At 40.4% G+C, this 144,179-nt stretch overlaps 1 protein-coding gene across 1 annotated transcript; it reads left to right on the forward strand.

The window, feature by feature from the left end:
• Positions 1-11,226: 11,226 nt before the first annotated feature.
• On the forward strand, positions 11,227-112,616 carry arid3c (AT rich interactive domain 3C (BRIGHT-like)). The gene is made up of 7 exons (XM_073467173.1): positions 11,227-11,763; positions 47,735-47,807; positions 66,196-66,379; positions 73,337-73,581; positions 109,283-109,573; positions 111,331-111,420; positions 112,444-112,616. The coding sequence occupies exons 1-7, from the start codon at positions 11,227-11,229 to the stop codon at positions 112,614-112,616; spliced, it is 1,593 nt and encodes a 530-aa protein (XP_073323274.1).
• The last annotated feature ends 31,563 nt before the right edge of the window (positions 112,617-144,179 follow it).

Consider the following 144,179-nt stretch of genomic DNA (forward strand, 5'->3'; position numbering starts at 1 on the left):
TGGTTGAACCTGCTACTACTCTCATTTTAATAAACAAACAGCAGTGCACTGATATTTAACAAAAGATCAAGTGTAACCAACTACTCTTCAATGACTCTACAGATTTGTTTTCAAAAATATCAACTGATCCACATGATCTGGCCGCAGAACACTTCTCTGTGCGTTCACTATATCGCCAATAGTACTAAAATCTCGCTCTGTTGGCACACTGGTGCCTGGGATACAGAGGTACCGTTTAGCAAGGGTTGAAGGTAGTGGTAGCTCTTTCTCCTGTGATCTCCACCACTTCATGGCATTTTCAGTCAAAGGCAACGCGTCTTTTGCTCGGTACCTTATCACCTCAGCTCTGGCTGTCTCACTTGTGGATTTTCTTTCTCTTTGGGTGAAGGAATCGCCAAACAGTGCATCTAAGGCTTTCTTCTTACAAGGAGGCGACTCATTTGAAGCTGCAGTATGATAAGAAATGTATTTCAAAATATAGTCATGTTTTTTCATTTCTCATTAATACAAAACAACAACAATCTTTTGTTGGTATTACATGGAACACACCTGTGGTCTCTTCCTGGGATCCTGACAGCTTTGTGCTTGAGCCTCCCTCATCTTCCTCCTGATTTCCTATTGCTGGTATCTATGGAAATAAGAATGTGTGAACTGTTAAAATTGAGGTGAGGAGAGAAGAGGTGCCTGTTGTGCTACCTTGCGCTGCTGCTGCAGCGGTAATGCTGCAAGAGGTGCCTGGACGGTTGGCGATGTGTGAAATCCCATGGCGCCTCAATAGGTGGTTGGAGAGATTAGTCGTGTTGCCGTGGTTTTTTACTTGGCTTTTACATATTCTACAAACAGCGAGCGACTTATTTAGAACATCTCCGTCTTTGCAAAAGCCAAAGTGTTTCCACACACTGGACCGAAATGGTGGCTTGAAAATTTCTTGCTCGCCGTCTCCTCTGCCATCCGCCATGCTGCATTTTGTTGTCGTTCTGAGATTCGCGCTGCTGCCGGCACGTGCCGATGACGTCAGAGACAGGCAGACTGAATCGAGTAACGTTTAATGCGTCTTTATCGTTAAAAGTGCTAAACAAACACACATCCATAAAGTTTGCAGTACTTAAATCCAATGTGCAATTTCCTAGTATCGATACAATCGCTTCTTTACCATTTCAAACGATGTTTAATAGATATATGTCACCCGGAAGGCCAACTTGCCGAGCACAGATCGATGTAGTTGGATTGTAGGAATATAAATCGATTCATCGATGTAGTAGATGAATCGTTACACCCCTACTTATTACTGTACAAACAAAAAAAAAAGATAAGACAGAATAGGACGAACAACTGTTGCAGCTTGCAGCAGTTATTTGCATAAGTGGTTTGTGGTCTACTATTTCACAATAAACAACACAGAGTACAACCTGCACTGGTGGTGCATCTGGACGGGTTGGCCTCTACTTTGAGTCATGATTCATTTATCCTTCTTAGTAGCTATCGGTGTCATTGTATAGCGTACTAAGCCAGCGTTGCTTTATTTCAACCTAGCTAGCAAGCTAATACAAATGAAACGTCTTCACACAAAACGGCATTTAAAAAAAGATGACATAATGTTACCTTTATATTGGGACTTCTTCTTCTCCTCTTTTCTTGTCTTTCGGTATTGCGCACCCGAGGGCTTTGACGGCTGTTTCATCTCGCAAAATAAAAAAAACATAACCTGTCTGTCACTTGATGTGACACCTATCTAACCTTCTGAGGTGCGCAGCCAATGACTACACATCACGTGACTCAGCACCACAAGTGAGAAACATGTAATTGTTTATCTGTTTCTTTATTTTGTTAATATTTATTATTTTCAAGACAGAACACGAAGGGAGGGCGCCAATGGGCATCGAAAATTATTATTGTTTTTTTTTTCTCCCTCGAGGGTGACTGGTGGCGCCCCTCCAGCAGATGGCGCTCTAGGCGACCGCCTATATCGCCTATGCCTAGAGCCGGCCTTGGCCCTAGGCGAGCTTTACTGATAGCGCCCCATCCCCACGAGAAAAGACCTCATGTCCAAAGAATTGCACATTTATTTACAATGATAATCCAATATAACAATATGTGCAAATAAATAACCTGTTCAATAATAAATACACAAAAAATAAACTTTTAAACATATTTTTAACAGTAGTGCAACATCTGAGAACAAAAAGTGCACACTAAAGAATCAAAACAAAAAAATAAACTAACAATACCGACCGACTGCGCATCAGTGTGCGTGCTAGCATGTTGTGACTGTGACTTGTAACAGCTCAAGGGGCTATACGTCAGAATTGTCATTTCTTTTACTTAAGTTAATTTATTTTTATGTCAAAGTATTGTTGTAGATAGAGGGATGGCAAAAACTGTTGAAAAATAAATAGACATTATAATTTTAATTATGATTTTTTTTCACCGCATATTTGGCGCCCCTCACTAGGTGGCGCCCTAGGCAAGCGCCTATGTCGCCTGTAGGAAGGGCCGCCACTGCCCCCCACTGACCAGATAGTCAAAACTCCAGCTCAAATGCTTTCTCTATGAGGCTGCCTGCCCCTAAGTTCTCACACATTGCACAGCAAGATCAGCACTCCTGCTTGGCTCATCCGCCAAGGAACCACCAGCCAGTGTTGCCAACTTAGCGACTTTGTCGCTATATTTAGCGAGTTTTCAGACCCCTTTAGCGACTCTTTTTCAAAAAAGTGACTAGTGACAAATCTAGTGACTTTTTCTGGTGTATTTGGAGACTTGTGGAGACTGATGTGAAAGCACATATCGTTCAACGAGCCTGTCAAGCCTGTCCCAAAGCACTCACAGGCGGCCCAGTCCTCGCGCAACAGTCCCTCCCAGCTGCAGTCAGAGCAGGAGAAGTTCACCCCTCGCGTCCAGATTGCGAGTTGCACATGCGCGAAGCCGCCACTGGCTAATCCCACCCTGGGTTACAGTCAGGGCTGGATGTAAATGTAAAATTTTCTTTGTCCAAAATAAACCACTGCACTAAAATAAGTTCATTTGTAGTTCTATATTAAGGGTGTTTTTTTTTATCTCTCCCACGACGTTATTCCTCTCTCCTACAGCGTCCATTACAATTAAATGCAAATTGAAAGTTATGCAAATTAGGTGATGACATCATTTAGCAACTTCTAGCGACTTTTAGGACAGCCAATAGCGACTTTACTTACTGAGGAGTTGGCAATAGTGCCACCAGCACCGTTTCTTCAAACACTGAAGACAGTGAACTGGGACTAGATAGCACACAGCCATGTTGTAGTCTCCCTTTGATCAGGCATTTTGTTTGCAGTCTGCCTTTGTCCATGCCATGCAGTGTGGCACTTTGAACCCTAGCCACCATTTTGCATTTTGCAGACACACACACACACACACACACACACACACCTGTATATAGTACATGTTAGGTAGATTGTGTGTTTTCATTTTGAGTTATATTAAAGACTTTTGAACCTACATGCTGTCTATTTCATATTGTGCAAGGTGAATGAATGCCAACTTCTACTGTGTCAAGTACTCCAAAATCTTTCACCCTTACAGCTTGTAGCGCCAGTTGAAGTTAATGAAGCTTTTACTGGTGGTGGTCTGAAGTATTTTATTCCTTTCAGCAATTCTTTATGACCAACAACAACAACGTAAGAGCTAAAATAAAAACAAATAAAAAGCCATTAGTCCATACATCTATAATTAGCTTGTGGCATTTAGCTTTACTTTACATAAAATTAACTTAAATTTCAACACAAACATAAATGTACCATAAGCCTTTACCTTGTTGCCACTTTCAACCGGGCTAATAAATCACTCTTGTAGTTTAGTTTAACACCGTAGTTATTTTCCTTTATCCGTGAATTTCCTTTTATCCATGTCATACTTGTTTACCTTTCTCTATAAATTACCGTCAATTAGCTCATTTTCCGTTTACCAAACCCTTTCAAAATAAAATACATCCGTTTAACAGGAAATGTCAAAATAAAATATCAAAAATAATACATGGTAAATAAAAACCAACATGCACCATGTTGATGTCCTTTACACAGCTGTTATGGTAATTTTGGTTGTACTTATTAAGTTAATTATTAGTCAGAGTTACGAACTGACAGTTTAGTACCTTTTTATGAGGCTGATTTGGTGAATTGGCTCACTTTAACTTTTAATAATATTTCCCGATAATCATTAATTATTATTGATAGCCAAATTTGACCCAAAACTCCCTATTAATGATGCATGAAGCACTACAGTTTAATTTGTAATGTGGTGTAAAAACAGATATTATATTATATTATATCTCATATTTCACAGAGAACAGTCCAAAATGGACATTACTAATTTAACAAAATATGAAGTGGAACTAAATTGAAACCATGTTAGCCATCATTTTTATCTTACTTTACATGTTTCTAGGCAGGAAGTTTGTTTGAATAAGCTTCTTTCAATTAAATAAAGCTTGATATAACGTGAAGTGTAATAATTATGATGCCTAACATGTTTTGAGTTCAGTAAGGGGGCCACTGCTGTACCTCCTGAACCACAGCCATCGCTGACTTGACTTTTGACTTTTTGACCTTTCATTGTTCAAGCCTGCCTAGGTATTGACAGAGGCTCCCAAACCATGTCTTCTGAACCATGTGACAAAGTCAGGACATTTCTTAAAATAAAAAATGGTTAGATAAATGATTGAAAGAAAAAAAGAGTTGATGCTCTTGTAATGAGTAGCATCATTAGTAGATTAGTAGTTTGTAAGAGCTGTGAAGCAATTGACTGCACCTGGCAATTTTCGTCAACAATCCCTGGAGGTTAGTCATTGACAGGATGGAGGGGTCATCTCCTCCATGGCTCAATAACCTTTCATCTGAGTCTCACTAAGAGTATGTCTCAAGAGCTGTCTCGCCTCAAATCATCGATAGTTACCAACCTTTTGAAGAGACTAGAGACATGGATGGTCTTAGTGGATGAGGATGAAATGGGTTCAGATGAGCAACAAGCTGTTTAAAACAATGATTGAGATAATAAGGGCAATAGAATACACAACACCACATAGACTATATGACATTGTTTCATATGTTATCAATGCTGAAAAAAGACAAATTAACAATTTTCAATATGTATCCCCCAGATAAATAAAACATACATACATAGACATTTCAATGAAGCTATGTTAGGTTGCATCGTAAAGCTTCAAATGGTAACTTCACTAGTTTTACACACTAAAATGTGTTTACATGTCTTGGGGAGTATGACTGCTTTTGTGAAAAAATATTGCATTAAGCCTGTTGTAGCTCCAGAGGTTGCTGCATGTAATCTGATAAATTTCCTTCCAGTGATGTCACTCAGTGGCTAAATTGCATTGTAGACAATGCAGGCACCAGGTTTTGAAAAGCATTCCACCAGTCTAACATTGCACTCTTATAACACTGTTTGACTCATTATGTACAGTTTAAAAACGAATGATCAAAATTGATACAGAGATATTACCTTTTTTTTCTCAGCGCATTTTTCTACCTTTTCATAATATGGTGCCTACATTATCCACAATGCCACTTAGCCCCCAAATCTTACTCAGCACCCACAAATACAAAGATTTCCTGTTTAAATCAGCCTCTTGGGTAACAACAACAACACACAGAGCTGTTCCAGAGAGTTATTCTGATCAGCCACTAGATAGCATTGTTCTACAACACACTGTGTCAGCCCTCTAAATGGTATACCTATTTATACTCCAGGGCTGCTCGAAATTTGGTTACATTCCTGCTTTAAACTAGCTATGGACCGTTTATGTAGAGGAATACATTGGCTTATTCTTTTAGAAAGTAAAATAATTATTTATTATCATTTTAAAATGGGATTTTTCAGCAGTTATTAGGCATGCCATGAAATATGTTATATTTTTGACAGTAAGTTTATGCAGTAATTGATTGTCAAAACAACACATTTCTTCTTCATCAGCTGCGTACATACAGTCTTATAAGTAGACTTTGCTTATGCTAAAACTTACAACACACCTGTATAGGGACTTGCATATGCCTATAGCAAATTGATGACATGAATAGTTAATTCTATAATTAACTAGGAAACTGGACAGTGTAATGCTGGACTGACAACCTATGACCATCTCTGATGTCCCAGTGGCAGGATTAGTGACTTTTTTTTTTTAGAGATTATTTATTAGAGACTTTTTGTAACCTCTAGAATCTGACTCCCCACCAGCGCAAAACCACTCTCTGGTGTCCCAGCAGAGATGGGGACTCGACTTGGACTTGAGCTGCACTTAAATCGCCACACACAACAACACCATGGTGGGCAGACCAGCAGCTGCTGTGCTATTCACATACACATATCATATTTGGCTATAAAGACTTCACATAAGGCCCAAACAAAAGATTTGCCAAATACAACTTCTGTGGAATCATAATAAAGTACACTGGATTGACCACGTCAAACTTTAACAGGCACTTGAGGACACACCATGATGGGTCAGTTAGTCAGCTGTGAAAGTTGAAGTTAGCACCCATGGACGATTACTTGTTGCACTAAGGAAAATATCATATGCAATACTTATTTTGGATAAATAGTGAAAAGCCTACCCACCTATGGTCTCGGCCTAACTTGACGAATTCAGGTATCATAAAAAAATCAATCATTTAGGTAATTTATTAAAAATGAAAGCACACACACACACACACACACACACACACACACAAACAAGAACAGAAACAAAAATCAACAATCATTAGCAAACTACCACTTCTACCCATCCCTCCCAACCCCACCCCCGTCACCCAGGAATCCTATAACCAATACAAACCAAAAGCAATCAAATACAAAGGAAATATATATATATATATATATATATATATGTGAAATGACCAAAGAGTGTACATATAATAATAGTTGTCCAAATCTAGTCCCCTCTAATTTCCTACCCCAAAATGATATGATTTTGCAATGAGAAGAGGAAGACTACAACATTTTTCTGAGACTAAAAGACAACTGAAACTGAAATGAAAGACAAATATTTGGTAATGTGTACTTGAAGAAGAGAGAGGTATTGTCACTAAAAGCATAGATGACAAATCTGTACAAATATATGTACAATTATTAGTAGTATTCATACATTTGTAGTAGTTACTCACAAAGTGGCTGAAATGGGTCTTTTGCAAGTCACTAAAAAATATACAAAGCATACATTTTAACCAGCAAGATACACTGAACAAAAATATAAACGCAACACTTTTGTTTTATGCTCCCATTTTTCATGAGCTGAACTCAAAGATCTAAATCATTTTCTATATACACAGAAGACCATTTCTCTCAAATATTGTTCACAAATCTGTCTAAATCTGTGTTAGTGAGCACTTCTCCTTTGCCGAGATAATCCATCCCACCTCACAGGTGTGGCATATCAAGATGCTGATTAGACAGCATGAATATTGCACAGGTGTGCCTTAGGCTGGCCACAATAAAAGGCCACTCTGAAATGTGCAGTTTTGCTTTATTGGGGGGGGGTCAGAAAACCAGTCAGTATCTGGTGTGACCACCATTTGCCCACCAGAGCTGTTGCCCGTGAATTGAATGTTCATTTCTTTACCATAAGCCGTCTCCAAAGGCGTTTCAGACAATTTGGCAGTGCATCCAACCGGCCTCACAACCGCAGACCACGTGTAACCACACCAGCCCAGGACCTCCACATCCAGCATGTCAGGGAAGCTCATCTGCATGCTCGTCGTCCTCATCGGGATCTCGACCTGACTGCAGTTCGTCATCGTAACCGACTTGAGTGGGCAAATGCTCACATTCGATGGCATCTGGCACGTTGGAGAGGTGTTCTCTTCATGGATGAATCCCGGTTTTCACTGTTCAGGGCAGATGGCAGACAGCGTGTGTGGCGTCGTGTGGGTGAGCGGTTTGCTGATGTCAACGTTGTGGATGGAGTGGCCCATGGTGGCGGTGGGGTTATGGTATGGGCAGGCGTATGTTATGGACAGGTGCATTTTATTGATGGCATTGTGAATGCACAGAGATACAGTGACGAGATCCTGAGGCCCATTGTTGTGCCATTCATCCACGACCATCACCTCATGTTGCAGCATGATAATGCACGGCCCCATGTTGCAAGGATCTGTACACAATTCCTGGAAGCTGAAAACATCCCAGTTCTTGCATGGCCAGCATACTCACCGGACATGTCACCCATTGAGCATGTTTGGGATGCTCTGGATCGGCGTATACGACAGCGTGTTCCAGTTCCTGCCAATATCCAGCAACTTCGCACAGCCATTGAAGAGGAGTGGACCAACATTCCACAGGCCACAATCAACAACCTGATCAAATCTATGCGGCAAATGGTGGTCACACCAGATACTGACTGGTTTTCTGAACCCCTCAGACCCCCCCAATAAAGCAAAACTGCACATTTCAGAGTGGCCTTTTATTGTGGCCAGCCTAAGGCACACCTGTGCAATATTCATGCTGTCTAATCAGCATCTTGATATGCCACACCTGTGAGGTGGGATGGATTGTCTCGGCAAAGGAGAAGTGCTCACTAACACAGATTTAGACAGATTTGTGAACAATATTTGAGAGAAATGGTCTTCTGTGTATATAGAAAATGTTTTAGATCTTTGAGTTCAGCTCATGAAAAATGGGAGCAAAAACAAAAATGTTGCGTTTATATTTTTGTTCAGTGTATCTTGCTGGTTAAAATGTATGCTTTGTATATTGGATATTTCTTTATATATTGGATAGCAAGGGCAAACATGCCTGGATACAAATTTCACACCTGAAGTTATTAAATAATAATAACAACAACAACAACAACAACAATAATAATAATAATTATTATTATTATTATAATAAAATGAATCTCACACAGGTTCCTCAATCTGGGGTGAATCCGTGAGTAACCAACTATTCTGTGAGAGGGTTTTTCTTGTTGTATTTTGAGCATAGATTGTCAAACAAGTGCTGACCCTGCTGATGTTAATTGATTTGCTTCAGCCAAATGATATATCCTTCATCACAGTAAGCCTTAATTGTAGGGTCCCTGTGGTAAATGGCAGCCAATTGCAGGGTTGACAGAAATTATGTTTACACTCTGGTACAGACATATGGTGTAATAGTTCTTCACTTAAAACAGCATTTTATGAAGTGTACATATGATTTAGCAACTGCTTTGCTTTTGATACCATCATGGTCAAAATATACAAAAATACAAAAAATGCAATTTTTTTCCCCTAGTTTTGCTTTTAGAATGGTATTCCTGGCTTTAATTTTACAGAGCTGTAAAGGTGGAGCCTATATGTTTTAAGGATGGACCTTGCAGCAGTAAACTTGGCCGTAGTAGGCTAATTCTCTGGCTGTGTGACTATCAATAAAGGACAGGTATAATTTTTCGCTCCATTTGTAAGTGGTAATGAAATGTACCATGATGGGTTGCGCTTCTGTGCCCTTCGAGGTCAAGATTGTGTTAGTGAAAATACAGGTGAAAGTTAAGTTATAAAACAAGGTCATAAACTGAGCATAATTGTGGATCTGAGCCATTGTGAAACAGATTTGAGAAAATGGAGGTTGTGGACAAGTTGAGCCAAAGGCTCATCACACACACACACACACACGCACACACACACACACACACACACACACACACACACACACACACACACACACACACACACACACACACTCACACACACTTTTCAGTCTATGTTGATGTAATAAACACCTACCTGTTGACTGATGTTAAGTTTAAGCCACACACAAATATGCTATACATAAATGCACATTCAGACATACATTCTGTCTGTAATTAACACACAAAGATTACAGTTTAAAGAGCACGTTTTACAAGCGCACACAAACATATGGTTTTACTTAAACCTATGAGTCTTTGCCTTAGTTAAATTGATGCCATTAATAAAGTTTTAAAAATATATCAGAATTGTTTGATTTTTTGTTATTTATATTTCAGTATTTAACGGTGGCTGTTTACCCCTAGAGGGCTCAATTTACCTGGACCCGGCCCATGCTCATCTTACCCCCACCTCGGGCCGAGTTGTGCCATACAGTAGGACTACTTTCTTTTTGATTGGTCGTTGTTCTGAAATCATCATAATTAGATAACTCATTTTAATTTCCATGTGTACACAACAACCTGAGGTATAACTATAATTTGAAACAAATTTGGAGTAAAATTGTCACATGTGAAAAGTGGCTAATCTTACCCCTTTTTCCCCTATATATTTAGATGGTATTAGAATATAAAATGACATGTACCAAGATAACTTTATCAATATTCCTGCCATATTATCATGTAATAATGATGTAGCTTTACAGAAATTAGAAATCCTTTAAAAAAACAGGTTTCCATGGTTCATGGCAGTTGCATTCAAACAACACTGAGAAAATAATGATGCAATCATTCAATTCAACTTTGAATTGCTTAATAATCAAATTAGTGAAGTCGCATCAACTTCATTACAGCCTATGAGCAGACAGTCATATCTACCATATCTCAGTGTTCAGTCGATGCTGCCCTGTAGCCTATTTCTCAGTATTGACGTATTGTTTGCAGATGGAACAGGAGGGCTGATCGCTGCCTCCCGGGGTCATTTTCACTACAGTTGCCACCATTCACCGTGAACACAAGTAGGCTTCAAGTATTGAGCCAACTATCAAGACCTGCATGTCTGGATGTTGAATGCGGAGCGTTGCCAGGAAAAGAACATTCTGTAATCCCGTATTTCGTCGCAGCCCACGGAGAGAAGCATGGTTGATAACACAAGTATTGCACCTAAATCTTTGGTAAGCATTCAGACCTTACTTCAGTTGGATTATTAGGGAATTCTACAGTTTATGTTGACTTAATTTTTTTTTTTTTTTAGTAGCCTGGTTGGATAGTTTAACAGTGTTTTAATGTAAATGGTAATGAGAAATATTTAACAAGTTGTCTTCTTTATATTCACTTAAAAATCCAAAGTGTGTGTGTGTGTGTGTGTGTGTGTGTGTGTGTGTGTGTGTGTGTGTGTGTGTGTGTGTGTGTGATGAAGCTAATGATCGATGTGTTTTATTTTTGGTAAAGTTCCGGTGCTAATCATAAAACGGCCATCTCTTGTTCCCTCGCAGCAAGGCTCATCCACCAGGAGCCTTCCGCTCCAAGCCTCCTCCCATAACGCGTTCACCAGCGCACAGTCCCACCAGCCCGGCAGCGGCGGCATGAAGCTAGAGGTGGTCATGGAGAACCTGCAACGGCAGCAGGCAGCGCGTCTGGCTCTGGAGGAGAAAGTTAGGCAGGCGGAGACACAGAAAGACCTCCGCTCCATGGTGGAGTCCCATATACACCAACAAGCTCTGGCTTTTCGCCACTACCAGGCGGCGATGCGAGGTGCCCTGAACGCCGAAGTTGCCAACTTGTCCGCCGGAGTGACGCTCCCACACATGGAGGCACTTAGAGCCGACGATGACGGAGACTCCCGACCGGACAGCGACGGTAAGGAGCGGGATGAGGAGGAAGATGGCATAGATGAACATGAGATCATTAATGAACAAGAGAAGGGCGAAGTCGGGTCGATCCACAACCAGCAGCGGCAGTCATCGCTCCAGGAAGCCTGCCTGCCTCCACACAGCGCCCCGATGCAGCTCATGGCCAGAGTACCGGAGGCCTTCGGACCGGCCCGCCGCGCAGAGTCTCCGTCGGCGCATCACCAGTCCCACCAGCACCACGAGTGGACCTACGAGGAGCAGTTCAGACAGGTAACCCTGACCTACTTCACACTTCCCCTTTAGTAAAAGTTCTCAGTCAAGGGTTTCTCGTTCATAGGTCCATCCCGCCGAACGGTGCCATTTGTTCAAAATTAAACTTAATTTTTAATCTTTTTTCAACACTGTATCTAATAACTAACTTAAGTATTCAAAACAGGATTGGTCAATATCATGCAACACTATTTCATTTTTTACAAGTTTTCTAAATCGAAGATGGTGGCATTTTTCTCAGTCCTGTTACACATGTGTTAAAGACCATGTTTAAAAACTGATTCTTTTTCCTTCCCCTCAATAATTCTTTACTTTAAAGAAATAGTTGGTTACATGTTCAAATAATTGATGTATGATATCTGGGACTAAAAATCAATTTGTAAACATGCAAGTTGTAGGCTATTATTATTATTATTTAAGGCAAAACCACTTTTTTGAACCCTAAGTTTATCAATATTTTTAGCAAACCTTTTATTAAACGATTATATAAATGATGAACTAAACATTCCTGAAAGAAATGTCATTAATCCTTGTGCTTTTTTAGAAAATAAAAAACCCAATTTAGTAGGCTAACAGTACTGCACACTGGGTGACACGAATAAACACTGGGTAACAGGAATGAACTTGAGCTACAACAATTAGTTAATAAAGCTATTAGCTAATTGTACAAATATTTATTGATACTATTTTGATAATTTCATTTAATTTTTACGTCTTCTTTTCTTTTCATTTTTCAAGCAAAAATGTCATTTGCTGGTTCCAGCTTCTACAATGTAAGGATCTGCTGCTTTTCCTTGTCATTCAATAGCATAGATTTGTTCCCTGTCTAGTTGCCTATCTTTGCAACATTAAACATCACAAGGTTCACAATATTAACATACTTGATATTGCTGTATTGCATATTGTGAAGGAAAGAAAATAAGGTTCTTCTTATGTCTTTTAGGTCAATGAGCACACAACAAATATAGCCTACTTTCAGAAGTGTAGCCGAAAGCTTTACCTAAGTTTATCTAATAAAGTTGCTGTGTGAAAAGTTTAAAGTTTGTCAGCCTGTCAGTTTCTGTTGAACTGAGATTATAATAAGTTAAAATGAGTGAAACGTCAATTTATAATATTGTAACTAATAGTTAAATTATTGGATAATTATTTAATTTACCAATGCTTTATAGATCTGTTGATTATTAAAGAACAACTCTGGAGTTGCCAGATGGTGAAAGACCCCTTTGACAACCAATTACCTTCTGAAAAAGACACCAGAACAAATGTTTGCATTTTATTCTGGCGATTGGGCTGGTAAACTAGTATTATTATTATTATTATTATTATTATTATTATTATTATTATTATTATCATTATTATTATTATTATCATTATTATTATTATTGTTATCATCATCATCATTGGTAGGTTACAAACATTTAATTACGGCATTGTTATCAGCTCGTGTATTTACTCAGTTATAAACCATTGATGAGAACACATTTTGTCAGGCTATTCAAAAGGGTTTGATGTGTGTCTGTCCTTGCTATTTTGTAATAATATGGTTTCAGAAGTGAGTAATCTATAAATAAATGTTTAATTAGATCATGATAAATGGATTTTGGATCAAACACTTTCAAATTAACCAATACCAAAGTAACCCTTTATAAAGGGTTCCTCATTTAAAATTTCTTTAGTGTGTATATGTTTTATTGCACTGAACATTTGCTAAAGACATTTCTTCTAAACAGCACCTCTGTTTTGTTGGCAGCTAGTTAATGGCAGTAAGTTACTTGATTGATACAGATGTCTTTATATTTCCAGCCTGCAACAGGCAGATCTATACTCTCTGAGCGATTGTGGATGCACTATGTCATCTTTTATTTATGATGAATCATTTACAGATTTTCCTAAATGTGATGTGTACATTAGTGACTGCATTAGCGCTGCACATTCAAGTGCTTTAATGCATGGGAATGCATTTTAAATAGGGGCTGAAACCAATTGCCTCAATATAGAGACAGTTAACGTGTGGAGGATGGTGAGACCAGCCAGCCAGAGAATGCTCGCATCCAATTTGTCGTTTTCTCTACACATCTATAAATTATTAACTGCATTTTTAGAATATTTTTGTCATGGTTATATGAATAATGTTCATAGTCATTTAAGTGGATAGCTTTCTTGACATTTACCATCACAGGATATGACGGAAATGTCCTTGCTGAAGTCATTAGATCTTATGAACAACGGAAAAGATTCAGCAGTTGGATTAAAAATCTATACACCTATAACTGTCATCACAAAGTATTTAATTTTTTGTTATTTTTCATCAAGAAAAGTTTCATGTGGCCATGTAAAATCAGGCTATACACTTACACTTACATATATCTATATTTATCTATATCTATATATATATATATGTATATATATATATATATATATATATATATATATATATATATATATATATATATATATATATACATGTACATATATATATTTATACCTAAACCTAACCACAAGGGGGAGAACGGATTTCCATACTACTCCATACATAACAGTTTCATACGCTTTAAGAATAGTGTGATGTTCTAGATACTAGTGCAGCGACTGATTGTGTCTTATCTTTTTTTTTAAAATACCCAGTTTCAATTTCAATCAATTTCAGCTTCAGTTTAACTTTAATTCAGACAGTTAGGTCCATATCAGTATAAAAAGATTTAGATTTGCATTTTCCATTTAAATCAGTTCAAATCTTTCAAGACTGGTGTGTGCAGGTAAAAAGAATACAGAGATGCAGGCAGGGGTCAAAACCAGAAGACAGCCGTCCAACACTGGCAAATTAATCCTAAAAGGAGCAAGGAAGAATCAAGTGTCTAAAAAACTAGTAAAAGGTCAAACAGGCATGACAGGCAGGCAAAACAGGTTCTGTAGTACAGGTATAAATAGGATAAACAGAAAAAGAAGAAGACTGGTATAAATGGTGTGGCTGATGAGGGAAAGTCCTTTCCTAACCACTTTTCTTTGATGTCACAAGGTCAAGGACAGATGTGACGAAGAATTAATTTAATAACAACACTACTGTGCTAAGAGAATCCAACTGACTTACTCAAGGCTATGTAATTATGCCATGGCGGATGTTATTGACACATTCTTACCATTTATTCATGCATGCTATGTAAACATGACAACCAGATTAAAAATACTATTTGATTAAGACTGCTCAGGGGGCTTATCACCCCCTACAACAAGGCATTAGAACAGATAAAAAAGTGATACTTCATCATAAAGCCTAATGTTACTCTACAATGTGGTTTATCAGTGAAGTGTATGAATATGCTGCAGACTGGAATCATTGTTAACAGTGACAGACAAACAAACAGATCTGGTTCATATGCTTGTCTCCTCTTTGAAACACCTGTATCCTCACTGTACTGCATTAAACTATGATGAACTGGTTGTGGGTCACATTGTTAGCACACATCCTGGCACTGTCTCTCCCACTTCATCTTCCTGCATTTTTCATGCATTAGTTCTGGCGTTGTTGACTGTCGTATAGAGTTTTGCTATTTTACAGCATGTCTACTGTTGTGTAAAACATTCTCAACCTAGAATTGTATGATCGATGAAAATAGTTTTTGAATGTACAGAGCTAGGTAGACAAATGTATTTCACAGGAATCTGCCTACTGTACATATCATTCTTAAGTTTCAACCATGTTGAATTAGATGTTGACTTGATTTTGCTTTTAGGTTGTTAGGGCTGATACAGTGTGAATGTCTAAAGTGACAAGTTGATGTTTTTTTGTGAATGGCTGAATGGTGTACTGATTTTTTGCTACCGCAGGGATTTGGAGCACAGCTATAGGATTTTGCAAGAGCCCATGTATTAATAGAAGTTTTTACATGATATTTTTCTTCTAATCTATAACAAACAAATAGCCTTTGCCCTCATAGTGAAATACATAAGTTCCCATCTATTCCCATGGCTGGGAACTCTGTTGTGATGTGGGGTTCCTTTGTTTCATGGGATGACATATTTTTGTTGCTAACCCGGAAGTTAGCATTGCCCTGGTTGCCATGTCAAAAAGCCAAGGTAAATTTTTTCACCACGGGCCTGCGCTATATGGCTAAAAATCAAAATAGTCATTCATCGGCCGATATTGATAATTCTTAATTTCAATGAATCTTTTATCATTTATAAAGACCAGGCAAAAAACACACAAATAATATCACACAAATAAATAAAAATACTGTCATACTGGCAAGTTGACCTGCTCTATTTAATTAAAAATTTCGTCTCCGCCAGCACTCATTCTCACTCTGGTTTTAATGGGTTGTGCGTGTGTTTGTCTCATAATTGGTTTGTTAAACACTTGGCCAGCTGCGGAGGCTGGAGCAGCAGATTGTGAGTCATAGTTGCCCTGGTGGTAACGTCGACCAGTTTGACTGTTGCAGATGTAGTGTCTCTTGGCTCGTAGGTAGAGCAGAGAGGCCGGGTGGTGGGGCAGTGGCAGGCAGAGTTGACCTGTCCACTCTACCTAACGGGTTTGGACACACTTCTACAGCGAAGAGTGGCTCCGAAAGATGGGTGACACAGAGAGGAGCAGGAGAAGAACCGTGACAGATGCTGTAGGGGTCGGTGTGTTTGTCGGCACAGCTGCGGCTTGTAGGCCTGTGTGAGTTAATTGCTTTACAGGGGGTGGATGGCTGGTCTTGTGAGAACTGCGGGCCATAGTAATGCCTCTGACATGAGTTTAGGACATCCCATAGTCTGAAGAAAGACATTGCTTTGTATTCTGGTGGTATAGCAGCCGATACTTCTGTATCTTTAGCTAGACGGTAGCAGGTTGAACAGACTGTGGCTGGCGTGGATGTTGTCTTTGAGTATCCTTTGGGCACTGTGCAGACACCTCACTTAACCGATATCGCTGATACTCGGTAGATGGGTACTGGTGATATTCTGTGTGTTTTAATCACCCGCTGCCGAGCCTTCCTGTCCTGGGAAGTGCACAAATCATGCCACTTTGTGATGTTTCCAGTGGAAATGCTTTCTATTGCTTCTCTTTAAAAATTGACAAGAACTTGGCAAGGGAATTTAGCGCCCTTTAGTTTCCTTAAGAAGCAAAGCCTTTTCTGTGTTTTTTTTTTTGAGCAGGGTGACAATGTGTGGACCATGATAGATTCTCTGTGATGTAGATTCCCAGACCTAAAACACCTCAGCTCCACTGATGTCCCCCCCACCCCCTTTTTTTTCTCCTAAGATCAATAATCAGCTCTTTGGTTTTGTTGACACTGAGCAGTCAATTGTTCACTGTGCATCACTCTGTAATGGTAAATGGACTTGCATTTCTATAGAGCTTTTCAAGTCTACTGACTGCTTTACCACACTTGTCACATTTACACACACATTCATACACTGATGCAAGAGGCTGCCATGCAAGGTGCCGTCTGCTCATCAGGAGCAATTTGGGGTTCAGTATTTTGCTCAAGGATACCTCGACATGCAGCCAGGGGAGCCAGGGATTCAAACCAGTGACCTTCCGATTACTGGACGACCCAGTCTACCTCCTGAGCTACAGTTGTTATGTGATGAATCAGCTTTATTGGTTAGCTTTTAAGTGTGTATAAACAAATTTGTCTCCAGTTAAATTTGCTCTCAATGTACAGAGAGTAGTTTTCAAACATTAAATCTAAAAAAAGAAAATAAATCATTGAAAAATAAGACTGATATGTACAAGAAAAAAAATAGTGCAATTGTAAGGAGTGCAGAATCTTCAGCAGTATTTACATTAAAACAGTATTAATATTAAAAACAGTGGCAGAATTTATTACAGTGTTTCTTTTCTGACACTAACTGACTGTTAAGTGTTCATCAGAGTGACAGCCTGGGGGGAGAAACTGTCTCTGTGTCTTGTCGTTTTGGCGTACAGTGCTCTATATCACCTTTCAGAGGGGAGGAGCTTGAACAGTTTGTGTCCGGGGTGTGAGGAATCTGCAGAAATGTTACCTGCCCATTTCCTGACCCTGGACGGGTCCCGTAATGGTCCCGTATGGAAGGCAGGTTGGCTCCAATTATCTTTCCTGCAGACCTGATTGTCCGTTGCAGTCTGTTCCTTCCTGTTTGGTTGCAGGTCCGAATCAGACAGTGATGGAAGTGCAGAGAACAGACTGTATGATCCCGATGTAGAAGTGGATCAGGTGCTCCTGAGGGAAGTTGAACTTCTTGAGCTGTCGTGGGAAGTGCAACCTCTGCTGGGCCTTTTTTCCAGACAGTGTCTGTGGGAGGACCAGTTCAGGTCCTGGAAGATCATGGTTCCCAGAAACCTGAAGCTGTCCACAGTAGACACCTTGGTGATGATGGTGGTGTCATCACAATAGAGTTGAATCCGTGGCTGGTGAGGGTCCAGACTGGCTGGAATGTTGCTTTTAATGTTTTAGAACCAGTTTCTCAAGGCACCTGATTAAGATTGTGATAAGTGCCACGGGGCGGTAGTCATTAAAATTAGACAGTCTGCTTTGTGAGTGATATGCTCAAAATGTCAGTAATAAAGTCAGCTAGCTTCACACCCAAAAGCCAAACCAAGGGACTCCTTTTTTATTGTGCGTACCTGCACTCTGTAGCCGTCCTGGAGAGTGACACATACACATTCACATCCGGAGCCAGATTCTGGTCAACTTTTGCAGAGGAGCAATAGAAAGCATCCTGACTTGAAACATCACAAACTGGCATGGTTCTTGCACAGCCTAGGACAGGACAGCTCTACAGCGGAAGATTAAAACCGCCCAGAACATCACTGGTACCCATCTATAGAGCATCAGAGACATCGGTGAAGTGAGATGTCTGCACAGAGCCCAAATGATACTAAAAGACAACACTCACCCTAGCCACAGTCTGTTCACCCTGCTGCCATCTGGCAAAAGATACAGAAGTGTCCGCTGCCATGCCACCTTTCTTTCCCTCTTGTATCCCACTCCCCCACTTTCTGTTGTTCAGTGAGAGAATTGAGCTCTAGCTTGTCCTGCCAGGATTTTAAATCTGGGCTAGAATGGTGTTAGGGCCATTCTCGTACACATGTGCAGGTGCTCATTGGTGAGCCTGGAACAATATTTAGTTTTAATTGTGTTCATTGTGGAGAAAGCTGCCTTGCAGCTATATGTGGAGCCAAACATAGTCAATATGTACAGGGTTACTTTCCTCAGACCTGGGAAAGCTGTCTCAGAGACCATTTGGAGCCAGAAAGGGTCAGTTCTTCCAAACTGCTCTTTCAGGGCCACATCTGCTTGGAGATCAAACAGTTGCATCTGGAGAGGCCCAGCATTTGCCCACTTGAAGTGCTGTGTGACTTCCTTTGAGAACCCACTGACATCTGTGATGAGAAATGGGTTCTGAATGAACATGGTAAGCTGCTGTCCGAAGCTGAAGCTGTCAAAACGTTTCCCTGAACCTGTTCCTGCACTTCTGGGAAGTGTGTACAGTCTCCCTGCAGGTCTTCCTTGAACACTTCAAGTTTCCTCTGAAAGGAGCGGACAGCTGTCATCAGTTCACAAATTGAATTGTCCTTGGTGTGAAGTGATATCAACCAAAAAGGCCACATTATCCATCTTTTTCTCATCTTCATAGAAAACTCTGTTGCCTTCTGACTTCTCAGCTCTGCCAAGAAAGCTGCTACTTCCCTTCTGATGGATCAAAAGCGCTCCAACACCCTGCCTTCACTGAGCCATTTCACATTGTTGTGCAGCAAAAGATCATCAGCGTTTGCATCAACTTCTCTGAGGAATTCCCTGAGCATGCGTTGCTGATAGGAAGAGGATGCCCTGAGAAAATTGATCATTTTCATCATTGTCAGCATGCTCATCTGACAGGGTGGATCACAGGACAGATTGATGAATTATACAGTGCGAGATGAGCTCAGGATTGTCCGCTTTCATTCTTGCTACAGCTCCTTTCTCTCTCCCTATCATGGCAGGAGCTCCATCTGTGGTTATTGAAACCACTTTTTTTGACTCTATTCCTCGCTTTGTTAACATCTCCTTAATGGCCAGGTAGATGTCCTCTCCCCTTGTACTGGTCTGAAGGGGAGTTACACCTAACAGGTCTTCACAGAACTCTTTCTTGTCTAAAATGTTGAAGAACCTTACATAAATTAACAGCTGAGCATTATCAGAGGGGGAAGGGAATCAAGGCTGCGAAAGTCACCTTTGCAAAGAAAATCCAGGGACAGCTCTGCGACACAGGAAACACCAGGCAGATGTGGCAGGGAGTCCAGGATTACAAGTCCAGGCAGGGGGTCAACGACGATGATGCTTCTCTTCCAGACAGGCTCAACAACTTCTTTGCACGCTTCGAAGCACCAAACCCGACAACCAGAGGGTGGGCTGGTCCTTCTCTACCATCTATTGGGCCAGCCCTGACCATCAACGCAGCAGACACACGCAGGGCCCTAACCAGGGTCAACCCACAGAAAGCGGGAGGCCTGGATAACATCCCAGGACGTGTGCTCAGAACCTGCGCTAGTGAGCTAGCAGATGTCCTGACTGACATCTTCAACATCTCCCTCAGTCAGGCCATCGTCCCCAGATGCTTCAAAACATCCACTATAATACCAGTAGCAAAGAAATCAGTTGTATCCTGTCTGAACGACTACGCCCCGTCGCACTGACTCAAATTGTAATGAAGTGTTTTGAGCGGCTTGTCAAACCACACATGACAGCCAGCCTCCCTGCATCACATGACCCACACCAGTTTGCTTATAGTCCCAACCGCTCCACAGAGGATGCAATATCCACCACTTTGCACTCAGTCATCACCCATCTGGACCAGAAAGACACCTATGCCAGAATCCTGTACATTGATTTCAGCTCAGCATTTAATACCATTATCCCCCAGAGACTAATGGAGAAACTCCTCCTACTCGGCCTGAACACACACGCAGAACATGCGCTGTGCGTAGGGCCCCACGATCCATGGGGGCCCCCATTTTGCGCAAGGGGATGCATTCTCTGCAAATGCGCAAAGGATGCGCATCGCTGCTGTGAGGCGCACATAGAGCACCAAGTCAGCCTGAGGCAGGAGAGAAAAAAAAAAGAGTAATCTGACACCGCACGCGTTGCCGCAATGATTGACAGCATGCAGCATCTGACCAATCAGCGATCAGATGCGCCGACAGGCAGTTGGATGCAGGTGGAGAAATGGCCTACAAACGGCAATATGAATTGGGAGCAAGCAAAAGAAAGAAAAAGTCAAAACTAGAGGAGGCTCGTGCTTCACTTGAAGGTGGGTATGTTGGTGAAATAAAAAAGAAAAACTTTGTGGCATAAACACCCCAGCTGCTAGCCTGCTAATCATGAGACAGAAGAGAGGATAATTCTGTCTAGATGTGGACTGGAGATTAAATTTTCCAGCGGCCCTGATTATCATTTATTGAATGTCTTGTTAACTACATATACATTCACCTCTGTTGAAAAAGGAGTGGTTAATTGACTAGTTGGTGGTCGTATGTTGGCTCAGGTTTATAGCCTATCAATCTATGCTATCAATAGAAGTTTGGGGCTATTTTTATGGAGGTAAAATGACACGGAGCCAGCGCCCAGTACGTCACAAGGGCCATCAAGCACCATGTCTACTGAAGCAGCCTGCATCTGTAAAAGGCTTGTTCCATTGTTGAAAGAGGCTGTTTAAGCTGAAACACACCTCTCTCCCCATCAGCATCCTCAGGACCTTCTATAGTGGTGTGGTGGAGAGCGTTCTGACATATTGTATCTCGACACGGTACTCCAGCTGCAGTATGTCAGACAAAAAAGCCCTGCAGAGAGTAGTTAGAGGAGCTGAGAGCGTCATCGGAGTTTCCCTCCCCTCTGTCCAAGAACTTTTCCTAAGCCGCTGCAGGAGCAGGGCACTGAACATCGTCAGGGACCCCTTCCACCCTCTCCACACATTCTTTGAACTGCTCCCATCAGGAAAACGGTCCTGGAGTCTAAAAGGTCGAACAAACAGACTAATCAACAGCTTCCTTCCACAAGCTGGTAGATTGTTGAACTGCTGATCTGGAGCATGCGCACTACTGCACTTCATGAGCCTTAGTCATAGTTTTAGTTTTAAATTATTATAGTAATATATTGTGTGTATTTATTGTGTTCGTGTTATGGGATCCCGGAGAAACGCAATCTCATTTTTGCTGCACTACTTTTGTAGGTACAGCTAAATGACAATAAAGCTTTGATTGATTGATTGATTGATAATTATCGATGTTTCACTCACCACTTGTTATCCCTGTTGTAGTTTAGTTTAGTCCTTTAATGGAATCCACTGCCCCCCAGGCTAGTAGTGCTAGCAGTAGTGACTTGAGATCGATTAACTATCATTGTTGTTGATTGATAAAAAATAATAATCACAATTGCTATATTAAGTTCCAAAATGCAAATATTACTATATGTTTTTGTTTTTGTAACACCTGTGTCAGAACTTGGTGGTTCATATTAGTTACTTTCTTTTTTTTGTTGGTTAGTGGTAACCATGAGTGAAATAGGTGGTACATTACTTGAGTCCAACTGTTTTTCTCCTCAACTCTTACTGGGGTAGGTGATACCACAAAATTTAGTTTTGATCCAATACCAAGTAATTCAAGGCCAATATCGCAGATACTTTTTATAATGAAAACACAGGACAGTTTTTGAAGGCAAATAATGTTTGTTAATGTAATGTGAAAATGCATACATACAAAAAAGGTTATTATATATAATAACTGTAATTATAATTATGATATAATATAATTTTCTATTCAAAAGGTCCTATTTGTAAGAAAAGCTAATTTTTGAGTCTCATTCCAAACTCGTCAAATAATGACGCTCTGGGTTTCCCAACTCGTCAAAAACGCTTTGGGATGGCGGAAATGGAGAAATCAACTTTTCTTATAAAAAGCACCTTCAAAAAGGTTACTATATTCAGCCATTTTCATATTTCAGGTTTGACATATTGTAGAAGTTGTGGAAAACAGGAGGCGAACAACTGCTCTCTTTGACTGTGCTTCTCAGCCGTTTATTAACAAACAAGAACTTAAACATCGGGAAACTGCAAACACACATAGCCCTTCCCAACCCTGCGTTGTCATGGTTACACACTGACACTTACTAGGGGGCCGTGCCCAACAGTCAATTGTCAGTGAAACTACCCAGATTATGGTGAATTATGTCTGTCCAGTCCGCTACATACGTCCCCCCAGAATTCACCCTAACAGAAATAAAATGACAACATCAATGTGTTGGAGGGCGGATGCCCGACTGTAACGGCTCCGCAGAACAGGAGCAGAGGCTGGGGTTCCCGCCGGGGAAACCGTTGGAGTCTTGCAGCTTTGTGGGGTGTGCGGGTGGGCGCCCCCTCTGTGGGGGCTGAGCCAGCCCCACAGGTCGGTCTAAGTCCAGGTGAGCTGGTCTGAGTCTATTGAAACGTACTCCAGCAAAGTGTTTGTCCCCAGTCCCTAGTACACGTAACGGTCCATCGTAGGGAGGTTGCAGGGGTCCACGGTGGGCATTGTGGCGGATGAAAACATACTCAGCTGCCTGCAGGCTTATGGGGACATGAGACTGAGGGAGACCGTGTTGTGAAGTGGGGATGGGTGTGAAGGCTTTGGCATTGTCCAGGAGCGAGGTCCGTTGATGCATTGCCGACCAAGGACCCGCCTAGGCTGTCCATAGAACAGTTCAGCAGATGAGGACTGAAGGTCCTCTTTAGGTGCGGTTTGTAGGCCTAACATGACCCACGGGAGCCTGTTGACCCAGCTGCTGTCTGTGAGGCTGGCCTGCAAAGCGGCCTTCATGGGTCTACGCAGGAGTCAGCCCAGGCCCTGACGTCCTTCTTGAGACTGTGCTATGCAAAATTAGCCGCCACCAGTATTTGAGAAGGTTTCCTGCCTGGGTGAGAGAAGCCATCGTACATCCTCGAAAGCTTGCCGTTTCCACCCGGCAGGGATGATGGGCCGTGGCTGACCTGTGGAAACCGTGGACCAGTCCACGGCATGCTTCAGGGCTTTGCTTTTCAGAGCTTCATAAAGGGGCTGCATGAGTTGGGCAGCCTTGGGGATGAAGCGGTGGTAAAAGTACACCATGCCAAGGGGCTCCTGCATTGACTGTGACCGGGCGTGGAAAGTTCATGATGGCGTCCGCCTTCAACGGGAGGGGGACGGCCCTGTCTTTGGTGACGCGGTGTCCGAGGTAGTCGATGATGGACAGCCCAAACTGGCACTTGGCCGGGTTGAAAGAGTCTGGAGACGTGTTCTGCTCTGGATGTACTGGCAATAGGCCTGTCACGATAACAAATTTTGCTGGACGATAAATTGTCCTAGAAATTATTGCGATAAACGATAATATTGTCGCTTTGAGACCATTATTCAACTAATATAATGATAATGGCAAAATAATGCAAGTACACCCTTTCAAAGATCAATAAACCTTTATTTCTAAAGAATATTTAACATTGGAATGTGAAGAAGACATTTTAAATATCCAAAATAAATAAAGATGGAGGCTGTGGCCAAAGCAATTGAGCCATGGCCAGCCACGGTTCCTTACTGCAGCAACAATGTTAGCACCATTGTCTGTAGTGATGCGGAGGCGTGACGGTACACGTCATGATGATGACGTATGTGTTTTTTTTCAAGGTGTTTCCCCGGTGTCCTCCTGTTAATCTAAACATGTACCAGCTGTCTGTTTATAATCATATGGATGCTGTTATAATGTGTTGTAATTGAGATCCTGACACACCAAACATCCTGGAAAGTGACAAAGTTACGTTTTTCTATCATTTACATAATTACATAATCGCCATCAGTAAACTGGACGCTGTCTGACTCTGTCACTCTCGGGGTTCACTAAGTTCACTGAGTCTTGTCGGGAGGGCTGACCGTCACCATGACAACAGTAACTGACCGTCGCGCGACAAACACTTGGTGAGTTAAAGTTTTTTGCCGGGGACAGACGCTGTTTTTCGGGCAGAAATGTGACGAAGAGTCAGTCAGACCGACAGGCTGACAAACACTTGGTGAGTTAAAGTTTTTTGCCGGGGACAGACGCTGTTTTTCGGGCAGAAATGTGACGAAGAGTCGGTCAGACCGACAGGCTGACAGACACTTCTCCACGAATAACTGCGGTATTTTGTTCCTCACATAAGTTGCCAAAGACACAACCAGTTACTACGTTCCTGTTGTTTGGTCCTGTAACGTTGCTTTGTGGGACATTTATTTTTATTTTGTTGAGTGAAGGATCTGTAGAGTTATCAGACACCAATACCATCAGATCAACACGCCCTCGCTCCGTGCCGCCGGCTCGGTTCGCCTCTGGTACTACCTCCGGAGGCGCAGCGAAATTTCACCCCTCACCGCATTTGAAACGTTCACACAAAGGCGGATGCGGAGAATTGGCGCAGTATCCCCGCATGCAAACGGCTGCGTGAATGGGGCTAGTGACTGACACGAGGAAAACAAACAAGCATGCAAATGTAAATTATCGAGGCCGGCAAAATTATCAAGCTCATTTTAATTTATCGTACGATTAATTGATTTATTGATTATCGTGACAGGCCTAACTGGCAATGAGGAAATTGTTCAGGTAGACGAAGATGAAGAGCAGGTCCTGCAACACCGAGTCCATGAGGCGCTGGAAGGTTTGCACTGCGTTCTTAAGGCCGAATGGCATGGCAACAGTTCAATATATTATTTTTTCAGTTTCATTAAAACAATTCATTTAGATAATAATTTCCAATGGGCTCAGTGTGGGGAAAGTTGCACTTATTTATTCACAATTTACATCCTTTTAGACCCAAAGTTGTGAGGTTGGCCATACTTTAAGAAAAATATTGTTTCTGTTGGTGCAAGAAGGATTATAGCAACTGAAAGACAATCAACAATATAAACCAGAGATCATGGTTACCAACCTTTGAAACACTATTAAGTTTGGAACAAATGTCTTATTCCACATATACTGCCTCTCATGAAATTTGGAATCAGGTTAATGTGTGATATTATTTGCCCTGATTAAACAAACACAAGCACCAATACTGATCGGCATATTTTATCCTGATATAAGTCTTGAATGCTGGTTAATTTAAATCTAAATAATATAAGTATTGACTGACATTTTAACAATGCAATCTTCAATACAATAGGTACATAATATATGTACTAGACTTGAATGAATGTATACAGTATATATTAATATACTTGCCCATGTAGTGTATGTTTTTATAAATGTATGTGTATATATATATATATATATATATATATATATATATATATACACACACACACACACACATACATTAAGGGCATTTAGCAGAGTAACTTACAGTAATTCATACATACATACATACACTGATGGCGGTGGCTACCAGCACATCAGGAGCAGTTTGGGCTTCAGTATCTTGCCCAAAGACACCTAAGGATACACATGCAGACCAGGGGAATCGAACCAGCAACCTTCCGATAACAAGACACTGGCTCTACCCCTGAGTCACAGCCGCCCCTTAACAGTTTAGATGGCCAGGAATCAAAGCTTTGTCAAATGCTTGGAAGACCGTTGGGCTTTCCACTACAGTAGTAAAGACTGCAGATAAAGAACTGTGATAACACTTTCACACCACAACACAAATACTGTCAAATGGACGAAAGGCTCTGCGATGGCTGGGAATCTAACACAGGTCAACTGCTTGAAGGCAGCTATGCTCACCACTATACCACCATCGCTGTTATATACATATATATATAATGTATATACATATATATATAGCATTGTTGTATAGCTTTGTCCCAATTCTGAACCATTATTTCAACAAATTTAACACCAATCAGAAATGCTTTTATTCTTGCTTGTCAAGACATGTCATCTTTAATAATATTTCACTATTAACATTTAGCATTAACGAGTAAGATAAGCTCATTGTCACGGTGTCTAAAAGATGGTGACCTTGTTTATTTACTTTCCAGCATTGCCTCTCACAAATTAGTTAACCAATGTAGCGTGAAATTAACACTCAACGGACTCAAAACACCACAGCACTGTCTTCTGCTGAGCTGCAAAAAGATGCTCTGATGCTTATAGCTGACCTTTTAATCTGCTTTATTATCTACTGTACCATTACTGACCTTGCTAACATTAACAAGCATATGTCATATAAGCATGAGTGACATGGCAGGTGTCAGGGTCAGGGTTAATGTTTTATTGAAAGTGAAAATAATATGATCAATGTTTATAAACTTCAGTTGCGGTTCCTCATATGGGCATTATGGGCAGCCGCCCAGGGCGCAGAAAAAAAAAAGCGAGCGGACAGTCGCCCACGGTAACCGGCTCTGTAGCAGCCGCTCTGGGCTTATCTCATCTCGGCAGATCGCCCCTCCAGTGCCAACTCACCCTACTGGTGAGGGGGAGCGGTGAAGCAGGGGATTCAGAATCAGAATCAGAATTTCTTTATTAGTCCTGCAAACGGGGAAATTTGTGCGTCACAGCAGCCAAAGGACTGTTCAATATAACAATAAACAATAATAATAGTACAAAATAAACAATATAATAAAAAGGTAAGAAATAGAATCGTATATACATAATATGTAGAACTATAACAGTGTAATTATAAACAGTGTGGGCAGTGTACTGTTATTAATAAATAATTAATATGAGTATGAAAATTGCCCAGTTAATGCAAACCCAGGGAGTGCTGCTGAAGGTGAGGTTCGCCCAGGGCGTCATGCAAGCTAGGACCGCCACTGATAAACTTTGTAGTATATGTTTCACTCACAAACCAGTTAGCAACTTACCATGAAGACATCACTTGACTTTGCTCCATTTTCACTGTTTTCTGCATTGTATAGTCTGTAAAATAAAATTCTCATATCAGTGCATATTGGAAAACATATACGTCATTATCAATATGTCTGTAATAGGCCCATTTAAGGACCATAAAATCTGGCCTTAAAACTGGCTGAACCAATGAATCGGCTGGACACTAGTTTTCGCCGCAGCATAGCCTCAACTCACATTATCTAGGGGTCTCCGTCCCTTGTCAAATGCATGGAGTGGACTCCATCTGTCTTCGACACACTGCCCAGTACATACATTTTCTCTGGTGCAAAAATCTAGGATACAGGCCAGTACATCCCTGCAATTATTGAACTCCACCCATTTGCTCACTCAGTCTTTGTCTATGTGGGAACGAACGATATAAACAGTCCTTCAAACTCCAACATGATATGGAACTTATTGCTGTAACTATTGACTACTATTGCTGCCAAACAATGTGTAATATTAGGATGGTTATTCTCAAGTAACCTACTTGCAATTTTCTGTCTTTGTCTTAAATTTTACTCACTATTCCAAATTATTTTACTACATTTGCATCTAATCTCTTCAAAAAACTCACTAGTTTTCATGATATTTTTACTTGCTTTTCTTCAATTTTATATGATAACTATTTAAAGTGACTATGAGGAACTTGAAAATGTTGAAATGTTTATGAAACAGTCTTGTGATTCCTCTGATGATTATAAATGACCTGTAACAGCAAAGGAGACCGTCAGCGAAAAGACTGCTATTTTTCTATAGTTATTTTAATGCCTGTGCTCAAGTCCAATCACATATATCACATATGCAATCACATATAAATACATGACCTCATCACGAACTAAGCAGCTGCTTTTTACATATTAAATAAATTAAACAAGTGACATAAATGAATGAATGAATGAATAATTCAAGACAAGATGATTCTGATTTCATGATCAATATACCTGTCTACAACTGCTGTGTCTGCCAGCATTTGAGTCATGCGCATTAACTAGACACCTCGCGTGCATAGACAATTCGTGCGCATAGACACTGCATCAAGTTCAATCGTCTTATTTGAGTCAGTTGGAAGAGATGGTAATGTTAAGCCAATGTCAATGTTAATGTTAAGCCAAGTCAAACAAGTCATTAAACTGATTTACTTGTTTACAACAAATGCAATCTCTGCTGTTGTATTTTGTTATTTTTCAATTCAAGTTCAGTAAACCACACTTAGTGCTTCACTTTGAATATGAAAGTTTAAAATAAATTTGTGATTTTAGTACCCTCTAAGGTTAAAAGGTGACTGGTTTAGTGTAAATAACAACTATATTAATACAGGGGTCTACCAAGCCCAGGGGGCCAGAGGTCTAGAGGGGCCAGGAGCCCCAAAACATTTGTGGCATGTGAGCAAAGATGGATTACTGAATGAGCCTACCGGACCCAAGAGGTCAAGGGGCCCTAAAGCCCAAGTCGTTGCGTGAAGTCACTACTTCAATAAGTCAAAAAGCAAAAGGCTATGAACCTGAAAGAATTTAGGCATTGCCCTTCTCCAGCTGGCCATCCCAAAAATGCACCAGAATACAGGAAATCACATCTACCAAATTCAGAATTTTCTGGGGGAGGACCCCCAGACCCCCCTTCCCCCATTTGTATTAATAAATACACAATTTATTAAGAGGCTTAGTCTCAGTAGAGGAAAAAAGATTTTCAAAATAACAAACCCCCTCTGCCTTTTCACTAAATGTGTTTTCTGACATTGCAGGCTGTTGAGCTCACAGTGGAACTGTACATTTATTTTGTTATCATTACCTAATCTGCAATGCTTCCACACCCCAAGTTTATGAACCATTATCATATAATTACACAATCTGCAGATGTACAATGGTCGTAGAAAAGTGTTTGAAACAGTACACTTAGTGTATTCATGTGCTGTTGGAAAAATTAATTCCCAACTGGCAAAGTTCCCATGAACACCGCCTTGAGTCGCCATCATTTTGGTACATGTGATTTATATCTATATAGTATAATATATATATTATATATTATACTATATAGATATAAATCTCCTTATTTCAAAAACAATTCACTATTGTACATACTTTTTCTGAAATTAGGCCCCATGGTGATCCACCCGAAAGGGTAGTACTTCATATATAATGTCAAAGTTGGAAAATGTGTACCAAAATTATGGCTTTATTCACGTATTGCATGCATATAGTTATTGCTCACATGCAATTTGTAATATGGTATTAAGTTGTTTTAGTTGTTGTGTAGAAAGAGTGACCTAGTTAGAAAAGTTATTTATTAGCATTAACCCGACAACTGCTTTACCTGACAACAAGTCAGCAATATTTTATTGGTTTTAGGGAATGTACTGGAGGCAGAAGGCAAGCCTTTGTCACATCTACAATCATCAAGAACCTCAGTTCCCTCGATGATGATAGACACGTTGGCAGGGGTTGGGCCTTGTGTGCTGCACTTCCACAAGGAAACAGATCTTTAGGACATACTCAGCATAGTCCTCTTTGACGGTTTCTTTGTAGACATCCTGTCAACACATGAATCAGTGCTCAGCTTCAATGTACTGTACATGTTTCTTTAAGGTTCCTGAATACGCAAGAGGTTATTCACTTGGTTCAGAAGGCCATTTAAATCAGTCTACACATACAATAATCCAACAGAAATAAGGTGCTCAGAACAGGACAATGGTTAAATATTGGCTAAAAAACAAAAAAAAAATACCAATTGACTTTCCTGACTGTTTCCCTTTATGCAGATAAGGAGACATTATTACATGGGGAATTTGTATTCAAATGTTTTTTGTCCACCTATGACTGAAGGCAGCTATAAAAACTTGTAAAAGATCTGCTTTGTTCCAAGACGGAAGTAAAAACAGACAAGTATACTTAATTCAGTGTATCAGAAATTAGGTGCCTTTAAGCATTACAGGCACACATCTTTCCACTGAAAAACAAGTTCTGAATTAGAATTTTTAAAAATTAAATAGAGAAATGAATGAATAAATACAATACAATAACATGTTTGCTTTTATCATTTCAGGGATATTGAATGTCAATTTAATTAACCTAAAGCTCCAACATTTGTTAAACTCAAAGGACTTTTTTTCACAAGTTACTCACCTGTGGAAATATTTGTCTATTTAAGTTTAGATTATTAAATGAAAGAATAGACATGTTTAACATGGACAAATCATTGGAAAATGTAAAAATACATGGTAGTCTTTGATTAGTATCTCTGCAGGCTCTCCAAGGAACTCCATCAAGCAGCAGATGAATTTTCTTGGAGGAGGACTCCCAACCTTCCCACCACATGCATGCATCTAAGTCTTCCACACCTAGGGAAAACAGTTATATTTAACAAGATCAGCTGTATCATAAGTACCTATAATTTGAACACAAACAAGGTCAATAAAAAAACAGCAGTAAACTATGAACATTAGCCTACATTAGCAGGGAATTGGCATTAATAGCCAATGACGTCACAGCCAAAAACAAAGTTCCCATTTGCACTGGTTCACCACAGACACCTGGAAGACAGATCTCATCCCATCATCTGGGAGAGGACACATAATATACAGTACCACATTATCATTTAAGTCACTGTGTGTTAGTATATAAAAAATAGTCAAAAAGGATAAATATATTAATTACAAATATTGTAATATTTATATAATATATGTATATTGTAGTACTGTAGAAGTATTTCAATACATTATCCAGATAAACAAATACATAAAAATGACATAAAATAATGTACAGTAAGTTAAACTTGGTATAAAAGGCACTAATCCAAGTCACAGTCTATTGAAATGGATATTTCAAGACAGAGTGGTTGACATGTTTGTTTCCCAAGTGTTTTTTTTTTCCTGGTGCTGATACTGCAGTCTCTTGCAGTTTACACAGGAACAAACGAGCACGACAATTTTGATGCGCATTACACACACTGTTGTGTCAATTAATTGAGAGGCAGTGTTTCCCTGAATAGAAAAGAACTTTGCCTTTAGCCCACCACAAGATAATGGTATGGAGACACTGTGGGACACACTTAGTGCCCCCCTAGTGTTCAAATTATGAACAAAATACAATAAACAAAATAACAAATGTTAATAATAATCAAAGAGTGTAATGGCTTCTACTCTCCGCCCCCTAATTGTGTAAAATAGACACAATTACAAAATATATCTCCAAAGAAAACATTAACAAAATAATACATATTCTTAATCATATGCATATATGCTTCTTTGAACAGTCCCTTTGTTTGTTTTGGGTTTTTTTTTTAATCTTCTCTGTTGCCTCCAGTAGCAAACAGACATTGGTGACAGGCCTTTTCCAGCATACTGTCCTTTGTTTGAAGGCATACAGTGCACATTTGGCCTTTGTCATCGCGTCTAGCCTCCAAAACTTTGCTCATCATCCAGGAGCTTCCTTGGAGCTGTAGCATCTGCAATGATGACAATGTCTCCAGGAGTGAGGTTTCTTCTGGCTCTGGACCATTTTTGTCTCTCCTGCATCACAATTTAGTATTCAGATATCCAACGCTGCCAAAAGAGGTCAGCAATATACTGCACTTGCCTCCATCTCCTCTTGACGTGTAGATCTCTTTGCTCAAAGAGTCCTGGTGGCAAAACTGGTTTTCCTTTTAAAGCTATAGTTGGTAATGTTGGAAAGCTAGCAAGATTTGAAAGTGGCACCTCCTCTAAGCACCACCCCCTCCTCCCCCTCCCATCAGTCCTCCTTCAAAAGCCATGCCCCCACAAACTTGAACGCGCATCTGACAGTAGGAGTCAGCAGAGGAGAGCCGAGTATTTCAGCACATTTTGGACATCAACCAAACTACTTCATGTACCACCAGATGCGTCGAGTACAAACGCTCAATGCTCCGTGCAGGAAACACAGATCCTATAAGTTAGATAAGCAGTATGTACCGACGACCTGTAACGTTACTGGCTTACACCGACAGAGAAGCTAATGTTAGCATTGGGCTAATACGAGCTACAAAAGTAGCTAAGTTGGCTAACGTTACATATTTCATGAAAATAACAAATCCCCCCGAAGCAAAACAAATAATTACCTGTCCAACAGAAAGACAGCAACCTCTGCATCACTTCTTAGGCCCTTCAGCCTCCTCAGTTGTCTCCACTGTTCAAAAGCTGAACCGATATTGACTCTGGCTTTCACTCTGGCTTTATCCAAAGCCTTTTTCGTTGCAGCCTTTTCTGCCTCCGGCTTTCTTTTCGTAGCCCATTTAGTGGGGCGAGCCGTTACAAGTAACTACTTCTAGATACTTCTAGTAACTACTGGAAGTGCTACTTCTGGCTGCATTTTCTCTGCATTGTTCTCTCCTGCTAACTCGGTATTGAGTGTGCTGAATATTTCCGGAAACGGTGACACGTGATGAGTGCACGCAGGGAGGAGGGAGGGACAGAGGGGGGCGTGGGCAGGACGAGACATGAGGCATATGATTGGTTCTTTCCACTCGGACCGAGAGGCAGGGATTGGTCAGAGTTTTTACAGGCCTACAGCTGCCACAGAGGTCTGATTTTTTTTGTTCCTTTTTCTGAACACATTATGTATTGACTACTCTTAGGATGGAAGGACCATTTCGCCCAGTATAACAGAAAGTGTTTCTGAACAGGATTACCAACTATAGCTTTAAGAGAAGAATGTGAGTAGGCATTAGAACCTCAAAGTAATTTGCCTCATCAGAAAGTTTAGTGATAGGTCTGCTGTTCAGAATAGCTTCTAACTCACAGAAGATGGTTTGCAGACCTTCATCGTCAAGTGATTGTTGGCAGAGAACAGAGTTTAGAACTTTTCTCATTGGGTGTATCAAACGCTCCCACATGGGATGCTGCTGGAGGATTCAAGTTCCAGGTTACTCCATCTTGTACTAGGGCTCCTTGGATCTTGCTGTGGTTCAAGGCAGCCAGAGCTTCCCTCATTTCTCCGTTTGCTCCAACACAATTTGTACCACTGTCAGATCTTATGCTGGATATCTGTCCTCTTCTACAGATGAATCTCCATATAGCATTTATACAGGAATCTGTATCTAGCATGGACACTACTTCCAGATGCACTGCCCTACTGGTCAAGCAGGTGAAGATGATTCCGTAGCTTTTGAGCATGCTTTTTTCTCTTTTGACATTGATGAGACCAAAATAATCCACCACATTGGTGAATGGTGCTTCATCAGGTAAGGTACATTTGCCATCTTTTGTTCAGACACATTTGGATATGACTTTCCTTGCAGCTGAGTTGGCATTCGTTATCCAGTATTTTTTCCTGAGATGGCACAGCATGTGATTTCTTCTTCCATGCCCAAGCTGTTGATGGTTTTGGTGCAGAATAAGTGTGGAAACATGTAGATGTTGCAACAGTCTCAGAAACCAAGCCACGGCGGTTTTCAGTTTCATCCAAGTTGAGATTTAGTTTATCAGCTAATCGGTGTGATTTTCTGCATCTTTAGTAAAGAATTTGACTGCCAGGTCTCTCTTGACCTCTGGGTCATTAGAGGAAATCACATTGAGATCCATGTCAGATTGAGGCCATTCCTCCTCTGGCCTAGAGAGAAACTCTGGTCCATGAATCCACCTTTCGTCTGTGAGGAAGTCATCCACTTTCATTCCTCTGGACGCTTCATCCACTGGATTCTCCTTAGATCCAATTTATCTCCATTGTTCGACATCAGTTGCTTCTCTTATGACAGCTGTTCTGTTTCGCAACAAATGTGTGAAAACGCTTGGTCTCATTGCTGATATATTTTAAGACTGTTGTACCGTCTCTCCAAAAGGTTGATTTTGCAGCTGAAATTACAACTCTTTCTGGAGCATTCTATCAATCCGGACAGCGAGGACAGCAGCCATAAGTTCCATCTGGGGAATGGTGGTTCACTTTAATGGTGCAACTCTGGCTTTTCCAATTAGGAATACAACATGCAGCATTTTGTTATCGTTCTCCAGCCTCAGAAAAAACACAGTACCACTTCCCTCTTGGTTGGCATCAGAGAAGTGGTGCAGCTGTGCACCGATGGTTTTCCAAAATCTTTGGGTCTGAAGCAGCAATCCGCTTTTAACTCTCCTATCTTTCCAAGACCCTGTAGCCATTCAAACCACTATTTCGCAAAAGAGTTGTGGAATTTTTTCATCCCATCCATAACTTCCTATGCACAACTCCTGTTACATTAGCTAGACTGTCAAAGTGAAAGGACCAAGGAATCCCAGAGGATCATACAAAGAACTGACAACTGACAGGATCCCTCTTCTTGTCTTTGGTCATTCTTGCACTGTGGTTCTGAACTTGAATTTTTCTGTATCCACACACCACTGGAGTCCAAGTGCTCTCTCCATGGGAAGGCAGTCTTTATTCAGATCAAGCTCCTTAATTTCCTTTTTTCTGATTTCCTCAGGAATTGATGCCAGAACTGTGCAGCTGTTATTTATCCACTTCGAGAGGATAAACCCCCCTTTATTAGATATCAGTCAGGTCTTTCACCATTTGTACTGCTTTCTCCTCTGAAGACAAAGACTTTAAGCAGTTATCCACATAAAAGTTGCAGCTGATGGTACTGATCACTTTGGTAGAGAACTGAGACTGGTTGTCATCTGCTGTCTTTCTTAGAGCATAGTTTGCACAACTCAGTGACGACACTGTTCCAAACATCTGAACAGTCATACGATATTCCACCGGAGCTTGCTTGCTATCACCCTGAGGCCACCACAGAAAGCAGAGAAAGTGAATGTCCTTTTTTGAGACCTTGACCTAATGAAACATCGCCTGGATATCAGCCATCACAGCAACTGACATCTGTTTGAATCTGATAAGGATGGCGATGAGTGAGTTTGTAAGATTGGGTTACAGTCAGCAATTTAGTGACGTTCCCTTGTACACTGCTCCACAGTCAAAGACCACTTTCAACTTTCCTTTCCTGGGGTGATATACCCCATGGTGCAGAATAAACCAGACTTTCCCATCACTCTGATTTAGTTCATCTAGTGGAACAATCTCAGCGTAGCCTTGATCGATTACATCACTGAGACAAGATGTATATACTCCTCTTGATACCTTTGATTATTCCAAAACTTCCTCTTCAAGCTTATCAGGCGCTGTGCTGTGATGCAGCGGTTGTTTAGTAAGATGGGGTTTTCAGATTTGAAATTGAAGTCAAGGACCACAAGCCCCAGCGTGAGCACTTCGCTCTACTACATCAGCTGGCCGGCTGGTACCGCCATCGCTAAGAGCAAACAAAGGCCGCCCAGCGAAGTCCTGACTCTTCTCTGTTCTGGCGCCTCAATGGTGGAACGAACTCCTGACTAATGTCAGGACAGCAGAATCACTCACCATCTTCTGCAAAAGACTCAAGACTCACTTGTTCAGACTTCACCTTGACCCCGCATAGCATGACTCCCCCCCCCCAAAAAAAAAAAAATCATATGCACTTGTATGTTCTTACCCTTAGCACTTACATCATAGCACTTATGTACTTAAGGTATCCTTGATAAATAGCAGCTACTTTGCTCAGATGAGAGCTTGAACATTGTTTCTATCTTTTCTTTTCTACTTTATCAATGGTGATATGTTGTGGTTTCTTTCTTGTGACAAATGTACTTATTGTAAGTCGCTTTGGACAAAAGCGTCTGCTAAATGCCCTAAATGTAAATGTAAATGTAAGGAAGTAATGGCCATCTTTCAGCACTGTTGAGCTGTCGGCAATATTTATATATGAATGATGTCGTCTCTTGACATTTCAGCCTTTTCCTCTGATGACCTCTCACTGAAATCGTGGTTGCATTGATTAACCAGATATTCCTCAATGTTGGTGAAATACGGTTGGTAGTAACAGCAGAGCAGCCAGTGTGTTTGCTGCTGTCATTTCCACCTTGAAGTGGACCATTAAGAACCCACCCCACTCTGGTTCTTACTGCATAGGGTCCATCGCCCTGGCCATTAATGTAGTATGTATGGCTATTGATCAACATCCTTTGGGAATATTCAGCTTGATTACAGGGATGCACTTTTGGGTGAAAGTCTCAGGCAACTCAATGAAGTCATCCCTTTCCAATCCAGACACTTCCAAAGCTTTTATCACATGGCTGTCCACAGTTTTTTCCTGACCCATTGTATGTAACAGAATGTAGGTTCTTTGTCTACACACATTCAACTGTTGCACCAGACTATTTGTGCAGAACGCACCAGAACTACCAGGGTCCAAGAAGGCGTAGTTTTGCAGTACCTTGTCACCCTTTTCACTCTTCACTTGGACTGGGACAATAGAGAAGACACAGTCGTCCTCACAACCGGTGAGGCCACATATCTGGGGTACAGTTGCAGTACTCACCATTGTTTTAGCTGGCTTCTCTGGTTGCTTTGTGGATATTCCTCTATCCTGATGCTCAGTATGGAGAATTCCTTGGTTCTTTTGGCCACACACGTTACACTCTACTCAACTCATACAGCCTCTGCTAATGTGGCCCCCTTGCAGACAGCCAAAACAGATTCCTTTCTCCTTGATGAAGTGGATTTTGTCACAGTGCACTTTCCTCTTAAACTGTGAGCACTTGTCCAATGAGTGACCAACCCTTTGGCAAAACAAACAACCATTGTAATTAGAGGGGGAGGAAGAGGTTTCCTATTTTCCTGTCCATTCTGATTTGGCCTTTCCCTCTAATGCTGTGTGCCTTGGGAGTAAACCTCGGCTTGAAGTTACAAATTGTGTATGATGAATGTTGCCAAACAAGGGATCTGATGCACTCCTGACCTGTTTTTCAATAAATCCGACGAGACCTTGAAGCATAGCCCTTTGCCCTCGCCGCTCTTGTAGGTCACGTGCAGTGCTTCTCCATTTTTCTCAAAGTTTATAGGGTAACTTCAGCACAATATTCCTCATGTTGGATGGCATGTCCAATTCTCTTGTGTACATAATTTGTTCTGTTGCATTACAGCATCCACGGAGAAAGACAGCAAAAGCCTGTAATGCTTGAATATCCTCACCTTTAATAGGTGTCCAACTGTAAACATTATCCATGTAAGCAGAAGATTTTTTTTGTTTATTTCCAAAATGTTCTTGGAGAAGAATTTTTGCTCTCTAGTAACCTTGAACTGGAGGAAGATGTTGGGAGCTGCGCACTATGTCTTGTGTGGCTTCCCCCTGGTGCAAGAAAATGCAGGCAATTGCCATAGTTGTTTGTCTTTCCTCTACTCCATTTTCAAAAGCTCTGATAAAACCTTGGTACTGAAGAGGATCTCCATTGAATAGTGGGATGTCTCTTGGAGGGAGAGAAGTTGAGAGATTTTGTTGAACCAATAGAGTCGTAATCTCATTTCATCTTTGCATGATGCTGATGATATCCCTTAACTGTTGACTGTCACCAAAGTAACAGCAAAAAGACAGCAAACTGTCAGGAAACTGTGAGCAAGTATTAATGCTGGACCTTGTTGAGTTTGATTTGCCGTTAAGAGTCAGAGGACTATCTTACATGCACAGTGCAGCGCAAGTGTCATTGCTAGTTTGTGCCCACCTGTGCGCCACTGGGCGTGTTGGTCTTAAAATGAGGTGTGGTGAGGCGCACTGATGGTGGATAGCTATCTCGAAGCAGCGGAAAGTGACTGCACCATAGACCAACAAAAAGCTGGTCTAAAGTCAGAAGTGCAGTCTGTTTCCTGCTATTTAAAAGGGCATTAGATGCACCTACACAAGCGGATTCACACTGTTCATACACTCAGGCTGCTTTATTTTTTTTTTATTTTAAACATTTCCGTGCACGGTCATGTCATTGTAACAAATATCATGGCACATTTAATCAACAAAACTAAAAGCTGTAGTTAAAACTCTCCAAATGAAATGAGTCAGAAGTTTTAAATAATCAATGAAGTTTATTAGCTGTTTCTCGTGCGCAAATGAGCATTTTAATGTAGACGTACACATATTGTTTCTGCTGCTAGAGGATCGCTGCAGGTAACGTCATTAATATTTTCCTCTTTAAAGGAATAGTTCACTCTAGAACAAAATTCAGTTATTATCGACTCACCCTCATGCTGATGAGAAATCCGGTGTAGTTTCTCATTCCTCAAAGTGCAGCTGGAGACCCGCAGGGGTACCCTCCTGAACTATTCCTTTAAGGACTTATTTCTCCCCTTTAATCCCACCCGTTATTGATCAGGGTGATATATGATAAGACCCGTACGGGTTGATCCACGGACTGAGAACCGCACACAAACAGAGGGATGCACAGCAGCGCACCTCCTCCTCCTCCTCAGTTAAATATCAATTTATTCTTTTATATGCAGCCAAACAGAGTTGTTTATGGGACAGATGATTGTGAAACGGCAGGGCAGAGGGTCCAGCAGCCGAGGATCACATCCCTTTTCTTCAGTGAAGACGAGTGCTACTGTTTAATATGTGCCAGGCCCTGGTGCACCTGGCTCTTAAAGTAAATGGGAGATGACACTTGGATGGGTTTGATTTATGTTCCTCCCAAAACACACCCATGACTAATTCAGCATCTAAACCTCTTCGCGCCATGTGCCACCCTTTGCGCCCAGATTATCCGCCGTTTAACTAGCAAAATGACTTGGACACGCAATAAAATGCCATGTGCTATAGACCGTCTAAATAGGGCCCAGAGTATTGGTTTTGACTGATATTTTAGGAATTTGTTCCTGTGTCCTTTCCTGTGGACAAACAACCATTGGTGGAGGTAGGTTGCTAGTTAGCTTTTCTATAGGAATGTAGGCAGCTGTTGTGGGATTGAGATTACTGGAAGTTTGAGGAGTAGCCTGTTCAAAATAAGAGTGCATTCCATCAGACACTCTAGAGCCATTCCTTGATGCACTGGCCTCCAAAACTTGTATTTTAGCATCAGCAGCAGCCATCTCTGTTTCCAATGCAAGTATTTTCTTTTCCTTTCTCAATTGTTCCATTTTTGCTTCTATTAAATGTCTTTTCTTAATTGCTGCAGCATGTTCCATTAGAGCTGCCTTTTCAGCTTCAGCTTTAATGCGGCAGAGGATGTAGTAGAAACACGAGATAATTGAGATTGAGCTTTCACATGGCTTGCTAACCTATGGTTGCTACCCGTCAATACAAAACCAGAGATGAGCCAATCAAACATGCATAGTGCAAAATTAGGTGTTAGGTTTGAATGGGGAGTTTTTGGAAGGGATAAAACAGCATTCATATGTACAGTCTCCACTTTCACCAGAATGGATAGGGGTCGTGTGTACCAATGTGTGTATCAATGTTGTGAAACACAGATTTTTGATGTGAAACTGTTAAATTCAATCTATATCTATATCTAAGCCTAGATATCTAGTCATCGATTTAGTTATGTCATCTTGCAGTAATTCATAGTTGCGACAAAGAACTGCAAAGAAGCAAATAAACATACAAAATGTTAGGAAATAAATTGACTTATTTTTTTCCAAAGATAAAACCAGTGTAAAGTGTTAAAGTGGGGGGTTCTCCCCTAGAATTTCTGTGTATTTGTATAAATTATACTTGTCATATCATTCATTCTGGTGCATTTAAACAGTCGATTTGATATCAGAAGGCCTAGATTTTATAATCTAATCCAGAGGAAATGCCCAAGATAACATATTTGAATATATTAAAAAGCTAAAAGTATGGGGAGCCCATTAGCTCAGTTGGTAGAGCGGGCGTCCCATGTGCAGAGGCTTTGTCCCACCTGCAGCAGCCTGGGGCTTGAGTCCGGCCTTGGCCCTTTGCTGCATGTCATCCCCCCACTCTCTCACCCTGTTTCCTGTCATCTCTCTGAAGCTGTCCTATCAATAAAGCCATAAAAGGCCAAAAATAAATAAATAAAAGAATTAAAAAAGTATGTAAATTGATTAAATGACTAAGTTATAATAACTTAAATAGCTTCTAAAATAAAAGTGGAGAATTGCAAGGTAATAAAATAAAGCTCTTCTCCACTTGAAATGTCAACAGAATTAAGTTATGATTGCAATATATCAACTGGAATGATGCAATGATACTTTACGTTAAAATGAAAAACATTTAATTAATGAGTAATAGTTTTATATTAAATGTTACATTGCATTTAATTCCCATGCACTGAAACTTTATTTTAAAATAAATATATTTAATGGATGAGTAACGATTTTCTATCAAGTTTTTTTCACTTACCATGACCTGGATGAGAACATTCATCAACATTTCATATCAAAAGTTAAATTGTATTTAATTCCCATCAAATTACATTCTAATTAAAAATTAAATGTAGACGTTTTCAATATTTTTTTATGACATCCAACCCTCATAAAACACAACCCATAGCCACAGAACATACAGTTAGGAAATAGCACTTTAGATAACTAATTCTTGTCTCTTTTGTAGTCTGATTAAACAGTAAATTCACTGTGGCCCACTGAGCTCCCTTCCACTCTCTGGTTGTATATTGGGACTAGCAGGTCACCCAGGGCAGTGTGGACACAGGAGGACAGCCAAGACCAGGCACTCGGCTGTGGGTCCCACTGATCTTCCTCCCTCTTGTCCAGTGGACGTCAGCAAACTGACAGAACAGAACAGAACTGACATGTTATTTCCTAACTGTATGTTCAGTGGCTGTCTGGTGTCAATATGCTGTGCTTGTGTTTTCCTCGCGGCTGTTTAAAACAAACAGCCAGCAGTGGAGCTGATGCAGTGGACTGTGAGCTGTAATTGCCATGGCAAACACACGCCCACAACTGGCTGTCAAAGCTGCAGCGTCTCTGAGCTTGTTTGGTAGAGCGTACAGACCAGGTGGTGCAGCAGCAGCAGGGCAGCCCAATGGCAGCCCACCTGTCTGCTCTACAGAGACACTCAGTTAAGAGCAGCTCTGGAGGATGAGTGACCGGAGAGGAGCAGCAGAAGACTGGAAGAGAAGCCAAAGATGACAATGTGTTTACCCACAAAACCACAGTTATAAGACAGACATCAATGTTATTCACGTCACCTGTCAGTGGTTTTAATGTTGTGGCTTATCGGTGTATGTCTCCTGCAGTTGAAAAGACACGCTGACTTGGAAGGGAGGTAGCAGGGACGGAAAGGTATGCTATCTTTGTAGAGGTTCATGACCACTGTGCGAGTAAAATGCACGTGTGATGGGATGGTGTACTTCGGTTACAATGTGTGGAGAAGCCACTGATTTTCCACCACGGAAAATGGCCCTTATATCAGCTGCAATGAAAACGCTGATGTCTTTCATTATTGCCGTGGCTCTAGCACTTGACTGTGGAAGTTGAGATACTGTTATTTGTAAGCGTTGTCTGGCCTTTCAGTGTTTTCTTCAAGGGTGCAGTTGATTTTAGTAGAGAGCTGTGGTGGTTCTGTAGGTGTTTTTGCATAGTGCTCATAAAATATAGTGTATGGCACTATTTTCTTTCAGTGCTTACATATTGATTGTGTCTTTTTTGTCACCCTGTTGCCGTTTATTGTTTTCACCTATATATCGCGAGACAGCTTTTCACCTCGATTTGAAATATCGTCACGTTTTAATATTGCGAGATCTTGTGGTGTCCAATGAGAGCTCAGAATCTTTGAGTTGGATTTGGTCAACTTGCTAGCAAGGGTACTAAGAAGTATAAAAACGTGTCATGTCCTGTTGCCACTATGGGGTGCAGTGACTGTAACAGAATATTGGCATGGTAATGTTTTCAGGTTGGGACTGTTATCAAACATGTGACATTTAGGGCAGATTAGACCATGTACAGTGGAGTTACACGACATATGAAATACGATATATTAACCTGCCGTACACAGCCATGGCCATGTCGTTCCATGAAAACTCACAATCTTCACAATGCAGCATCATCAAGGTCTTAATTGTTGGTGTGGTCATCTGGCTCGGAGCTATATCTCATAGTTTAAAACATGTCATTTCCTGCTGCCACTAGGGGACGCTATGACAGTAAGTGAATATTGGCATGTAAATTGTCTTGAGTTGAACTGCACCTCGGCTGGAGAGTGGAAGAGAGCAGGTAGCAGCAGCTGGCAGAGCCAAAAAGCTGCAATCAAGTCGGACAGTTTTCCAGCAGGAGTACAGTTAGATCGATTCCCATTCATTAAAATGTCATCAGACCCATATATCAGTTTGCATGCAGTTTTCAATGTTGTTAATTGTGACAGGGCAGCCTCCTTGTATAAATTTGCATGTAAATCAGCTTCACATCAGTTTGCTGCTGTTTATTAATCATCTGAGCAGACCTCTCCCTCTCAAACCACATAAATAAATGATCCCAAATGAGCCAATGTGTTCAGGCCGGGACTCTTGCCAAATGTGTGACGTTTGCTGAAGATTCAACCAAGTTCAGCCAAGTTACAGCAACTTCCTGTTTTATGGCAAATCAGTGACCTTCACTTCGTCGCAACAGTTCAACAAAACTCTGGCTTTTCATAACTTCTCATCAGAAAAGTTTGTTAAAATATAATGCATGTAAATCGACATAAATGAGCACTAAATTAAACATGGCCAACTTCCTGTTGGGTTTAGGTCATGGTGCCAATAGGCTTTTTTTATATATATAGATGTAGGTGTGATACACGTGTACTTAATTTCATATGTCTAGGTTAAACTACCCTCAGGGGCAGTACCTTTAGCCCCTGAAAAATATTTCAAGAGGGTCCTCACACATTTCAGCGTTCGGGCCCTAAATATCTCAGCAGGGTATTTCCTTGTGTCTGCAATCTGTGTATTTTAGTAGTAGTAGTTTCATTATTGGCATATCCATTACGCTTCTCATCCTGCCGTATTCACTGGGGCAACGATCAAATCTAATCGGCTTATAAATGTGCCACTCCAGCCTGATACAGCTGATGGAAATGTTCACTCTCAGTGACACCTAGAGTCACATTAACAGGCCCACTTAATCAATACTGGAAGACAGAGGGATGACCTTTGGAATCAGTGGGGCCCTCTGGACAAGGCCCCAGAGATAATAACTGGTCATTTAGAAGTGTATTAGCTTTCACCTTTATTAAAGGATCAATGGAGGTCAGCACTCAGGAGAAAATCATAGGGGGTAGGGTGGTGGGATTGTAAAGGGGAGGGTACCGGAGGTAGGTGATGGTGTGTATGTCTGTGTTTGTGCTTTGTGTTGGGTGGGTAGTGAATGCATTCTGAGTGCTGAACTGCAGGTGGTCCATGGTGCTGGGAACATTGAAAGGTAAAGGAACAGCAAGCAATTTCAAAAATGTTAACCGCACAAATGTAAAACTGATGATAATGCCACAGGATCAATTATGAGGCCCCAATGGAGTGCATGTACATAGAAACAATGATGAGCATGTGCTTTTGGAGGCAATAATACAAATGCTAGCATACACTTAAACACACATCAACTTGCAAAAAAAAATTACAATCAGTGAAATTAATCTATAATTTTATTTTTTATAACTTTAAAACTTTAATTCTTCATTGATGTTGGCAGCTGGCGTCATGTAACAGTCTAAAATTTTTATTTTTATCATTTATACATGTAGTGTATAAGATGACATTTAAAATGTCAAATATCACTACTTTTCTTCTAAATGAAATGCTGACATTAGATAATGCATGGTTTTATACTGTAATGGCAGTGAGATTAAAAAATGTGGTTTGAATGGCAGTCAATGAGGCATTTTTGGCCAAGAAGGTGTCCAGAGGGAGTATCTGTCACTACATAAAAAATACTAATGCAATCAAATCAATTTTGCTGCTAATCTTTGACACATCAAAGCCTCTAATCACCACCAGAGCCCCATCTCCCTACTATTTATAAAAATAAGTGATTTATGAAAAAAAAAGTAGAAAAAAATATTGATGTATTACGATTTTATAGCAGTTTTTCTGTGCATGTACATTTTTGCCACAAAGGTGTCCAGAGGGTGCAAAATGCATAAATAGAGTATAAAAGACATGTGAGAGTAAAAGACATTGGATTTCAAAAATTTTACTAAAAAGAAAAGTTCTTGCAAAAATTCATGCCATAAGCTGTAACACAGCCAAAATGATCACCAAATTAAAAAAAAAAAAATGAGAAAAATGTACAAAAATGCCCAAGGAGGGCACAAGGGTTAACTTCTCTTAAGACAGTAAGACTTACTGCTAAATTATTAAGTTGCATGCAATAATGCTCCAAGACAACAGGATTATTAACCACTAAATCGAAATAAAACCAAAAATGAAGGCAGTACTACATGCTAGAGCCCATTACAAGGTCTATTAGCTTTAGCTTGAGTTTGTAACCATGCTGACTTAATTATTCTGAGTCATATATGAACATGAGTCAATATAAACATCATACACATACAGTCTGACAATACTTAGATTCATACAGATGCACAAAAGTCTTCACAAAAAGGAAAGAGAAACTTAAGCTGTTTGAGTAGCAGACATGTTGTTCTATGCTTCGGAGGTAGTAATAGACGGATGCTTCTGCACTTGGCATAGCGTAACATGATAAAGCTAGGCATGTTGGGAAATGTAGTTCTTAAAGGAGAACAGGGAGTTTGCTACACATAGAGATCTACTGCCGAAGTCAGCCAAATTACTGTAGAGACACCTAGACTTGACATGACATCACCTTTCAAAGCAGTTTTGGCAATAGGTGTCTGATGGCGCCACCGGAATTTGGTGCTTACTGAATCATGCATTCATTTTTTTGGCAGAGGTTTGGCAACATTTTTTACTGGCCACAAGATGAAGCTGTAAGTTTTGCACTTTAATTTGGTACGCAGATGCTCATAGATAACTTGTGTACCAAATTTTATCTTCTTAAAGGCAACAGAATTGCAGGGATATATGTTATGTTGTTACTGTAGCATCCCCTGTGGCAAGAATTGACACCACATTTAACAGCAGAGCTGGTGGTTGATGTCTGATGGTACCACCCAGAATTTGTGCTAAGACATACAGCGGCATTTTATTAATTGCCACAAGGTGGCACTGTTGGTTCCACACTGAAGTATGTCACACACATACTCATGGTGAACTTGTGAACCAAGTTTCATCTCCTGACAGACAACAGATTTGCAGAACTACCATTTGTCATATATCTGTTATATTGTTTCTGTAGCGTACCCTGGGGTAGAATTGTTACAGACTAATGCATTGTGCCTCTGTGTACAACATTCCCAGATTTCATCCTAATTAGATTAGGCACTAAAGAGTTAGGGCCTGTCAATTGCATCAGGCCACACCCTCAAACATTTGATAACAAAAAACAGGTGAAATATGTGAGAATAGAGGCAAAAACATCAACAAAAAATCGAAAATTGCCGAAGACTTGTTCTTGGTCCAAACAGGTTTGGCTTATTTCAATCAACTTATTTCATCAAGCCCCATTCAGGGAATTCACTGTATAATGACTTATTAGCCAAAACATGAAATGCTAAATGCAAAGGGTACCTATTTGCCAAGTTTGATGATTTAATGAGATATTTATGATTTTATGTGACTCATTTAGACATTAATTCAAAAAACATTACAGTAAAAAATCCATATCTAAGTTACTGGAACAGAGATTGGCAAGAAAAATAATAGACGCTATGGGACAAATTATGGCATATAAAAAGTGGAATTATGTGTTTATATGCAAAACTGTAGGAGAGGAATCAATACAATAAAGGTACAGAAGAAGAAAAAGAACAAAGTTGCCCACTCCCAACGATGGATGAGCTTAACAACTCAAGCTGATTTATAATAAGAGGCCTGTTGACATTATCTGGGACCAAAAGGATGATTGACTCCTCCACAGGATGGAGATGGGGTCTGTTCTACAGTTGAATGAATCAGACCTCATCTTGAATTGGTATTGACTGTATGTTTAATGGCTATAAACAGTAACATCATACATATTGTAAGTAACGCTTAAGCTTGAATCTCTGTCTGCAACAGCCCTGACACAGGGACTTTGTTCTGTGCGCAAGTTTCAGTTTTTAATTTGACTGCCACATTTCAATGCCAACTGAATCTATTATAACTTTGCCACCAGTTTTATATAACCTTGTGGTTTTTCCTGAAGACTTTGTGTTGTTTGGCCAGTGCCAAATCTTTTTAAGTTATTCAGTCAAGCCACCAACACTGGATAAATATTTTTTCATCAACCAGCTGACAGAGAGATCCGGACAGACAGCCAATCTTATGCCTACAATCACTGAGCTGCTTCTTCCATCGCCAAACCAGAAGAGAATGGTTGGACCTGTCTTGCTGGTACCTAGACTTCGTCTCCGGGACAACGCCACCAAGAGCCGCTGTGAAGAAGTTCCGTCCATTGCATTCTGTTACCTTGGGTCCAAACCGGGTTGATGTCAAAATAATATTTTTAATAATAACTAGAAAAATTGCATTTCCTGTGAAAATACAGTGTGAATGCTGTAACCAAGTCAGCCTGAAGATATGTTTCACTTTTTTATTATGATGTAATCACTTTTTATTTATTCAGTGACAGGCCATGCCTGCAGTCCAGCAATCAATATGGTATCTCAATTTATTCTAAGACCCTCCTTTTGTGAAGATATATTGACTGACAGCTGCCATATTTTTCAACTAACCATGCTCAATTGTAATCGAATTGTGTATCTCTGTCCCACAATGCTGTTCCCCAAACGTGGTGTTTTGAAAAAGTAGATGTCACTTTAGGGTTTTTGTACAATAAACTGATAAACCAGCACAAACTAGCTTCTAGTCCTTCGGGCTGGAACCCTAATAATAAACTGTCACAAAACCAATAGGGTTCTTGCCCTTCGGGCTTTTATCCTAATAAACCGCCACAAACTAGTTTCTAGTCTTTTGGGCTAGAACCCTATTAGTAAACCAGCACAAACTCAGCAAGCCTAAGCAAAAACAATAGGGTTCTGCACTTCGGGCTTAAAACCTATTGATAAACCAGCACAAACTTGTGGTTCTAGCCCTTTGGGCTTGAACCCTAATAAACCCTTCAGTCTTGAACCCTAACAAACCAGCACAAACTCAAGAGGTTTCTAGCCCTTTGGGCTTGAACCCTAATAAACTGGCACAAAAACAATAGGGTTCTTGCCTTTCGGGCTTCAGTGCTCAAGGTTACATAGAGATTGTTTAATTGTCCTCGTCTGTGTTAGCCACAGTTCTTAACCTCGTTGTCAGGGGACCTAGCTATCACTGATCAAACATGTTCTTGTTCTATTAATTGATTTTTTCTTTTTTTCATTTTCAGTTGTATGAATTGGATGGTGATGAAAAGCGCAAACAGTTTCTTGATGACCTCTTCAGTTTCATGCAGAAACGGGGTAAGTGAATTCTTAGTATAAGAATACACTTCTTGCCTTGCATAACCTTTCAGTATCCTACCTTGTTTTTTTTTCACCCAGTATCCCTTATGTATCTATCAATCATGAAGGTGAATGCAGATGCATTTATACTCTAGTTATTCAAATCTTTACTGGTTGTGAATGCTGGAAAACGAAATTCTTTGCTGACACAGCAGTCACACTATTGTTCTTCTGGTCTTTAATTGCTGTGGTCTTTATTATTTTGAATGCTCATTCAGAATTCATACTTTTGTTCTTCTGAAATTTAACTTACTATTATTGGTTGTAGTGTAAATGCTGAAAGCATTCACAATATATGTTCTTCTACAAAAGAATTTCTGTAAAACATTGTGATGGCAATTTGTCTTTTGTTTGTTCTCATCAGGAGTTGATCTGAGCTTCTCCACTTTGTGGAGCAAGTTTTAGCTTTGCTGCTATGTGAGCACAAAATAAGCCATATTTCTATCAAAGTACAATGACCAGTGGAAGGTGATCGAACCCGAGTTCATTCACCAGCCGCTGAGTGATAAAAAGGCAAGTATTGTGTCTCTCCACGGTCATTTCCTCCTCCTGCTGCACTCCCACATTAGCTCTTTTTTCCTTCTATTTTCTCCTCTATACTAACCCACATGTGCACACCTATGCACATCCATGCATGCCTCTGGCGAACAGATCGCTTGCAAGCTATTGCTAACACAGACATGAGTGTCGCGGTTGCGTGTACACCTAATTTGGAACCTCAGACTTCAGCACTGTCCAAAACCACACCATGATTAAAGGCACGAGTTAGGTCGGCAGGCGCCTTATTTGAAACTTGAAGTACTGCAATGGTATGAAAATTCCATGCTGCATTAAATTGCACAAAACGGTGCTCCTGTCAGTTCTCTCTGGGCGTTTTTTGAAGCCCCACTTCAGTGTGTTTGGTACTTTTTTTTATCTTTCCTGACAATGTTTAAGAATTTTTTACAAATAACTTGATTTTGTGCTTGAACTTAAAACAAATTAAACTGTCCCTGTGTCCGCAGGGAGGACCGCGTCTCCCAGCACAGTCTCACTTGTGGCTCGTCAAACAGTGGCCCCTTGGTCAGGGCCTTTGGTGTCAGTTTTTGACGCACAAGGTCCCTCTTAATGTCTGTTTCAGACGCAGCGGGATTTCAACTGACTCCAATGTAAACCGTTCCATGGTAGTATTAGATGCTCAGAGCTACTGCTCCAGTATCATCAGGCAATCACTGTGCCTGTGCAAACACCAGTAAAGGCATTTAATGTAAATCTAGGTGTTTAGAAATTACAGCCTGCAGTCACCTGTTTTGTTTACTCGATTAAATACACGTTATCAGTAATTATCAGCCACATAGATATCGGTAAGAAGGGGCCTACTACACGAAGTAGTAGGTTCAGAGGCCATCATTGTTTATTTATATGGATACAAATAACGGAGGACTCCAGACGACTCCAGTCCATGGGCTCACTGCTAAACCTGAAGCCAGGTGGATCCACGTTCTTTGCAGGTAAGATGATTTAAAATGAGAGCATTTAAAGTGTAGTTTACAGTCCAAAACAATACAGAAAATAGTTCTAAGGTGACGTGACATTAAATTAAAGTTCTGAACAAAGCTTCGCTGCATTTGATCCCATATAAGGGTAAAAGTTTAATCTGGCTGCTCCTCTTCTTAGCACACCTGTCACCTGTGAGTATAAGGTAGATGCTTACAGTGACATTAACATTAATGTAAAAGATGAACATTGCTAACTTATTCTAAGTATGTCAGCTTGTTTACTTATGTGGTGGTATCAGAGCTGTGGTGGTTCTGTTTTATTTTTGTAAGTGAGCAATCACGAGTGCTAACCTTAACACATATTACTGTCCTCAACATAGAATATGTATAATATCTTCTTTAACTGACTTTTTTGTCTCCCTTTACAGCTCAAGTTCTCAGCTGTCCTTGGGCATTTCACGATATTGGTGGTATGTTGTTTTTATCACTTACCATGTGCCATGTCTATGTGGAACAATACAAAATTGGACAAAGTTGCATCAAGCAAGTAGATCTTTATCAAGTATGGCTTGCAAGTTTCTCTCTGTTTTTGTTTCACGTTTAATATTGCTTGGAAAGGCGACCTTACAGTTGCCAATCTAGAAGCCTATTTAAGAAAGATGGTATGGTCGGTGCTTGAAGTAGGCCGGTACTCACAGGTACACAATACTGGTACTTTTATCTTTACTATATGGTATACAGTGACTTTTTCGAGTGCACCGACACTTCTCTGAAGCTGTGATTACACTAATCCTCCCTAAGTAAACTGCATCACCAGGTGATGCTCACCTGTTCCAGTCATCATCTGCCTGTTTTTCTCTGTAGGTGCTTGAGGTACGTTGCTTGTGTGACACACTGAGCTAATTCACAAAGTATGGATTGTGGCCAGTGATAGCAGCATGAATTGCACATCATTTTAACAGCTAACTGCCTCACTAATGAGGTTTGAATGAAAAAAAAAAAAATGTGGCAAAGTATAACACACACACACTGAAGTGACAGCTGACAGAAAGAGAACTGCAAAGATAAGGTTAGCTGATAGAGATCATTGCAAAAGAAGGAATGCCCCTAATCAGCTGATACGAGGAAGCGGGAAAGGAAGCGGAAAGCGTGAGAGAGAGAGGAATGAAAAAAACCTGTGTCACAGAAGTAAAGTTCATCCTAGCGCTGCCCTAACAATCAACATGTCAGGACTGTTGTCACAGAGCAAAGTTCAGGGTTCAAAACCCACCGGAGGTCCTTCTGTGTGGAGTTTGCATGTTCTCTGTGGTCTGCGTTGATTTCTGCTGCATGCTTCAGCATCCTCCCAAAGTCCAAAGACATGCAGGTTAATTGGTGACTCTCATTTCCCATAAGTGAGAATGTGTGTGTGAATGTTTTTCTCTGTGTCTGCCCTGTGACAAATGGCTGACCTGTCCATGTGTCAAGAGTTTACCAACTTCTCACCAAATGCTAACTGGAATAGACTCTAGCCTCCCACAACTCTGCAAAGGATGAAATGATAAAAACATCATTATAAATACATAATTCTACTGCACTGCTGGGACAACTTACAAAATTGAACGATAACTTTTGTTAAAAATTTAGTTTAACTTTTAATAATTTCATTATTTTATTTCTCTCAGAACAGGATTGGAAACTGCAGAATGTGATAAAACGTGTGAGCCCTGGCAATCTTTTTTGTGGGGACATTTTCAAAGGTGAAACAAAGGTGTGAAATAACATTAAATTAATGCTTTGAAATATTATACTAAACGGTTTGTTGTTATTTTATACAGTTACCCTGTGTACATTAAGGGTCTGCAAGGGTCATGAAACTGATTTTCAGGATAGTATTTGGCAAGTACTTCACACACTGAGGTTGCATTTGTCAATATAAGACTGCTGTGTCTGCTGAAAAGAAAGCAGGTAGTTTATTTAACTAGTTGTTACAGAGAAATTGGTTTTACAACCAGAGTGTGAACCAGTGTTTTTTTTTTTTTAAAAAAAAGAGAAGACTGACTGTAAAGTTTATGTTTTTTTACTCAGGCACTGAACAATATTAAGGGCATTAGGGAATGATAAAAATAGAAATTCTTTCAAATGGCAGCAGCCCTGAGGACACAAGGGCCAGCAGAGGACCTTAGCCCTGAGATGAAGGAGCTCAAAATTAAAAAGTATCTGAAGCAGCTTAAGTTAGATGTTTGCAAAGAAGCTTAATTCGCTAGGCGTTAGTAATGTCATCATAGTATTGGATATAAGGAGGATTGACAGTGATCGTGATGTAAGCAGAACATTGTGACAGACAATTGAAGTGTATTTAGATTCTTGTGTCATTTCAAATTATTTCATCCCTAATAAATATTCCATCAATTTTTTTATTTATTTTTTTGGCACAGAGAGTATACTCAATAAAGTCATCTATTATATATACACACACACACACACACACACACACACACACACACACACACACACTGGTGTGTCTTGTTTTTGGTTATATGAAAACCCACACAAATGGAATTGTGTGGGTTCCAAAGGTCAAGCTGATGTACTGATTAAAAGAGTGCAGAATCTTTTCAACCAAAAATAAAGGAATCATATTTTGTAACACAAAATTACATGCCTGAACACTGGTTATCAACAGGAGGGGAAGTCAGAATTATTAAACTGTGCATTAAAGTGTGCATTCATGTGTGTGCCCATGTCTTTCAGATGGGGGTGGAGGTACTGGAAGGCTCCCCAGTAAATAAGTAAGTGATATTAACATTTCTAAGTGCTGTATCGTAGGCACCTAGACTTGTTCAATTCTGTCCTTAGAACTGAAGAAGCCTCTTAAAATATTTAATATTACGCTTCAACCTCATAACACGGCACATTGGACCACAGTATATATTATTGTGTAAATAAGGCAGATAATATAAGCAAAACTTCAACTTAATGTCATCAAATCAACATTTTGAATGCCAGTTTGAAGTTTGCGAATTATATAAAGGTGACATCAAACAGCTTTTATAAGCTTTGTATTTTGATCATGTTACGCTTTGAACTGACCATTGAGATTTCGATACCAATAATGCTTCTGGGTCTATTTCTAAGCAGTCATTTACTATAACCGTGGACAATACAAAGGCTAACAAATATTATCACAGTAGTTATTGTGTTTGATGTTCTTTAGGTGTACAGCAGATGGAAGAATAGTCCTAAGAAACAGCCTCTAATGTAGCCATCCTGATGACTGCAGACTTGTGGTATTCCACATCAAATTACAGAGGCCGTGGCACCCACTGTATCAGATCCTGCTGACACTGTATCAGAGGGTAGCAATTAATAATATTTCTTTAACCTTTATTTAACAAGGGAGTCACGCTGAGGTTAACAACCTCTTTTCCAAGGAAGCCATTGTCAAGGTTGGCATCAACTGGATGAAAACAAGTAGTTTCAGACAGATTACAATACTACAATAAGAACAGATGCAGGAACAGAAGTATAGACTATCAAACCTTTTAAAAGGAAAAATATCCACTAGAGAGTTTTGAAAGTTGTCAATCAAAAACAGTGACATTCCAACAAATCAGCCTCAAATTCTTTTATTTTGGATTTGAAAGTATTGAGCAAGAGCAAGAGTAACTTCAGTAGCAGAATCCAAGTATAAAAACACCTTGAGAGGCTTGAGCAGGTTAACCTACCTGACTGCATAACTCAGTGGTGAGTTAATGCTTTACAATTAGTAATAAATAACAAACTTGCATAAATTTGAGAAACTCAGCTCTATACATGTTGGCAGATAGTGAATTTACATTTGCTACTATCCTGTGAAATACTTAAACTGCAGTGCCGACAAGCTTACTGTGGGGTGTAGTCTGAAAGCACAGTCTGAAAAGTATTTAAAGTTAAATGAATATTAGAAATCAAAATGGCTAACCGTAATCCAGATGAATTCAATAATATATATACATGTTATATTTAGAATAAGACTTAATAATAATGTGTATGAAACTATGCTTTATGAGGCTTGTGTGTCTTATTTAATTGTTTTACATGTATTCACTATTATATATATATTACATATATATATATATATACATACACACATATACACACACACACACATATGTGTGTGCAGCGCCCTGACCAACTCACTCACACAGAAACTGCATGTATGTATTCAATATTTTTAAAAGTGCATCTGAAGAGAGAAGAGAAGTATATGTGACCACTGGATGTACCATTTAATTAAAAATGAAATGAAAATACGATGAGATTCATTCAACTTTATCATCATTGCAATGCAATTCAGTCTAACCAGAGTGCAAAAAGCAGTAAAGTGCAGTGAAATTTATATATCTATATATATATCTATATATATAGATATAGATATACATATATATATATAGCCTATGAATGATATGGGAAAGCTAAGGTATGGAGTATGGAGTATTAACAGTAATACACTTTAACTGCACTTTAACACTGATGTAAACTTTAACAAACATAAACTGTGACACAATAAACCAAAGGCTTACAACTACCCTATTACTTATAAAGGGGATGGAAAACTAATAGCATTTTAACTGACATACAAGAAGGGAAAACACAGCCAACAGGTTAAAATAACACCTGAACAGGCCTAACATTAACTTTCTAAATGTTCCTGATGAATTTAAGGTGGGAGAAACATTAACTTACGCCGACTCTAGATATTTACTGATTATTAAACAATGCTACTATCATCCGAAGTAAGCTAGCAAATTAACACTCTGCTCCAACAACGATAACTACGATGCATTAAACTATTAATTTCATTCACTTCATCACACTGACGTTACTGTACCTCTATCTTTTTCACGTTTTTCTTCCTCTTCTTTTCTTCTTTTCCTTCCCTGGACATTGTGATTCCGCTACAGTATCAATAAATCTCTCTCTTGGTCTTGGGGTCACGGTCCGGTCAGATTCAGGCAACGAGCCTGCCAGGAACCCAGAAAAAAGGCCTCTCCATCATTTAGTAGACTTTGCTATGAAGTTATGTTGCTGTGGGCTTACATAATATTTCGGAATAATAGTAGTAATAGCACTGGTAAAGAAATAGAAATTTATTTACTCATTTTTTCTCCCCCCGTTTGTGGCGCCCCCCGTGGATGACGGTGCCCTTAGCATTCGCCTATACGGCCTACATATACTGTATATATATATATATATATATATATAGATAGATAGATAGATAGATAGATAGATAGATAGATATGCATAAGGCATATGACATTATAAAAAATACACCCAATATTACATGTACATACAAAATGTTTTGACCAAAAACACGCCAGGAACCATTCCTTGACCTGCTTGGAGCTTATGACAAAGTGTCAGTGAGATCTGAGATGGTGAGTGTCAGTTCTGGAGAATGGATGTGCGATACCACTATTTTCTTTTGGCAACAGTTGAAACAGAATAAAATGTTGAGAATAGAATGTTGTTTTGCATAAATTGATTATGTTACCTGACTTGTGTTAACTCCAAATTTTGGTTTTCCTTTGGTAGGTCAAGAATATATGTGCCATGTTTGCCGCAGTCATGACCACACACTGTACCTGGATTTAAAATCAGCATGTGCTTTCACTGCCAGTGTTAGAAAACCAACAAACACCCTGAAACATGTATCAATGTTAGAACACATGTAACATTTAATGCATCCCAGGGTTTATCTTTTGACTTGTTCTTACTGTGTGACACCCTCCGCCCCATGCACATACATACATACCCTAACCATTTAAAGCCTTTAAAGAATGTATTATGTATGTATACATATTTATTATTATTATTTTATTAAAAGGAGCTTTATATTAATCTTGCCATCACTTTCTTTTGTGATATTACAATGAACGGTAAGAAGAAGACTGAAATTTCAGTTCACCCTAACTGTTTGATTTCTCATGAGACAATGCTTTATTGTAAACAACTATGTGGTTCACACAGTCCTGCTGTTAAGATTATTAGAATGAAGAAGAAAGAATTTCCATGTTTGGTTATAACTGGTAGGTATCTGGCAAAATAGGTATTGAAAAGATTTTTTTTTTTTTTTTCAGATCAAACTTTTTTGTTGACGTTTCCTGTATTTGAACAACCATTACAGATATAAAACCAATGTTCAGATTGGGAAAAAACAAAACAACTACCATCATAAAAAAAAAAAAACGAAAAATAAATAAATAAAGAAAAATAAAATTCCTAAAGAGGGAGTGCATTATCAGATGTCATGATGATCATTTCTCTATCATTTCCAATGGGAGGGGGATATTGTAAATGAAATTAAATGAGCTGCATCTGCATGTCTCAGGCTATGGTATACCAGGATTATACCGTTTCCTTCGTCAAGTCTTTTTTCCAATGTTTTCTAAACATGTGGTAAAACCTGGATGTCTCTTTTCTAAGCTTCCTGCTCGATCACCATACCTCCTAAATGCAAGAGACAGGCACAAAATCTTTTTTTCTATCTGCTGTTGTAATACAGTTCCTTATTTGAAGAAACTTCCAAAAATCTTTCTGTGGTATATTGTATTTAGACACCTGTTAGACAACTGTTCAAAGGAGAATACGTATTTCCCATCGAACACATCTTCTGTTAGTATTACCCCTGCTCTCAACCAATTTTCCCACATGATAGATTTTTTTGTACATTTTCTATGAATTGATGATCCCTTGTGTGATAGTGGTTCACATCACACGTCTGGTGGGCCCTTCTTTAACTGTTTCTAGAAAATGCCAGCACAGGGTTCCTGTAGGGTATATCACCTCCTGTCTGAGAAAGACAAGCTAGTATTGAGAAGGGCTCCACTAGCTCTCTAGCCAGGTCTCTGACATATTTGATTTTGATAGCTGAGAGTTAAGGCATGATGGTAACTGTCCATTCTTCTAGACCAGAAGACCACCTCCTAGACCACCCTCCTTCACTGATGCATATAGTTTATTTTTATTGAAAGAAGACTTTTTTCCTGCACATAAAAACCTATTTATATTTCTGTTAAATCTGGCAAGAAGACGATGTCCAAAATCCAGTGGCAGCATGTATGTTATATAATTAACCTGTGGTATCACTATCATCTAACTGAATTTATCTTTCCAATTAATTATAGACCCAATTTTGATCAGTTTTGTAGATTACTTTCAATTTTACCCTGGATAACCCCGGATACAGTGCAGTAAATTCAAATTACACCAATTTATCTTGTATCCTGATATACGAGAATCATAATTGTAATCATAATATGTGTATGTACATATATATATATATATGTATATATATATACATATATATATATATATATATATATATATATATATATATATATATATATATATATATATATATATATATATATGTATATATATATATACATAGATAGATAGATAGATAGATAGATAGATAGATAGATAGATAGATACATATTATGCCATCAGGCTGCTCATTGAGGGCCAGCCTGACCTTCGGACATCCAGCCTGTCTGTTTTCTTGGACCCAGAGACTTCTTGGACAAGCATATTCCATGAAGAGCAGCAGCCGATGAGTGTAGTGTGTTTACTGGGGAAACTACAGGTCTCAATCCCCAATATTAGCACCACTGCTAAGCACCAGGGGTGAAGCCGAAAAATGCAATGCTTCCAAGCGAACCAATCACGTTCCTTGCAGTCCATGTCGCTGTGACGAACTGTTACATTTCTGGGGAGGTGCACGTCAGGCTACGTTGTAGGGCAAGTACCTAGGCAGAGACTATGCTCAGCACCGTTAGACATCTGCCTCCATCATGTTTACAAAGCTGCTGGTCAAGAGGTGTCATAGAGCACGATTAATCTGCGTTATTTTTTCTATAATTAATTAACACAAATTAATGTATTATATTGACAGTTCTCTGCATAATAGATATTTATTAATGTGAATTATTATTGACTTTTGATCAATTTTGCAAATGATAATTATATTATATTGTACAGAGCAGTTGTCTGTGATTATTTGTGCACGTGTTGTGTGATAACAGCTGGTTGTGATGGTCAGTGCATCCTTCTTTGAGACCGTTTTCCTGTTTGGTAATTGGTCCCTGATTGCAGGCTGGTGCCCCCTGATTATTAATTTATATTAATAATTTTATTATTTTTTTAATAATTATTATTAATTATGAATTGCTAGAAACCAAACCTGCCCTACTAGTGTACTCAACAAAAAAAAGGTAACTTGATTACTTTCTGTTACTTTTGGATTACCTCAATACTAAACATTTGCAAGTAAAGACTAGAGAAAATAAATATCTATATTTCTATATATGTATATTTTATCCTAATACCAAGTGTGTATTCTGTGAGAATAAACTCTTGTGTATTCAGTTTCACTCAAGATCAGAGTTGTGTAAGACTCATGAAGTGTTGTCACGTAAGCCCATGTGCTGGGTAAGAGTCTAGTACATCGTTGGTAATCCTCTTTATTACTGAATGTACAGTTGCAATCGGAACTATTATTAATGATTCAATAAGATCATTGCATAATTTGTTTTTTTTTATACATTGCCTTTTTTAAATACATAGGCTTACAGACTCTAAAGGACATAGCATAGCCCACTAGCTTCAGCACCATAGTAATTGCTGGTTGCTAGTCTTATAATGACAGGTGATTCTGAACATCAAGTCAGGGTTTTGGAATGGAAAGTTTGGAAAGTCTACCTGTATTCCAGGACACATTTTATTAGGCACTGAAGAGGAAACTTGTGAAACGCATCAATATGCATTAAATAGTAGACTAATACCTACTTGTCTGTCAGTGGGGTTGTTCTGTAAGCTCAAGCTAATTTTACCAAACACATAACCGCCATAACCTATAATAAACGTCACTCTTACCGTTCCGTGTGCTCCTCCAAATCAACACTGCTTGCCCCTTTAGGATCATGATGGCCAAACAGTTGGCAGATTTATTTGTATTTGGAAACCTGAGCCTCTAATGCCTGCTTCCTTTTCTCTCTAAGCTTTTCAGCTTCTCCTTTACTTTTGACATTTTCATCTGATCTTGCTGTTGTTAATGCACATCTCTCGACTGTTAGAGGGGGCTAGATTGAGACGGGGGCAAGCAAGGCCATTGGTCGAACAAATTTCCCAGCATGCCTTCCTTCCAAACTTTTGGGAATAGCCTAAGCCCAGCGCCGCCCCTCCCTACACGCAGAACACGCGCTGTGCGTAGGGCCCCACGATCCATGGGGGGCCCCATTTTGCGCAAGGGGACGCATTCTCTGCAAATGCACAAAGGATGTGCATCGCTGCCAAGAGGCGCGCGTAGAGCACCAAGTCAGCCCGAGGCAGGAGAGAAAAAAAAGAGACGAGTAATCTGACACCGCACGAGTTGCCGCAATGATTGACAGCACGCAGCATCTGACCAATCAGCGGTCAGATGCGCCGACAGGTAGTTGGATGCAGGTGGAGAGATGGCCTCCAAATGGCAGTATGAATCGGGAGCAAGCAAAAGAAAGAAAAAGTCAAAACAAGAGGAGGCTTGTGCTTCACTTGAAGGTGGGTATGTTGGTGAAATAAAAAAGAAAAACTTTGTGGCATAAACACCCCAGCTGCTAGCCTGCTAATCATGAGACAGAAGAGAGGATAATTCTGTCTAGATGTGGACTGGAGATTAAATTTTCCAGCGGCCCTGATTATCATTTATTGAATGTCTTGTTAACTGCATATACAGTACATTCACCTCTGTTGAAAAAGGAGTGGTTAATTGACCAGTTGGTGGTCGTATGTTGGCTCAGGTTTATAGCCTATCAATCTATGCTATCAATAGAAGTTTGGGGCTATTTTTATGGAGGTAAAATGTCACCATCTCTTGGTGAATTTAATTCATAACAGTCATATAAGATTAGATAAAATAAGATAAATTAAGATAATCCTTTATTTGACCCACAATGGAGATATTTAAAGCGTTGCAGCAGCAAACAGCAGTGTAGGAATATAGAACCTAAGTACAAAATGTAAAAATAAGTATATAAAAATATTTAAATATCAAATCAAATCATAATGAATATTATTATTAGTTGTAGTCGTATTTGCATCAATTGCATTTTAATTTTGTAAGGCTAGTATTTACATCAATTTCATTGTGTAATTTACCATTAAGACCAAAACAAATCTTAATAATCTGCTTGTATGATGGATTTCTTGTCATAACAGGGTCTATGCTGAAGTTTGTTACCAAGGGTGACACGGAGCAGGCGCCCAGTACGTCACAAGGGCCATCAAGCACCATGTCTACTGAAGCAGCCTGCATCTGTAAAAGGCTTGTTCCATTGTTGAAAGAGGCTGTTCATTTGATTTGTTCCTACTAATAAAGGTTGTACACCTAAATAGCATTTCGCAATACAGTCATTTTGTAATGGGGGGGGCTCAAAATAAAATTCCGCTTAGGGCCCCAATTTGGCCAGTTCGGCCCAATTCGGCCATACATTGTTTTTTAATTTGTAATAAAGTTTTTGGACATTCCCATAGCCAAAGGCAAAATATAAATAGATAAAAAACAGGTTGTAAGTCAAAACCAATGGTAATAGTGATGCACAACCAGGGAAAGTGGTATATATGGCTGCTAGCTTGATTCTATCCCTAAAGGTTGATACATGTAGAAATTTTAACCCAGTTGACTGATGATAATAGTCAGTAGAGGGATGGGCCGGTGTAGAGGAAAGCCAGACCTTAACAACTTGAATCACGCAGTAGCTAGTAAGAAGACCTTTGTGTTGGGTTTTCAGTCATGGTGACAGAGACAATCCTTTTGAGAGATCCCATCAAAAGTAGAGCAGACAATCTTTGTGATGGGTTCCTTTGTGTGTTGATAAAACCTGGTGTGATTTACTGTTGGTTATTAGTTGATTATTATCTCTTAGGACTACCATCAGCACTTTCTCTCAAATAAGCTTTTGACTAAGACTTCTGTCCTTCAAGTAACTGCTTCAGAATACTATGTGGCAGAAGAAAAGGCTATTTGATCGTGTAACACTAAATATTCCTCTTTACTTTGCTACGGCATCCTTCTTTCACCTTTCAGTTTACTTCTCTTATTTAGTCTTTACACAGATAGCACTTTTTTTGTGTAGGTTCTGCATCCGCCGATGTCTGTGTTAATTTTCATAGTTTCATAATTACGATTTTTTATTATTTTAGTTTTTGGTAAACTATTTTGTGTTTTTATGTTCATGTTTCTGAATGTATTGATATCTTGTGTTTTTGACTGTATTTTTATCAAAACCAAATGTTATTGTTCAAGTGGGTTAGCGTCTAAGATTTTAACCTTTGAGGGCTTAAAGGGCTTTGAAAAAATATGTTTATATTTTCAAAGTAAAACACCATAAAAAGTATTGTTTTGACTTCAATATTGATACTAGGGCATAGGTATTGTATTACACGAAAAAAATATCAAAATGCTACCCAGCATTGGTTGTGTCTTTTGATTCACATTATGTTTTGCTGAATTTAATGATGTAATGATGTTTATTGCTGTGCTGCTCATTTGCACATTTCAATCAATCTTCCAACTGATAACCAACTGCTGTGTTGATCGTTAAAACATCAAATTGGCTACCAAGCATGAATGTCCTATATTCTAATTTTCTGTTCAACACATTCACAATGCCACTCTGCTGTATTTTGCTATTAGATGATGTTCAGGAGCACTGTAAGAACACTTACACTACAAATTCCCTGTCATGTATCACAGGGAATGTATTGTATCTAGTGATTTAAATCTAACAGAACTAGGAACTCTTTACCTGAATTCCATCACCATGTCCACTTTCCCAAAGCCAGGTGCTGGACCATGTTTATATGAATATTCCTGGCAAACCCCCTCCTGTCCTCATTTTTGTCTATCAAACCAAATTAATAAAAAAAAAAAAAAATTTTTTTTTAAAAGATAAAGCTACAGCAGCTCTACAGGACTCTTGAGTGTAAAGATTGGTTCAGAGATGCTGCAACGTGGGAGGATCATATCAATATTGAGGGATATACATCATCATCAACATCATACATAACCAAATATGTTGACGATAAAGCTGCCTTTTGGTCAGGTGACAAGGAAGCATATAACACCACCAGTGCAAGACTAAAAGCTGGCATCAAGGAGGCGAAACAGAAATCAGCAGAGACTGGAGAGAGTGCTCAACACCATAACACCGAGTATATGTGGCAGGTGACCCAGAACACAACAGGTTACCAAAGCAGGAGCACCCCATCCCATGTTAGGCCATGTCATGAGATGAGCTTATTACATTACATGCTCACTTTGACCTGCCAGTGTCTATAGTGGATTTGAGAAAAAATCCTGCTTCGAGTACATATGAGTAAATCTGCAGTGTCAAGTCAAATTTGCCAGCACCCTGTGGCACTCACCCCGATTCTGGTGTTTGTTTTGGCTAATCCATGACTAGCACAGAAGTCCAGTAACCAAGCACCACTCAGGTTCTGATCAGTTCCTCCAACCTGCCCAGCATCTCTTACCCTGGGCAATTCTGGAAAAGGAGAGAGTCCAGCCCCTCTCCAGGAGTTTGGTTCCAGAACTGGCACTGTGCGTGGAGGTGAGCCCAACTATATATAGTTGGTATCGCTCTACCTCCCGCACCAGCTCCGGCTCCTTCCCCACCAGAGAGGTGACATTCCACATACCAAAAGCCAGTTTGTGATGCACATTTTGCCAAGTGGGTTCCAGGGATGATGCTGAGTTGACGGATATAGGCATTTAGACCTGGGAATACATTTTTTTTGCCTCAGTTGGCAGATATTTCATCCAATCTTTACCAAATTTGCACATACCATATTTAGATGGCGCTGAACAAAACTTGTGTTCAGCGTTTACCCAGGAGGCATCCCAGTTAGATGCTTAATCTGACTGAAACATAATTGGTTGTGAATGCTTCCAGCAAGAACATATGTTGTGAACGCTTCCAGCATATGTGAATATATAATGCTTCCAGCATTCACAACATATGTTCTTCTAGGCACGGAATTCTTAATCAGTGTGAATGCAGAGTCAGCCTTCCCAATTGAACTGAACATTTTGAAGTTGAATGGAGTTAATTCATTGAAAAATGTGGAAGGACCTAACGTTTAAAAACAAAAAACATGACGGAACAACACAAGCAACATGAACAAGCTGACTCAGCATTCACACCATTGCTCTTTTGGAATTGGTTGTGAATACTGGAGGCATTCACAATATCTCTCATCATATTTTTTCAAATGTTAACTCCTTCCACATTTTTCAACGTATTAACTTCATTCGAACTTAAAAATGTTCAGCTCAATTGGGAACGGGGCACTATGACTTTTCTCATTGACATGTTTCATACTTTCAGAATATTTAGTATTTGCCCGTTGAAAATGAATGCTGGAATGTTCAAGAATTCCCACATTTTCACACTTTTTCAAGCACTTTCAAAACCTGACTTATTATTCATTTATTCAGCTAAAAACACCATTCCAACTAAAAAATATTCCACATGTTGTCTACATTCAAGGTATGATTCATCTTTCGAATTCCATTCAAACTTTTCAAAAATACTCAACTTACTTTGAAGCTTAGCCTTAGCTTCATTATAATGGAAGTCAATTAGAAATCAATTCCAACCCACTCATTTTCAAACTCTTCCCAGTCCTTCATACATTCACATAGAAACTCCATTCAAACTTGAAACGTTCACAAAGATTGTATCAATTCAGCTTTTTCATATAATTCATACTTTTTACACAGTCACAGTTCAAAAATTCATATTTTTTCCCGATTTTTACATAGATGTGTATGGGGCTAGATGCTGACAGCCAGATTGGAGGACTCAAATCACACAGTGGAGAGGAAGTCTAAAAAATTCTCAAACCCTTGTCTTCGTAATTGATTATTTCCCAATAATATATTTTGAATCCTTCATTCTCACCCCACTATTATGACTCTTAATACTCTTCAGATGCAACTTCAAATATGTTAAAGCCAACAAATCAGTTTGGGATAGCTGTTCTGAACCGGATTCTTCGTATTCTGCTGATATTTGACGGTTGTAGTGCATTCCTTCCTCCTCCTTGTCTTCATTTAGGGAGTTGAATTGAAGTAGATAAACAATTGGTTATCCCTTTGATGCCGCATTAATCGTTCATTTCATGGGTTAAAAGAGCAAAGTCAATGAGGAGGAGAAATTCTCATCCAATTATTGGCTTGGAGGTGTAAAGTGAATGCATCAGCGATGAAGCCAAGCATAAAGATGATTACTGCACTAGTCCCTGATGATCCAGATTGTTCTAATTACAAACTCCTCTTCTCTTAGCAGCTGAGAACGGAAGACTACTGTTAGACTACCTTGTCTGCCATTGCTCATTGTCATAATGATACATATGGCCTGATGAGATAGTTTGTGCTGACAAAAGGCCTCCATCCTTAGTCCTTTATTCTTTATATCTCTTTCAGGGATCCAGACAGACAAATACATCACCCGTAGTATTGAAAGCAAATAAATCTTGTTTTAAGAGGCTTGTCTCTCCTCAGATTCTTTTAGACAAAGCCTGACGCTTTATTTATTACCACAGTCCTTGTTTGGTTGGCTATTGTGTCTTCACCAAAATAGTTTTATAGATCAGCAAAGGCAGACAGTATAATGAGTGGTAATAAAAATGAAGGTGGTGGTGGTGGTGAGGGGTAGGGGGGCAATAGAGGCTGAGGATTTCTAGTGCTGGCTTTGTTTTTTATCACACTATTTTCAGTTAATGACTCAGAAGTCATTAACTGCAGTTCATTCATATCCTATAAAGACCACAGTTTTTTTTTTCATTCAAATTCTTTTTTTTAAATGAAGGCTCTATTTTCCTCAATTTTACAAGCAAACAATATAAATACATGTTTAATTCCAATTCATGTCTGCAGTTTTTAGTAAAAGTGTGGCTCAGTTGAAAAATAAGGTTATCTTGAATTTGTTTAAATGTGAATGTAAATTATCTTTGTGTAGTTTAAGTTAAAGATGCACTCATTGGTTTGGTTTCTGCAACAAATAACCTTTCTTGTCTTTCATGGAATTGTATTCCTTATATGCACAACATAAGATCTACAGTGAAATGCATAGACAAGTAGGCATCAAAAACAAAATGTACAATGTAAGGACAACAAAACAGAATGTACATGCAGAATTTTCCCCACAGAAAGACGTAAAATAGGTTTAAGCACTGTGCCAAGGGGATGTACTGAAGCCCTCTCCTTACTAAAACTAGTCTGAATCTGCTACCTGCCACTCCTAATGGCTTGGGGTAGGAGACTTTTCTTAGGCTTTGTATGTTGATTTTGAGATAGCAGAGATGTTTGCAGTATGGCAGCTACTTGAGTCTTCTGAGAGTCCATTGTCCATAATTTTGTGTGCTCAGGCCCTGTGCTGCTTTATTAATAGGTCCAGGAGAGGAGTGAATATTGCACTGATGGTGCACTCAGCTAATTGCTCCACTCTATAGGGTTTTGTGGTCCTAATCATTGCTCGTCATACCAGACATCCTAAGTTTTCTCAACTGTTTGAGGCAATAAAGGTGCTTCATTGCCTTCAACAGTAGGTCTGTATGCACAGCCTAGCACAGATTGTCCAGTTTTGATTTTTTGAAACTCCCCACAGTTCTTAGCTGAGTTTTGAAAAAATCAGCAGTGAGCTGTTAGGACATTTGGGGATTTAGGCCTTGTTGCAGCTACGGTTTGTGTTATGTATCTTTAAGGTTGCAATGACAGTGTCTAGTGAAAAAATCTGCCCAAGGTTAGTCTGCTTAGTCAACTGGACTGTTTTAATCACCGTTTTAATCACGTAGAATCTTTCTGTCCTGGACTGTGCACCAACATGCCACTTTGTGATGTTTCCAGTCATCATGTTTTCTTTTGCTCCTTTGTAAAAATTGCTGAGAATTTGGCTCTGGAATTTATCCTTCTTAAGTTTCCGTAAGTGCAGACTTTTCTGTGCATGTCCTGCACTTTCTTTTCCAAAGACTTTTGTTTAGGCACTGCAGCTTCACACTTAAAACTGGTATGGTCTTTAAACCTCAGTCTTTTCTTTAAATAGTTTCTCATTTGTTCACATTCCAGCAACGCAAAATCAACTCATAATTACTCTTCTTAATTGAAGTAGTTTTACCACCTCAAACCATACTTAAACAATGCCCCACTCCTGCATGCACCACCCACCCACCCACACACACTGTATCAGCCAAATGCAGGTTAATTATCTCAGGGTCAACCATTTCACAAAGAGCTTGTTGAACGCTCACAACATACAAATGATTTTGTTAGCCCCATTAATTTGCTAATGAGTGGGCATGTTGGCAGTCATTAAGATGACCTCCCATTTTTCACAGGTTGTATTTGTTCCATTTTAAACAAGTCAGGACTAACTTGGCTGTGTTCTATTGTTTTCTGTTCCTGTGTTAATAAGGCTACTTTTTTAATTTCATGCCTGATATGTTTATTTTGTGAACACTGCATTTGAAACAGCTTTTAACTTTGATTACATACATAATTAAATGAGATGAAAGTCTTTTATCATTGCATATATGCATATTTGTATGTAAATTATTCAAAGTTTACCAAGAGATTACTTCATCATATAATACATTAAGAATTGGATTAAGCAGTTTCCAGATGATGCACAGATGAAACATCAGAAAGTTTTTCCAAAGGTTATATTTCCAGGTGTCAACAGAGCTGTCAGACTAGCTGTTTGACTAGCTTGAGATAAATTGGCCTCATAAGAAGGTGCAGAAGCCTATTGATGCGAGGAACCAAAGTTAATGGAATTGATTGTGGATACTGTGTTTGCTTTCTGCAGGGACTCCGGTGAATCGGATTCCTATCATGGCCAAGCAGGTGTTGGATCTCTACATGCTCTACAAGCTCGTCACCGAAAAAGGCGGCTTAGTGGAAGTCATCAATAAGAAAATATGGCGTGAGATCACCAAAGGCCTTAACCTCCCTACCTCCATTACAAGCGCAGCTTTTACTCTCCGAACACAGTGAGTAAGAGCTGATAACCCCCAATTATTGATAACCTGTTCTCACATTCCTCTCCTAACACCATGCCAGCCACACATTACAGATGTTACAGAAGTGACGTAGTGAAACATGATGTTTTTTTTAAAACCTAAGCAAGAAGTATTTTCTTGCCCAACCAAGACAACCTAAACCAAGTACTTTTGTTGCCTAACCTTAACCAAATAGTTTTCTTGTCAAAATGTAACCAAATGGGAGGAAAACGAGGACTTTTTTTTTTTTTAACACAGAAACCGAGGTGTTTGTGGGTGAGGTTGAAGTAATGAAAACATGTTTAATTATTTGATTCATGTAGTCTTCTCCCAGTGCGAGGACAGTGAAAGTGCATCCATCATGCAGCATTACGCACGACTGGCAAGACAGCATTTATATTTTTATCAGGGATTAGACTGACTGCTTCAATTGCCAAAATGATTGTGACAATCACTGGTGTCCCCCACCCTGAGATATCATTTAAAAATTGAGGTTTGATTCATCAACACAATGTGTTTATTGAAGTTTTGTTATGGTGAACAGTGTGCCCCCACAGCACAGTCATGTTCACTGCAGCGATTTTACACAAAACAACAATATGGAAACTGAAATCATACTTGGTGATATAAATACAGTACTCATTCTTTAATGATATTCGAGATGCATGTGTGAGATGCATTATTGTGTAGAATAATGTCATTCACATTTAATTACTACAATCTAGTTCACACCCTCACCATCTGCGTTGCCAATTCCTCTTGCCTCCATAATGTACGCACGCATGTGTCATAGTTTCCGTAAATTCATACACATTTCCATATCAAGTATTTTTTTTATAAATCCCAATCTTTGCCTAGAAAGTGGCATATGCACATTTCAAACCCGTTTTTGTGCGTACACAAGCTATATAAATGAGGCCCCAAGTGGGGTACACCCTGGATAAGTCGGCAGTTCATTACAGGGCTGACATATAGGGACAAACAACCAATCACACCCACATTCACTACGGACAATTTAGAGTAACATTACAAGACACTGTACCATCAAAATGATTTTAAAGCTGTTACTTCAGGTTAAAAAGTTACACAGCTTAAACTTGCCTAACGGAAGCTTATTTGATTACACTTGTCCCAATAGGGACTCCCCACAGTCATCTTTATTTCCTACAGCAGCTATATACTGTATGTGTGGCCTTTGTGGATGGCTAGAGTCTTCTGTTGTTTGATTGGACTATGTTTGCACATGATTCCTTTCCACAAAAGCCCATCGTTTAACAGTTAAGTAGAATATTATCATCAATATTTTTTAATTTAATGAAATATTTGTCATCAGGTTGAATTGTTTTAACCTTGCAACTTCTAATACCAGTTTTAGACCAAAATTAGCATGTTTATGCAGGTTTTTCTTCAAGTTCCTTCAAGTCAAAATTGTGTTTTTTCCATATACTTTTTCTCACATTCCTAGGAGACGTGTTTTTTTTCCCTTTGTGTGTCTCGTTCATCAGGTACGCGCTGGAAAGGGAGGGAACAGTAGAACCCAGCAGATCATATACCTCATCAGAATACATCCAGAAGATGTTTTAAAAAGACATAATCAATAACATTCTGAATTTTTCTGGAGCTGTTAACAAAGTTGCTAAGGAGTTAGGAGTCTCTATTAAGACTCACACATGACCACCTGGGTGCTGGGTTTCTATCACAGAAACTGAGACTAAATGCTGATTATACACATATACAAGTGAAAGACCAGATGTTAGCAGGTGTTATTAGGAGTTTATGTGCAGTGACAAAGGGGTATTAGAGGTACAAATGTATCTCCTAGGGGTGAAAAAATATATTGATTCACTTCAGTATCGCTATACTTTTTTTTCCCAATTCTTCGATTCTTTGACTCCTGGGAATGCCCACTAACGTGCCAATGGCTGGTAGCATTGCGACCGCAACAAAACAATTTTTACAAATCCATTTTAATTCACATGCTTAGCATAGCGACATGTGTGCATATTTTTAGGCATATACAGTTTTGCAAAGATGCAAAGTTGGCACCCATTCAAACTAATCACCTAGCGTATAAGCAAAAAAAGTTTTCTAGCTTCCGAGTTTACCCCCTGGTTATGCGGTCCATTGAATATGTGCAGTAGAATTTCCCCCACTGGCACTGCCTGCAAGTTCCCGCTCAGCCCATAGATTTTACATTGTGATGACATCACAGATTTTAAAATCACTTTTCTCAGCTCAAGGAAAGTTTAACAAATAGAAAAACTCCAGTGATCAAAAAGTCATAATGGAAAGGGTCATAATTGAGCTTGTTTGCAGTTGGAGGTGTCCTGTCAATCCTTTAGGGTTAGGATTACTACGTACTGGTAACTTATGGTTAATTAATAGTTAAGTGATGTGTCAAGTAATCATTTACTAAGGATGTTCATGTTAGTTTAGGTTTTAATTCATACATTACTTAATAGTTAGTAAAAATAACAAAAATAACAAGGACATATCTGTTACAATTTGTGAGGTTTTTGTTGTTAAGTTGGACCCAAAAGCAGACACCATCAATCCTAAAAACAACCAAGAAGTGTAAAACCCAAAAATACGAAGTAGCATCACAAAAACTCAAACACAGTACACAGTATAAATACACAGTACATAGTATAAATACACAGTTCACAGTATATATACACGGTGCAAAGTATAAATACACAGTTCACAGTATAAATACACAGTTCACAGTATAAATACAGACTGCAGCTTGTTCTTCATGTGCAGCTGTTTGTTAAACAGGTAACAGACAAAAAATCACAGGCGCAGTTTGAACTTTAAGGTTGTGGCTTCACAAAAAAATCATGAAACAGGGAATGAAACAGGAACTGAACTTAAACCACAAAACCAGACAGCAAAGCAGATGCAGATCCAGCTGTTAGAGTTTTTCCAGAGATCAGAAAAAATAAAGTGATCATCCAGCTTCAAAGATATTTAAACAGATATAAAGGACAGGATTGGTTATATTGTAGGGCACAGACAGCAGCTGAAATAATGCAGAGTACTAACTACAAAAGAAATCTGATCCTTATTTTAACCCTCCCATGAATCAAGTTAATCACAGTATAATTTCCAAGTGTAGGTAGTGTAGTGTAAACTATATTCACTATAACTTTAATCATGTAAATGTTTGAACTGATTACACTTTAAACTGCAGACACTCATTTGATTTTGTCATGTGTGATACAGATCACAGGTAGGCCTATATCCATGGACACCACAGGAAATCTGTGTATTGGGCGGTCCAGGTCATAAAACTAAACATTGTGATTAATATCAGATGGGCTGCTGGTGGGTGAAATAATACATGTCATTAATGAAGAAAACATTACATTACCTGCACTATAAGAAACAATATACGTGTGTGTCTCTCTGTTAACAGAGCTGTGCACAATTTCGCACGTGGCACATCAGTTTAACTTGTAACTGTTGATTATTTACTTATCTCGACAAGTTTTAGTTCTGTGTAATGATTCCTATATATTTAGATAATGGCATTTTTGGCATAAATTCATCTGATGTCTCTACAGCTGTTAAAGCCGACTGACAGCTGATCCAGCTGTGATCAGCTGCAGTTGTCCTTCTGTCTTCATGTTTGTCTATCAAATAAAGCTTTATTCACTTTCAGTACTCACACTTATTTGTTACCCGTCTTACTCTCGTCTACGTTTGTACATACGTCTTACCCTCTACCTCCAAAGGGGTTGTCCAATTCGGTAGGTGGCACTGTCACGAAAAACTAGGGTCCTAGAAATGCAGTCCTGAAAGTGCAGCCTCCGCTACTAAAGCTATAAGCTACTCCAGCAGTTAGTGAAGAAAGAGCGTTGCCTTCCAGTTAATTTGGCTTGATACAGCTCTTGTGGGTCATTAATTTGGAATATTTTAGGATTGTCTCTCTGTGGAATAAGTTTTTGGATACTTCTTTGAATCATAATTTTGTTCTACAGAAGTAATTTACTTAGCAACACATTGTTGCTGTATAAAATTAAGGATTATTCTCAGCTATTCTTTTGACTCTGTGGCTTTGTGAGTAACCCTTTAATATGAGATTGCTGCAAGTGAAATGTTAAGAAGTGGAAACACATCAAAACAACAAACAGACTACAGAGGTAATAGAATGGCTCAAACTGAAATGATAAAAATCACCTTTGCACGTGCATTATGTAACTGTATGAACAAAATGCTTCAAGTGGAACTGACCAGGATTTAAGTCAAATGGTAGCACTCAGGAGCACCATTACTACATTGTATTGACAACACTACCATACAAGTTACACTACACATGACATTCTCTCTTGCACTTTCAAAATAATAGCTTGCCAGACGTCTATAACGTGCTCAACTTACTGTCTGTGCTTAATATCTAATAATATACAGTGGGGCAAAAAAGTATTTAGTCAGCTACCAATTGTGCAAGTTCTCCCACTTAAAAAGATGAGAGATGCCTGCAATTTTCACCATAGGTACACTTCAACTATAAGAGACAGAATGGGGGGAAAGAATCCAAGAAATCACATTGTAGGATTTTTAATGAATTAATTGGTAAATTCCTCGGTAAAATAAGTATTTGGTCACCTACAAACAAGCAAGATTTCTGGCTCACACAGACCTGTAACCTCTTCTTGAAGAGGCTCCTCTGTCCTCCACACGTTACCTGTATTAATGGCACCTGTTTGAACCCGTTATCAGTATAAAAGACACCTGTCCACAACCTCAAACAGTCACACTCCAAACTCCACTATGGCCAAGACCAAAGAGCTGTCAAAGGACACCAGAAACAAAATTGTAGACCTGCACCAGGCTGGGAAGACTGAATCTACAATAGGTAAGCAGCTTGGTGTGAAGAAATCAACTGTGGGAGCAATTATTAGAAAATGGAAGACATACAAGACCACTGATAACCTCCTTCGATCTGGGGCTCCACGCAAGATCTCACCCCGTGGGGTCAAAATGATCACAAGAACGGTGAACAAAAATCCCAGAACCACACGGGGGGACCTAGTGAATGACCTGCAGAGAGCTGGGACCAAAGTAACAAAGGCTACCATCAGTAACACACTACGCCGCCAGGGACTCAAATCCTGCAGTGCCAGACGTGTCCCCCTGCTTAAGCCAGTACATGTCCAGGCCCGTCTGAAGTTTGCTAGAGAGCATTTGGATGATCCAGAAGAGGATTGGGAGAATGTCATATGGTCAGATGAAACCAAAATAGAACTTTTTGGTAAAAACTCAACTCGTCGTGTTTGGAGGAGAAAGAATGCCGAGTTGCATCCAAAGAACACCATACCTACTGTGAAGCATGGGGGTGGAAACATCATGCTTTGGGGCTGTTTTTCTGCAAGGGGACCAGGACGACTGATCCGTGTAAAGGAAAGAATTAATGGGGCCATGTATCGTGAGATTTTGAGTGAAAACCTCCTTCCATCAGCAAGGGCATTGAAGATGAAACGTGGCTGGGTCTTTCAGCATGACAATGATCCCAAACACACCGCCCGGGCAAAGAAGGAGTGGCTTCATAAGAAGCATTTCAAGGTCCTGGAGTGGCCTAGCCAGTCTCCAGATCTCAACCCCATAGAAAATCTGTGGAGGGAGTTGAAAGTCCGTGTTGCCCAGCGACAGCCCCAAAACATCACTGCTCTAGAGGAGATCTGCATGGAGGAATGGGCCAAAATACCAGTAACAGTGTGTGAAAACCTTGTGAAGACTTACAGAAAACGTTTGACCTCTGTCATTGCCAACAAAGGGTATATAACAAAGTATTGAGATGAACTTTTGTTATTGACCAAATACTTATTTTCCACCATAATTTGCAAATAAATTCTTTAAAAATCAGACAATGTGATTTTCTGGATTTTTTTTTCTCATTTTGTCTCTCATAGTTGAAGTGTACCTATGATGAAAATTACAGGCCTCTCTCATCTTTTTGAGTGGGAGAACTTGCACAATTGGTGGCTGACTAAATACTTTTTTGCCCCACTGTATATATATATATTAAAAATATGTATTTAGAAAAGAAAATCTATCAACCACGGTGGAAGTTGACCTGAATTGTTTACCCTTACCCTAAGATAACATTCATCCTGTATTTGACAGGTGCCAATTTCAGGAGTGTTTATTTTAGAACTGGTGCTTAGTGTCCTTTTAGACAGCTGTGTGGCTGTCCTTTTCTCAACAAAGCTGTCTGTCTGATATCCAACTTCTCTGGTGACCTGCATCATGTCATACTGGCACTCTGTCTCTCTTGTGGTTGGAAGGGACTATTTTGTAACAGATAACAGTTGAAATTACTTGTCTGCTGAGTCAAACATACTGATGCATATGAGCAAAAGACTGTATACTATAAACGATACCCCATGACAAAACTGGATACCAAAGTGAGGACTACAAACTTTACAATGACACGTAACCACCCTCCCTTTTCCATTGTGGGGTATAAAAACAGCAGAGGAGTAGTTTTGAATTGACTGAAACATTTATACTGCATGCATAAAATTAGATGACAATTAAGTAATGTTAATGTATGTGTCCTTTTCATTGTTGTTATTGTCAAAAAACTATTAACTACTATATGAATTAACACCTTAAATAACATGAACACCACTAGTAAATGATAACTTGACAAATCAGTTAATGATTACTGGATACATAAGTTAACCATTGATTGATATCAATTAATTTGTAAATTGTGCTCAACGCTTGAAACCAAGACAGGTGGAACTGGAAATTTGACTTTTTTTCAGGTAAACACATTCAATTATTTAATAGTAAAAGTATGTCATTTGAATCATGATTTCATTATGGGACAGTTTCTTCCACCCTGCAATAATTGATTGATAATTGATTGACAACATGTGATAAAGTGACAGTGACTAAAAGCAGAGTAAATCATTGAATTCTCCTTCTTCTGTGTAGGTATATGAAGTACCTCTACCCATACGAATGTGAAAGACGAGGATTCAGCTCTCCCGGTGAGCTTCAAGCAGCTATCGACAGCAACCGGCGAGAAGGCCGTCGGCAGAATTACGGTTCCACCATCTTCGATTACTCTCCTGTGGGCACACCTACCCTCCTGTCCTCACCAAAGATACAGATGTCCCACCTATCTATGGCCACTCACAATGGTGGCCATATCTCCCAGACACCTGTCATCAAGAAAGGTAACATAAGAAAATACGACATACAATTTTAAGACATGACAAAATAAAGTAAGACAATGCCACAAAGTCAGATATAGTTTACCTTAAGTATAGAGAGAAGTACTGTATATTTCATCACATTTCAGTAAGACACCTTCCTATTGATGCAACAGAAGCCACAACAGTATTAACAGTTTTAATAATTGAGATATGAATATTAATAATACTAGAAGTATTTAATAATAATGCAACCTGCGAAACGTGAGAGCACAGAGACTCTGGGGAAGAAGCCAAGTCAGTAACATTTATTAATGAGACATGAATGTGTACAGATAGAGAGAAAGAGAGAGGAGCTCAGTGTATCATAGGAAATCCCCCGGCAGTCTATACCGATGGCAGCACAGCTAAGAGCCTGTGCAGGACCTAACTATAAGCTTTATCAAAAAGGAAAGTTTTAAGTCTACTCTTAAACATAGAGAGGACTGTCTGCCTCCTGAACCGACACTGGAAGATGGTTCCACAGGAGAGATGCTTGATGTCTGAATGCTCTGCCTCTCAGTATACTTTTGGAGAATCTAGAAACCACAAGTAACCCTGCATCCTGACTGCGTGGCGTTTGATTGAGGTAATGGTGTACTATTGGGTCTTTTAGATATGCCGGTGCCTAGATATGCTAGGTGGAAGAAGCCAGCCCTTGACATTTGTTTGCACTGCACAACAGCAGTTTCAATTCAGAGTCATTCAAGTCTACTTTGAATGAAGCCACTTTTAGCTAAACTCTATACTTCCTGCACAGAGGTATCATATTATAAGCCTTTAAGTGGTTCAGTTGATATAATTCCTCCCTTTCACTGATCGTATCTTTCAAATCAAAACACAATCAAAAAACTGCCAAGTAGAAGCCATTGAAAACTATTAGTGATTAACATTCGACCTGTTAAAAAGAAAAACTTTAAAGCAGCAGAATGAGTATAACATGGCTATGAAGATGTACTGATGGAATTTTACTGTATACAAATGAATTGTAAAATTTGTAATATTGGCAATTATATAATATATTATTATATTATCTTGTTAATGACAAGATAATACATGACAAGAATGGCCAGATAGTACTAGGGGAGAGTAATAAAATATTTACTTTACTTTCAAATTTGGGGGAACCAACCCCAACATTGGATTGTAGTACCTTTACCTTTTCACTAAACACAAATATGGAACACAAGAATGTGGTTGGTTTGATGAAACATAATCTGGTGGTTGAGAATAATATAGGTAAGAGTTCATTTTGGTCATTGTGCAATTAGCAGGCCAAGTCCTAAATAAACAAATCATTTTTCCACAACTCTGAAGGTATGATTTATTTGCTCCTCATGAACACGGTCAAAGAAAAGATCAATATCTGTTTACTACAGGTATTATAGAACATGACCCCATACAAATTGCAACAAGAAGTATTTCAACTGTTCTCGTTTCATAGATATAATATGTCATTTGATAACATATCAAAAGTCCTAAGGAATCCAAGTGATGGAAAGTAATGCAATCAGTGGTGCTACAATTTCTTACAATTTCCAAAAAGTTTTCATCATTTTTGCAGGTAAACTTCAAAAGCCTTGTTTCGGATATCAGACCATTTTACTTTTATATTTTTTAAGAAATTGTAGTTCTTGTATTACGCCGACAAGCTTCCATAAGTAGGTATCTCAATGGAATCTTGGATTCTTCAACTGTATTATGGATAACACATCCAAGATCAGTAGTGTGACCATTTTTGTCACCAAGATTACAGCAAGACCTGATACATGCATGTATTGCGTTATTTTCAGTTTGTTTTTACTCCTGAAGTACAGCAGCCTGGTCAATAGCCTTTGGCTTCAAAGCTTGACGCTGTAGTTACCCCTCTAGTGTCATTTGAAGCACCGCTCTAGTGCAGTACTATAAAAAGCAACAAAGTCCAAGTCAGGAGGTGGGTGGGGTGGTTGTTTTGTTGATCTAGGGTTGATTTGTTTTTAATTTATGTAACATAAGTAAGTGTTACGTCACTTCTTAACTTGTGTTGTTAATAACATTCAAAGCATTCAGCACGCTTTTTTGAAAGTGTAACCGGCCATTGTAGATTACGTATTATTGCTAACTTGACCACAGAGCCTTTAATTTTGAAGTCTAACTGGACAATGAGTATAGTGTATAAGTGCTAACTTGACTACAGAGCCCTTCACATCCAAAACTGACACTAGAAGGGTGGATAATATTTTAAAGCATAAGGCCACTCACCAAGCTGCCAAATTTGACGAGTTGGGAGTTGTTGGTTATTTTGTAGCTCAGAAAATATTTGATATCACAAATTGATTGAACTGATTCACCATGGCAAAAAGCAATGTTAAAGAGCTAGCAGCAATGTTTACAGCCACAGAACAGTGCTTGCTTTTGGAAACCTACAAAGAGTTTAAACATCTAATGGCCAAAAAAAGGGGAGAGACAGACAGAGGGAGAGAGAGGGAGGAGGGACGAAGAGAGAGGGAGAGGGAAAGACAGAGAGAGGGAGACAGACAGGGATGGGGGGAACATGGAGATGTACACAAGCAACAACAATAATAACAGCTATAATAACTGAAATATGAATATTAATTATACCTATAAAATTACTGTAGTCTAAATATGATCTGTAATAATAATAACAACAACAATAATAATGGTAATAACGACGATGATGATGATGATGATGATGGTCAAGCAGGACCACAACAGCAGGGCCAACTACTATCCATGGCAACCTGCAAAACGCGAAAGCACGCAGACCGGGGAAGAAGCCAAGTTACTAACGTGCATTGAGACATGAATGTGTACAGATAGACAGGAAGAGAGAGGTGATCAGTGCATCATGGGTAGTCCCCTGGTCTAAGCCTATTGCAGCATAGCTAAGGGCCCTATTTAGGCCCTAACTATAAGCCCTAGCAATAAAGAAGTCTGCCTCCTCGCATTGACACTGGAAGATGGTTCCACAGGAGAGGATTTTAATGGCTAAAGACTATGCCTACCATTCTACTTTTGGAGACTCTAGGAACCACAAGTAACCCTTCATCCTGGGAGCGCAGTGTTTGAGTGGGGTAGTAGGGCACTGTGAGCTCTTTAAGTAGTAGCTATATCATTAGGTAATGTATCTCTAAGATGTTTAGGGCCCAGCACAATAGCTTCTATTTTATCTGAGTTCAGTAGCAGTAGGTTTAATTATAGCTACTTCAAAAGACTGTGGTACATAGCCTGTTAATAGGGATAGATTGATCATGTCTTGTAGTGAAGTGCTAGCTAGTGGTAGAACTCGCCCCCAGATTCCAGCAGGACCGTCACTGCCGCTTTCTAGACAATGCTCAGGATTCCACCGGCTGCGCCAAGGCAAGTTTCAGCAGTGTCCCAGAAGCGGCTCTCCCCGCCAAGTCTATATTTGTCCAAAGCGAACCATGGTCGAGTCAATTAACACAGAGCTGATCGAGTCAGACAGGAAGTCAGGCAGTTGAACGGCATACTGCATCCAGTAACTTTTCAAAATAAAAGACAGTGAGCCGACTCAGGATCTGCAGCACCACAAAGTCGGAAATTGTAACAATAAACACACTTTAAAACGGACAACTACTGTACGTAGCCTACTCAACAACAGTAGAACCACAAGGATGGAAAAAATCAAGCCGAAATTATGAAATATACACAGTTCACGCACAAGTCAACAACATCAGGCAGGCATGACTCTGCTTCTGAAATGCTCCCAGTGGGAAATGACGTTGTGTGGAGGACAGAACAAAACAGTGGCGCACACGCCAGGTAACGAAGACATGCCCAAAGGTTTAAGGCTGCATTCACACCAAATCCAGTGGTGCGGCGAAACACAGCAGGCTTGTGTGACGTGTGGGAGTGTCATTCAGTTAACGTAAGCTGGACTGTGGTGTGACGTCAAGTTGGGATCTTAAGCCCTCCCCCAATCCAGAAGGTGGCAGTACTGTTCCAAAAAGCCATTTGGGCCACCCCCATTAGACAGAAAATGGAAAATGGAACAGCTTTGGACCTGGCACGATTGGAAGAGGTGTGCTTCGCCTTGCATAATCAAGAAATCCAGGAATGTGAGAGGGCCGTCTATGACCAAAACTAAACAAAATAAGCCACAAAAAGTCAGTAAAGTCATGTTCTCTGTGTTGTTCTTCATTGTGCTGCGACTGTGCTACGTCGTGATGATGGCCAAGTGTGAGTGCGCCCTAAGAGTCATGGTTTAGATGAAAAAATTATTGAAGTTAGCTGGTGAAGGTCAATGAGAGAAAATAAGTCTAGATATATATCTGGTTATACAGCTTTTTCAAAGCTTTCTGTGTAAGAGGCTAAATTGGTACCATCTGAGGTCACACAGTGATGAATTTCGTCACCAATAAGTACAATTTTAGCATTCAAGGAGCCTATAAAATCATTACTGCTGAGTGTAATAGGAATACAAGGTTCAATAAAGCTAAGACTCTCTGTCAGACATTTTTATGCTGAATAATAAGCTGCTCTGGCAACACGGAGGGCTTTCTTATAAGTTTTAAGGATTTCTAGCCAGACCAATCAAGATTCTTCCAGTTTGGTGGAACGCCATTTCCTTTTAAATTTCCCCCATGTCTGCTTTAATATGCATCAAGCTTAGAAATATTTGCCTAGTGGTGTGTAGTCCAGTAATAGGAATTTAAAAGTTATTAAATAAGGGTCTGGTAAAAGAGGATATTGTGAGAAAAATATTCAATGTTCAATTTCAATGCCATATACCAGAACAAGGTCAAGGGTGTGGTCAAAACAGTGAGCGGGTTTATGCACACATTAACTGAAGCCAGTCGAATCTAATAATGACATGAATGCAATACCAAGTCTATCATTACCAATGTCCACATGAATATTAAAGTAACCCACAATGATTACTTTATCTAAGGACTTCAAAATAAGGACCAGGAGCGCCGCACATTATAAAATAAAGGATTGTTTTCTAGGTCCGGTGTGAAAGACGGGAAGAATAAGGACTGATTAATAGGCTTGAGTCAAATATGGCTGCAACTCCACCTCCTCGGCCAGTGTCTTGAGGAATGTGAGTATTAATATGACTGGGAGGAGTGAATTCATTAAGGCTGACATATTCTTCATTACACAGCCAGGTTTTAGTAAGATAGAATAAATTAATATTATGATCTGATATTAAAACATTTACTAAAACAGCTTGTATGATAGCAATCTAATGTTTATTTTAACAGTTGTGGTGTTGATTTTTATTAGGTTTTTATGTAAAACTTCTCTTATTTTAATTGATTTAAGTGGTCGGGGGACAAACACTCACTGGAGTTTTGGGTGGATAACTGCTCTAATAGAAGCGGAGAGGAGTGCATAGGACTGCAGCTCTGCCTCCAGGTCTCAGGTCTGGGTTTTCATGGCTTTGTTCTACTAATAAACTCTGTTAGACTTTAGTTAGATATGATATTATTGTAAGTTCATTTTCTATAAATTTAAATTTTTTGACTGATGGTGCTCAAATGATATGTCAGCATGCCAGAAGCAGTGGTAGTCTTTTTTGCCAGGTCAGTGTTAAAGGAACTCTTCTTACGCAACACGTCCCCTCAGCCTGCCCCAGACCCTAGATGGGGCAGGCTAAGGGGGCAGGCTGAATCTCAAATCAAAGTCTGCTAGATATTTCATCATTCATCATTTATGTCTAAAAATGCTGCACTAAACATGACTGCTGTCAGACGCACAGAGAGCACTGCAGAGACAGCGAAGTAGCTGCCACACACGCACACACACTTGGCCTTCTCCAGTCACCTCAGCCGTTACAGCTTCACCACGAGCACATATGGATTGTATCAATCATTGAAGCCTTGAAATAAAGTCAGAGATAGCTCTCTCACAATCGTCACACTCCACATCCTCATTGTGAGTCCTAAACATGATGCAGGCAGAGTTCATCGTAACTGTTAGAGCCATTTAGAGACAACTGAAACTGTGTGTTGAATTACATTTTGGGTGTTTGGTTTGCTAAAATAAGCAACTACTTTTATTACAGTGTGCTTAATTAGAACCAGTTGTAGCTGTAGCCTGCCCTGGCATCTGATCTGTTAATAGTTGGATCAGGTTACTTACTGGGAAGCACACTAGTTTTTGACTGCTAAATTATTTGCCATGTAAATTATTTTTTTCACCAATTTTGTTTGTATCACAAGAAATCCTTCAGTAAACACTAAGAAATTAAGAATGTGGTGTCTTACTGAATAATGTGTCAACTATATGCTTAGACTCTATAGCTTAAGTGCTCCCTTATCGTCAGCTGTTTAAGGAAAAGAAGCACATGAATGGATTCATTGCTAGGAAGAGAGGTGGATTAATGGAAAGAAATTCTCCATTTACCAGGGATTAATAGCCACTGCACCGACTTTCATCACCGCTGCTTTTTTAAAGACAGGATATTGAGATGGAAGAGGCACGTTTAAAGAGCAGCTAGAGCTAAAGGCCAAGATTGCTGCATCAGGCGCCAAAATAAAGGTTTATGCAGCTTCTGAAGAAGGTCAAGATGGTATGGATGAATATTATAAGTCAAACAGCAAATACAGAGCGGGTTCAACGGATATTTCTCAGGTCGAAGTAGTGTGTCACAAGTAAGTTTTCTGGCACCTCCAGGTGTCCAGCACCCAGCTAAGACACAAGTGAGTTTTCCTGCACCTGTAGGCAAGCAGCACCCATCTCAGACTGCTAATGTTCATGTCAGACTTCTGCCTTCCAGAGCAGCCAGTGCAGCAGCCAGTCCAGGTGCTTCTGATGACATCTCTAAAATAATGCAGCGCCAAAATGAGATAACTGAGATGTTAGTTAAGCGGCAACATATGTCAGAACTCCCAAGAAGAGATGTTCCTATGCTCTCAGGAGATTCACTTAGTTACCACTCATTCATAAGGGCATTTGAACAGACTATTGAGAACCTCATAATTTGGTAGTTAGTTGTGAACATTTGAGGCCATATGAAGGTTACAGAGAAGCTAGGAGGCTCCTCCAACAACACTATGGGGATGAACTGTGAATTACTACAGCCTTCATGAAAAAAGCCTTTGATTGGCCATAGATTAAGGCAGAAGATAGGAACACATTAAATGTGTATGCTTTCTTCCTGATAGGATGTCAAAACACTATGAATGATGTAGAGTTTATGGATAAAATGGACAACTAAAGCAATATGAAGACATCTCAAAGCTCCCCTTTAAACTGAAAGAAAGGTGGATATGTCAAGCATATGACATCCAAATAAAAACTGGAAGAAGAGCCAGATTTTCTGACTTGGTGGATTTCATCAACTGGAAGGCAAAAGTCAGCAATGACCTGCTCTTTGGGGATATTTTTGATTTCAGCATGGAAGGAAAGGGAAAGCCAAAGATAAACATTAAGAGAAGTAATAAGTGTCTCTATGGCTGGAGGACACAGTGATGCTCAATATCCACAAGAGAAGAAGCATGGTTCAGCTAAACCAGGACTACTGTATACCTTAAAGTTTTGTGAGAAGATAAAACAGCAGACTCGCAAAGACAGAATCAGATTCCTTACATCAAAAGGATTCTGTTTCAGCTGCCTCACACAAGGCCACATGAGTAGGGATTGTTGTAAGACTATGCAATGCAAGGAGGAACACAGAAACCACTAACAAGGTCACGTGCATCTTTGTAGGCACAGATCATGAAAGTAACGGATCAAGACAATGGGGCAGGTAATGGAGAAAGTATCCTTTCCATTGTACCAGTAAAGATAAAGTCCAAAAGAAGTGATAAAGTAATACAGGTCTATGTGTTTGTAGACCAAGGACGCACAGCCACCTTCTGCACTGATGATGTTGTGTGCCAGCTTAAACTGTGAGGAAGGAGAACAGAGCTCTTACTCATTACTATGGTATCAGGAAAGAAGGTGAGTGCTCATGTCCTGTCAGATCTGGAAGTATGTGGCTTGGAAGAGGAGAATTACACAGACCTCCCGCCAGTGTTCACTTAACCAAGTATACCAGTGAAAAAAGACAATATACCTCTACAGTTGTTGTTATGATTGTGATGTACATTCTCAATGTACCATTGTTGTTTTTATACTCATTTTGGGAAAAAAAAATAATAAAAAGATTTTCGAAACTAAAAGGTCAGCCAAGGTATCTCTTAAACAGCCTGGTGAGAAAATGGATGCAATGTTTAGGTTTGATAAGCATTTCTCCAGCTGGTACAAACTCAAGAAAGCAACAGCCTGGCTCATATGCCCAGTGGTGGTTCCTCATATGGGCAATATGGGCAATGGCCAATGTGGAGGGGCGGCATGAGTGCCCGCAAAAAAACTGTGCTGCCCTTAGTAATGTTCAAAATCTGTTAAAGAGTAAAAAATAAACATATTTATCAATCATATACTTACAAATTATTATTCTTAACCAAAATTCTGAATATTGCATACCACTATTCTATAAATCATTGATTTTAATATGGGTCATTTTTGACACAAGTGAAGTGCAAGTTATGCCACCTTTGCCAGCAGTACCACAGTCTTGGGGCGTACTACAAGGTGCAGCAGTGGAAGGGAACCGTGGATGAACTCCTGCCACAAGAATGTAGATAGAAGATGATGGAGGCTTGTCACTGCCCAAATAGACCCAACTGCAGCTCCACAGGAACTCCTAAAGTGTCATCAGATGCACCTGCAAGACGGACTGCAGTAACCTGAGGTGCACATTGTTGAAATTCAATGGGGATATTGATTGATTATCGATTATTAATCAAGTTATTAATGTTAATCAATGAAATGTATGCTATTACTATTCATTAATAATCACCGGAGCACCACCCTGATCAATAATTAATTGATATGCTTTTAGTCTCAATGCCTAAAATGTATCACAAATTGTTAATATCACAGAGATATCAATAATGAGGGAAATAGAAGGCGTAAATCCGAACACTGGACTTCTCAACCAGCTGTTATTATAATATCCAATTGTGCAAACTAATCACAGGAAAATGCTCAATTATAATCAAAAGTATTTATTAAAGCTTGTTCTCAATCCACAAACCACTTACTTTAACAAACAACAGTCGTTAACTGCAACTAGCACATCTACAAAGCAACTACAAAGTGCAATTATGTACAGTGAAATAGGTGCTCTATATACAAGTTGTGAAGCGTGGCTTCAGGGTGAGCTCAGGCCTAAAACAACAAACAAAACACAGATCTAAACTCCGGGGTCCGAATCTTTCTAAGCCCTATAAAAAAGAAAAGAAACAAAAAGACAATTGCTGAACCTAACTCCCTAACCTAATCAAAAACAGGAGAAAACTTTAGGTTATTTACATAACCCCGGTTCTCTAAATAATATGAGTGAGATGTCTCACTATGGGATGCACACCCCGCTGCAGACCTCAGAAGCATTAATCTCATTACGCCAATCCTGATTGGCTGGTGAACGTGTCCGTCCGCCTCAGGTAGCGCCTTAAATAGCGCGTGCGGATGGCACCACGCCATTCAAGATAAGCACCTCTTCTCACTCGCCCAAGCAAGAAGGGCTGTCTGGTGAGACATCTCACTCATATTACTCAGAGAACCGGGGTTATGTAAATAACCTAAAGTTCTCTTTCCTAATATTTCGTTCGATGTCTCACTATGGGATGTGGTAGCTCCCGTATTGCCAGACAAGCTTATCGAGCGTCCACCCACAGGGAAAAGTGCCACGGTCCAATCAGGACAGCAAAACCGCGCGTGCCACACATGAAGCGGAGACGTCCAGCATATAGAAACGGACAAAAGTGAGAGGCGAGGACCAACTCATTGCAGCACAGATGTCCTGAACCGAAACTCCCCTGAATAAGGCCCAGGATGCGGCCAAGCCCCGAGTCCCGTGCGCTCGCAGGCCCACAGGTGGCTGCAAACCCTGACTCGTATAGGCCAAAGCAATTGCCTCCACCACCCAGCGGGATAGGCGCTGCTTCGTGACAGGTTGTCCCTTATGAGGATTAGCCCAGGAGACGAACAGCTGATCGCTCCTCCTGAAGCCCTTTGTCCTATCCATGTACGCGCGCACCGCACGGACCGGGCACAACTCATGCGACTGCTGTTCTCCCGGTGAAAAGGCCACCAGGTCAATAGGGGAACATGAGCCCACCACCTTAGGCACAAAAGCCGGGTTGGGCTTCAAAACCATCCTCACATCCCCCGGAAAGAGCTGAGCGCATGACGGATGCACTGAAAGCGCATGGATGTCACCAACCCGTTTGGCCGACGCCAGAGCCAGTAACAACACTGTCTTGAGAGACACGTGTTTCAGGTCCGCTCCCTCCAGTGGCTCAAAGGGAGGGCCTTTAAGCCCCTCCAGGACCACAGCCAGATCCCATGGTGGTACCAGTGGTCTGGACGCGGGGAGAAGCCTGCGCGCTCCCTTCATAAAACGGCAAACCAGCGGGTGCTGGCTCGCTGTTTGTATCCCAAACCCCACGTGACAGGCAGCGATAGCTGCCAAGTACACCTTAATCATGGAGAAGGCTCTTCGTTTGTCAATCAGGTCCTGCAAAAATGACAATATCACTCCCACAGGACACTGAAAGGGAATGTGGCCATTTCTGTTACACCACCCCTCAAACACTCTCCACTTACAGTCATACAGAGACCTAGTGGAGGAGGCCCGAGCACTTTGTATCGTGGAAATCACACGCTGTGAGAGCCCAATAGCTGACAGGTTGAGCCACTCAGGGGCCAAGCCCACAGCGCCAGGCGTTCTGGGTGCGGGTGGAAAACCGTCCCTCCCCCCTGCGACTGCCAGGGCTGAGCACACAGCAACCGATATATCTCCGCCAGCCAGTGCATCGCAGGCCAATGCGGAGCTATCAAAATCAGTGTGTGGCCGTGCTCCCTCACTCTGGACAGAGTGGGGGGTACCAAGGCCAGGGGGGGGAACGCGTACAGAAGCTCGTGTGGCCAGGTGTGCGCTAGTGTGTCTACGCTGAGGGGAGCATCCATGCTGCGCAGGGAGTAAAACCGCGCGCACTGCGCGTTTTCTCCCGACGCAAACAGATCCACCGTGGCCCGACCGTAACGGGCCCATATCGGTCCCACAATCTCCGGGTGTAGGGTCCACTCCCCGTAAACTGGCGCGCCCCTGGACAGCAGGTCCGCGCATGTGTTCAGGGCTCCCGGGACGTGCGTCGCTCTCAGGGAGAGGAGGCGACCACAGCTCCACAGGATCAGTTTGCATGCCAGTATGTACAATTGACGGGAGCGCAACCCCCCCTGACGGTTGACGTACGCCACCGCCGTCGTATTGTCCGTCCTCACCAGGACATGATGACCCATGAGAGACGGGAGGAAATGTTTCAGGGAGAGGATCACCGCTGACAGTTCCAGGAAATTTATGTGAGACCGCTAGAGGTCCACACTCCAGTGGCCCCTCACAGACCGGCCCTCGTAAATTCCGCCCCAACCCGTCAGGCTGGCGTCCGTAGTGACCACCTTCCTGAACAGAACGGAGCCCATGGGCACCCCGTGCGTCAGAAAGGACGGGACTAGCCAGTGGCGCAGCGCCCTGGCGCACCCCGGTGTAACCAGCACTCTCCGTGCGCCATGATGCACGGGATCCAGCCCGCATGAGGCCACCCAAAGCTGGAATTCCCTCATGTGGAGGCGACCGAGACGGACTACGAGGATGGCAGACGCCATCAGCCCGAGTAAGCGGAGGCACAGTCTGTATTGAACAGACTTGCCTGGCTGGAAGAGCGCGAGACATGCCCTGAAGGTTTTCACGCATTCCGCCGAGAGGCGCGCTGTGAAAGTCACCGAGTTCAGGGATAAACCCAGAAAGCTTATGGCCTGTGCTGGGGACAGCCTGCTCTTTTCTGCGTTTATCACGAAACCCAGATCGAACAGGTGTCGCACGACAATACACGTGTGCGCCCTGGCCTCCTGCTCCGACTGTGCCAACAGCAGCCAATCGTCCAGATATGTGGCCAAGCGGATGCCCTGCCATCTCAGCGGGGCTATTGCCACTTCCGTGCACCGCACAAACACCCTCGGGCTTAAAGACAGACCGAAAGGGAGCACGCAGTACTCATAACAGATCCCCTGGAAAGCGAATCTCAGATACTTTCTGTGGGGAGGATAGATCGGGATATGGAAATACGCGTCTTTCAAATCGACAGAAGTGAACCAATCGTTCTGTCGCACAAGGCGCAGCAGGGATGCGTGCGTAAGAATCCTGAACCTTTATTTCCTGAGACATTTGTTCAGAGCACGTAGATCCAGGATAGGGCGAATACCGCTCCCCCTCCGTTTGGGGACCAGAAAAGACCTGGAGTAAAACCCGCTCTGACACTGCGGGAGGGACGACACAAATTGCGCCTTTGTTCAACAGCGAGAGGATTTCCTCCTGTAGAATGTGAGCCGACTCTCCCTGAGCCTGGGAGCGTATTATACCGGCGAATCGCGGAGGGACGGCGGCAAACTGCAGCCTGTATCCCCTCGAGATCGTCCGTAACACCCAGGGTGGAGCTGCGAGCGCGGCCCATCTCTCGCCTCTGAGGGCGAGAGTGGACACACACTGCAGCCCCCCCACCTTGTGCAGGGGCGCACCCCCTTGGTGGAATTGCTGTGCCTGCTTGCCCGAGAGGACAGCGCAGCAACAGCGGGGACCTCACCGCCCCCGCCTCGGGCAAGGCCGCAGCCCTCCACCAAGGGGGGACAGCGGGCGTCGCCGCCGCGCTGCTTATATTGATACATTTGGCTTTTATGAGCTGCGCCCTCGGCACTCGGCCTGGATGCGACAGCGGGACACATTTTATTTCCTGCATGAAATTGTGTGTGTGAGTGCGTGCTTGTGGACATGAGAGAGGGGGAACCGCTGAACCCGCTGCTGTCAAATGTCCATCTCTCCTGGTTCGTGGCAGCTGGGAGATGGGGGCGTGGGGGGCCCCTGGGCGCACGCTCGAAAGCCACACCGGCAAAGCTGGAGAACGGGGAACGTCCAGCTGCATCACCGGCGGAGAGAGGACCGGTCAGGCCGCTCTCTTCTTCTTCTTGGCCTGGGCGGCAGCAGCTTGCACGGGCTGTGCCAGCGGAGCTGCAGCCGGGGCCGAGGGCTTCTTGGACCAGCCGGCCCGACCAGGCAGGGAAGGTGGGGCGGGCTGGGGCTTCGACAGTTTAGGCACTTTAAACTGTGAAACGTGGGAAGCAGCCTGCGTGAAGGTTTTGCACTGTGCAGGCGGAGAGGGAGCTGGGGGCTTTCGAGGGAGGCAGAGCTGGAGAGCTTCGTCTTCCTTCTTTTTGGCTTCACACCGCCATTGCATGGAGGCCAACGCGGAACCAAAAATCCCCTCTGGGACAATGGGCATGTCCAGGCCGTCGTCCTTCTCCTGGTCTGACAGGTCGGCGAGGTTGAGCCACCGCGCCCGTTCCTGCAAAACCATCGCCCCCAGCGATCTTCCCGTGGCCTGGACCGCGCAACGTTGGACCCGGAGACACAGGTCGGTGATGACCGGTATCTCCTCCCACGTGGCCGGGTCCTGGGTCTGCACAAAATCCTCGCACAACTCAGCCTGATAAGCCGTGAGCAGGGAGAGGACATTGAGCATCCTGGCCGAAAGTGCCACCGCCTTGTACGCCTTCTCAGTCAGAGCTGACTGAAAACGGTCAGACTTGGATAGCAGGCTGGGGCTCCGGGAGGACACCGCTGACAGCCGAGGGTGAAGGTGTGCTGCAACGAGTGGCTCTATCGGAGGAATGCGGAGCAGACCCAGGCTCTCCATCGCCTCACAGTCGAGGGACGAGGCTCCGGGAATTGGGCTCCTGCTGGGCAGCCGTAAGGGCGGTCTCTCCATGAGCACGCCACCTCATCCAGCAGCTCTGGGAAGACGGGGAGAAGCTGCCTCGTCGCACTCTTAGCCAAGGGCAATCTCTTCCCCTCGTATCAGGACCTGGCGGTCTCAGCTATGACAGCGGGCCAGGGGATGGCCAGCCGGGCAGCGGCGCATTGGTATACGTCGAGCATGTCCGAGCTGGGGGGGGGGGGGGGGGCGGGGAGCTGGTGTGCTACTCTCATCTCCATGCCGAGAGGCGACGAAGGCCGCGGGCTGTGCAGTCCGGGCCGGAGTGATGAAGACGTCGTCCTCTTCTTCATCCTCTGAAACGAGGAGTTCCGAGGCGCCATCTTCATCGTCCCCATAGTCCAATTCCAGGACGTCTTCCTCCTGTGGGGGATCCGCGGCTAGGTCGAGCTGGGAGCTCCAGCTGACGCTAGCCACCAGAGTCGCCACCACAGCGACCTCCGTCTCCTCTCCGGCTCCGACGGCGTCGTCGGCGGGAGGGAGGTAGGGGTCAGACCCAGACAAACTAGTTTGGCGGGCTAGCCGTCTGCGGAGACTCTTGGCAGTGAAGACCGCACAGTGTTGACAGGAGCCGGGGACATCGATAGCCAGCCAGATGTGTTCCAGCCCCAGGCAGCTCGAGCAGACCTGGTGTGGATCCGTACTCGAGATCTTGTTCCCGCAACGACAGAGTCGGGCCCCAGAGTCTCCATGCCCTCTGGTGTGAGGGGATCTAGCCTCCATTCCTCGCGAGCTGGTGTGCAGGTGGGGAGTCGAGGCAATTAGCTGGTGTGCTAACCGTGGAGGAGCCGAGAGATTAGCTGGTGTGCTAAGGCTCGGCGCTCGAGCAGCCGTGGTGGGGCGTCGAGGACAGTGCTGATCAAGCCGTGGAGGGCAAGGAAAGCACTGGATTCGATATGGTGTGATCGACTAAGCAAAAAAAAATATATCCAAGACTAGTAGCGCCTGGCGACAGAAACTAAATAAGACCTGTCTGTGGACAGTTTAGCTTGCTAGCCCTAGACAAGAGGTATGCTCCGAGTGAGAAGAGGTGTTTGAATGACGTGGTGCCGTCCGCATGCGCTATTTAAGGCGCTACCTGAGGCGGACGGACACGTTCACCAGCCAATCAGGATTGGCGTAATGAGATTAATGCTTCTGAGGTCTGCAGCGGGGCGTGCATCCCATAGTGAGACATCGAACGAAATATTAGGAAAGAGAACTGAAGTAAAGAAAAAGGCAGCTCACCCCTACTGCTTCCCTAACCGCAAACACTCTTGCTCTGGTTTTACCCAGAGCACATGCACTCTCAGAGACACTCTCGCACCCGGGCTCACAAACACACTAACAAATTTCAACACTAGTTTCACAGTACGAAGGATGCTCTCTAAATTGGGTAGATGCCGGCACAATAGCGATCCACCCCGTCCTCTGGCATTGCCGGCTCTTATAGTCCCCGCTTCCTGGAGCAGCCAATCCCTCGCTGCCACAGCAGGGATGCGGAACCAATGAGGTGCGGGAGCCACACGATCCTCTGGGGAGACAGGAGCTCTTACTCTGTGTACAAAAAGAAAACACACACACACACACACACACACACTAACGAATAATGGCGCGAGCCGTAACAAATACAAAAATGGCCGAACCGGATGTTGGACTTAAAATTTGTGGATGTGACGTAGGAGAAGTCACGTTCATAAGACTACCAAAATGGCCAGAACGTGATTTGGAGAAGTCACGTTCATAAGACTACCGAAATGGCCGGTACGTGATTCTCCAAATCACGTTCATAAGACTACCAAAATGGCCGGAACGTAATTTGGTGAAAAACCATGCGCGGACACGAATTCAAAGGGGTGATATTGATTTTGCTGAATCATATACCTGGAATTCAAAAATGGCAGACTTAAAACGTCAACCAAAGGTAGTCACTCTAACAAGAGCGCGGGATTTTAAACAATGGCTATGGTTACACCACCATTGGCCTCATATGCACTTTGATTGCACACAAGATGAATTTAGAGGGAAAGTGACTCACTGTTCCAAGAAAGGTAGTCGTGCTACCAAGAGGCGTCTGCCTCTAAAGTTATAAATGGAGAATACTACGAGACACACGTGTCTTATGCTATAGCGAGGTTATTAACCGTAAGTTTCCAACGAGTCACTCATAAATCACGACACTCGCACATGTATATGTGGATGTGTGTGTGTGTGTGTGTGTGTGTGTGTGTGTGTGTGTGTGTGTGTGTGGAGGTTAGTAAATGGAAAGAAGATAAGCAGGCGCTTATCAGACAACACGAATAACACAACAGTCGTGAGATACACAGAGTCGCTTCTACCTAAATCGGAGGGCGGCAAGCGGACCGAGGTTCGCTTATCGTCCGCTGATCAGACAGAAAATACAACGTACAGTGATCACATGGCGGCAAGATTACACAGCTATCCACCGAGTGGATCAACGCGAAATAAGCTCCTGGAGAGCGTAATAACACATATAATCAGCACAGTTATACCATAGGTAGGACTCGGCGGTCCCTTCACACAAAATGTAAGCACACACTACACTATCTGTCTCTGCCCAAACAAAAGGCTCTTACTTGGGTCGCTCGTTGCGACTAGCGTGCGTCCCATCCGACTCGAAACTCCAACTCGTTTTGGATACGAGCGTGGGATCAGCTGCAACGTCCTGGCAGCGAATGGCAGGCTGTTCTCCCGTTAGTGGAAGTAAAAACAGCGGGATCGATCAGATTGAAGGACCGGACCTCGGTGGTTCCATCTCCTTCTGAAGAAAAATGTTCTTCCTTCTGCAGGCAATGAGGAACGGCTGGGTTGTTGTGCAGCGTTCCTCTATGGAATCAAAAAAAAAAAGTAATAAAGAATATTCTAACAAAAAGAAGAAGAAACACAGTCTCTGTCTCGTCCAGTGATTTAAGAACTGTAGCCTAGGTCAAGCAAATTGAAACATCTCACCAAATTTACACCCTCATGGCAACTGCTGAAATAAAACTGGAGCTTCTTCACAGCATTGCGTTACCTGGGAAAATGCGATGGGCAGCGGGGCTCCCTGACCTTTATGCCCTGAGTGACATCAGAGTCATCTGGCCGGAGTTTTATGGCCTGCAGCGACTTTGGCCTAATAGGGAGTGGATTAAAGTTTGGGGACGGACTGTACCTCGAAGTACAGTTTGCCAGACCTTTGGGCGTTGGCCCAGTTCCTTTGTTCTTGAGAACTCATGCTGGTTTAGGAGTGCCTTGTAGTAAGGCTTCTGGGTTTCCTTACAGGCCTCTCCTTTGTCTGCAATATCTGATGAAGGCAACATGTATGACATTGGGTACTTCTCATTTCCTTTATTTGTCGTTTCCTCGCTCGTCGATCCTCGCTTGAACTGGAAGTCGGCCTTGTCCGCCATCTTGCAGGCCTTACCAAGGCTCTTATTTCTGCTCTGAGGAGCAAGGACCTTTGACCAATTTGTAAGCACATCAGAGACAAGGGGAGTTGGCGACACCGATGGTGAGGTGGTGAATAGAAGCCACATTGTAGAAATTACATTTGAAAGACAATATTCTACACATAATGATGGATCTCACTTTTGATGCTACTTAATATCAAACTTTAATTATAGATCCACGTTATCATGGACATTCAAACCAGCAGTGTCGTTTGTAACTGTGCTTGTAGTGAAGTATAACTATTTCATGAACACATTTCAATTTTAAAATATATAAGCAAACTGAAATTTACAATCAAAGTCTGCTCAATATTTCCACAATGCTGTCTTACCATCACCTTCCCCACCCCACGTGCGGGTTAGGGTTACATCCACATCACATAGCATTAATTTCCTGTTCATAGGTTTATGTCTGTTGTGCACTTCAGCATGCAGGAAGTCATTTTATTAATTTATATATAGCACAAACAGACTTTGAGCTAGGTCTAAATTAAGTGATAATGATAACAAGATGTTTTCTTTTATTATAATGATGAAAAATAATGGCATCATGACTTTTCCTTTTCTTTTTTAAAAGTCAGCAACAAGACTGTTAACTGCCGTCAGTTTAGTTTTCCGATTGTTTCATTTTTGTTTAGGTAAATAATAGTTCTTGCTACAGTCTACAGCCTGTCGCTGTTTGGGTGGGAGGGATTAATGTTTTATGGGTGAAGTTTGAGTTTTATGTTGTTTTTGTGCTTTCTGTGATCTGAACTTACTATAGTTTATTATTGAATGTTATCAGCAAAGCAGTAACCTGTAAATAGCTGAAAGGAAAAGGAAGAAATTCTTGTCTTTCTTGAAATAAGAGAAAGAAGCTATTGGAGTATTACAGGAGTCTAATTTAACAAACTTGGAGCATTTGAAATTACAGTTTTGGTTAGGAAAGGTTTCTTTGCTTTATATTATAGCAAAAGGAGATGAGTTGCTATTGTAATTCATATCCCTCTAAAAATCGAGCATTATGAATCTGTTTTTTTATATGGTGAAATGGCAGGCATTTTTTCTCTTTTCACGAGTCTCTGTTGAACAAGTTGAAAAATAATATATTGGCTCCATTCATACATCAAACCATCCACCAGTCTTCTTAGGTATGTGCATATCATATTAATTTAAACATATATACCTGGAAATGCAATAGGTGTATATTATCTGACCCAGATTTCTGTTCCATGGCCCAAAGAGAACTAAAATGTTTATCCAGGCGAACAATAATGAATATCCATAAGTATATCATACTGTTCAATAGAAAAGAAAAGAAGGTTGTAAGAGCAGATAAGCCTTGAGGTAGAGCTACAGGAAGCAGAATCTGGACATAAACGTAATGGGTGCAAAGCTAGCTGGGACAGAGTCATAACAACCAGAACTGCTCTAAATGCATTCCTCTCTCAAAATGCAGAAAAGGTATTATTTAAACAAAACACAAGGTATATGAATATGCCCATAGGTCAGGGAGGTACTTATCCAATCATATATGTAACAAATATTCAAATAAATCCATTACTAGAATTTAGGATAAGAATGGGCAGCCACATTATGCCAACACTGAAAATGTGAAAATGTTTAATGATTTTTATTTGTCTTTGTATACGTCAAAATCAGTGGGCATGGAAGATCAAATTAATTACTTCTTTCAACATATCAAACTTCCTAGGATGTCTGAAGAAGATAGGTTTAAATGTGATATGGATGTAACTTGTAAGGAAACTGAAGAGGTGATATGTATCTTGGAAAGGTTTGTGGACCAGATGGTCTCCCTCCGGAGATTTCTAAAGCATTTAAAGGTATTCTCTCACCCCTTTTAGCTAGAATGTTGTAGGAGATACACTAATAATAAATGTAATTTATTAATCACTGGCGATTAATAAAACACTCGTTAATGGGGCACCACCTCCGTTGTTTTGTCTGTTTGAATAATCCGGAGGTAATTAATCAAATTCGACTGGACAAGTTTAACTTGTATCAATTTTAATCAATTTCAGATCAATTTATTCAATCTCATAAATGAAGTAGTGAATTCTACACATATCCATCGGTTCTCCACATTAAAAACAAACCTGCACAGACAACGACATACGGTTAAATATGTTTATTGACTAAATAATTCAGGTTAAATAAATGAAATGGCAATTTAAATGAATAACAACAGGTAACAGGAAATGTGAAATAACTAAGTAATGGGTTATTAGTGGAATATGGGCTGATGGTGAGATTACGATTTAGGTTGAAGCATTTAAAGGTTACAGGAGTAATTTTAATACTAACGAGACCCTAAACGAATTTCTCTTAAGCTAAAAGATATGAATCAGAGCCATATACACCATCTCATGTATCACGTGTGAATCCAGCTGTTGTGAGTGATGGAGAGCCTACTTTCTTAGCAGAGTTGCGGATTCCGTGGCGGCGGATTCCCTCGGGTGATTTGCGGCTCTAGCTGGCAGTCCCGGTCCAATGGCCGGGGGTCAGCTCGTCCGGTATTAGTCGGTTGGGCACCTCGGTCCGTTGTCTTAGGAAGAGGGCAGCTGGTCCCGTACCGATCCGGTGCAGATCTTGGCTCAATGCCCAGCGGGATGGTACCGCTAGCGAGCGCTGGGGGCTTGTCAGAGAGTCTGTCTTTCGTTGGAAACCGCTTGCACGGTCTCGGACACAGCAAGTTGCTGTAGTGTCGTGATGATGATTGTGATAAAGATGTTCTTCTTCGTTTCTTCGAGTGGTTTTCAGGCTCTGACTTTATAAACTAAATTTAACTTCTTGAATAAAATAACTGAGGATGATACGTTGATCAGGCGGATCGTCCGTTGTTAGTTAATGCAAGATAATCTAAATTAAGTTCACTTCTTCAAAAGCAGGTTACGATACTTAACTGTATAAAACAAATTAAAACAGAACTTCGTTCTGGTACAAACTTAATAAAAGAAGCTAATCAATACTGCAAAAAATATAAAGTGAGAAAAATCAACGCGTGAGCACTTCTGTTGAGATCGCTGTCTTGGAGCGTGTTTCAAAGTAAAGTAAAGAGCTTCAAAATAAGTTACAAAAGAAACTTTAAAACAAAACTTAAACTAAAACAAAAATTCAAACTAAAAAACTGAACTCTAAAAAAAAAACTGACTCGAGAGACGTGATCTCTCCGTTTTATTATTTGCAAATCGAGGCGTGTCTAGGCGGGGCTTACCGGCTTTTGTTTCCACAGCTGAGAAGTAAACGTTTCAAAACCGTGCTTCACCTTTCACAGTTTCTCACCATGGCTCAATAGATGTACTTTGTCTATCATGAAAAGGATTATGACGTGATTAAACATTAATTATACATATTCAGCTTAATACTTGTTAAAACAAAGACATATCAGAGTCATTTACTGGTTATAACCATGAACATATTAAACAGAATATTTCTCGTCCAACTGTACCAGGACTCACCACTGGAGGGCACTTTGGTTCCACCAAACACAAGACACATTTAAACATTAAATTTGATTTCAGTCAAATTTCATCACAGAGAAACGGGAGAAAGATCAGTTTTATGAGCTTCTCTTACTGATTCTTAATGTGTTAGAATTAAGATTGTGAGATACTGACTTAATGGTTAATTAGAAATGGTCTGAAATCTGGAAGAATACAGAGGCCATTTGAATGGAATGTGACCAGATAGCATCCAGATGTGTCGTAAATTACAGACGGGAGTATCACATAGAACAACTCAGCAGAAGGTGTCTGGTGTCCACTCTGGAGAGTGTGTTTGTGGATCAGAAGTAAGAGAGGGGGAGAGAAAGAGGGAGAGATCAGACATGTTACTTAATTTCCAAATGTAAAGACATTGTATTAACACATTCTGATGACCAGTTTGTTCGTCCCTCCTGGTGAACTGGCACAGGACTCAACATGACCTGTGTGAGGAGTTTATCTGTTCAAAGGGGAAAGAGAGTTCAGAAATGGGAGTTTAGTTGTAAATTAATTAAAACTGTCCTCATTTGAAGTCTTTATGGTCCAGAAAAGCACTGTCCTCTCTGCCAGGAGATAAGATGGCACCCCTGTAGCCTGTAAATCGTCTTCATCCAGATGAAAGGGGTTAACAAGAACAACAGGGCCTCAATGTAATGCAGAGGCGATTGACAGATGTTCCTACAATGTTTAAACACTCTTTATTAACCAAAAAACTTCCACAATAATTGCAGCTAGCTAATAATAGGTAACTACTAGTAATAAGTGTTACTAGAGGAAAAAAAAGACCCAGAGGATCCAGCATCCTATAGGCCAATAAGTATTCAAAACACAGACTGTAAAATTTTAGCTGAACCACTTGAGGGACATTGTGGGACATGACCAAACTGGTTTTGTCCAATCATATTCAAATATGAGGAGATTATTGAGTATTTTACAGTATGTCAAGAACAAGAAGATCGATGCTTTGGTGGTGACATTAGGTGCAGAAAAAACGTTTGATCAGAGGACCTCAATGCCAAAGACATCAACAAGTAGTTGGGAAAAGAACACGGTTGGTCTTGAGCCTTCAAGCGACTCAGGTAGGCTGATCCTGATGTTTTGGTGCCTACTGCGTCCCTCCAGGTCTGCTAGCTTAGTTTTCAGCGACTTGTTGTCGTGTTGGAGAGTAGAACATGCTGTCTCTAGTTGTTGGAGACGAAGGTCCGCCTCATTAGCGTTTTCTTCCAAAGAGCTGATCCGCTGCCCATGGTCTGTAACAGTTGAGTGTAAGCCGTCCAGTGTGGTTGTCAATGCCTCAAATGATGACTTAAAATCCGCAGACAGTGCTTTCCTATGTTCTTCTAATAGAGAGCTAAGTTCTGGCATGGTGATGCTAGCAGACAATGAAGAAGATCCGTCTTTATCTTGTTTGCCCTTTGTTTTAGACATAACTGCATGTAAAAATAGTCAGCACTAGTACTTAGTCTATTGCAAACAAACACAAAAAAAATAGTGAAAGGAGATGTTTAAAAGGTAAAGTAAAAGTTCAGTCGTGGGAGCGAGCTGCGGACATGTCTACTACGCACACCTCATACCGGAAGTCTTCCCAGGCATCAAGATTTTACAGAAATACAGATAAGGAGATAGTGAAACAGAGGAGAGCAATGATCCAGCGGAGCCCAGGGTGTGACGTTCCGGATCCAACAGTATGTGAGGCAGCAGGAGCCAGGAGAGGTAGATGGTCCCAGAGGCCCGTGGTCCATCAGAAGGGAGCCTGAATAAAAAGAGAGGAGAAGAAGAAAGAGGAGGAGGAAGCTATAGAGAGTGAGAGAGTGACACAGCTTGCAGCTTGTGGGGACAGAAAACAAACAAAAGACCTACTGAAGAAGCTAGCAATTGAAGTCAAGGACTAATCAAAGGCTACGTCAAAGAAGTGAGTTTTGAGTTTAGATTTAAAGGCATCAGTAGAGCCAGAATGTCTGATGTCAGCTGGGAGGTTATTCCAGAGGAAGGGGGCCAATAGGAAAGAGCCCTGCAGCCAGCTGACTTCTTCTTAACCCTGGGAACCGTCAGGAGCCCTAAAGTCTGAGAGCATAATGCACAAGTTGGAATATATGGTATAATGAGATCTGACATGTACGATGGGGCAAGATCGTGTACAGTTTTGTATGTCATCAGCAGCACCTTAAAGTCTGATCTTATATGTATTGGGAGCCGATGCAGTGAGGCTAGGATTGGTGTAATATGATCAAATTTTCTTGGACGTGTTAAGACTCTAGCTGCAGCATTCTGAATCATTTGAAGATTTTTAGTGCTCTCACATGGAAGACCTGAAAATAAGGCATTGCAATAATCCAGCCTAGATGAAAAAAGGCATGAATCAGGATCTCTGCATCAGTAGTGGACAGGAAGGACCTAATTTTAGCTCTATTGCGTAGGTGGTAAAAAGCGATCTTGGTAATTTCTTTGATGTGCTGATCGAAAGAGAGGGTAGGATCAAAAGTAACACCAAGAATCTTGACAGTTGAACTTTGAGAAATAACACAGTTGGCAAGAGTTACGGTCACCTGATCGAAGTGGCGTCTCTGTCAAGCGGGGGCAATGACCAGCATCTCATTTTTATCCAAATTCAGGAGCAGGAAGTTTTCTGACATCCATTTCTTCACTGCATACAAGCAGGTCTCTGATTTCGTGATTGAGATTTATCATCAGCTTTTATGGGCACATACAGCTGAGTGTCGTCCGCATAGGAAATGTATTCCATAACTTTGAATAATTTGGCCAAGAGTCCATAAAGAGAAGTGCAAAGGGCCAAGAACAGAGCCCTGGGGAACTTTATACTTCACATCAGTAAATATTCATGTAGTACTATTGTAAGAAACACATTGTGTTCTTTCGGACAGGTAAGACTTTAGCCAAGTGAGAGCCAAAGAGATGCCAAATTGACTTTCAAGTTGGTCTGATAATATGCCATGATCTATGGCAGTGAGCCTCACTATTTTTTTCACAAGAGCCACATTGGCAGAGCAAAATCAAGGGGAGAGCCACTTTTACGACAACATACCAAGTCACCTTTGCAAATGTGCATATAAATTGGACATCCCACAAAAAAAGAAACAACACAGCCAATACATTTTCAATTAAGACCATATTTACCTTAATACTGGGATGAGCGGAAGCTGGCATGCATGTCCTTGACTTTCTTCATGTTGTATTTGTAGTTTGTTGTTGCAATCACAGTGAGGCATTCAAGAAGAGCGTGGGTCAGTCCGTTTCTCTGTTTCCTCTTGATAGTGTTCATGGTTGAAAATGTTGACTCACAGGTGTATGTGCTCATGAACAAAGACATCACTTTCTATGCAAGTGGTTTCAAAGTGGGAAAGTCTGCTTCAGAAACCAAACTCCAGGAGTGGCCAACACCTGCTCTGAGTTCAACTTGGAGAATGTCATTTGTTTGCAGCTCAATTATTTCACTCTCCAGAGTGGCACGATTACCAGGGCAGAGCTGTGTGATGGTTGGAGTGAGAGAGGATACATCCACGTGGAAGGGGTTTTCAATAAAATCTGAAAATCTCCTTATGTTCAGTCACATCACTGAATCTGGATTCAAACTCACCCTTCAGCTCCTCCAAAACTTCAACAAATCCTCTGTAGCTGAAGTGCTGCTGCAGATATGGGTCACTTGTGGTTGTTGCTCTGAGTTTTGGGAAGTTGATGAGTTCTCTGTCAGGTATCCACAGAGCAGTTTTTCTGTTTTGGAATGATCTGACTGCCTTCAGCATGTCACTTGGAAGCTTGTCTCTCCCTTGGAGCTGCAAGTTGAGAGCGTTCAGGTGACAGGTAATGTCAGTAAGGAGGGCCAGCTGTATGATCCAGTGTGGGTCTTTCAACTCTGGCTGGTGTTTCCCCTTGCTGTCCAAGAAAGTGTTGATTTCAGGAAGGAGGCTCAGGAACCGCTCCAGCACCTTTCCACAGGACAACCATCTTACTTCACTGTGCAACATTAAATTGCTGTACTCTGTGTCATAGTCTTGAATTAACTGTCTGAACTGCCTGTGGTTTGAAACAATGTAATTGACCACATGCACAACCCTTTGCATCACATTTTGGAATTCATTGTTTCTGAGCTTTGACACCAGTGCCTCCTGATGGATGATGCAGTGGAAGCTGATGAAATTGGGCATTTCATCTCTTTTTTTAATGAGGCCAACAAGACCCTTCTCTTTGCCTCGCATGCTTGGGGCACCATCAGTACACACACTTGCAAGTTTGGACCAGCTGAGATCATTTTCCTCAAAAAATACCAAAAGTGCATTCAGAATATCCTCACATCTTGTTTGGCCATGGAGTGTTAGTAAGCACAACATTTCCTCTCGAAAAGAGTTTTCTTTTGGGAACCTCACCCAAACGCACAGCTGAGCAACATTGGTGACATCTGTGCTTTCGTCCGCTGCAATGCTGAAACAAGGTGCTGCGCGCAGATCAGCCAACAACTGGTCACGTACGTCTTTTCCGATGTCTTCCATCCGCCTCATTATTGTTGAATCAGACAACTGTAATCCTTTTATTTGTTTAAGGATCGTGTCCTTGTTGTCAAAGTCTGTGAACAGTATTTCTGCTGTAGCCCAAAAAGCAGGGTTTTACTACCAAAATCCTTGCTATCTCAAAAGATGCCTCTGTTAAACGCTCTGCAGTGGAGGTTGTCCTGTGGATAAGATTTTGCTGCTCACAAAGTGAAGCAGTGAGCTGTGCTATTTTCCTCTTTCTGAGTTCACTGCCAGGCTTTTTTTTTTTTAACTTTTCTTTGAATTTTGGATGCGCCGTTTTGAAATGGCGCTCCAAGTTGCTTTGTTTGAAACAGGCGCATGTTTTTTTAAGCACAGAGGGTTCATGCCATGAAGAACAAATAAGAATTTGTCTATCCACTTCTCTTGAAATTTCCTGTGCTCATCTTGTATGCCTCGTACCTTTCGTTTTTTACTGGGAACACCTGACATTTGCCTGCTCGTCCCCTCTCCGGTGTCTTCATGTTGATTTTCATTTGCTGCTTCCTTAGACTCTTTTTCCTCACTATTCGTTACAACGCTGTGTGTCTGTCCATCTGGTTTTTGTGCTGTTTTTTTGCCCTTTTTTTTTAGAAATCGATCCATTTTGTGCCTGCATCTCACGCTGGCTAGCGGAGCTAACGTAACCTGGCTGCAAGCGTGCACTGCGGTCAAGTGTAAACAATGCCGTAAGCGGGCTGTGTTGCCACGTTTGACAGTGCCCCCTTTAGGAAACACCATTAATTAAGGTGAAAGGAGAAGTATAATGCAGATGTTTGCGTTTTTGTAGTGCAGTGTTCATTGTGTATTTATGTCGCACATTTGAAAAAATGTATTGGCTGTGTTACCATATTGTTATAAGCTACCATGCGAGCCACCAATTAAAGCTTGACGAGCCGCATATGGCTCGCGAGCCGCGCAATGAGTATCTCTGATCTGTGGTATCAAATGCAGCGCTGAGATCCAGTAACAGAAGCACTGAGGTAGAGTTTGAGTCCAAAGTAAGTAGAATGTCATTTAGTGGAATGACAGGCTCTGAAAGCTGATTGAAAAGGTTCCAGGAGATTATTATTAAGAAGGTACTGGTCTATAATTATTTAGAGATCCTGGGTTGAGATGTGGTTTCTTAAGTAGAGGCTTAACCGCAGCAGACTTAAAACTAGCAGGGACAACACCGGTCATGACTGATAAATTAACAATATTTAACATTGTAGGTCCCAGTGCTGGCGATAGATCCTGAAACAGTTTTGCCGGAAGGGGGTCTTGGATGCAGGTATTTGGTTTTGAGGATGAAACAAGTTTAGACAATATCTCAAGAGAGATATTTTCAAAAGTGTTAAGAGCTGAGACTAACAGAATCAGCAGAAGGATGTTTTATAATCAACTTTGACGAGGAAGCCAGAGATGAAGAGTTAATTTTGGCTCTAATCTCATCAATTTTATTGCAAAAGAAATCTAAGAAATCATTTGCATTAAAGGGTGCACAGCTCACAGACTGTGGTTTTTGAGTAAGTTTAGCCACGGTGTCGAGGAGAAATCTAGGGTTGTGTTTATAATTGTTTATTAGGCTGGAGAAATATGCTGTTCTAGCAGCATTAAGAGCACGCTTATAATTAAGTACACTATCATGCCATGCAAGATAAAAAATGTGCAATTTAGATTTTCGCCATGCACGTTCCATTTTCCGGCAGGCCTGCTTGAGATTTTGGGTTTCATCAGTAAACCAGGGAGTACATTTCTTTGGTCGTCTTGTCTTGGTAAAGACAGGTGCCACAGAGTCAAGGAGAGAAACAAGTACTGAATTAACTTCATTAGTGAATTTTTCCACAGGTTTTGTCACAATCGCAAAAGGAGCCAAGACCCCAGGCAATTTTTCATTGAGTGTCGCTATGATTGCTGGGCTGATATGACGAGAAGTAAAAACATTTGTGTCACCGGTACAAGGACAGGCTACTGATGCTTCAAATGTAATAAGAAAGTTGTCCGACACAGCAGAAGAGACGGAAGCGACATTCAGGGCTGAAACCATGGGAAAGGATCAAGTCCAGAGTGTTACCACTGGAATGAGTAGGTTTATGAACAAGCTGAATGAAGCCAGAAATATCAAGAAGCCCCAGAAAAGCTATACTTAGAGGGTCAGAAGGCTTATTTAAGTGGCTATTGAAATCCCCAATAATTAGGATCTTATCTGAACGAGTCACAGGATCTGCAATAAATTCACAGAATTCTTCTAGGAACTGTGAGTAAGGCCCTGGAGGTCTGTAGATTACCACCAGGTGAAAGCCTGTTCCCTGGACAAGGCTGTTACTACTTGATGAAGATGGTTTTAAAACCAGAGCCTCAAATAAAGTCAATTTAATATTAAACTAGATTAGATTAGATTAGAGCAACAGCTCCACCCTGTTTAGAGGCCAGAGCAACATGGGCGTAGTTATAGTCATGAGGGGAGGCTTCATTTAATGGCAGAAAAGTATTAGGTATCAGCCATGTTTCACATAAGCCAATCATGTCCAGCTTATGCCCAGTAATCAAATCATTAATCAGTAAGGCTTTGGTTGACAGTGATCTAATATTGATGAAGCCAAATTTGAGGGTTTATAGCTTATTGGAGCTGCAGTTTCCAGTGACAGGCCGTTCAGTGGAGCTAATGGTAGATAATTTAGGAATTGGAACAAGGTACCTTTTAGTAGTAGTATGTTTTGGCTGCCTATGCAGGTAGGGATGACGGGAGGCAGTAGTGATTAGCTTTGGTATTTTATTATGTAACACTGTGTAAGGTGCTTGCTGAGACATTTCCCCACTGTCAGGTGGAGATAAATTAAATTATTGTGATTTACGCATTTAGAGCATGATTCAATGAAAGAGTGGCGAGGGAAGGTCACAGTCTCAATGTTATAAACTAAGTTATCAGTCTGATATTCTGCACTATATCCCTGACTAGCCATATTAACTAGGCTAGTAGACTCCATGCCAGCAATGACTGTATTACTAGCAGGCTCTCTAGCGACCTGCTGAGTGCTACATCCCTAGTGTCAAATCTGCTTCAAACACCTGTCTATATTGCTAGACAAAACAGCAGCGCCGATTCCAGTAGGATGAAGGCCGTCTGCTCTCAGCAGGTGAGGGCGACCCCAGAAAGATGGCCAGTTATCCACGAACCTGTATCCCTGCTCCCTACAGTGACGCGCCAGCCAGCGATTCATAGCTTTAAGCCTACTGTACCTCTCATCATTACCCCGCTGGGGTAAGGAACCAGAGACAGTTAATCGATGGCGACACATCTTTCTAGCAGCCTGAAAAGTCCTGGCTAGGCTCTCTTTTGTGATCTCAGACTGCTTCTGATGAATATTGTTGGCGCCAGCATAAATTACAATGTTGCTGTAGCTTGTGGTGCTGTGTGCCTGGGTTGCCTGTTTCTCCCTGCGTGATGCCAGCACCCTAAGATTAGCCTCTATGTCAGAAGCTCTGGCCCCAGGTAAACAGCAAATAGTGGCTGACAACGCTTGCAGGTAATGGAGTCTCCTATCATTTGCGTGTGGAGTTTAGCCCCATCAGCGGGGTCTGGGGAGGCACGCGAGCCAGTAGGACTAACAACTGGGCTAGCAAGGACAGAAAACTGGTTAGCAGTTAGGGAGGGGTGACTGCTGACCAGGCCACACAACCGGTGACTTGCTCCTGTGCCCTCTCCCACGCCGCAACCGAAACTCCACAGCAGTTGCCAACGAGACTGAGCTAGTGCTAAGGCTAGCAGGCCTGCTATCAGGCCCGGGGCTAACACTATCTGCAGTGCCCGTGTTTCTAACTGAGAAAAGCTGCTCTAGCTCAAGGACACGTCTCTCTAATAGAGACACCCAATCTGCAACTGCAGAACAGTCAGCACAAGCCATCGTAACACTTGTTTATCGAGGCTGTGTTGACTGCGGTGAAAGGCAAAAACAGTGAGCTAGGCTAGGTTGAAGAAAGCTAACCAGGCAGCAACATACTACCCAGTAACAGAAGATCAGTTCGACAAAATACGTACAAGTTGTAAAAGCCTAACGTTAGCTACGGTACAAAACTGGTGGGACTATGAAAGACTCAGAAATCAGATAAACACTAGGATAGATAGAGAAAGAGAGAGACACAGTAAACAACAGCTTTCAATCTCACGGAAGTTCCAGGTGGGCACAGGAAGCCTTTATAGGCTGGATGCCTCTCAATTTTACAAAAATGGTTAGATGAAGAGCCCCCAGACATTTTGGTATGGTATGTAAAATGTATGTCTATATTGCCACTGGAGAGATTGTCATATGTGCTAAGAGATACTCTCCAGATTTTTGAAGGGATTGATCCCCAAGAGCAATATACCTGAAAAAATAATGGTTAACAGTTATAATTATGGGGGTATCAAGTATATAACTGAAGTATGTAGAAGACCATAATTTGTCAACTTTACTGGCTGATATCAATGCTATTGCTAGTATTATTTGTGATGTTTCGTTTTATTTGTTTTATTTACATGTGAATGTAATGTGTATACCAGATATAATAATCAGGATATCAGCAGGTGCATCATATCCTGGCTAATGTGTGCAATGAGTGATACAACTGCGAGAATGAAATAGGAACAAAACCGTGGCACAAACCACAAAACCAGACAGCAAAGCAGATGCAGATCCAGTTGTTAGATTTTCTCCAGAGATCAGCCTTTGAAAAAAAAGTGATCACTACTTTAAAGATATTTAAACTTGTAAAAAGCACAGGGTTGGTTATGAAATAATGCAAATGGTGAACTAATGCAGAGGCACAAGGATTATTGCAAAAGAAATAACATCTTTGTTTTAAACCACCCATAAATCAACTTAATCACAGTCTAACAGGCTGGACACACTGGATGCGTGTGCAGCATCGGGTCTCTGCCATTACTACATACTTTCAATTTCCGCTTGCACGAATGTGGCCACCTCTTCCATGCTTGTGTGGTTTTTCCTTCTGAACAGACAAAGTTTAATACTGACAACTACACTGTTTATGAGCTAAAAGAGAAATAATTCTTTGTTACTAAAGCCGATTCTGAAGTACAGTTTCACCAGTTCATCTACATAAGGGATTTTGTTGAGGCAGTCATATGCGCTGTTTGATGTAATCTCTAAAGGTCGACTTTAATTTTGAAATGTCAATTTTATTCTCGACATTTCGACTTAATTTACAAAATTATATTTCAACATTATTCCTGACATTTCGACTTTATACACGAAATTGTACTTCGACTTTATTCTTGACATTTCGACTTTTTTCTTGAAGTACATAATGAAAATAAAAAAACTTTTTTTCTCATCCCTGGCCCTAATACTCTTCCGTACTCCCTGTTTCAGCAGGGTAAAGGGGACAGCTGTGGCTCAGGGGTAGAGCCAGCGTCTTGTTATTGGAAGGTCGCTGGTTCAATTCCCCTGGTCTGCATGTCGAAGTGTCCTTGGGCAAGATACTGAACCCCAAACTGCTCCTGATGGGCTGGTCAGCACCTTGCATGGCAGCCACTGACATCAGTGTATGAATTACTGTAAGTCACTTTGGACAAAAGCATCTGCTAAATGTAATGAAATACACATCATCATATTTATCGATAATTATCAAAGTCAAACTCCATGTAAACAGATAGGACAGGCAGGAGCAGCACAGCTGCCATGCAGCCTGTGAACACAAACATGCAAGTGTAACGCAGCCGCCACGCAGTACACAGGCATCCAGTGTGCCCAGCCTGTAGGTTCATTGCAAATGTCTGACCTGATAACACTATAAACTGTGGGTTGGGTTGGGTCCATGGTGGAGAGATAATTTAATTTAGGAAGCACTGTCATTTTTACTGTCTCTAACTGTTAACAGTTATTGTAAAGAAGTGAGGTGAAGTTGAAACCTACGTACCAACTCTGACAGCCTGGGGGAAATATTAATTCCCGAATATGTGATGTGACTTAGGGATAGGTGGTGCATGGCTTACTATGCAGTGGAAGGATGGAGGATTTTTGCCAGTTAATGGAGTTATCAGATATATTTCAGTATGCCTATATAAGTTTAATTGTTTCTGGTAATGATGACTTTGTAAAAACAGCAATATATAACCAGCATATAGACAATCTTATGATGTGCATGGGGTGTTTGAATTATTTCTGACAAATGGCTACAACTAGTAGTTCAATAAAAATGGTGAATAGTGAGCAGGGCATCCTTGCGTAGTCCCTCTTTGCAGTTTGAAGCGTTGTGATGTTAGTCTGTTGGTGATTACAGTGGCTGAAGATGCAGTGTAAATAATTTTGATCCTTTTAATAAATGATTACCCAAAGCCAAATTTTTGTAATTTGGATATGAGGACTGACCATTTCACTCTGTCGGTATATATGGAAATGATGACAACCGGAAACAGGATGGCGACCTACCAAATCACTGTGGAAGAGGTTGAGTCAGTCCAACAGTTTGTCCTGTTAGTAGCATCCGTGGCCTATCCCTGGCCCTGTCTTCAGTCCACAGTCGGTAGGAGAAAATACTGGAACTACGGTTAATTCGCTGTTCAGGTCTCCTCACAACCTCTGACTTTGGCAGGACCAGATCATCACGAGCACTTCCTGCATGCACGAAGACGAACTGCTGTGTCCAGACCCGTTACTGGAGGTAAAAGTCTGACAGCATCGGACTTACTGGGTTTATTTTCTTTTCTGGAGCTCCCTAGATTGTTTATGGATTTTGTCGGACAGTGGTTTACTCGGTTAGAAGAAAAGAGGACCAATCTGACTTTGCTTTGAATTGTTTGAACTTGCCTGAAAAGGACATTTTTTGTTGGATGATTTGGTTTATTGCATGGATACACAGATTTTTTTAACTGTGTCTGCATTGTTGTTCTGATTATTAATAATAATAAGTTTATTTGTATCAGGGACAATGTACAAAATGACATAAGTCTCGAGATGAGAGAAGATGCTTTGTACCGGATTTAGCTTGCTAGCTACTTTCCATCCGTAGTCCCTGGGCAGGTGAGTAAGAACAAAAAAAGAAAGGACAAAAATTGTCAACTTACATAACAGACCAAACATCCATACAGATATGCGTATATACGCCCACTCACACATCACTAACACTCATTGCTAACAGGTGTAAAACATATTTCATATCAGAATGAAATAGAGACATACAGTTATTAAAATACTTAATTCTTTGACAAAGTTAAAAATAATTTAGGTTTAAGATTAATGCTGACATGACTGGTTACTTAGGATCCATTTTTTGATGTCCCGGGAAAAAACGTTGAAGTCTGTACAGAGTTTCAGAGTAGTTGGGAGATTGTTCCACGATTTAACAGATTTGAAAGAAAAAGCAGATTGGGCAAAGGCAGAGCTACGCTTAGGCATGTTACAATCTCCACTTGAGACAGATCTTGAAGCTCTGATGGAGTGTTCAGAACGGAGTTTAACAAAGATTTTCAACGGGGGAGGAGCAACATTATGGATTATTTTGTACACTAAACGGACATCAGAATACATTATTAAGTTATCGAAGCTAAGCATTTTATATTTCTTAAGTATTTCACAGTGATGGTACTGTCGTGATTTTCTGTCTAAGATTTTCAGGGCTTGCTTGTGGAGTGACCTGATGGGATTCAAGACAGATGTACTTGCCTGAGACCAACAGGACATACAATAATTATAATGAGACAAAATCATGGCATTGAAATAAGTTTTAGAGGCTTCAACAGTTAATGAATTCCTGATGTTTCTAAAGTTTGATAAGTTATATTTTAGTGTATGGCTCATTTTTTTGATATGGCTTTTGAATGTGAGAGTGGGATCTAATATCACACCCAGGTATTTGAACTCATTAACATTTTTTATTATTTCTCCATTGACATAAATATTTGGGAAAACCGTATTTCGTTGCTTGTTTGAGAAATACATGGTTACTGTTTTATTAGTATTTAGGGTGAGACGGGAATACTGAAGCCACTGTGTAACTTTTTCCATTGCCATTGACAACTTAGCAGCCACTTCTTCAGGATCTTTCCCAGTAGTGTACAAAACCGTATCGTCCGCATACATCAGGGTCCCTACTCCATCACACACAGATGGAAGGTCATTAATATATGCGCTAAACAGCAGCGGTCCTAAGATGGAACCCTGCGGCACCCCCAACACACAGGCTTTTAAAGACGATGTTTTATCATTAATCCGCACACACGCCACTCCAGTGTTGCAGAACCAAAAGAGGCGTGACATCATGACGTTGACATCTGTGGGTTTTTTTTAGCGTGTGCCCCCCGGTTTCAACCTGTTAATCTAAACATGTATCCACGATGCATCCTGGAAAGTGACAAAGTTAAGTTTTTTGCTCTAAATTACATAATTACATAATCACCATCCATAAATAGAGGACCCTGTCTGACTCTCACTCGCGCGGGGGAGGCTATTTTCTGGGGGAAAGTTCACTGAAGTCTCGGTTGGTAGGGCTGACTGTCGCAGTGATTTTTGTCAATACAAGTTGCCAGAGACGGTAGCTACAACAACACAATAGTGGAAGATGACAAAGACGTGAGTTTAAGTTTTTTGCTCTGAATCGCATCACATAATCACCGCCATTCAGCTGGAGCCGCATGGCTCTGCTGTCGGGGACAGACACTGCTTATTGGGCAGAAATGTGACGAACAGTTAGTAGGACAGACAGGATGACAGAGGCTTTTCCACGTATAAATGCAATATTTTTTCGTCAAATAAGATGCTGAAGACACAACCTGCTACCACATTACTGTTGTTTGGTCTTGTAACTTTGCCTTGTGGACTGAAGTGTGGGACATTTCTCTTTTATTTGATGAGTGAAGGATTTATTTAGTTGTCAGACTGTGAACACCATCAGACCGTCACACTCCTGTCACTCCATGCCATCTTGCCTCTGCTGCTGCTCTGTTACTACCTCCAATGGGGGCAGAGCAAAACTTCCCCTCCTCTCTGCCGCTGTAACTTTCACACGGACAGTGTGGCAGAGTATCGGCACATGATTCCCACCTTGAAGGGGCAGTGTGAATGGGGCTTCTGTTATCGGTGATTCAACTGTGTCCATTTGGTCTTTTTTAAGCAGTGGTAAGTCAATGTTGTTTTAAAATGAATCGATGTCTTCTTGGCTTGGGTCTTTTTCTGGTGAGTATAAGTTGGCATAAAAATCTCTGAAACTTGTATTTATTTCTTCTGGCGAGTGTGTTGGCTCCCGCCCCACCCTCTCTACCTCTGCTGTTCTCAGCAGCTGCCGGTGTTGCGAAGCACAAAGGAAGCTTCTCCTCAAGAAAGGAGACAACAGAATAAAGTTACCCTTTTGTGGACCATGTCAAGTGACGATATATAGACAAATTAGTACATGTGGCAAGTGAGAGGATGTTCACCTTGCCTATTATTTACTTCAGTAACTAGCAGAGTTGGGAACGAAAGGACGGTCACTAGTGGCTGCTGGCAGGTGGAGAGAAAAACGCACACTGAATGTGTGTGTGTGTTCTGACTTAACCCACTTTTGGGGACCAACACCAGTGTCAAGATCGCATTTGCATGAAAAATCGGTCTACCTAACCTTCAACACTACAAAAGTAGGCCAAAACCACAGACTTGGCAGCCCTGCTCGCTGTGTCTATTTATAAATGGGGCAGTACAATGGTTCTGAATGGAGGAGGCTCACATGCACACGTGGCCAGACAGTCTATCCAAAACAAAAACCAGAAAAGCTCAATAACAACACACAAAAAGGAAGTGTGCCATCATTCTCTACTCTGTACATCACTATATCTTCACATAGCACAAGTTTTTTCCAGAATATCTAGTGATGCTGAATGTTGTGAGTGATATTTTAATTATTTTGTTTAAAATGTATGTAAAACAATGCCAACATGGATCTTTTTATGTTTATTATTTATGTATATGTATTTATGTAACTATGCTGATATAGTGGTGTTTTAAAACATTTTTGGGAAGCAAAAAAGTGTTACAAGTGTAACCTTTTGAAAAATACTTTCCACCTATTTGATCTCTCAGGACCTTTTATAGGTTCCACACAAATGACTATACTATTTTGCGAAATTGTAGCATGATTACCCGCTGTTGCAGTTGATCTGCAAGGTTGAATCATTTAATAAAATAAATAATTTGGATAAAGAAATTCAATTAAAATCGTTGGCCCAGCATGACTCACTGATGAATTAGCATTTATGCTTTATTTCATCATGACAGCCTTTGTTGATCATTATAGGACCCAAGGTGTACTACAACTGCGCCCCTCCTCACAAATTATTATATAAATCTACACACAAGCCTGTTCTAAACCATATTTACCCCACATGATTATCAGCAGATATGGGACCCACTGTGGCATATTGGGTTATAAGACATTCTTAATAGTTATTTTCTATCCAGAGGAGCCCATGATGGCAAGCTGCCTGCCCAGCCACATCGCTCTCCCTATGTCACCTGGTGGCTATCACACAGTAGCCATGGCTGCCCAGGACACGGCAGCTCAGACAGCGGCAGTTGCCAGGGCGACAGCCCTGGAGCAGCTCAGAGAGAAGCTAGAGAGTGGTGAACCACCAGAGAAGAGGATGATGATGGTGGCAGAGGAGCAGCAAAGGATCATGAAGCACACCTTGCAGCATAACCTGCTGGCAATGGCCACACAACTGCCCCTCAACATTAAACTCAACAACAGAGGTGAGACACTCTCAGGTCTGAGTTTACAACAGCTTACACACAGTTTTCCCCTGTGTTCTCTGGAGCCTTATCATATGCAATAATTCAATAGTATATGTTGCCAGGATTTTAGAGTTACAGAGGTCATGCATTCAATTTTTTCCCACCCCAAGCCCTCTGAAATAAAATGGAGAAAGTCTGTAAATCTTTTTTAATTTAAGTTATTTCCAAAGCACTAAATGCAATTCCAATGAAACAATAGAGAATGTGAACTTTGTGTTCTCAATGATAATTATAGATTTGCCATCAAATCTCCTGAAAAGACCCAAACCACCAGTCAATGTATTCTATTAACAAGTATTGTGTGTATCAAAGCCTGATATATGTTATTTCTCTGTGCCATATAACTCTATTATTGTCCAAAACGCATCAATGAGTCACACTGTTGCACTGGGTGCCACATTTCTTCATTACCATGAATACACCTGTCTGCCTTATCTCAATTTTGGGAAACCATTCTGCTGTCCCAAATACTGACTAGTTTACCTAATGTGTAATCGGCCACCGAAAATAGTCTCCATCAAATACCTAATATTTTAGAGTGCCAGCTGTTTTTGTAAAAAATTACTAAACCCTTTTTAAAAATGAAACTATATGTTTGTGAGGCTTTTTTTTTTTTTTAAGATTTATGTCTCCAGGAGAAACCAGTGGGGGCTGAGTGCTACAGGAAGGCAGACAATATTGAGAGATGGACTAACACATTATTGGTTTTGGTCTTGGTCCAAGTTATCTTTAACTTTCAATTCAGTTCAAAGTTACTTTGACAGATTACATTAAATGTACATTTAATATAACACACAGCATTTGTTGAGAAACTCAACGTGTGCAAACCTGCTTCTTAGCTGCCTCTTAGCAAACTTACATGACGTGTGTCTGCCGCAGTGAGTGGTGTCGCAGAGACAACAGTCTCACTATGCAGAGACAGCTAATGACCCTGCCACAGAGGCTGTCTGAGACGCAGCTGGGAAGCCCCTGAACAATTAATGTGCACATAGTTCAACATATAGCGTATAATTTAAAGCTCAGCTTCATGTTATGAAGAAGTTATCTTGACCACAGGCTGAAATCACCTTGTCATGAATAAAAATGCCTGTATTTCTGTTTTTTGGCTTCAGCCAGCACAGCTCATGGCAAGCCATAAGTCACATGTAACTTAATGATAGAGGCTAGAGGAAGAATAAGGAGCCTATCTGCTCAAGTGTGATATTTCTGTCCTAATCACTCCCTCTTGTTTATTAGTCATAATAGTGGGTTTTGCACTTGATATATGATGGAAAAACGAGCAATAATCTTTCTCAGATTAATTCCCACACTGGTCGTCTGGCTCTGGCCCTCACACATAAACACTATTATTTAAAGATTACATCCAAACACTATTATTTGTCTCTACCTAGATGCACTTCATGTTTACAGAGATGATTTAATATCACTGCAGCTCACTGAGATCACTGAGTGTGTTTTATTGGTACTTTTTCTTAAGAGCTTACTGTTTCAAACTGTGTGCTGTATGCTTCATCTTATTGACCTGTACAAATGGCTGTAACATCTTTTGACAGTTCTTTCTCCCCAGAACTCTTTAATAAAGCTCTCCTTATCCTGTCACTCACTGAATTATCACCAATACTCCATCCAGGCACTCTTCTGGCTTCTTCTGTTCCCTTTCTAAATGCTCATATTGAGTTTTTCTCTCTCTCGTTCTCTGCCTCCTCTCTTGACAGATGATAGACAAGAGACCGCATTGAACCTGTCTACCAACGGCATTAGCAGCATCAACATGTCAATAGAAATAAATGGAGTTGTCTACACAGGTAAATAGAGGGGGCGTTTGCTGATGTAATTGCAGGCAGGAAATTCAATAAGTTATAGCAGCACCCTGGTGCTTAGTCCTCTACGCAATTTGATGTCTTTGCTATAAAATCTATCATAATAAAGTGGCAGTCCAATAGAGTTAAAAAAGTTAAATATCTCAAAATTGGGCCTGTGGATTTGAGGTCGATGGGGCTTATTGTCTTATGTGCATGCCTAGGGTGTCTGGTGGTGTGTATGTAAAGGAAGGGAGCTTGTGTCTTGTGGTAATTACTGCCTCTCTGCTTTAACATAGGCCACTCATGTCAGTGTATAAGCCTAGTGGTCGTCACACCATATCTGAGCACTCTGCCTGAATGTTAAGCAGCTTGAAAACTGACTTGATCCAGCTCATCCTCTTACCACTGACTGTGAAAATAGGGTACAGAGCCACCGTAATGTCCCTCATAGGTTTCTGAAGAGTCAAAATGAAGGTGACTGTAGCTCAACATACCTTTCAAAATGAAGCTCAACATCCTTCGTTTTGTTAGCACTCAAAAGAGATTCTGTTTCTATATGACTGTTGACTGTTTTATTTTTTTTGTTTTTATTATCATCATCATCGACATTTAAACTGTAGTGAAAGCTGTAATGTTGCTGGTATGTTAATCTCAAACTAAGGTGTGGCTATGGAATATGTGTGCAAGTAATCATTTTTTACATAATTATAATAATTAAATATATCCAAGCATATATAGTGGCTACGTTTGCATATTATAGAAGAGTGTAGTATTGGTTGCTCTCCAAGGAGCCTTCTGCTTTGAATATGTGAAGGTAGTGTGTTCAAGTGACAGTGTACTACACTATATTTAATGTCGGAAATAATGTTTACCTAGAAGGTATTATGGATCATGTTGGGCAGTCATGTGATTTGTAGTAAAAATATTAAATTACATTTAAAAAATACCCTTGCATGGTCCTTTAAGAGCTGATGCCAGGACCATGTGGAGTTTGAAGCTGACTTAGACTTGATGTTTGTTCCTCAGGCGTCCTGTTTGCTCGGCAGGCAGCCATAGCAGTGATGACGGGACACCATGGGAGCAGAAGCAAAAGTCAGAATCAGGAAAAGACAAGTCCCAAACAGCTCCAGCCCTCCTGCTCCTCGTCCTCCTCCTCGTCTTCTTCCTCACTCCTGGGGCACCGAAACTCCTCCCCCTAATTTTCCTGTCTCTCTTCACCTCCTTACCTCCTCTTCTTACCTAATCGGGGAGGGGATCCATTCTTTTCTCAAAGCCACAAAGCAGTTGGAGAAATGATTATCAGATAAACTTCAGTTTAAGGTGGCTTTCTCTACTTCCACTTGATCAGAATACTTGTAAGTCTAACAATGGATTGAAAATCAGCAAACTTGTAAAACAACAAAACAAACTAAATACCTAACAAGTAATCTGCCTGCCCCCCTTATTGCCTCTCCCCCTGCTCTGAATTAGCAGTGTGTTTCCAGGACATTTAACCATTGCATGTTAACATTGTCCTTCAAATCATCAGAGACATCTGTTAAGTGTGGCATAATTCAAAAGCATGGTTGCCCACCAACTTAAGGTGCAACCTGGATAAAAGACTTCCTCTTGTGCACTGTTTCAATCAAATAACACAAGATAGCTCAACAGTTAACCTTTAGCAAGAAATTATAGTTGCTGATGATGTTTGAAGGCATCATCAACAGATCTCAGAAACTAACTGTTTACAGCTGATACCAAAGAAGAAAAACAACATGTTGGTTTAACATGTCCAGCATGTACAGTGGTCTTTAATGACAATGATCAAACCTGAAGATTATAGATGGAATACAAACAGACAAAGCACATCCAACGTAGAAGACTTAAGACAAAATCTCTTAACTAAATAAGGTAGACAGTAAGTTAAGAAAAGCCAATAACATATAGCCAGCAACAAGACCAAAGACAGTGATGTACTGTATGTAGTAACATTAAAGGTGAACGTCAAGGGTTGTAATATGTGGAATTAGTTTACTGACACATGTCTTAAGCCCTAGTTTCTTATCTTAAACACAGTCAGGTCACCCAACAAGAAATCAGCAGCTGATTTTTAACTTGTTACCTAGCTAACTAGTCAGCAGACCATTAGAACCCAGCAAATAAGGTTAAAGTTAACACAAATGATTCTGTTCACTAGTAACAGTGTGTCTGAATTCCATAATACTAATGCTATACATACGCAAGTTAGCAGGATCACATTAACCTGTTAGGGTGTCTTGGAGCAAAATGCCCACCCCAATCCCCTACAAAGCTATTGCCACATACATAACCTAAGGTCTTGGACACTGCTGTTACATTTTGTATTGCATTCTGGGATGTATGCCACATTCAAAAAAACTATTTAACGCAAGATGAGTTTATAATATGTATTTGGGGCATAGTTATTATATTATTATTAGCTATTGATATAGTCAGCTAACTCTCTCAGTGACAATAAATGTGATTAGCACACTAGCTAACATAAAAAAAGCTATCATTAGCAAGTAACATAGTAATTATGTCTGTTCAGTTTTGTTAAGACAGCCCCATTGTATATGTAAAAATGCAAAGAGTTGTTTACAGCATAAGGACTTCCAGTATGGCCAGAGGTAGTAGGCCAGGAGTATTACATCACTTGGAAGTCTTTTCCTATGGAAGGCTACTGACATTATTCTTTTTTTCTTTTTTTCCTCGGTTTTCTTCTGCTGTGAACACAAAATTATTCTAAAACAAGCAAGTTAGCAACCTTGTTAGTCAAGCTCAAAAATTCTTGCTCATGACAAGAAAAGTACAAAATCGTGTTCTCTCTGCCTTCCAGAGTGTACAGAGACAGTCACAGATTAAATTGATGTGATGAGAATTCATTCTTCTGCAACGCACATTAACTAAAGAGAATATTAGACTAGAAAAATATTGGTGACATTTGTGAGCATAATAAGACAAAAGCACAACGCTGATGTAATGTAGCCTTGGGAAGAAATTAATCAAGAAAGTTCTCAAGTGGCATTGAATTCTGAGAAAAATGGCTGTGACGAGTAGAGCACCTTTGCATTTAGGGAACAGGAGAACATAAATAGGGAAAGTGATAGCAGGACGTACAAAGACAAGTAGTCTGTAGGAAATCAGTGACAGTGTAGTTTATATTGTGAATAGAATGTAGATTTATTTTTTAAGTAGTCGTTTTTGTCATTAAAAACATTAGAGAGCCTTTTTTTCTCTGTAATCATAACGATATAAAATAATTTCTTTATTGTGATAGAAAATGGGAACCAGTTTGAAGAAAAGAATGTTTTTAAGCATTTGATATTTATTATGTTTAATATGAAATCCTGCAAATATTGCATTAATCTCCATTTTATTTGCAAACCCTTCTTGAATGCAGATAGTAGTAAAGTATGAATACAAGATATTCCCTTATACATTTTATTTATTTTTACTGTGTGGCCAAGGTTTACTTTAACTGACGACTGGATTTTGTTTTACCAAAGGAAATATTTTATTGACACACATCTACCTCATTTGTGATAGATTGTGCCAACAATCATAATTTAATCACAATCTTAATTGCCAGTGCATTCATGCTATTTCATATTCATATATTTGTTTGAGCACAAAATGCCTTTCAGTCAAAGAAAAAAATAATAGATTATTCTAGAGTATAATACAAGTTCTTTTTATGTTGCATGTTGTGCTAGTGCAACAAAACAACATTTTGCGACATTCTTTAGGGACACATAAAAACAAATCCAATCTGCATGAAAACATGAACACAAAGAGGAGGACAGCGCTTGTAACAATGAATGGCAATCACATTGACATTTTTCCTGTCAGCAGTGTCAGGAGGGCAGTCTGTGGGTTGGATAAGAATGGATAAAAAAGTTCTTAACTATACTCTGACTATACGCAGACATCTTAAATTTCCTCTTTCATTGATAAAGACTGAGATGTAGTTTACAAGGACCTTTAAGCTGAGGCTATACTGCCACACATTCACACTTTTCCTACAGTCAAAATCAGAGCCCAAGATGAATTGATGAGCCTTTATTAATTTACTGCCCAACATTAACAAAAGTAACAAAAAATGTCAAAAATATAGTTGAGGTCATTTTAAACATTAAACGTTTGTCCATCATGAGCGTTGATAAGATGATTTTTACACAAGATGTTCCACTTACTAAGTATGTTGGCCACACTTAAAGAACCCCAACTAAGGATCCTCATAAAAAATGTTAAGGTTGGATGTTTAAGTATAAATAAAACCCCAATAAAAACAAATAAAGGCCATTATATTGGATTTCCCTCGACCTTTGATATCAGTATATCAAAGATTCAGTATCAGTTGGGGTTATAGTCAAGAATAAACTTTCATGCTCAACTCTTACAATACACTATCTGCATGTTTGACTAGGTCACAGTTTCTTGTTACCAATTTTTGTACTTGTGCTGCTACCACACAGCTGAGCTGTATTGTGCCATTTTTGATATATAAATGGAAGAGAGTGCTATAGTTAAAAAGTCTGGACTTTAGCGGACCTCCCGACCTTGACTCTAGTAACACCATTTAGCAATACCTCCAGTGCTGCTTAAGTTCTAAGAACTGCCTTGTGGTGTGCTTTTTTGGAGTGTCGGTCTTCCTCACTGTGCAGGATTTTTTTCATGCAGATTGTATCGTTTTTTTATTCAATATGCTATGGCTAGTTCAGTTTCATGATGACAGTGTTACTTTCCAAGCTGATTACTGGGGATGAGGTTGATAATATATTGTGTGACTGTCTAGATATTGATGTAGACATTTTACAAACAAAATCATGCAGCTGAGGAAATCCTCATCCAGTAAGATGAGCTGACTCCTCTGCTGAGAGTTGAGTTTTTGAAGGTGGTTCTTAATAATTCTTGTGTTTACTTGAAATGTGTTCTTTAGTAATCAGATAACTCTTTAGGTAGTTCAAGAAAATAATAATTTCCCAAAACTAAGAGTAAGATCCTTGAGCACTTAAACAGTTTTAACAGCCCAATATTAATGGACTTGAATTCCATGATAACCTTACTGAATCTGAATGGTTTTCAGCTATGGTGGTCTTCATATTGTTCTGGCAGGGCTCGGGTCTCCTCGAACCTTGGTTTACTTTATTATTATCTTTATCAGAAACAAACACACATATCCACCCTCAAAAGAGTTGTGAAATGGGAGTAGTTATGTTAGGCAAGAAACAGCCAATATTAGTGCTTAAACATATGTTGCTAGCCAACTGATTCTAAAACTAAATATTACATTTTGTAGTCATCTTTTTAAAATGATTTTGTAAAACCAAGCATATCATAGTCTGCTGTACCGACCTGTTTACTAAAAAGTTAAAATCCTGGAGGAACATTAAATTGTCCAGGAAACTCCTAAGTTTCTATGTTAAGGAACATTGAGGAGATCATTAAAAGACAACAACACTTTGATAACAAGTGTCACAAGACAGATGTCCAAATCCTAAGGGATAGTATGGGGTCTAGTCACCAATTTGTCACCATGATGAATTATATTCAAGAATAGCCACAATCCATGACCATCGTATGTATCATGGAGGTAGATCAGGAACCCTGACATTACAGTCACTCAGGGGCTCTAAACATTGAAAACATAACGTCACTGGGTGGTAGGCAATCTCATGATGACTATTAAGTTGGAAAAGACAATGTTGAGCAGGTGTAGTAACAAAAATTAGTGCATTAGTAATTACAAGCAAAAATTCAGTGAGTGAGTGAGAACACTTCGATCTTAAAGAGAGAGAGAGATCTTTCTTTGCAAGGGTAAGTCATGTTTTGTTTTTGTTTGTTTGTTACTTCTTTCCTTGTACCTTAAAATTTTCTAAGAAGATTGCCTAACACCTTTTGAGTTTGTATTTTCAACATTACCCCCATAGCAAATCTAACTGACTGAAATGTCGATGACATGGCTATCCGGATTATAATGTACAATAATGCCCCTGGATCAGGCCTCTTTCAGGACAGTTTACATTTTCTTATTCAGTGATTCTGGTACTCTTAAAGAAATAAAGCTCACCCAAAAATGAAAATTCAGTCATTATCTACTCACCCCCTTGAGGATGGGAAGTTGGGTGATGTTTCACAGTCAACAAAACAATTCTGGTAAGGTAAGGTAACCACCACATTAGGCAGGGAAGAAAAAGCAAAAACAGTAAAGCATGTTCCTTCTTTGTTTTTAGTGACACATGATAAATATCAGCCCAATAAATGATGAGCCTAATAATAAAAATTATATTATCAGTTATATAATTGATATTGGTTAAAATCATAGCCGATAAATGGACCTGATAATATGAAGCAAAATTGCTTTCAGATCTTAACAAGTGCAACAGCTATGCACTCCAATACAGTAGGTGGCTCAAAAATTGGTTTGCATTTTGTTCATAAAAACAGAAGAAGTGCGAAGCTGCACCTCGGTAGAGCCACACCGTGTAGACTAAAGAGTCAAACAATATAAAATATAAAATGTAAATAAAATTACACAAGCTTTGTCATTAATTGAACTAAATTAATTGCATAATCCAATATTTGCCGTAAGCATTTAAAAATATTTCAATACAAATAGTTTTTGGTAGATGTCCGATAGTCCGATACCAATAAGACAACATTGAATATGTCCTGATACCAATATCAATCCGATACAGCCTTTTCCCTCTCTTAAACAACAAAGCTATAGATAATACATCTGTATGGAAACACTTTTGTCAACCTAGCCATTTAAAAACATGCTTAAACTGTAGAACAGATAGCCTACATCTCTAAAGGACAACATCATGAATCAGTTTTGCAGCAGTAGTTTTGCAAAGTGGCTCCGCTAATTCAGTTACAAAGACGTTTCATTTACTATAACTTCTTCCCAATAAAAGCCCCCATGTTATTTAGTCATTTAAAAGCTTTTATTATGAAGCAGCATTACAGGAAATACATAGCTTCTCATTAAGGCATTGACTGTCTGTCACACTTGGAAAAAAATTTAAATAAGCCCATTTAGTTGAGTACTGTACAAAGAAATGTGTGTTGCACCTGTAAGAGAATGTAACACAAGGCCTTTTGTTGAGGCAGTTATATGCGCTGTTTGATACAGTCTCAAAAGGTCGACTTGAAATGTCAAGATTATTCTCGACATTTCCACTTTGTTCACGAAATTGAATACCAACGTTATACTCTACATTTAGACTTTTTTTCACAGTGCATAATGAAAAAGAAAAACGTCCGCTCATTTTTTTTTTCTCACCCCTGGCCCAAATACTCTTCCGTAAAAAAAGGCACATTAAATCTCATAACTTAGTATTACATTTGCCGACATAGTTCATGTAGCTAGCTAAGTTATGCTAGCTAACATGTGCAAGACCCACCTGCTCGCACTACACAAGTACGCCACAAATAAAAAAGCAAGTATCAAGTAGTACAAGTACAAAAAGTACAAAATATGGAAATGCTCAGTATGGAAATACGTCAAAAACAGGTGCAGGTGACATCAAAAAGTAATGACCAACAGCAACTTATCTGCCAAAATGAATGTAATATTTGAATGAAAATGCACATGTAGCAGAAGCAGCTGCTCTTTTTCTCAGTTGCGGTTTTGTGGCAGCTGGTGTGGCATGACTGCCACCTTCTGGATGTAAGAAGAATCTCAATCCTAATTCACTCAGTGTAACTGTCTTGTGACTAAACAACACATCACTATTTTGTACAGATTATGAGGGACACAATTATATGGACTTTAATAAAAAATATTTAAATATTTAATTTTAAATACAAAATATTTTAACTTAACAAAGACGTGTTTTGTGTTAACTGAATATAAATAAAAAAAAGGGCACAACACACCTCAGTCACTTTTTTGAGTGAACTGAGTTAGTGGGAATCTTAAAACATAAAAAAAAAAAACTTTGGCTCTAAAAAGGGCGCAATATAACCTCTCTTTGAAGTTAACTTGAGATCTCTTGGACTTGGATTACACCAGACGAGTTGTATGAAGCCATTTCATGTTTCTTGGGGTTGTTTTTTTTTTTTTTTTTTTTAAGTCCCCATCTAGTTGTGTAGGAGAATGCTGCAATACTGTTTTGCTGTGAGGCTCAAGAAATGTTTTGTAGACAACAAAACTTCACCTGATATTCCATCCACATGGGGAGTAGACAATGACTGAATTTTCATTTTTGGGAGAACTTATCCTGACTGAGAGGCCACAAAACAGAGTTACTGGCACAATTCTCACCAAAGACTTTTCCATGATAACCAAGAGCAGAACAGACCAGCAAAGACAAAGCAACATCTCTGCATGCAGAAACAAAAAAATGAATTGACTTGTGTTAACATGTAACATGATGTTTACTTTGTATTTTAGCCCTGTTGTGCTGGTAGTTTTAAACACCAATCACTTTATTATCTATGTCTGAAGCTTTAGATGTTTGTTTTATTTATTTTACAATCCAGTGTATTATTGGAATGCTGGATGTGGTGCTCAGGGGTTAAAATATAAAAAGGCGAAAGAAATTTTCCTGTTTTGCCATTTGACTTGTAGTGTATTTAGAAATAAAATCATGGGCTTATCATCAATGAAATGCTTTCTGCTCCATTTTTGTTCTTGTCATTTTATGACCTTGACTATGACCTTGACATACACATTGCCTCTTCAAAGAAGACTTCTGGTCAAAATTGTATCCCTTTTACAGACTTCACTCAACATAATTTTAGCTTAATGTCTTGCAAACATAATGTCAACCCTTCATAATTCTAACAAATAGTCACTGTATGCTGATGATTTGCTCCTATACATCTCCAATTCAGCATCTCAATCTGCAATTCTCTGCATTCTTTATGTTTTTGTTTAACTCATTATACATTTTCCACAAAAGTTAATCACCGCGCGGCTATCCTCATACATAAGAGTGTTCCATTTGAATTATCAAACTCCATTGAAGACTCTAATGGCCGATTTGTAATTATTTCTGGTAGACTATGTGGCATGCCTGTGGTATTGGCCTGTGCTTATGCACCTACATGGGATGACGATAAATTTATTTCAAGCTTTTTCTCCTCTCTTCCTAAAGTTGACGACCACTACTTAATTATTGGCGGCGATTTCAATTTAATTCAAAGCCCCTCCCTAGACAGGTCTTCATCTAATCCTCAGGCATTATCCAAGTCAGCTAAAGTCCTTGATGCATATAAAATCAGTTTAGGTCTATTTGACCCATGGAGACTTAAATCCCATTCAGACAAAGCTTTTTCCTTTTTTTCACATGTCCACCACTCATACTCTCGGATAGACTTTTTTCTCCTGGATAATTATTTTTTATCAGGGGTTTTCTCATGCAAGTACCATAGCATTGTCATCTCGGACCACGCCCCTGTATCTGTTGATATAAGTTTTCCTAGTTGTGTCCCACCCTCCAGAAAATGGAGACTTAACTCCTCTTTGCTAGCCCAACCTTCTTTTAAAGAATTCCTTCATACACAGATCTCTTTGTTCTTTGATATTAATGATTCTCCAGAGACGCACTTTATGGGAAGCTTTTAAGGCATTTATGCGCGGGCAAATAATATCATATGTCTCAAATAATATCATATGTCATATGTCATATGGCAAATAATATCATATGTCTCAACCAAGGCAGCAAAGGCAGAGTCAAAGGCAATCAATAAGGAGATACTTAGAGTTGACAATTTGTACGCTTTAACCCCTACCCCTGCTCTTTATAAAGAACGCCTTCAGCTTCAGTCCAAATTTGATTTGCTATCCACAAGTAAAACACAGAAGCAGTTACTGTTGGCTAAACAACGTTTTTTTTTAGACTGGGGATAAGGCGGGAAGGCTACTAGCACATCAGGCGTGTGCAGCTATTCTATCCAGATTGATCCCCAGGATCAAATCCGCGACCGGGGAGGTTACCTCAGATCTTACAGAGATTAATAAGATATTTTGTACTTTTTACTCTGACCTCTACTCCTCGCAATGCCCCTCAGATATTTGGGATGGAGATAACCCTCTTGATAGGATTGTTTTCCCTAAAATAAACAAGGATTTGTGTAGAGAGTTGGGCAGTCCAATTGCTATAAAGGAGGTACAGGAGGCAATTATGTCACTTCAGAATGGAAAAACTCCAGGCCCTGATGGGTTTACTGTTGAGTTTTTTAAGCTTTCTACTGCCACCACCGCGCCAGCCCTTCAAAGAATGTACAATGAGTCCTTTGCTGAGGGTCACCTGCCCCCCACCCTGTTGGAGGCCTCGATCTCTCTTCTGCTTAAGAGTGATAAAGACCCTCTTCTTTGTGGCAGCTATAGGCCCATTTTCTTGTTAAATGATGACCTAAAGATCCTGTCAAAGATCCTAGCCCAGCGCCTACAACAGGTCCTATCAAGTATAATATCAACTGATCAAACAGGATTCATGCTTGGAAGGCAGTCATTTCATAACACGAGGAGGCTCTTAAATATCATTAACTCTCCTAGTTCATGCTCTCCTGAGGTGATTATCTCACTAGACGCGGAGAAGGCCTTCGACAGGGTGGAGAGGAGCTATCTTTTTTTTGTTTTGCAGAAATTTGGTTTTAATTTACACTGTAAAATAATTTTCACTGTAAATTTACAGTAAATTACTGGCTACTAGTTGCATTACTTTCACAGTAATTTATTATAAATATTTCACAGTAATGTACTGTACATGTTTCACAATAATGTACTGTAAATATTTCACAGTAAAATACAATGCAACTACAGCTGTATACTGTAACTTTACAGTTGCCATGCCCATGGAATTACTGTGATATAGCAGTATGTAGCTGTGGAATTACAGTATCTTGCTGTATGTAATTACAGTAATTGCCTGTATTTTAAATGTTTTACTGTAAAAGTAATGCAACTCAGTAGCCTGTAATTTACTGTAAATTTACAATTTAAATAATACTGTAAAATATTGCAAATTTGACTTGTTAACTGTGATTTTACCACACAAACATGCTTTGGATTTGCTAAATTAAAAGTCAAAACAAGAACACAAACAAAGAAAACAAAGACAATACTCATTTTAACTTTTTAATATCTATAAAACTATTAAATTCAACAATTTACTAGAGCTGTCTCTGAACATAAACATGAATGAACATGAATTTTCATTTTTAAAGAGCAGATTCAGCTATTAAGAGCTGATATATTCATTCCCTATCTAATGTCAATATTGATACCAGTATTGATGTGTTACATGACTGGGGTAGTTATGTAATCAGATTACAGCTCAAAATCATACTTTGATTGATTCATAGATTCAGTTAGTGATACCAATCAATATTAAATCAAATCAATGTTGAATTGTGATTAATCGATAGCAGGAAATTGGTTACAATACAATAAGCAAAGACAACTTTCAGTTTTACAGATTTAATATTGCATTGTTTATCCAAGGCACATGCAGTGGTGCCCCTTCCCCTTTAACTAAATCCTACACCAAAGAAATTAGTATTGAAAGCCAAGCAAGATTGATACAAGCGAGCAAATCAGGTGTGTAGAAACTGAGATACACATGCAAACATTGAAAAACAAACACTTGTTTAAAAAAAGTAAGAATTAAGCAAGCATGCATGCTATCATGTCAGCGACTCGACACCCGAGTTAGAATGGTGGATGGGGTGACAGTAGTGCTACATATTAGAAGGGAACATAGTATAATGGAAAATAGTAATGGAAAATTCCTGAGACAATAATGCACTAAAGTTGATTAAGTGTGTTACCAAAAAGGAGCACATGTCCACAGCTCACAGGTTGTGTGCTCTCTTTGCCATGCTATCAAAAGGAGAAAGTTGAGGAGTGTTGGGCTGCTGAATTTGATTCAGATTGACCAAATACAGAGGGCAAATTAGAGAATGCTCAACCATAGCGCTCACTCTCACTGTGTTTACATTTCTGTTCTAAGAGAATCACATGAAGGATTATTTCAGTTTGGAAATGTCAGACATTGACTAAAAGCACTGAGAATGTAGCACTGACAAAATCAAATAATCAATCAAGCATTGGAGGCAGGCAAAAATGCCAAATGAACAGCCATAAATGCTATGCAAGCAAGATAAGAAAGCAAGATGGTTTAGCAAGAGGGTCAAGCAAGCAATCCAGTCCAGCGTTAATTTAAGTGTTACAGTACCTTTGGATAAACTCCAAAGTGCATGAGCCCTCCTCAGGATACTGCAGATTGAAGTTATAGTAGCTCGCAAAAACCGCAGCTATCCCATTGATGAAGCAGTCATGTGGTCCCACATGAAGTGGAAGGGGCGAAGATCTGGATGTTGGCTGGAATGAAAGAAAAAGAAAAAATAATGGAAATTAATTAAAACATATATTTGCATCCAATTATTATCAGCTAAATTACTCACAAATAACTCACAAACTATCCCTTTTTTGATCGTTGCATGCTGTCAATAAATCCTGAGAACAAAACAACAACACGTTTGCTCAACTCCTGTAACTTTCGGACTTCCCATGTATTGTTTATTTTTTACCATCAACCTGGAATTGGCTTCCATTGTAAGACAAAGACCTTAAAATACAGTTCATAAAGACATAAATATACTTTAAGGATCGCTGCTAAATTGTTGAGGTAAAAGTTATGTCTACTATAGCAACTTTGTAGTGATTCATGACTATAAGCTTAATTTGATCCAAATGTCATTTGCTAGTTTGATGAGACATTCAGTGGTGGATCAAAGTACAATATCAAAAAGAGAACCACTTGATTTTCTCAGATTAATTACACAGTTTTTTGCCCCTTTGGGTATGTGTTCTTTTTACCTCATCAGCCTGCTCCACAGGTCACTGTCCTTGTTGTTTAAACTGCCTCTGAAAAAGAATGGAGAGCAATTAGTGAGAGATCATATACTTTAAGCTGGAAGAGATTAGTAGTCAAGCAAATACTCATGCATATCCCTCCTATTGATATGCAAAGACCACCAAATGAAAGCACATAATTTGAGCTTTCCAAAGATATGTTACTTGTCTGTGAGGCAAAGCTTTGTGGAGAAAAACGGCTTTGAAATGACTTAGTTGCTGCAGCTGGAGGCTAATGTTAGCTTACTTTAACTTTGACTTTCACGCTAATTCGTGGCGAAAACACCGCGTATTCTCAATCGCATAACTCACACACTATGCCTCCTAATGACCTTGTGAAGACCATTAAATGAAAACACATGATTTGAGCTTTCCAAAGATATGTTACTTCTCTGTGAGGCAAAAAACGGCTTTGAAATGACTTAACAGCCAAAAAAGTGGAGCATAAAGTGACGTTACCTTGATCCAAAAGATCGTTCTCACTAACTCACACAACTAATAGAAACTTGTGACAAGCTGTCTAATATTTTAGGCTACCTTTGAGCTCTTCTATCGGTATGTGTGTCGGGTCGTAACATTATCCACCATGGATGTATAAAGAGAACGGTATCGATCCACGCGTATCCACCTGTTATAGTAATTTGTTGTGTTATCACAGAGGATGGTTTGAATACAGTATTTTACTGTGAAATAATACAGTAAAATGGTGTGAAATCCTGGTATCAGTTTTTCACAGTAATTTACTGTGTCTGCATTGATTTCACAGTAAATTCTAAATTACAGTATTATATTGTGCTTATTACAGTTAAAGCCTGCAAAGTGATAATACAGTAATTTATTGTGAACTATTACAGTTAAATATTGTTAAATCCTGGTAACATTTTACAGTGTAGATTTTATATGTTGGATCAAGTTGCTTTATGTTAGCCCAGTCGCCTCAGTCCACACAAATGAACAACAACAATCCACAAATGCCCTTTTTCCCCATTATCGTGGAACTAGACAAGGCTGCCCTCTCTCCCCCCTCCTATTTGCCTTAGCTATTGAACCATTAGCTATCTGGCTGCGTCAGGAGGCTGGGTTTGAGGGCATCACCCGAGCAGGGAAAGTTCACAAATTATTGTTGTATGCTGTCGACCTCCTTTTATACATGTCCAGCCCAGCCGCCTCTCTCCCTGTGGTTCTCAGCATTCTCGACATATTTGGACTATATTCAGGCTATAAACTGAACCTCCAGAAGAGCGAACTTCTTCCCATCAACTCCCTGGCAAAAAATATACCCCAGACCTTTTTCCCTTTCAAATATACAAGAGACGGTTTTAAATATTTGGGGGTGTTTATTACTAATTCAATTAATTGACTTTTCTCCAAAAATTTCTCTCCTCTTTTTGAGAGGTGTAAATTAGACTTTGATAGGTGGGGTAGTCTCCCATTATCCCTAGTAGGTTGAGTTAATTTGGTTAAAATGGTTGTTTTACCCAAGCTTTTATATCTCATTTCGCATATCCCCATCCTTATTAAGAAGTCATTTTTTAGATCACTTGATCAATTAATGAGTTCTTTTCTCTGGGGCAAAAAAAATCCTCACATCAGGAGATCAGTGTTACAGCTCCCAAAAGCTCTCGGTGGCTTAGCATTTTCCAATTTCTTACATTATTACTGGTCCTGTAATATTCATAAACTCTTATACTGGATTAAAAACACAGCAGACGATATGTGCCCCGCATGGTTGGATATGGAACTTGCATCCTCTAAACTCTCTCTTCACTCCGTGGTTTGTTCTCAACTCCCTTTGACTGCCTCTAACTTTACAGTCCTGCTCACCATTATTGGCACCCCTTCATTTTTTGCATAACCTCTACAGTATCGTCAGAAATAAATGGAAATGTACCAAATTTATATCATCAGGATCTTTTAATTGGAGGTCCAAAGTAATTTAACAAAGAAAATTGTTTTTTCAACTTACATATTGTAATTTCAAAGAAGAAACAGAAAAAACAGCATGTGCAGCAATAATGGCACCCCTCTTTAATATCTGGTTGCACACCCTTTGGCAGTGATGACAGCCTCCAAATGTTTCTTATACGCTTCTATAAGCTTCTTGCACTTCTCAGCTGGTATTTTCTCCCACTCTGTCTTTGCAAATTGTTCAAGCTCTTGAACGTTTGCAGGTTTCTTTTCCCCAATGGCAGATTTCAGCTCATACCAAAGATTTTCGATCGGATTGAGATCAGGACTCATGGCTGGCCATTTTTAAAACAGTCCATTTTTTCCTTTTCAACCATTCCTGCGTGCTTTTGGATGTGTGCTTTGGGTCTTTGTCTTGCTGGAGGACCCATGATCTTCGACTCAAACCAAGTTTTCTTACACTGGGTAGGACATTTCGCTCTAAAATCTCTTGATAATTCTCTGATTTCATGATTCCTGTGATACGGTCAAGGCCTCCAGTACCAGATGCAGCAAAGCAGCCCCACAGCATTATGGATCCTCCACCATGCTTAACTGTTGGTAGGGTGTTCTTTTCCTTGTAGGCTTCATTGCGTCGTCTATAAAAAAACTGTTGGTGTGCATTGCCAAAAAGCTCTATTTTTGTTTCATCTGTCCACAGAACATTTTCCCAGAAGGATTGTGGTTTGTCCAGGTACTCTTTGGCAAAGATTAGTCGTTCCTTTTTATGTCTTTTCTTCAGCAATTGTGTCTTCCTTAGCCTTCGCCCATAAAGCCCTGTTTGGTTTAGTGTGCGGCGTATGGTACTTGTTGAAACCATGACCCCAGACTGTTCCAGGTTGTCCTTCAGGTCTTTGGATGTTTGACGTGGTGTTTTTTCCACCATTCGCACCAACCTTCGAAGACTTCTCTCATCAATTTTTCTCTTCCCCCCATGTCCAGGGAGGCAAACTTCTTAATAACATTACCCACTGTTGAAACAGGGATACCAAGGTCTTTGGAAATGGCCTTATACCCTTTGGAGGTCTTGTGTTTGCCAATTATCGCACTTCTGATGTCCTCAGGCAGCTCCTTTGTCTTCACCATTGTGACAAAGGAACAGGGGATAACAGATGGCTTTTTAAAACACAGAAGTCATCATTCATTGGCTAATTCATGTCACGTGGGCACAGACAATTTATCACAGATGATTCTCATTTGTGATTTACCACAGGTGAGTCACAATGTGTTTCCATACTGATTTACAGCAAAGGGTGCCAATACCAGTGACACAGCAAGCTTTAAGTTTTTCTATTTTTTCCTCCCATTGTTAATTGTTTTATATTGTTGTTTATCATTTGCTCTTTTGTATCAAACACGAGTTCTCTATAGAAAAAAAATGTTTCACTTGATTCATTTTTTTCAGAAAATATTCCACATTATGTACTTAAACTTCATGGGTGCCAATAATGGTGAGCAGGACTGTACCTCAAACCCAGTGGTAATTAACTCTGTTAGAATCTGGATTCAAATTAGGAAAAGTCTAGGCCTTCATAGGGCCTTGGCCCTCTCCCCCACTGTAAACAACCACCTGTTTTTACCCTCTTGCTCTGATTTAGCCTTTCGGACCTGGTTTGACAAAGGGATAACTAAATTAAAGGACCTTTAACCAAGGGATTTTTATGTCCTTTTCTGAGCTCTCAAATAAATTCAACCTACCTAACTCCCACCTATTTGGCTTTTTTCAGATAAGACATTTTATTCGGAATCAGAACCCCAAATTGCCCCCTTGCACCCTATCACCGCTAAAGTCATGCAGACTGTTATGGCATTTACCACCCTGTTGGCCAGGCGACTCATACTTCTTAATTGGAAACATGCTCAATCTCCATCTCACAACAGGTGGGTGAAAGAGCTGGTATTGTCCATTAGACTTGAAAAGCTTAGATTTTCCCTCAGTGGCTCCTTAAACTCATTTGAAGGGACTTGGAGACCTCTCTTAACTCATATTGAATCCTTGACATCTCTCCCTGAATGTGACGACTGAATAAGTATTTATTTACTTATTCATTTTTTTTTTTTGCTTTGCTTATGTATTTATTGTACGTATTCTGTATTGTTAATGTGACATTAAGGGATATTGAATGTTGGAGGGATAAAAAGATAAAGGAAAAATGGTCAGAATGGAAGTCGTCTCTGCCACATTGCGTTGTTATGTTTTTGCCTGTGAAATTGCTTCCAATAAAGAAAGTTAACAAAAGTTAATTACTCACAGCTTATGTTTTATGTAAACCTCCATGGTACCATGGGAAAGGAGAGGTAACGGAAAAGGGGACCCATTTCCTTGCAGATGAGCTGACAAAGAATTTAAGTACCTGGGGATATTTGTCGCAAAGTCTCTCTATAACCCAATTTCCTTAAAAAAAAAAAAAATTGAGGCAGATTTTGAAAGCTGAGCCAGCCTTACCCTTTACCTGCTCAGCTGTGTGGGCCCGGTTAAAATGTTGGCTTTACCCAAATTTTTGTATGTCTTGCAGTTTACATTTAATTTAAAGTATAAAGAAATTAAGCTTAGCATAAGGTCATGCAGGACTTGGAATTCATACGCCCCAGCTGTAATCAGCTGACAGCCTGCTGACTGAAACATTGTTACCAATCAGTCTCACACAAGTCACAGCTATTCTCATAACATGGCTGGTTTGAATGTTTATCATAACGTGGCTATATAATAAATGTTTTATATTAAGTGGAATGAAATGTGAGAGAGGCTTCATTTTACGGTTTGGCTTTGTATCACTAAGTGTACAAAGCAGCATTTGAATAGTTGTACTTAGTTACATTCCTTCACTGGCAATGAGAATTAGAAATTGTTCATACAACAATGGATAAACTTCATGATCTTTTCATTTTACATGAAGGGTGTAGATCTAATGTACGATTTTGGTCACTGCTGCATGATAATTGAAACAGTCCATGATTCTCACATTTAAAGTGTACAGTTCATACACTATAACAAGGACTGCCCTACACATCATGAGGAGCAAAACACAAAACAGAAACTGTGGTTCTGTTTAGAACGAACTTTTATTCTTTGATGGTGTTTGTCCTATCATTTATGTATAGAGGAACAGGGAAATAGATGTGTGTGTGTCTGTATATTTTAAGAAAAAACAAAACAGACTACTCAAGCATTAAAGCTTAACCAATGAACAACCCTGTGAACAATCCCTATTTGTCTGCCCTGCCAGAGTGTTTCTGACTCAGAAAGGGTACTACGTAATGACAGATTACCAAATGATGATGTCTGAGCGTGGGGTGCGGCGGTAACTTGGGAACTAGAGGGTCTCAATGAAGCTCATGATGGAGAAATACTTCCACATTGTCTTCCACTCTTCTCTCTCATGTTCTTTCTCTCCTTAATATATCTGTCCCTGAGATTTTTCCATCACCCTTTGGACTCATCATGTAAAAAGCTGAAAACAATGTGATAAGTTTTCTGTAATAAAATATTCAGCATATTCATTTAGAGTAAGTTTACAAATCATATGCGCAAGTAAGGCTTAATTCAGGCTCATGATTGTTTGATGCATGAACTAATATACAGTGCTGATAAAAAGTATTCACCACCTTGGGAGTTTTCCCCTTTTAGTGCTTTTATAAATGGAATCATGGTCAATATAATTTTCTTTTCTTTTTACAAAAAAATTACAAAAAAACTTTTATAATGTAAAATAAGTGTTCAATAAGTATTCACCCCCTTCATGTCAGTATTTAGTAGCTGCACCTTTAGCCTCAATCACAGCACTGAGTCTGTGTGGATAAGTCTCAATCAGGCTTGCACATCTGGACACTGCAATTTTACTCCATTCTTCTTTGCAAAACTGCTCAAGCTCTGTCAGGTTGCACGGGGATCAGGCGTGAACAGCTCTTTTCAAGTCCAGCCACAAATTCTGTATTGGAGCTTGTAGCTTTCGCTGTATGCTTCGGGTCACTGTCTTGCTGGAAAATAAATCTTCTCCCAAGTCGTAGTTCTCTTGCAGACTGAATCAGGTTGTCCTCCAGGATTTCCCTATATTTTGCTGCATTAATTTTACACTCTACCTTTACAACCTTTTCAGTTGACCTTGGAGTCTCCCACATGCCTTTGGGTGAACTATGGTGGAGATTTAATGAGTTTTCTTCAACAGTGGCTTTCTCTTTGCCACTCTCCCATAAAGCTTTGACTGGTGAAGAACCGGTGCAACAATTGTTGTATGCAGAGTCTCTCCCACCTCAGCTGCTGAAGCTTTTAACTCCTTCAGAGTAGTTATAGGTGTCTTGGTGGCCTCCCTCACTAGTCTCCTTCTTGTAGGGTCACTCAGTTTGTGAGGGATATGATGGATTTCACTGAACTCCGGGGGATGTGACCTTTTCACAGAGTTGCTTGGAGTGTTCTTTTGTCTTCATGATGTAATTGTAGCTAGGAATACTGATTAACCAGTGACCAAACCTTCAGACACAGGTGTCTTTATACTACAATCACTTAAGACACGTTCACTGCACTCAGTTGATCTCCATTTCACTAATTGTGAGACTACTAGCAATTGGCTAGACCTCTGTTGAATTATGTCAGCCACCTTGAAAGGGGGTGAATAATTATGCAGTCACTTATTTTACATTATATATTTTTAAATAATTTACCTTTTACTTTGTAGACTTTACATTACTTTACTTTACTTTGACATGAAAGAGTTTTTTTTTGTTGTTGTTGTTTTTGTAAATGTTTTTGTCAAAAAAGCAAAATTATATTGACCATGATTCCTTTTATAAAAGCAAGAGGGAGGTAGGTAGGTAGGTAGGTAGGTAGGTAGGTAGGTAGGTAGATAGAGTGTGTTTGTTGTTATTTGTTATGTTCTGTCTGAATGTTTGGACACGTTGTGTTTTGATGCTTTGGCAACATTGTTGTAAAACTTTCATGCCAATAAAGCCCCTTTGAATTGAATTGAAAATTGAATTGAATTGAATTGAATTGAATTACACAGTTAGAAGATAATCTAAAAAGAATTGGTAATTCACAGTTACTTCACTGATATGCCATAATTGCTGGGTTCCTCTTACATAACAGTTTATCTCAGAACTATGCATTTGCTCAGCTTTTCTGATAAAAAAAAGAAAGAAAAAAGCTTCATATTTATATGGGATTAGAACCAATAGTATTTCCTTCTCCACCCAACACTTGGCAAATGTCTTAACTACATGTACGGTATTAGTCTGGACAGGCGTAGATGTAAACTGTTCAATTGGTTGAACTGATGCTCAGAAAGGAAATTGCCAGCTTCCAGTAGTATAATTTATTAAGCCAACTGGCTCTACCCAGTGTTTTGTCAGGACAAACTCATGTTGGCATGTAGGCACAGAACTCTTTTACAGATTTTAATATAGATTTGTACTTTTCCTTTCTCATTCTAGCTCCAAAGATAATAAAATTAGATTATAAAAGAGATATGGAGTTTTTAAGCACAACTCAAGTGTGGAGAACTAGAAAATCCTATTCAGCAAACGCAGGCAGTTTGGTTGAGTGCAGCATTAGGCAGGTAAATTGGGGTAAAGATTGGTTAATTAAGGCTGAGAATCCTGGTGTAATTAGGAGCAGCAAAGATTAGTGGCTGCTGATAGCATGACAAGGATTTGCAGGTAATAGACTTATTATTGGAACTGGCTGAATGTTACTTTATACTTCAGAATGAACAAAAACAAATTACGAGCAGTCGTCCAATAATGGGTTATCTTGTCGAGGATTGACAGAAATCCATGCCCCTCTAACACAGTGTTAATTTTATGCATCACTGACAAGCACAGTGCTAATCAATAGCACTACTATAAAATAAGGTGAAGCATCAATCTGCAGTGAAGGTGTTGGATGGAGCTGTGAGCAGACAGAGAAAAATGTTGCTTCATACATAATGAAGTCTGTGCAGTGTGTTTTGTCCAGAAAGACTGACTCAGCAGGGTGGCAGCAGTGAGAGCTGACTGTTTAGCTGCTGCTTTTTGACTGCACTTCGAGGTCACATCATCTTTTTGTTTGTTTTGTTCTTTTGTTCTCGCCTCTTGTTCTGAACTGATGTCAGAAAGTAATCGGATTACTTTATTTGCTGACATTTCCTAACAGCCACATAACATACACCTTAACTTTTATGGCTCATGAGCAGCAGTGGAATTTTACCTAATTTAGAACTACTTTTACATTACTTTAGTATTTCCCACAACGTTTATTTGAATGCTTCAGTTACCAGTTTCTTTGAGATGAAGATTTTGAACAAGTGATAAACAACGCATTGTTGTATTTTAGACTTAAGTGGCTTCCAACTTTTTTGGCTTCCGATGTCTTACCAGAAGTAATGAGGTAGATGTCACATTTCAGATGTCTATGAGTTTTTACCAGCTCCACCAAATAATGATTTTGACCTCTAAACTTCTCACATTGTCTCATTTCAATAAATATTAAGATAGTGAAATATCTCACGAAAAAAAAATCAAAGATTGGAGGTCCAAATAAATTATGTCCAAAAACTTTGTGTGTAGAATTTGTTGGCATCTAGCAACATGGGTGCAGATTGCTACTAACTGAAAACCCCTTGTCTCCCCCTGGTTGGTTGCCACTAAAAATGCAAACGAAACCATGAAAGGCCCTCTCACATGGCTGTGCATGATGCCGCATTATTGAGGTGATTATACAATAACAAAGACATTATGATTATTATTTTTTATTTTTTTGCCCCTTAATTCCCCTACGATATTTTGCCACTAATTCTTTTGTACTTTTACTTGAATGTGCAAAAAGCGATTCTGGAGAAAGACAGTTGTAAAAAGTCAAAGTAAAAGTCATTCATCAGATGTGCTATAACTAGTAGGACATGCCAAAGCATCATACTGGTGCATCACAACAGTCTATTTAAATTAATTAAAATTAAAATACTCTGCTTGGAACAGTACTATTTGTCTAATATGGTTTTTCCACAAAAAAGTATAATTACCCCATTAAAATGACCCTTATTATAAACTCAAGAGGTTTTGCAAAGATTTTTTTTATAATTTACAAATTCCCAGAGCCCTGCTTGTCAAACCATCAGTCCAAAACCTAAAGGCTCTTCATTTACTATCATGAATGACAAGAAGGACAGCAGCAACAAATTACATTCAAGAAGCTGGAAACAGAAATTGTAAGACATTTTAGCTTGAAAAATTATTAAAATGACTTAAAACAAAGCACTCCAGATTTATTTCATGTTGTGCTCTCTCAAAACTGAGAGTTCATTCTGTACTGTCTTAGATGTTCCTTTAAACATAGCAGCACGCTGCAGATGTTCTTGTACTGCTGCATCGAGTGATGATACAAAATCCACTAGTCCTCAGAAAACGCCCAGATTTTCTGAGTGTTCACTTTAATCATGGCCACGCAGGACTAGCTCAAATGCACCACAGAACTTTAATGTATTATTTTTGACAAGATGTGCCTGTTTTTGTCAACCTCCTCATTGTCTTTGGATCCCTATCCTGTAGCCTTCATCAAGCTGAGCAGCAACATTTACTCTACCAAACATGCCAAGACACATAGCATTTTCCATGTGGCTCTTGGCTTGTTCATGCCTTTCACTTTTTCTGCAAAGTGCTTTAAATTGGTCATACCTGACTGGATCCATGCTCGTTCGGTTCTGGCTGTTTAAAAAAGGAGGCAGGGAAAGCAAAATAAAGTGCTGACCTAGCCACTTCTTTGCAAACCAGCCTCATGAAAAAGACGAGGTGAACTTCTTCCTCTGTTTTGTGCTTGTTGTTTTATCACAATGTCCGGCTGGTCAGGTCCGAGCTCTTTCACTCTAAGCTTCTCCTGCAGTGTTCTCCTCTCAAACGACACTGTTTTCAGTGACTTAACTGAATTTTCTTTCTCCATTTCCGCATATTCTCCACAACTCACTCTATCACACAAGGCTCCTCCAACTCTCTACAAACTTCTACATCATCTGCTCCTACGCCAAGTCCTTTTCGTGCTGTCTATCGCAACCTTGGGGCGGTGAAAGTCAGCGCCCAGCAAGCTCCTATATCTTTTATTACAGCGAGTGAAATGTGCATGTAGAACTTATAACACAGAGCTATGGCCCCCTATTGACAAGCTGCCACTGTTAAAGCCTCAGTCATCAAATACAGATACTTTGCGTTGGTAGGTTGGCCCAGCCACCAACCCAAAGCGTTATTAACTGACAACCTGGGACTGAGATTAAAAAATCAACTGTCTTAAAAAATTGCACTTTCAATTTGGATTTTTCATGCAAGACTTTTATTTGTAATGGAGTATTTCTACATATATATTGGTATTGGTACTTTTACTTAAATAAAGTAATTGTGTGATATGTGATATGTTGATGAAGGTTCTCAGTCATCCAGGTCATGGTAATTCTAAGTGCTGTATCGTAGACAACTGGACTTGTTTCAGTTTCTTGAAGAAGTTTTACCTCTCATCCAAGAGGTTTCTTCAGTTCTAACTAACTGGAGGGGAGTTGCAGGCTTTTAAACTCTGTGTGGGAGTGTCCTTACAACTGAAGAAGCCTCTTGGATGACAGGTGAAACGTCTTCAAGAAACTGAAACAAGTCCAGTTGCCTACGATACAGCACCTAGAATGAATTATGTGATATGTAACAAGCTGGGCATGGAGGCTACAGCATCGTCCTATCATTCACTCTGTGTGCAAGGGCCAAGGGGCTGCATTTCACCTTACTGTGTATGTATACTGCGTACTGTGTATTTATACTGCATACTGTGTATTTTTACTGTGTGCTGTGTATTTTTACTGTGTACTGTGTCTGCTCAGAGGCACATGAACCATTTCAACTGACAGAATGTGTTTTATATATTTATTCATTATCTGCCTCTGTATTCAGTGATATTCTGATTGTGAAATCATCATTTAATAACCCAGAATGTGATTATGGTGTCTTCTGGACACTGGAAACTATTTTTAGACTAAACTTTTCAGGGAAAACTGAAATGATGGGTTAATGATCAGCCTGAAGTGTTTAAAACAGACCATGAAAAGCAAAATGTTTCCAGTAAATGAAGAAAGTTGTTTGTGGTCCTTTAGTTCTCCTACAGTCGGGCTGACACATTTTAACTCGCTGGTAAATCAGAAAACAAACTAAATATAAAACTTGATGGTGACACACGTGAGTTGAATCTTTTATCTCTCTTCACTCCGTAATGAAACTCCAGTCATGTTGTGTTGTATCAGATCAGTCTGATCCGCTGCAGTGTCTAATCAATGACTGAGGGGGCATGTCGGTTGGTAAAAGACTACTGTGAAGGCAGCTCTCGTGTGTCCTCACTTACCGCTCCTCAGAGATCAATCCTCGCTCCTTGGGGCACAAATAAGATGGCGGACAGGAATGACTTCCGGTTCAAGCGAGGAGCAGGGAAATGACAAATAAGGGAAATGAGAAGTACCCTCCGACTATGCTGTAGCTCAGTTCGACTTCTTCATCCTCAGCTGCAACACACTGGAGGCTACAGTGACTAAAAAAACAAATATATTGTTTTAATATACAGTGCATCTGGAAAGTATTCACAGCGCTTCACTTTTTTGATCCCATACTGCTCCATCCCCATCATGGGACACAGAGACCCAATATATGAATTTATGAATATTAACACCCATAATTTGGTAATGCTAAGCCCCTAGCCTCTTTCTGCCTCTCCAGATGTGCCTTTCTTATCCGTGGGATATTCTTATTCCAAATAAAGCTAGATATGGATTTGTCTAACTCCTAGGAATGTTAGGGTCAGACAAATTAAGTATCAGGGTCAAACAGGAGAAGGCTCAGCAGACAGTCTTGTCTCGTCCCTCTACATATCGGGAAATAATGGGAATAATCCTATAATACTATTCATACAGACTGAATCCTGAGGTGTAGCATATAAAACCCTTATCCAGGAACAAAAAGTAGGTCCAAAACCTAACCTCTCTGAAGTTTTGAAAAGATACTGATACTCAATTTCGATCCCAAACCTTGTGGGCATCTAAAGAGAGTCCAGTGTCCATGAATGTGTAGAGTGTGTGTGCATGTGAGCACTAGTCCTTTAGGTGCTCTTTATTCAGTACCCAGGTACAACAACAGGTTGGTAGTTAAAGGGCTGTACCGGAGTTGTCCATGCACTTGTTGCTTGCGTTGCTCCATAAGACACTGGAGTGTACCAGTACATGGTGTTTCTTGGGAGTCCAGTGCTATAACAAACTGGATTACCCAGCTGGTTATATGTGAAGACTCTCGGAGCTCGTTTCTCTCTCACTGGCCGCTGGTATCCTTGTCCTGTTTCATTGTTATTTTCACTTTGGATAGGTGACACTGGTGGATTTCTCTCTAAAGCAGTTTCCTCTTGAACTATTATCTCCTCTTCCTTTAACATGTCTCCTCTGTCCTGAGCCTCTCACAGCTGGTGTATGTCTTGTTGCTGATGCTCCTCATCTTCTGAGGGTCCTGTGAGATCCCTGTCAGCATCCTCTCTGCCTGTGTTTACCTGAGGCTGCATCAGAGACAGAGGCTGACCTCTGGGCATGTAATAGTACCCATCGCTTTCATCATCACTATCATCACTATCATCATCATCATCGTCTTCTTGGTTTGATTCTTCCCTGTCTCTACTGGGCTGAACTGTGATTTGTCTCTTTAGCTTGGCAGGTTTTAGCTGGATCTCTAGGGGCAAGTGGTCACATGGTAACAGGAGATTACGATGCAGAATTCTACTTCCTCTCCCTTTACCCTGCTCCGGCAGTACTTCGTATATTGGCATATCTTTTCCCACCTGACGAATGACCTTGTGGATGCAATCTTCCCAGTGGTTGCGCAGCTTCCCTGTTCCCCCTCTGGGTGTCATATTCCTCACAAGGACCCGGTCACCCTCGTGCAGCACAGAACTCCTTACTTTACTGTCATGGTTCCTCTTGCTCCTCTCAGCACATTTCTTTGTATTCGCTCTTGTGATCTCGTATGCCTCTTGCATCTGTTGTTTCCATTTTCTCATGTATTCTTTGTGGCTGTTATTTCTCGTCTCAGGAGTCAAACTGAACAGCAAGTCAACAGGTAGTCTTGGTGACCTTCCAAATAGCAGATAGAATGGAGAGAAGCCTGTAACTTCACATCGAGTGCTGTTGTATGCATAAACAAGCTTATGCAACGACTCTTTCCAATTTGTCTTCTGCCTCTCAGTGCGCGTTTTCAGCATTTGCAGCAGTGTTCTATTAAGTCGTTCAACTTGTCCGTTACATGCTGGATGGTACGGTGTTGTTCTTGAGCCTATCACCCCACAGATCTTCGTCAGCTGTGCAAATAGCTGATTTTCAAATTCCCCCCCTTGGTCATGGTGGATCCTCAAGGGGAAACCGAACTTCAGTGCAAAATCATTAAAAATCTTGTTAGCGACTGTCTTGGCAGATTTCGATGTCGTTGCATACACTTGGGCAAAGCGTGTGTAATGATCGACTATCACCAATATGTATTCATATCCACCTTTGCATTTGTCTAAATTAGGGATGTAACGGTTACCGGTGTCACGGTAAACCACGGTAAAATTCCCGACGGTGAAGGTTACCGTTTAAGTTTTAATTACCATGGTAACCGACGCGGTCGATAACCACGGTCTGGAAAACTCGCGAGATACTTTATCCAAGTCTCCCTACGCATGCGCAGCGTGCAACGTGCGCTTGTTATGTAGTGAAGAAGACATGGCGGAGGGAGGACGTGATCGTAGCGGCCCTCAAGGCATTTTTCCGCCTTCAAAGAGAACCAAATCTGAAGTGTGGGCGTATTTTGGTTATTATGAGAATGCTCAGGGACAGCTGGTCGAGGATGGCAGCCCTATCTGCAGGAGCTGCAAGAAGAAAGTTGTTGCGAGGGGCAGCAACACATCCAATTTACTTACTCATTTGCGCGACCATCGCCCTCAACTGTTCAGCGAATCCAAGGTAAATTAACCTTAAGCTCAGGTGCATGATGTGTGTGTATGTCGAGTTTTCTCTGTTTAATTTGCTGTTGTCACTAATGCAAACTGACCAGATAGTGGTATAACTGAACGAAGTTGATCCGTGATTTGGCACGTTATCTGAACCGCTTATTAATTGTAGATTTCACTTTTTAAAGTCGACCTAATAATTCCCCAGATATTGATGCAGAGCTGCAGTGAGGAGGATTTGAGACAAACACGTACTGGGTGGACTGAGTTAGTGAATGCAAACTGACTGAGATGACTGACTTTCATCTCAGCTCCGTTCACCGGAGCAGCGTCTACCTGTGGCTCAGCAGCCATTTGACCAATCAGATTGACCGAGTCCATTGACGACAGACGAGCAAGCAGACAGAGACAGACAGCCAATATATATTAGTAATATCAGAAATATATAATACTTGTGGATTATTTGTAGAATAGACTATATATAAAGAATAATCTAAAATGGTGAATATAACAAGTGTCTAGATAGAGATAAGAGCCAAAATAGAGTGTTCATAATTAATTTAACAATAATCCTTTTTGTTTTGATCTAAAAGATTATCCAACCTGTTTCTCACAAAAGTGATATGATCTAGATTGTGAGTTTTGTGATCTGTTGGTTGCACCCTTAGTATTAAGTAACAATGACAGTAATAATTAATAATGACATTTTCTATTCATTTTTTTCACAGAGAGGGTCTGCTGGCCAATCGAGTGTTACTGCCAATACATCTCATTCTACCTCTGTAACGCAGACATTACAGGACACGTTTCAAAAACAGGCTGCTTATACCCTAACCCTTTTAATATATAATAAATCTATTTAAATATAAATCTTGGTGAAATTATTTCAATTTATCAGTGTATCAGTGTTTTTTCAACATTTTGAAGACATTTTAAAAATACCGCGGTATACCGATAACCGTGATAATTTTGGTCACTATTACCGTGGTGTGAAATTTTCATACCGTTACATCCCTAGTCTAAATGCAGAAAGTCGATGGATACCAATTCAAATGGCTGGGTTGTGACAATGGAGGTGAGGGGAGCTCTTGTTTCTCTGCAGGGCTTCTTCTGTTTGAGGCAGGTGCAGCTCTGAGACACATAGTGCTCTATCTCTCGCTGCATGTGTGGCCAGAAGAAACGATCTTGAACAAGTGATGTTGTGCGTTCCACACCTTGGTGTCCCATTTCGTCATGCAGTTGTCTCAGAGCTGTTGTCTTGTACTTCTCTGGTATCACAAGTTGTGTTCTGGTGGCAGTTTTTCGGTGGAGTACACCATCTCCATCAAAGCTGAGTTTTTCCCACTCACGAAGTGAACACTTACTCTGTGCGCTGAATGATTTCAGCTGCTGTCCCACAGGCTTTTTTTCCTCACTGTTTACAGTCTATGACAGGGCCAATGTTCAGATCATCTTTTTGAGCTTGACATATAGCTGCTCTTGAAAAGGATGTAGGCGCTCCCTCACCTGTTTCAACACACCCTACAGCCATCACGGTCCATGCTGAGTCTTTTGTTTCCACAGCTTGTACTATAGCCTGTACTGAAGGGGAGGACATTTCCTCTGCACATTTTTCCATCATTGCTTCGATGTCACAGGGCATCCTTGAAAGGCCATCAGCATCACAGTTCTCTTTGCCTGGGCGATATCTGATGGTTAGGTGGAAATCTGCTAGTTCAGCAACCCACCTACACCCCGTGGCGTTGAGTTTGGCTGATGATAGCACATATGTAAGCGGGTTGTTATCTGTATACACAGTGCAAGATGAACCAATCAAGTAGTCCCAAAATCGTTCTGTAACAGCCCACTTCAAGGCGAGGAATTCTAGTTTCCCTGAATGAAAATGGTAGTTTTTCTCAGCTTTGGTCAGAGTATGAGATGCATAAGCTATTACACGTAGCTTTCCTTCCTGTTCCTGATACAACACTGCACCCAGGCCTTGGTTAGAAGCGTCTGTGGCAGGATGAATGATTTGTTGAATCAATTTTTCCAGTATCTGTTGATGCTGGTCAGTCCATGTAATCGGCTTTTGTGAAGGGACCCCTCTGTTCTTCCCTTTTGTTTTCTCCGTCCTTGTGTTACTGTCCTTTTGTTTAACTGCTCCCGGGTCTGCTTGGAGCAAAGCATACAGAGATCCAGCCACACGGGAGAAGTTTCTAATGTACTGTCGGTAGTAGCTCAGTAATCCCATGACTGCCCTCAGCTCTCCCACAGTCCTTGGCCTCTTCTCCTTTAAAGCTCTTACAGCATGAGTATCAGTGGGGTCCATTTTACTGCCCTCAGCGGACACGATCCGCCCTAGGTAGCGGACCTCACGCCTGAACACTTCACACTTACTGGGCTTGAGTTTTATTCCATGCCGCCATAGTCGCTGTAGTACTGTCCTCACATTCTCCACATGGTCCTTGAATGTTCTACTGAAGACCAAGGTGTCATCTAAATATGGAATGCAGACCTCATCCCTCAGGCCTTCTAAACATTCCTCCATGCAGTGCTGGAAGGCAGCTGGAGCATTCATCAGGCCAAATGGAATCCTGATCCATTCATAGAGACCCCAGGGGGTCACGAAAGCGGTCACAGGTCTACTCTCTTTTGCCATGAAGCCCTGGTGATATGCTTTCCCTTGATCTAAGAGCGAGAACCAGGAGTTTCCTCCCAGGCCATCCATGATGTCCTGCACTCTGGGGATAGGCTGGCGATCAGGAAGAGTTCTTCTGTTGACTTCACGGAAATCAATACAGTCGTAGGGTCCCGTCTTTTTTTCGAACACAGACGACTGGTGATGCGTACGGGGAATTAGACTTTTCCACCCAGCCCTGGGCAATGAGGTCATGCAAGTACTCTTTCATTTCACAGTACAATGGCTTAGGTACAGAAAGGTATGTTTTCGCAACAGGTTCAGTGTCTTTCAGTGATATGCTGAGTTGCAGTTTTTCTATGCAGCCTATATCATCATCTGTTTGTGAAAAGGAGGCCGACTCTTCTCTCAGCATTTTGTGAACTGTCTCTCTCTCTTGCTCGCTGAGGTGGCTCAGATTCACAGGCGGGTCCCATACATCGTCAGTAGCTTGATCCTTTTCAACTGTGATGTGGTTCATTGTAGCTGGAGGTGGAAGGCGGGACCCTTCCAGCATGGAGGCTGGATAAACTGCCTGAATATGCTGGACATTCCTGATCACAGTTCCCGGTGCCAATACTATGTTGTGGTCTGTATGGTTCTGCACACTTACAGTAATAGTTGGTTTGATACCTTTAATCACTTTTATGAGCGTGTCACAGAATTCAAGTCCCTCTGTCCAGCGGGGGTTTACATCAGGCTCAAAGATGAGTGTGGTATCTTCATGTGGATGATACATGTGTGCATGGCACTCAATTTGGACAGACATGTGTTTAGGTATGTTAACCCTCTCCCTCCTTGTCCTGACAACATACTCACTTATTTGCTCAGCGCTGACTTGTTCTACGAAGGCTTGTGCTTGATCCGCTTCAAGGTCAGGGAATAGTGTCCATAGTAGTACTAGTACTATAGTACTGGACTGTTCCACTTCACCACCTATGATGAGCTCAATGACATTAGAGCCAATAATCGGTCGAACAAGCTTACTACCCTTCATTACAAGTGTGGGGACAATGACTTCTGTGGTGGGTGCTTCCCCTGAAGCTAGTCTGAAAGTTGTCTCTACCCACCCTGCATATGGCATGTTCTCTCCATTCTCCATTTGCTGCCACTATGTCAAGAGTGTCCGCAGTATCCAGAATTTCAGTAATGTCTCTTAGTCTTGCGTCGGGTAAGTGCACGTCTTTCCACAGCTCATCCATTATCGTCACCTCGAAGCCTGAGTCCCACAAAGCTTGAACCCTTTCACCTTGGATATAACAATCAATCAGGTATTTTTTTCCTACCAGTGGAGCCACTTTAGCCTGGTTCTCACTCCTTGAGGTAGTGTTCACAGACAGGCATAAGGGTGGTGCACATTGTTCTCGATGCACAATCCAATTATCAACTTGACATGGCTTGGAACAGTAGAGCACCTTTTTGCATGATGTACATTGCTTCAGTCTTACCCCTTCGCCCTTTTGTCCACAGTGTGCACAATGCTGGGACCTTGTTGTGTCACCGCTCACTCCCTGTCCCGTGCGAGCAACCTGTCCTCATTTAAAGGATCACCTCCAAACTGTCTCTGTCCTCTAGCTCGACAACCAGCCAGGAAATGCTCGCTGCTGCCACATCTGTAACAGTGTGTGCAGTAATTTTCGGCTCCACGTTGTTGACGGCTGAAACATCTCCTCATACGTCCACGTTTTAGCGATGATAAGCTGCGCTGTGGGGCAAACTTCTGGTGATACTGGGCAGTTTCCCCCCTCTGTCCAGGGCCAGGATTGAACCAGTAACCCTGCGGTGCTAGCAAAAACATTTTACTCCTCCCGGCAAAACATAACTTAAACATATACAAAACTTCACCATAACATTTTCCCAATGCTCTTAACATATTAACAAGCAGTTACATAGACATATGCTATTAACAACATACCTGAAACAGGGAATAAATAATCACAACAGTGATGAAGCGTCTTTTCCTCTGCTCCTAGTTTACTGCAATGAGGAAAAATACCGCTAATCCCCCAGATATGTGGGTGGAGCCAGAAGCAATCGATCTCAGAGTCTTAGATCAAGATCACTCTATAGATCACAGATCAACACTACTTATGCTTAAATTTAAGAATACAGAATGAATGTAAACAATATCAAATAAACACTTTTTTAGCGTTTTAACCCATTTTCAACTCTTGTGAATAATCCTCTTTACCTCAACACAGATCTCAGAGTCTTAGATCAAAATCACTCTATAGATCACAGATTTTAATATTATTACAGACCATGAATTTATGTCCTTTTAATCTGCAACAAAGTATAAGTGTATTAGCTTTTCAACCTGTCACACCATATTCCTTCCATTTCTTAATGATGGATTTAACTGAATTCTGGGGGATGTTCAGTGACTTGGAAATGTTTTTGTATCCATCCTGACATTTCAAAAACTGCATTGAAATGATCTCCATTTCAGTAATTGCAAGACTTCTAGCATCAATTGACTCGACCTCTGTTGAATTAGGTCAGTCACTTTAAAAAGGGGTGAATAGCTATGCAATCATATATCTTAGATGATATATTTTTCATTGATTTACATTACTTTGTAGAAATCTGTTTTCACTTTGACATTAAAGTTTTTTTGTACATTTTTTGTCAAAAAAGCCATATTGACCATGATTCCATTTATAAAAGCTATAAAAGGGGAAAACATCAAAGGGGGTTAATACTTTTTATAGGCACTGTACATAAGGAAACAGCATAATAATAAATGCTTTATGAGATCACTCTAATAATAAGTGGGGCTGTCAAGCAATTAAAAAAAATCAAATTAAGTACAAGCTTTGTGATTAATTAATCGAAATTAATCACACATACCAGTATTTGCCGTAAGCATGTAAAAATATTTCAATGTATTTTGTTAGATGAGTGAATCAATGGACATTCTAAGCTTTAGAAGAAGGTGATAGTTTAAGCTTGAAGTATTCTGATTGTACACAACATTTTTTTGCTGCATAAACTGCACAAAACAGTATTCCTGTCAACATCTGGGCATTTTTTTAATGCCTGATTTTTAATCGGTGTTATTTCTTTTAATGCGCTATGTTTTCTAGAATAAATTAATCAAAACTAATGCATTATATTGACAGCCCTAATAATAAGTATGGTGGATAATAGTGCTTGTTGCACATCAAGCACACTAAATACATTTTCTGGTATCTCTGCCCACTTTATCAAATCAGGACAGTGAACTCCCCAAAGAGGTGGTCCTCTCTGGGGAACAGGGAAAGAGAGAGGGGATTGCTTAATGCAAAACGGACAGGAAGTAGCTAAAATGATCACAACTTTGTTTGTTTCATAAA

This window comes from Pagrus major, chromosome 5 (genome assembly GCF_040436345.1).
Source record: "Pagrus major chromosome 5, Pma_NU_1.0".
Lineage (NCBI taxonomy): Eukaryota > Metazoa > Chordata > Actinopteri > Spariformes > Sparidae > Pagrus > Pagrus major.

Coding starts and splice junctions, on each gene's coding strand:
- arid3c (XM_073467173.1), top strand. CDS start 11,227: ATGAAGCTAGAGGTGGTCATGGAGAACCTGCAACGGCAGCAGGCAGCG. Junction 11,764..47,734: donor ACGAGGAGCAGTTCAGACAG/GTAACCCTGACC, acceptor TTTCATTTTCAG/TTGTATGAATTGGATGGTGA. Junction 66,380..73,336: donor GCTTTTACTCTCCGAACACA/GTGAGTAAGAGC, acceptor TCTTCTGTGTAG/GTATATGAAGTACCTCTACC.